Source organism: Mytilus edulis, chromosome 2, assembly GCF_963676685.1.
Source record: "Mytilus edulis chromosome 2, xbMytEdul2.2, whole genome shotgun sequence".
NCBI classification, from domain to species: domain Eukaryota; kingdom Metazoa; phylum Mollusca; class Bivalvia; order Mytilida; family Mytilidae; genus Mytilus; species Mytilus edulis.
The window spans coordinates 49,023,480-49,167,658 of NC_092345.1; the positions used below are offsets into that span (position 1 = coordinate 49,023,480).

General features: G+C 32.0%; 7 protein-coding genes across 18 annotated transcripts in view; 3 read left to right on the top strand and 4 right to left on the bottom strand.

The window, feature by feature from the left end:
• The first annotated feature begins 14,519 nt into the window (after nt 1-14,519).
• On the top strand, nt 14,520-17,264 carry LOC139510887 (ankyrin-2-like). Its single transcript, XM_071297431.1, has one exon. It carries the CDS (start codon nt 14,520-14,522, stop codon nt 17,262-17,264), a length of 2,745 nt encoding a protein of 914 aa, XP_071153532.1.
• A 4,372-nt stretch (nt 17,265-21,636) lies between these two features.
• On the bottom strand, nt 21,637-39,199 carry LOC139512348 (putative ankyrin repeat protein RF_0381). The gene is made up of 6 exons (XM_071299913.1): nt 39,047-39,199; nt 32,289-32,481; nt 29,586-29,747; nt 26,136-26,252; nt 24,754-24,861; nt 21,637-22,103 (listed from the first exon to the last, which is right to left on the bottom strand). The coding sequence occupies exons 1-6, from the start codon at nt 39,197-39,199 to the stop codon at nt 21,655-21,657; spliced, it is 1,182 nt and encodes a 393-aa protein (XP_071156014.1). The 3' UTR covers nt 21,637-21,654.
• LOC139512349 (uncharacterized) lies at nt 39,170-90,216 on the top strand. Of its 11 annotated transcripts, XM_071299915.1 has the most exons (10): nt 39,189-39,263; nt 41,520-41,580; nt 60,089-60,138; nt 71,788-71,822; nt 76,103-76,359; nt 80,021-80,157; nt 82,298-82,327; nt 84,142-84,200; nt 87,015-87,069; nt 89,341-90,216. In XM_071299915.1, the coding sequence occupies exons 5-10, from the start codon at nt 76,284-76,286 to the stop codon at nt 89,413-89,415; spliced, it is 432 nt and encodes a 143-aa protein (XP_071156016.1). In that variant the 5' UTR covers nt 39,189-39,263; nt 41,520-41,580; nt 60,089-60,138; nt 71,788-71,822; nt 76,103-76,283; the 3' UTR covers nt 89,416-90,216. The 11 variants fall into 11 exon arrangements, with proteins under 11 accessions (XP_071156015.1, XP_071156022.1, XP_071156016.1 ...); XM_071299914.1 differs by lacking the exon at nt 41,520-41,580 and having other exon boundaries at nt 39,170-39,263; XM_071299917.1 differs by lacking the exons at nt 39,189-39,263; nt 41,520-41,580 and adding an exon at nt 46,735-46,970.
• LOC139510888 (uncharacterized) lies at nt 67,317-69,464 on the bottom strand. The gene has a single exon (XM_071297432.1). It carries the CDS (start codon nt 69,462-69,464, stop codon nt 67,317-67,319), a length of 2,148 nt encoding a protein of 715 aa, XP_071153533.1.
• A 10,685-nt stretch (nt 90,217-100,901) lies between the features above and the next one.
• Nucleotides 100,902-106,758, top strand: LOC139512352 (uncharacterized). Its single transcript, XM_071299925.1, has one exon. It carries the CDS (start codon nt 101,482-101,484, stop codon nt 102,478-102,480), a length of 999 nt encoding a protein of 332 aa, XP_071156026.1. The 5' UTR covers nt 100,902-101,481; the 3' UTR covers nt 102,481-106,758.
• Nucleotides 106,759-107,847: 1,089 nt separating this feature from the next.
• On the bottom strand, nt 107,848-112,574 carry LOC139510889 (uncharacterized). Its single transcript, XM_071297433.1, has 3 exons — nt 112,343-112,574; nt 109,173-109,241; nt 107,848-108,314 (listed from the first exon to the last, which is right to left on the bottom strand). The coding sequence occupies exons 1-3, from the start codon at nt 112,572-112,574 to the stop codon at nt 107,848-107,850; spliced, it is 768 nt and encodes a 255-aa protein (XP_071153534.1).
• A 13,694-nt stretch (nt 112,575-126,268) lies between these two features.
• Nucleotides 126,269-144,179, bottom strand: part of LOC139512353 (uncharacterized) — a 23,179-nt gene continuing 5,268 nt past the window's right edge. Inside the window, exons 1-2 of one of the 2 annotated variants that reach the window (XM_071299926.1) lie at nt 138,264-138,391; nt 126,269-128,946 (exon numbers count right to left, since the gene is read on the bottom strand). In XM_071299926.1, the coding sequence (XP_071156027.1) occupies nt 127,868-128,842 (975 nt within the window). In that variant the 5' untranslated portion in view covers nt 128,843-128,946; nt 138,264-138,391 and the 3' untranslated portion in view covers nt 126,269-127,867. Of the gene's footprint in view, nt 128,947-138,263; nt 138,392-144,179 lie in introns of those variants that run through there. The other variant, XM_071299927.1, reaches the window with a different exon arrangement.

Here is a 144,179-nt window from a genome sequence, read left to right on the forward strand (position 1 = left end):
ACCTAAACATTTTAAGTTTATTAAGTTTTAAATGTTGGTGTATAAACTTAAACATATATTTGGTAAAGTCATAATTTATTTCTAATTCATTTTTCCATTTATTTATGCCAATGTTTGGAGAAATTTTTTTTTGAACGAGCAATTGATACACGTTTTTGTTGATTAAATTTTCAATTTTAATGTTTTCTTTGTTTATATTGATAAATAATCTGTTAAAATTTACTTTTGATTTGATGGATTCTTCTGTAGCTAAAATTTTTAGCCATGAGGTTGGAATTGAGTTTTTTACTTTTGAAATTTCTGCTATCCAATTTTTAGTGTTTCGCAGTTTTCTAAATATTTTATCTTGGGCAATTTTTCCATTATCGTCAATAATATCGTTAATGTAAATAAAATCACTATGTATCCAGTTATGCATAATAAGCGGCTTGTTTTGAAATTTTATAAATTTATTACCCCAGATAACTTGCTTTCTTATTTCGACAAAGTTTTTCAATTCTGTGATGTTCGTTTCATGAAATAAAATCCAACTTTTTATTATTTCTAAGTAAAATTCTGGAATGTCCTTAGTTATGTAATCTAGTTTTTTTAAAGTTTGGTTATTTAAATTCATTCTAAAAATGAGGAAATTAGACCCTAATTTACTTAAAAATAATTTTGGTATCAATGTCCAATTTTCTTGTTTTGCCTGTAGCAATCTAGAGACCCATCTTATTTGAAGAGAGGAGAAATAGCTTTTTATGTCGGTCATTTTAAGCCCTCCCTGGTTATAATCTGCTACCAAAGTATGTCTTTTAACTTTGTCTTTCTTATTGTTCCATATAAAACCAAAAATTTCTCTTTCTATATCAACTATTTTTGAGTTACTTAAAGCTGTAACATTTGCTAAAAAAGTAAATTGTGGTATAATGAGAGTTTTAACTATTAGAATTTTGCCTAAAATGGTTAAGTTTCTTTTTTTCCACGATGTTATCAGGTTTCGACTCTTTTCAAATCTTGTATCCCAATTTAATTTTTCACAATCTTTTTTATTAATGCCGAAATATATACCTAGCACTTTTACAGGTTTGTCCGTGAATTTAATTTCATCTACTTTATCTCTACAATGCTTTAGTTTACCAATCCAAATTCCTTCCGTTTTATTTTTGTTTAGTTGTAATCCAGAAAAAGTTCCAAAAATTTCGATTATATTTAATGCTGTTCGGATTTCTTCTTTAGATTTTAGGAATAGAGTTGTATCATCAGCCACTTGCGTGATTTTTAAGCAATGTGTTTTACTATCAATTTTTAATTCTATGCCTGTTATATTTTTGTTTTGCCTTAGTTGGTTAGCCATTATTTCTACTGACATTACGAAAAGTATAGAAGAGCACGGGCATCCCTGTCGGATACCTCTTAGGGGTCTAAAGGGGGCAGATATCCAACCGTTATTAAATATAGAACTATCTATATTTGTATACAAGGTTTTTATCCAGTTTATGAAGGGTTTATTAAAACCAAAATATTCTAAAGTATGATACATAAAATTCCATTCTAATGTGTCGAAAGCTTTCGAAAAATCTATGAATAAAATTGCTCCTTCTATATTAAACTTATCTGCGTAATCTATAACATCTTGTATTTGGCGTAAATTAAAACCTATAAATCGGTTCTTTATGTAACCGGTTTGATCGGCATTAATGATTAAATTTAAGATTTTTTTTATTCTTAAAGCTAGAGTGTATGAAAGTATTTTGTAATCACTATTTAATAATGATATTGGTCTATAATTTGCAAGTTCTATAGGATCATTTTTTTTATAAATTAGATTCAGTAAACTTTGTCTTTGCGTAAATGGCAGATATTTATTTTCAAAGCTAAAATTAAAAATTTTTACAAGCATCGGTCCGAGAAGTTCCCAAAACGTTTTATAAAAGTTTATACTTATTCCGTCCATACCAGGACTTTTGTTTATCTTTAGATTATTGACTGCAATGGTTAATTCTTCTAGAGTTACATTTCCATCACAAGACTTACTTTCTTCTTCTGACAGTTTATAATTACGTTTTGTTTCAGAAATGTATTTTTTAACATCTATATCCGGTTTTTGTTTAGTGTCGTATAGATTAGCATAAAAATCTCTTTCAAGCTTTAATATTTCATCTTGATCTGTTACTATATCACCCTTATCGTTTTTTAGTTTAAGTATTGTCTTTTTCGTTTGTTTAGATTTTTCAAGACCTAGGAAATATGCATTATTTTTTTCTCCCTTTTCTACCCACTCTTGTCTTGATCTTATTTGAGCTCCTTTTGCTTTGTATTCATATTGATTTTCTAGCTCTTTCTCTAAAGTGGATATTGTTTCTTTAATAAAATCATTATCTTCATTATTAGATTTTTCATATAATATTTTTAATTGTAGTTCTAAATTACGCGTTACATTTTTTCTTAGTTTAGCTTTACTTTTACTATACTGAATACTGTATTCCTTTATTTCCAACTTGAGGGAGTCCCACAGAAGTCTAGGATCTATTTTATTTTTTCCTATCTCATTACTTTGTTTTTGTATAATTTGATTTATTTTGTCTTCGTATTCTTGCTCGTCGAGAATACCGTTGTTAATTTTCCAGTATCCCGGGCCTCTAGTTTCAGATGATACAGATTGTAATTGTATTGATACTGCTTGGTGATCAGTACTTTTAATAAGAATAGGCCTAATATCACATGACTTTACGTTTAACACAAAGTCTTTTTTAACAAGGAACATGTCAATTCTACTAGATTGGACTGGATTTTTACGTCTCCATGTATATTGGATCTTTTGAGGGTTAACGTATCTCCATATATCTATGAGATCATTTGATTTAATTAAATTTTTTAGGCTATTAACTGGTTTACTTACTTTTTTACGAATATTTGAGCTTTTCCTATCTTCATTTTTAAGGGCATCGTTCATGTCTCCTCCTAAAATTATTGTACCTATTGCGTTTTTGTTTAAAAAGTCATTTAATTTTTTATAGAAGCTATTTCGTTCAGATTCTATATTTGGGGCATATATGTTTATAAGAGAATATATTATATTTTCAAATTCAATATTTATCATAATTATTCGACCTTCTAAATCTTTATGCTCGTCTATTAATTTATAGTCTAGTTTGTTATTAATTAATATTGCAACTTCTCTGCTGGAAGTCGTTCCGTGACTATAGTAACAAGAATGATCTGATTCTATTGTTAGGGCATTTTCTAGGGATGTATTGAAATGAGTTTCTTGAATAAAAGTTATTTTACATTTCTGATTTTTTATCCATTGATAAAATCTCAATCTCTTTTGTTTATCTCGAAGTCCTTTAACATTTGCTGTACAAATGTGTAGGTTATTTAGCATATTTTGATTAAAAGTTGTTCGATTTGTTTAATACCTTTACTTAGTGAGCGTACATCACGTTTTAGTGGCATTTTTAAGGTAAAGTTTATTTCTCCTAGTTTTGATCGTATTTTTTTAACGTGGGAGTTACCTGTGAAAATAATTATGTTAACCAATTTTCTTTTTTGTAATTGGATTATAACAATATTGTTATAGTCTGTTTCACGATTGTGTTTTGACCGATATTTAGATGTTAATTTTGAAACAGCATATAAAACATACTCATACACAATTACTATATATATGAAATATATAAAACACAATTTATACAAAACTATAATAACTGAAATTACAAAATAATACATGTTTTGTTGATTACAGACTAGAACAAATGTATGGTTTTGACAGTGAAAAAATGATAATCTCTTTCTAGTTTTCCAATTTCGTAATGTGTAAATAATGTCAAATCTATGATACTCTAGTAAAGTACTACTTTTTTTTGATGTTTTGTTTTCCGTAACATTTTGACAGTGTTTATTTAATTTTTTCTTAATATTTTCTTTTTTTCTATTTTCAGTTACCTTATATGATTTACGGTGTTCAGATGTTCTAAGAAGAGATGTTAATATGGTAGGTAAATCTTTTCTTTTGATTTGATATTTTTGAGTACTTCTACTATAGATAGAAGTTCTAATCCTAAAAGGTTTTAAATAGAAATCATACAGTTTAACTTTTCTAATAAGATTGTTTTTATATGTATCATTTTTTGTTTTTGGTATTATCAAAGATACTTCTGTCAGTAGTAGCATTGACATGAATATCATGTATGTTATAATACAATGTTTGAAAAGTTTCACTTTTCTTTTTTTTATATTTACTCTTGTAACATTTGTTTTTGAATCTTTCTTCCATTCAAATATCTTCTTATAATTACTTAATACACACAAACATAAATACAATAGACCAGACAAATAGACATACATGGGTTTTTTTTTTTTGTTTTTTTTTCTTGTTATATATAAAATGTTCTTTAATTTACAGATGTACGGATTGTCTTTTCCCATCTGGTTGATTTGGAGTAGGTGGGGTTCTCTCCTTCGCTGTTTTTGTTTTATTGTTTGGGGTTAAAAATTTCGAGATGTCAGGTTGAGTTGATGAAGAATTTTTATTCACTTCAGTATTATCTGCTGATTTTGATGCCTGATGTTTAGAAGAGTCACACTTTTTTTCTTCCTTTTTTGCAGACTTGTTAGCAGCTTTTCTTGTTTTTCTTGTTTTTTGGTTATTTCCTGGTGTTATTTCTTTGTTTAGTGACATAGAATGAGCCAGAATATCATCATCATCTCCTTCTGTTAATTCAGATTGTTCATCAGTTTCTTCTATTTTGTCATTTTCTATGGGAGTTTCATCTTGTTGACTTTCTTCATACTTTGAATTTACTTCATCAATATCTATTGTTGTTTCCTGTTGCTCTCCTTCTTGGGTTTCAGGTTGGTTTCCACTTTTCTTTTTTATAAAGATAGGGCACTCAAGCATTTTATGGCCATTTTGATTGCATAATCTGCATTTCCATTCATTTGGACAGTTATGTATATTATGTCCTTTCAGTTGGCATTTGTTGCATAAGAACATGTCTGTATCTTTCAGTTGACCAAAGTGATATACTCTTGCTGTGTATTTTCCTATTGTAAGGAACCTTGACAGTGGTGTGTCAAACTTTTTGCATACCACTAATCTGTCACCTGTCCAGCATTGGGTAACCAAGTTGTCAACTCTGAGTCTTTCTCTGTTTATACTCATGACTTCTATGTTTTTTTGTCTTAATTCTCTGTCAATTTGACCGTCATCTGCTGATAGTGGGATGTTTTTTACTCTTATTGTTGTTGTTAATAACTCATCCTTTTGATAGTAAGGGTTTTGAGAATGCAGGGGTATCGTCTTGTTTCTTAGGGTGATACCTTCTGTTAGCAGCAACATTCTGTCTTCTTCATTGTCTAGATATATTCTCCACATTTGTTTTATTCTTTGTATGCCTCTTACAAATTGCGGTTTTATCTTGTGTTCAAGTGCTTTGTAGATTTCAACATGTGTTATCCAAAGTTCTTTTGTTTTTCGTTCATTTTTTGATATAAATAAGGCCGTTAGTTTTCTCGTTTGAATTGTTTTACATTGTCTTATTGGGGCCTTTTATAGCTGACTATGCTGTATGGGCTTTGCTCATTGTTAGAGGCAGTACGGTGACCTATAGTTGTTAATGTCTGTGTCTTTTTTACATCAGAGGCCCCTGAGGGGCCTCGGGTGTATTGCCATCGCCTACTTTTCAAAGATCTTCAAAGATCAAAGAGATGCATATATAATTAGTGTTGGGATAATAACCGACATTATGAACCCGCGGACATTATAGTGCAGAATAAAATTCCTTGTCTCTTCTTTTATATTCATGTTTTCAATGGATACTCAGATTTTTTTAAATGCAAATTAATAATATGAAAATGTTTTGTCGTTAGAAATATTCGTATATCAATCAAACGATCTTCAATATCAATGATATACCGAAATATTATTGTCGCGGATGAATACCACCTATGCATATTCATCAAGTGAGCAAGAGCGAGAAGATAAACGAGAGAAAATCAATTCACGCAATTACACACAGAAAGGTAATTATATTTCAATTATTTGATTTAGAGTAACATCTTTAAACCGTTTGTAGCATATTTGTCTATAATATCAACGAAGCAAAATCAGGAATATTTAATCTGACACAATATTAATATAATTTGTCAGGCCGCGTCCCCCGCAGCCATTTTGAAAATACCAGCAGATTTGGTAGGAGTAACAAGAACCTGCAAGGCCCTTAAAGATAAGGTTACTTTCTTTGTATTCTTTAATGGAATCAATTTTTTTTTTTTTAAAGATCTCAACAATTTTTTAAGTTAAAATTCTTTTCTTCGTAAATAACAAGTAGATTGATCACTTGGACACACACGTGGAACTATTTTCTGTTTTTTAATTAAGGTGCTGTTTCGGATTTTCGCTCCTTCTCCGACTTAGTTACTTGCATTAGTATATTTGAATAATTATGTCCCTTGACTAGAAAAAAAGCGGATTTTGTTAATGAATTTGTAAGTAATTCTTATATATAATTATTGGTTGAAATAATTGTATTTTATGTAATATTCAGAGAATCTTCGACTTCTTATTCTTCCAATAGAGATATCGATGGACTATTTTTGAGTGTCAATTATGACTCTTGCTCGTAAAAGCAAGAGTCTTATTTTACACTGAAAGTGAAAGTGAAATGTCAGAATTTACTAGCCACTAGATATATTTGGAGAATCCTTACAGTTTTAGAGGTATATATAAATATAGATTAACTGTTCTGTTTTTTAAGTCTTCCTTGTAGTATTGTATAATTTTGACCATACATGTCACTAGTCCAAATAATTATGACGTCTTCAACTCTTGAATTTTGAGACTAATCTAAATGGTTATTTGAGCACACATGTGGCTATTTATACTAATAAGAGCGATATTGGGATTCTACATGTCAGTAAACTTAGCAAATCTTTATTGAGTCAAACCTATGAGCCCTATACCCTGCATATGACTGCAAGAGATATTTTAAATGTTTTCCAGAACCCTAGATTAAAAGTTGAACTGCAACATTGCAAAGGGTTAGTGTATTATTTTATTTTATCAAAATGTTAAAATTGAGAATGAAAATGGGGAATGTGTCACAGAGACAACAACCTGACCAAAGAAAAAAAAAACAACAGCAGAAGGTCACCAACAGGTCTACAATGTAGCGAGAAATTCCCGCACCCGGAGGCGTCCTTCAGCTGGCCCCTAAACAAATATATACTAGTTCAGTTATAATGAACGCCATACTAATTTTCAAATTGTACACAAGAAACCAAAATGAAAATAATACAAGACTAACAAAGGCCAGAGGCTCCTGACTTGGGACAGGCGCAAAAATGCGGCAGGGTTAAACATGTTTGTGAGATCTCAACCCTCCCCCTATACCTCTAGCCAATGTAGAAAAGTAAACTCATAACAATATGCACATTAAAATTCAGTTCAAGAGAAGTCTGAGTCTGATGTTAGAAGATGTACATGTAACCATAGTCTAAAAAATAAACAAAATGACAATAATACATAAATAACAACAGACTACTAGCAGTTAACTGACATGCCAGCTCCAGACTTCAATAAAACTGACTGAAAGATTATGATTTCATCATATGAATATCAAGCACAATCCTTCCCATTAGGGGTTTAGTATCATACCATCATAACATATACATGTATGAGAAGAACATAACCAGTGTCATGCCAACAACTGTTTTTTAAATGAATGTGTTTAGTTCCGATGCAAAGACCCTATAAGTGAATTAATATTAACGCCAAAATATGCAATCTTTAATGACCTGACAACAGTATCGTTACTAAATCCCTCTTAATGAGTCTATTCAAAGGTTTTGTTAGTTTCTGAGGTGAATACTGACACCTTTGTGCTTTATAAAGAATATTTCCATAAAAAATTGGATGTGAAATACCTGAACGTATAAGAAGTCTGCATGTTGAGCTATATTTACGAATAATGTCCTTATACCGCTGATAAGATTTAGTAAATGTTGTGACTAGTTTGTGATATGGAAAACCCTGGTGTAATAATTTTTCAGTAATACATAAATTTCTCTCGTTAAAATCTAAAACATTGTTACATACATGAGAGAATCGTACAAGTTGAGATACAGTGTATATAAACACCGTAAGATGGTGACAAGGGAACGTCACCATCTAAAAATGGATAGTTAACGATAGGAAATGAAAAATCATCTCTTTTATCATAAATTTTAGTATGTTAAATGTTTAAATTGTTTAATGTTTTTGTTTATTTATTATTCTGTGAAAATTTAAATCTCAAGAATCTTTCTGTGAGTTTGCATGAATAATTCCATGTTTTAATTTGTACCAGAAGCCCAAGTCACGCATAAGTTAACATGGATTTAAAATGTCCACGATTAAAACCAGATGTACATGTATATTCTAGATTATTCAAACAAAATGTTCAGCAACATTTAAAGGAACCTTTCTATTTTTAATTCCCAAACATAATTGTTATTACTTAAACAACTTTGTTTTAAAACAGTTTAGATTTCTATCAAATTGGATGAGAATCCAGGAGTTTTAAAGGGGGAGGGGTCTAGCAAGTCAACATTTTGGGTAAAACTATATAAAAAAAAGACTACGCATTTACCATACATGGAGCTCCTCGAAAAGGGCAAGCCTTCAGTTCTTTCCTCCCCCCAAAAGTCTGCCTTAGCAATTTAAAACACTCTTACGCTGTCTATTCATGTAGCTGTACATTGGAGCCTATGAGATTACAATCTGAGTAGACATCTGAATCACAGAAAATCAACCTATAGATATATTAATGTATAAATTGATAATTAAATTTTAACCAATTTATACATTTTTTTAAATTTGTTTTTGACAATTTTTTGTTCATTTAAAAATATAGGGACAACAGAGTTGGTGTATGTGGGTTCGATTCCCACCCTAGGCATTCATTTATATTGGCTGGTGCAAAGTGGGCAGTTTAGCTTCAGTGTTCTCCCCAGGATTTTTGGATAGCACCAGGGTAACGCGTGCTCTTGGTAAAATAATTGTATAATGTGTGGTGTCGCGTTGCGTCGTTTACCTATATTTCTAGTTACTTTTGTTTTTAAGTCTTTTGTTTTGTTTTAATACTATGGTACTGTACATGTGTTATGTAGACATTGAGTTATAAAATTATTGGTAAAAAAGAAGTAAATCAATAAACAACATGTATACTTGAATATCTTTTTAAAATGAATAAAACATGATTCATTACTATAAAATAATTATAGTTATTTAATCTTTTATAAAATAGATATATGATCAATAAAAATAAAATATCATTTAAGAGTTCAATTTAAAAAACTTTCTAGTTTCTAGAAAGAAAATTGTTGTATATATATATGAAAGGATTCCTGTCTTATGGAGACTTAAAATTTACAAGAACTTATATTGTTTTATTTATATTTGAACCAGTTTCTATCTTAACTTCTGCTAAAAAAATATATAAACTTTTGAACATTTTGCCATAAATATAAATTTCATGTAAATATTAACCTTTCTTGTGTTTGGTGGTAAGATACATTGTAAAACCTAAATGCTGCACTAAAACCTTTATCTTTGTTTGTCATGATTCATTTAAAAAAAAATCCCTAAGTAACCATATTCAATGTCAATAACAAAGTCTCCCTACTTTTCCCGCCAAAATGACAGGAAGTAGATATAAATAGATTCAACATGTGCTTGTGAACCTTGTTTACATCTTTTATTCATTAATTTGGGATAAAGATATTCAGTTTGAAGGTACAGTCATGCATTTGATTTATAAATTAGATTGCAATTAATTGTAAATAAACTTGAATTCTCTACTTAAATTAATTGGGTCATGTGATATTAGACCGAGATTACTCAGATACATGTCCAAAGGCTGTTTTGTCAGACAAGCTGAGTGTGTAGTTACTTGTGATCATAAAGTTATCAAATCTTAATTAAGACACAAAACAATTATGTTACAAGTGTATGTAACCTGGTAACATGTATTAAATCCAATCAACAAGGTTGACCTCAATAAGGTAAATTGATCACGTGGTGTAAACAATCTAGGTTTAAACTGGTTTAAACTGGTCAAATTTCACCTGAAAATTTTAGCACCACGGATAAGAATTATACATCGCGGCAAAATCGATAGCACCACGGTCAAAAATTATACATCGCGGGCCCGTGGTCCTTTAAGGGCCTGGGGAGAACACTGAGCTTAGTGGCCCCACACTGACTCTGTTGTTCATATGTCACTTAAAAAAATCAGGCGGCCTTCTTCAGGTCTTGCCACCATTATTTTTATATTTGTAAATCATACACAACAAAACTATTGAATAATTGTGAAAATTATACCACAGATAACTATGGTAAAACTTTAATTGTTGTTAGAATAATTAAACTTGGCTGCCATCCCAGATCCAAAAAGTTTTTATATTGATGAATTATATATATCAGATTTGGATTCTTTTGGTCACAAAACATTTTGGATGGTAGGTGGTGGCTAAATCTTAATTCTTAATTGCTTAAAGCTTTTGGGTCTGAAAATTGCCCAAAATCATCATATTTTGACAAAATTTGGAACATAAAATGTACTTTTATGAAAAGAACTGATTTATTGAGCGTTATGACTTTAGAAATATACCCATTTGAGAAACCAAATTGTGAACTTTTTGGAGCTTTATGTTTAACTTTATATTTTAGGCCATTTTGGACAAGAAGTGAAACTTGTCCTTTGAATCAGTGGTTTCACACTAATAACCATACTATATACTAAGTATCTGTTAGAAGATAGCTCTTTCACAGTACATTGTTAAACTTAAAGATAAATTTATACCAACAATGACCAATATTAATGATGGAATGAGATTATACATGTATATATACTGTTTTATATTGTTACATGTACAGTAGTTACTGTACATACATAAATGAAAATTAACACCAAACTGTTGTCATTATTCATAAAAAAAAGAAATGAAAAGGGTGGTATGATTGGTAATCTGGTAATCTGGTAATCAGACACCAGCCCTATACAAAATGACAAAAAAGAAATAAAGCTTACCATACAACACTTTTACAATAAAAAAAACTATACATACATCAGTAAGAAATAGCCATGAAATGACAAATGTTAAACAATACATACAAGAAAACTAATGGCCACATCAATGTACAAACGGAAAATCAAGATATACACCAAAAAATTACAAGCCCTGTTTTACATGCTTCTTACTAAGGACCAACACATTCATATGGTAGTTGTGTTCTATATGTGTGGTGCAAAATTTTCTCATTGCTTAAACCAGTGGTATTCAAAGTATTAAATCCAGAACAAAGTAAAAAAAGACTAACAGTTGAAAAACTATCCAGATGTTGTGAAATTCAATTAACAAAAATACCATCATTAGCGAAAGGCTATCTACATGTACATATCATATATTGTAATATTTACAATGAATCATTTAATAATTAGAAAACAGAACCTACAATGTACATGTATAGCTGCAGATTCTTATTTTTTTTTTTAAATATAATGGATAAATGATTGACTGTGTTGCAATAAAACCAAGATAACTCAGTGAAGAAATTTATGAACATTAAAAAAGTTTTTGTTGACTGCAACAAAAATCTAGAATAAGGGATAGTAATATTGCTGTGTTAACATCCACCCCATTAGTGATTGATCCAAAAGCTAAATGTTCCAGAAAGTAGAAGACCTGGCCATGGATACTACATGAACAAACATTGTTAATAAATGTCATTTGTAGAGCAGGATCTGCTTACCCATCCAGAGCACCTGTTGTTTTTAGTGTACTTTTATTTGTCTGCATGTCTTTTTTAGTTTTAGTCATGGAATTGTAAGTTTATTTTCGGTTTATGAGTTTGCTGTTCATCTGGTATCTTTAGCTCCAATATTACAATTTGTCTGTTTTAATATGATTGTCTTGAACCTCCTTAATATCATAGTTCAGTGAGCATTGGTGAGTGACTATATAGCTACTCGAAGAATTGTTTGCTATGTTAATTCTCTATTGTAAGTTATATGCTAACTATTTTTGTATGTGTGCAACTATATGGTCATAATGCAAATCTAACAGTTCTCATTTGACCACATAATCATTGATAATTCACAAAGTTAAGTATCCTAGTTCAAGTCAGTATCTCAGATATAGCATAGCAAATTATATTATTTGTACTATATTGTAAGGTGAACATATCTGTCCGGCAGGTATAATATAAACACATGTCATTTATCAATAATTCAACACAACTTGAGGTCCTCTGATGTTCAGTACTTCAGTACTTTGATTGGTCTCTTGTGGACAGATGTCTCATTGTCAATCATACCATATCTTCTTTTTTATAAATAACATAAACAATATAAAGTCCTTTATTTAAAAGCAATAAATGAGTTTATTACAGCATAATTCTATTTCCTAGCACTGTATCAATTATTGTTTTATTACAGGAGTACATGAGGTCACTTCGAATAAACCCAACAAATTTAACCCATTTTACTCAAGTAAACTCAGGACACCTTAACAAATAAATGACATAAACTATGCAATTTACATCATGCCCATGAATTCCTACATTTAGAATTAAGAAATGTGTTTATCGCAGCATAATCATATACTTTAGAATAGTATGTGCTATTCCTTAATTAATATGTTTACCTAAGGTCACCCCTTAAATCCACAAAATACGACAAATTCATCTTAAAAAACTCAGTTCACCTTAACAAATACAGAACATAAACAATACAACGTCCACGTGGTCCTACATTTAAAATGAAAAAAATAGATTATTTCAGCATAATTATGTACCCTAGCATTGTATCTATTATTCTGTCATTACGGGGTACCTGAGGTCACCCTATATTACACACACTATTCAATGTCCATCATGTTCACGAAGTCCTACATTTAGAATGAAGAAATAATATTTACAGCAAAATTATATACCTAGTCTAGTATCTACTATTCTCTAATTACAGGGGTACCTGAGGTCACCCAAAAATAATCATCAAATATAACCCATTTAACGTAAGTTAATCTTAACAAGTACATTACATAAATTCAATGTCCATCATGTTCATGAGTTCCTTCATTTAGAATGAAGGAATGAGTTTATTACAGTATAATTATATACCCTTGTAACGTATCTTTTATTCTTCCATTACAAGGGTACCTGAGGTCGTCCCCCCAATAAAAGCAACAAATATGAACTATTTAACTCAAGTAAACTCATGTCACCTTAACAAATATATGACATAAACTATGCAATTTCAATATGTTGACATTTAGAATGAAGAAATAAGATTATTACAGCATAATGATATACCTTTGGATTGTATATTTTATCCTTTCATTACAGGAGAACCTGAGGTCCTCCCAAAAACAAACAAAAATAAACCATTTAACTCAAGTTAACTCAAGTCACCTTGACAAGTACATTACACAACACAACGTCAATGAAGTCCTTCATTTTAAAAGAAGTAATTAGTTTATTACAGTAAAATTATACCCCAGTAATATAATAAATGAATAAATAATTTATTAAAGTGCAACCTGAATTCAAGTTGCCATAGTATAATACATATGTTATGAACATTGTTATTTCCAGCCATCCTTGTATGCTTACGAAGCACTGGTCTAGATCTTCAATGATATACACAAATTTTGAGACAAGAATTAAATTCATTTCAAAGACTTTCTTCAAAATGAAAAAAAAATATGTGAATTACTAGTATTTTTGATATAAGGACTTGCTTTTTTGATTTGATTTAATTTGTTAACATTACTCTTAATATGATGGATTTAGTTCAGATTTTGATAAAGGAATGCATAGTTAGTTTACAACTTTTGTTTGTAGCAAGAAATCTAGCACAGTGACCAACATTTTTATTTTCTAAAAGCACATTTTAAGAGATATTTTCTTTTATTTTGTTTTTTAATTCTATCATTTGGTTTTGTTCCAATTTATAATCTTTACAAAATCTAACATTTTACACCCTCTGTACCTTGAAAACTCCATACTTTTTATTGTTTTTGTTTTTAATTGTTGTTTTTGAAGATGGTAAAACCTTCAACATGGCAAATTATTAAAAATTCTATCGTGTTTTTTTTTTATATTCAGACTCCCATCTACGTGTTGTATCATAACCATTATTATGTTACCATAACCATTATTATGTATATGGTGGGATCGGGAGAAATATATTGTAGAATACGATAAAAACAACTTTCAATACGTGCGAATAAAAGTATAAGTATACAGAAATACGAAAATAGTTAATTGAATGATGTGTGTGTTACACTTATGGTAAGCTTTCGCAGGGTGAACGAGTCCAGACATTTAAACTAATTTCTAAAAATAAATTTGTGTGACTGGTATTGTAAACACGTTCGTTTGGAATTACAAGGACTTTTTATTGTACGCTTATCATTTTTTGACCAAATATATTATTTATCGAAGGGATATAAAAATGTACTAGTGTTTTCATTATAGTAAGAATATAATATTGATGGCAGAGGTTGAGGGCATCGATGGTAAACAGTCAATGACTGGTGAATTTGATTTAATAAGAATAGACAAACTTGGCGAAAATGTAAATGAACAAAATGAAAATGGAAATACCGCGCTTCATTTGGCAATTTCAAGTAATGCAGATATAGGAATATTAAGATCCCTGATGAATAAGGGTGCTCAATTGAATATCACAAACAATGATGGACATACACCTCTTGAATGTCTTCAACACGGATCATGGAAAACAGCGCTGAGTTTGTTAAAGTTAGAAAAACAATTTGATTTTCGAGACAACAATGGGGGAATGTTTCTACATTCTTTGATGGATAGATTAGGAGATAACATTTGGGGTATTGTAAGACCAGATGATATTGAGGTTGGACATATCGGTCATGTTGAACAGGATGAGCTTATCGGTCTATTCTGGGAAGGTATTCTGAGCGAAATTCAAGAATATCAAATTGATTTAAATCTTCAGGATAACTTTGGAAATACGCCGTTGCATATCGCTGCTAATTTCTGGCCCTCTTCAAAAAACTTGGATGTAATGCTAACTCATTTCGACAATATCGATCCGTTTATTCGTGACTGCAGTGGCAACTCATTTCTTCACGTTTATTTGACAAGACACAGTGTCCATGATGAGACCGAATTCGACAAACGTCTTTTCCAGGGTGAATATCGCAACCTCTCAAAGCACAGGATGGAAAAATTACTCAACACTCAAAATAATGAAATGGAATCACCATTGCATGTTTTTGTTAAAACTCAAGACAACAACGTGAATGTATCTAATTTGAGGCGAATTATCGAAGCAGGTTCAAGTGTTAACCTTAGAAACATACTGGGAGAAACAGTACTTCATTGTCTATTCCGAAGGGAATTTGACGCAGACTGTGATGATGCTGACAGCACTAGTAACTTCGACTTATACGGAGATTCAAACATTGAAAACAAGATCCAGAATATCCAAGAAAACTGCAGGTTTCTTGTCACCAGAGGTTCTGATATAAATCAGCAAAACAATAAGGGAGAACCTCCCATCTTTCTCGCTAATTCAGAAAGTGTTATCAGTACCATGATAGATATTGGTGCTGATGTTAATATTACAAATAGTTTAGGACAATCGTTGTTAATTTCAGTTGTGAATAAGCACGATGTAAATTTGGATATAATCCGACTTTTGTTAATCAAAGGTGTTAACGTAAACCTAGTTGATATTCATGGTAATAATGTCTTGCATTTTGTTGCATGGCATGGTACAAACCCGGATATACTTCCAGAGCTTAACAAACATGGCGTTTCCATCGTACCTGACAATCTGGGGCAACTACCATGCACTGTTGCCTGTAATCGAGGAAATAACATTCAATTTAAACATTTGTGCAGGTGCCCAGGGGAGCTGCACATACATAGAGAACATTTCGTATTGCAGAAAGAAATAATATCAGTTCAAGAACTTAAAGAAAATTCAAAAAAGTTTGATGCGATCTTTCAGAGGTTTCACCCTTTCCGGGGAAATATACATGAACTTCTGCATTTAACTAGCTTTGGGCCAATTACATTTGAGGGTGAGTCAGATTTGATCAAATCAGTTGTAAAAGACCTTGTTGTAGCCGTATGCAAGAAAATAACTGAAAAGCACGACTTCTTCTCGATAACTATGGTTGATTCTGGTAGTGTTTCAGAGAAGACAAAGATAAATCTTCCAAACGAGTTCGATTTTTTGTGTATATTTGAAGAGCTAGGTAAAATATGTTTTATTGATGAGGAAAAATCGGATCGTGATCCAGGTTATGCATACTTGAAGTTAAAAGATAAACACAAGGACCATGCATGCAAAGTACTGTTTGACGATAATGGATATCTTGACACATTTGAGATCCGTCATAGAATATATACAGTCATTGACGACTTATTTTTGTCGCAGGAAATTTTTTCTCATCCAAATATTTCATATGTTCGACACCATTTTAAGGGTGCAAACTGTCCAACATTTCATTTCACTATTCTATGGCAAGGATGTATGTATAAACATTTGAAAATAGACATTGACTTGGTTCCTGCCTGTCAGATAGTGGGCTGGTGGCCGAAGAATACCATGATTAATTCACTTTACTGTGATACTCAGAAAATTGTAGATGAGGGTGCCGTCTTGATGATTCAGACTGAAATAGATGAAGACGATAATCCATACTCAAAGCAAAGAATATCAGCAATTAGAGCTGAGCAATCTTATATCCAAGTATTACCACAGATTGCAATTGATGCATATCTTCTGTCAAAAATTGTGTGTAACTCTCGTATTTGTCCTTGTTTGAGCATTCCTCATGCCGTATTCCAACCCAGAGACATTTTGACTAGCTACATGCTGAAAACCTGTGTTTTTCATATGTTCGATCCAACCTCAGAATATACAAAAAATAAAACTGAATCGAAATCAAATGTGCATAATGAAAACGATCTTCACAAACAAGTAATTGATATTTTTAACAAGATGCTTCAGTTTTTACGTGCAGAAAATTTACCGTCATTCTTTTTTCCATGGCAGAACGTGCTTACGTTCAACGTAAGCCTAGACTATGCAAGAAATAACAACTTTTATTGCACACTTCGGATAGCCTTTATAAAAATGGTATTAGAGATTCTTGGCGAAATACAGAACTTCAGTGATATAAATATCGAAATGCTCATGGAACTCGACGACAATTCCACAATCAATTCAGACATTTCAGACTAAAACAGAAATATTAAAGAATATTTTAGTGAAAAGACTGCTTATATTCAATTTTTAAGTGTATTTTTTTTCTTTTTAATTGAATAAAAATATTATCTGAAATGTTTTGCACCTAGTGACTAAGAGACACGTGTCCGTCGTACTATGTCGTTTTTCAACTTTCAATTTGAAATAAAATGTTAATACACAACACAAATTCATCTCGTCAGTCTGTCCAAACCTTTGTCTTTGGCCAATATTTAATTAGATGGAATTTTTGTAGAATGATGGTTCATGCATGATATATAAAGCTTTAACTGTACTCAGTTTTCTTCTTGTTTTAAAATAACCAGAATTGGTATATGTCAACCTGTCATGCACCACCTTCTTCCAGCTTATCGTATCTACCTAAAACTTTGCTCATTAATGGATCCCTTAAAAATGAGTGAATGTACAAATGAGTAGGATAACACAGCTAATTACATGGTGCTTTATTTTTCACATAGTTAGATTCTAATATACAAGTATAAGTATCTGCTAGTCTTCATATAATGAAAGTCTGTTTTATTTTGGAATAGTATTAAAACAGTACTGAAACATTTGACTTTACTACCATTAAAACAAATATTCCTTCCTCAAAACTTAGACATATTTAAAGAAAAAAAAAATTGAGAATGGAAAGGGGGAATAAACCCTACTTTGTTTCATAAAAACAATTATCAACATAGCTACAGGTGGGACGGTAATATTTACTGGCCCATAGGGATAATGATAGCCTTTTTAGAATTTTCACCACTTTCTAACACTGCCTAAAATTCTACTTGCACAGTTAACTGATGTACTTCCATTATCATATTCAGAAATGAATTTGAATATGTATCATGACCGTTTTATTTTTTTTTATTATCTTTATAAACCTGAGGCTACTAGTGCTTTTTTGTCTTTTATCGTGCAATGAATACAGTTTTAAACCAGGTGCTCCGCAGGGCGCAGCTTTATACGACCGCAGAGGTCGAACCCTGAACAGTTGGGGCAAGTATGGACACAACATTCAAGCTTGATACAGCTCTGAATTTGGATTGTGATAAAACAAAAATTGACATTATATGGATTTCTTACACAAAACAAATGTCAAGATCTTACAAATCTATTGCACAATAATGTGCAATAAAGTATTTCTTTAATTTGAGATATTTGGGAATTTTTTTTTGAAAACTACTACCCCCCCCCTTTTTTTTTCAATTTGTCCAAAACCTGCCATTTCATTTATACATAATTTACAAGTAGTGTAAGGGAGGTAAATCCGAACATACCCAACATTGTATGTTAAATGTGTTTGAATTACCTCCCTTACACTGCTTTTTAGTTTTAAATTGTCTTAATTGTCCATTGACCAGAAAAACCTAGTTTTTCCCCTTTTTTTGCCCCTAATTCCAAAACATTTTGAGCCATAACCCCCCCAAAGTCAATACTTACTATCCCTTCATGGTATGGAAACTCATGGTATAATTTCAGAGAGATTCATACACTTATTAACACAAGTTATAATTGTTTGAAAACTACAAAAATGCTTATTTTGGGCCCCCTTTTTGGCCCCTAATTTCTAAACTATTGGGACCATAACCCCAAAAAGCAATACTAACTATCCCTTCATGGTATGGAAACTTTTGGTATAATTTTAGAGAGATTCATACACTTGCACACAAGTTATTGTTTGAAAACTGCTAACAATGCTTATTTTGGGCCCCTTTTTGCCCCTAATTCCAAAACATTTTGAGCCAAAAAAAAAAACAAAGTCAATACTTACTATCCCTTCATTGTATGGAAACTATTGGTATAATTTCAGAGAGATTCGTACACTAAAACACAAGTTATTGTTTGAAAACTACAAAAATGCTTATTTTGGGCCCCCTTTTTGGTCCCTAATTTCTAAACTATTGGAACCATAACCCCCAAAATCAATACTAACTATTGCTTCATGGTATGGAAACTTTTAGTATAATTTCAGAGGGATTCATACACTTAAACAGAAGTTATTATTTGAAAACTGCAAAAATGCTTATTTTGGGCCCCTTTTTTGGCTCCTAATTCCAAAACTGTTGGGACCATAACCCCCAAAATCAATCCCAACCTCCTTTAATGGTATTGAACCTTCTGGTAATTTCTAAAGATCCATTCACTAAACTAAAGTTATTGTCTGGAAACTAAACAGTCGTTGGACAATAACTTTGACGACGCAGATGACGACGACATGATAGCATTATATGACGCAAAAAATTTTTGGCGGTCGTATAAAGAAAATCTCAAAATTCATTTTCACCCGCATGTAAATTTATTTCATATTTTTCTACACCTGATTCATCCCTCAATTAGGGAAAGTAAATTAAGTAGATACTGTATTTTTTGTCCAATCACACTGTTCAGATACATCGTCTTAAGTAGGTACACAAAAGAACAAACTAAATTCCTGAATGTAAATACTACCGTGCCACCTTATCAAAGACATCACAAACTTGAAACCAGTCATAACACCTATGATGCATAGACTTCTTACTAGGAATCATATTAGAATAAAAAATACAAGTCTGCACTTATATCTTACAAAAAAGAAAATTATACCCCTACCCCAGCTGGCAAATTTTCACTTTTTTTTTCACCTTACCACTTTTACTGTAGGAATGAACAAAAACCATTATATATAATGTTTCAAATCAGCACAGAAGTAAAACATGGTGAATCAGGAGGAATTATTGGATTGTCAACTTTATTTCTAGTTAATCTGACTAAAAGAAACAGTATTAGTACCAAATCATGAAAAAAGATTGTAAAGTCCATTCCACATTTTACAGCATGCCTCACATTCTTTTAAGCATTTCTTGATTATGTAGGCAAGATAACAAGATTCTTTAGATGGCGGTAAATTTTTATTCTAAAATCTTTTTGACAATACATGTAGTAGAATGTATCACCAAGTGGACTGTATTTTATTTATTTATTTATTTCGGTGAAAGTTACCTTGCAACATATATAACCTTTCTGTGTTTCTTATATGTGGTTTTGAATGAATTAATCATCTCGTTGTTGGTAAAACGGAAAGTAAATAATGGATTATTTCAGGAGTTGATTAGTAAACACAAAACCTGGAAAGACAATCATAAAAGTTATTTTTTTTACAAAGGTAGTACCCAGCACCTTGACTTATTTTAATTTGGCTCATTTAATTTTCATAAAATTTTGACAAAATGTTTACTTTGACCATTTGACAAAAATAAAAAACGTAAAAAAATTGAACCAACCACTTCATCAGAAAAATTTCATTGGTAATATATAGTAGTTGACAAACACCAATTTTGATCATTGAGAAGCTTTACATTTCCTTAACAATAAAATGTGATTAAAATGTTTAGATGATTTTTACAGAGTTATCTCCCTGAAGTGTTCGGTACCACCTTAAATGTTTGTGGTATATAATCGAAAATTGAATTTTCAATGCAAACCATATATACCTAAACGCCTGTTATAAAAAAACATATGAAGTTTAATACAAACCTCAACATTATTTTTCATTCTTAAATGTATGGAAAAATTATAATAAATATATTATAATGAAAATTTAAATTGATTACAAATAGATTTACACATCCGTTATTTTCAATTATTATTTTTTTTTTGTTAGATTGATATACACTAACTGTTTCTGTTGATACCTATGAATGGTGTATTCTGATCGAAATATGCAAGTATTTATTTTACATCCTTGCGTATAAATAAGAAGCATGAGTAGTATGAGTGCCCATGAGACAACTCTCCATCCAAGTCACATATTGTAAAAATAAACCATTATAGGTTAAATTACGGTCTTCAACACAGAGCCTTGACTCACACCGAACAGCAAAGGGCCCCAAAAATGACTAATGTAAAACCATTCAAACAGGAAAACCAACGATTTAATCAATATAAAAAATGAGAAACAAGAAACATTTATGAACCACATCAACAATTGACAACTACTGAACATAAGGTTCCTGACAATATGACTATAATGTACCCCTGATTATAAAAAAATTTGACTATCCTCTTGTATGCTCTATTATCTTGATGTGCCTTTTTATTTCAATGTGTCAAACACTTTTTTTGACAAGTGAGAGACAAAGTAATGTACTGTTACACCACTGTCCCTGGTTAGCATGTTTAACCCCACCAAATTACTTATGTGCCTGTTCCAAGTCAGGAGTCGAAGTTCTGTGGTTGTCTGATATATTTGTTTTTCTTGTATTTTTTTGGTCTTGCAGTTGCCTATAATTTCTTTTCATTTGAACTTTGGTGGATCTCATTGGCAATCATACCATCTCCTTCCTTATTTTTATATTGTGGTGTAATAAAACAATACAACAAATTCTTCACTATCATTTTATTATTCTATAAGTGATAAATACTCTTTTAATGTTCTAGGTAGAGGTAATAAGTCTATTTTTGGCAAACATTTACCTTTCAAAGTATCTCTTATATTTATTCTACACATGAACTTCAGTGACTGAACTTGATGTGTTAAATCTGTCAGATGTCTCAAAAATTCACCTTGACCATCACTGGCTAAAACATTTTCTCTGATGGACTTCAATGATGACACACTCAAAACAGGCCGAAATTCCATAAGTAGAGAAGTTAAACTTGGTGAATTGTAAAGTGCTACTGCATCTTTTATTGATTTTGAATGTCGTTGATTTTTCCTGTTGTAATTAGCTCCTCCTTGTATTAATGCTTGTGTGACCTTCAACCTATCATCAACAAGTTTTATAGGTGAAATTAAGTTTGATCTTCTACAAAGGTACTGCTGGAAATCATAACAAATAGCCATTTTACCTGTAAAGGGAGACAATTTATAAATTATTCTTCTACAAAGGTACCGCTCAAAATCATAACAAATAGCCATTTTACCTGTAAAGGGAGACAATTTATAAATTATTCTTCTACAAAGGTACTGCTCAAAATCATAACAAATGGTCATTTTACCTGTAAAGGACGACAATTTATAAATCATTCTTCTACAAAGGTACCGCTCAAAATCATAACAAATAGCCATTTTACCTGTAAAGGGAGACAATTTATAAATTATTATTCTACACAAAGGTACTGCTCAAAATTATAACAAAAGGTCATTTTACCTGTAAAGGGAGACAATTTGTAAAATATTCGTCTACAAAGGTACTTCTTGAAATCATAACAAATGGTCATTTCACCTGTAAAGGGAGACAATTTATAAAATATTCTTCTACAAAGGTACTCTGCTCGAAATCATAGCAAATGGACATTTTACCTGTAAAGGAAGACCATTTATAAAATATTCAGCTTAAGTTTTTCATCTGTATTTATATCAGACATGTGAAAGCAATTTTTTTTTTGGGTATCTAGGTCACTGTCAATAGGTCAGTCTCATTGGATAACCACAGCAATTCCTGAAGTGCTGTTATTATAACTGCTTCCACATTTTGTGTTTTTTTTATCATAACACCCCTGCATACCTGGGGTATCCACTATTAATTCCAAGTTTACTATCCACAGTGGCCACTGATATGTACTCACTAAGTATAATATATTTATCAGAGACAGCTGTGAGTAGTAAACTTGGAATTGATAAAAAAAAATTAGCAAATAAAAGTTATTTGTAGTATATCTATGTTCTTACGATAAAGAAAAACGTGAAAATAATTGAAATTGATAGGAAACAAAAACAAAATGGATTTTGGAAACTAGAGTAGATGCCGTAAAGAGCCTGTGTTGCTCACCTTGGTCTATGTGCATATTAAACAAAGGATACAGATAGATTCATGACAAATTGTGTTTTGGTGATGTTGATGTGTTTGAAGATCTTACTTTACTGAACACTCTTGCTGCTTACAACTATCTCTATCTATAATGAACTTGGCCCAGTACTTACAGAGGAAAATACTTTGTAAAGACTTACAAAAATTTACAAAATTTAAGAAAATTGTTAAAAATTGATTGTAACAGGCAATAACTCCTTAAGGGGTCAATTGACCATTTTGTTCATGTTGACTTATTTGTAGGTCCTCGGGCCAGGTGAGCTAAACAAGGTGTGTGAAAAAAAATTTGTCCTGTCCTCAAGTACTTATGATTGTGATGGCTGCTTTTGTTGCAGTAGAAGGATATAATAAGCTTCTAAGAGCCTGTCATTAAAAAAAAAATCCATTTAAATATTCATTTTCAAGAAATTAATGTTCATTTTGTCCCTGAGGGTATCATCAGCCCAGTTGTCAGCACTTCCGTGTTGACATGAATATCAATTATATGGTCATTTTTCTAAATTTCCTGTTACAAAACTTTGAATTTATAAAAAAACTAAGGATTTTCTTAACCCTGGAATAGATTACCTTAGCCTTATTTGGCACAACCTTTTACAATTTGGGGTCCTCAATGCTTTTCAACTTTGTACTTGTTTGGCTTCATAACTTTTGTGATCTGAGTGTCAGTGATGAGTCTTATGAAGATGAAATGCACGTCTGATGTATTAAATTATAATCCTGGTACATATGAACCTTTGATAACTATTATTTTCCTATATATGCAGCTTTTTGGGTAAACTTGAAAGTAAAATAAAGGCAAAAATGTATTGCTGTCTTTCTTGAATACTGTGAAATTACTTTTATTCATGGGGTACATATTTTTGTGTTTTTCATTGATAGCTTTATACACAAATTTAAGTGTCCAATGAAATATAAGAACTATTGTCAAAATCAATATATAGATGGAAAAATCCTCTTATAGGTTTCACTACATGGATACAGGCATTGTTGATTTAATCTAGAAAATACATTAATGAATATAAGCAAACAAAATATTTTCACAAAACATTTTTGTGTAGGAAACTGTTAAGAAAGATTGATATGTGAGAAAAATGTTGCAATTCATCTGAAAATTATAATTTTTTAATCATTGTGATGTCTAGTTGCACAGAAAAATCTATTAAAGATTTAAGAACATAGTGATGTAAGGACAGACAGAAGTACCTCAAAATACTTTGAAACTTTTAAAGAATTTTTTTAAGCCCCAATCAAAATATGTTGTGAATTAATTATTATACAAATCATTAGCAGATCAGGTGGGGGGCAAAAGAGTATACTCCCCAACTCCATTAATGGTGAATTTTTTTTTTGGATTAAAAGTTGTCAATTTTATCCCAATTTTACCCTTACAGATGTTTCCACCACTTTTCTCTAACCCTGTACTAGCCACTACAAATGGCTCTAACCCTGTCCTAGCCACTACAAATGGCTCTAACCCTGTCCTAGCCACTACAAATGGCAACTATTTTCAATATGGAGGTAAGCAGTGCTTAAGCTTTAAAATTTCACTCTAGCAACCCAACTGACAAAATGTGAACATTTTATATTGACCATATGGGAATATTCTGTTAAAAAGTTAGGGCCCCAGCCAAATTTCCAGTAGCATTGGCTACTGGGCCCCTGTTTATCATATTCCCTGATTTCCATACCTGTTTTATCTGTAGCTGTAGCAGACAATCCAGCATACAATAGTTTATAAACTATTTCTGTTTTGATGGAAACTAGCTGTGATTTATTCATACAGATGTAATGCAATGCTGAAAAAAAATAGCATACAAAAATTTACTACAATTATATTTGTATTATTCCTATAGACAATGACCTTATTTGATGAAATTATTATTTTATTCTCTCAGGGAGCTACAATTTGATTTTATGGGGGGTCTAGGATGAAAATTTTTGTCCTGCATTTTTTATTGTTATCTCTGTCCTGCCTCTTTATTTTTCATTTTATTCTGTCCTGCATTTTTTTTTTATTAAATTATCCTGATTTTTCCCCCTTAATTGTCATCCTGCCTTTTTTTGGGCATAAAAATCAAATGGTAGCTCCTTAATAAAGAATTCAATTTCTTTTGTTTAATTTCAGCTGGAAATTAGCCTGATTGACATTAAAACCCTAGCCCTGTATCTATTTTTCAAATTCACATTCCAGTAATTTTTAACATGTTCAACGACTATTTTATAATTACTTTGAGAGGGTAATAAACACATGGAAAAGTTCACCATTCTCTTGATATGTATTATGCTTGATATCTGAACAAACATCTTGGTCCGTGCTAAATACATGTATATTACAGCCATCTAAGTCAGCCTCATCCAACCATTTTTAAATAATAAATATCTTAAAAGGAGCTCCATAACCTATCAATATGTTTTTAACTATTTTGCTCCTCAACTTATGCTCTTCTAACTTATAGAATCAATTTTAAATTCTAGATTTCTTTTAATTTCACTTAAAATGCTAAATATATCCTTAACACATTCAACAACTATTTTATTTTTACTCTGAGAGAGAAACAACCATGAGGAAAAGTTAACCCTCTTTTGATATAAGATAAAGAAGTTTTTCTAAAGTAATCTTTAGTATTCAGTATAAAGACATCTCATGTATTTTGCATTGAAATTCGTCTTAAAAATAGCCTACCCTAAAGATTTTATTGTCATTTTTCATTAAGCACCTGTTAAAGTCAGAATGTTGCTCCCATAGACTCAATGTAAAAAAAAACCATAAAATAAAAAAAAAATCCCTACCTACCTACCCTGATTTTTTTTCCGATGTGACTGGAACCACGCATACTATTTTATTTGGCCTAAGTGACAGTGACTGGTCACTTACCGTTGATTTCTTTATTTTTCGTGGATTGAGGACAACTTACCCTTTTGTGAATATTCAATTTCGCAGTTTTGATAAAGTCTGCATACAAAACTATGGAATATTTGTAATTTGTTGACCATTTAAATTTGTGGTTTACATGTAACCACGAAATCCACAAAAAATGGTATATGTGTATTATGCTTTATATATTAATACCTGAACAACCATCTTGGTCAGTGCTAAATATATTACAGCCTCTATCCATCAAGTACTGGACAACGGTCAAAGCATCCTGTGGAGAACTGTTACAAGCTTCCATCAATGCTGTTCTTCCTACAAGTAAAAAATCATACACACATAAGTCTTTCAACAATTGTTTTGAGTGCCCATAGCTTGATAAAAACTGAACAGTTAAGGGTGTAACTTAAATACCGGTAAGTAGTGAATAAAAATAACATGCATGTGTTATTACAGATTTTGTTCATGAGTTGTACTCTTGCTGTTCAATTTTTATTCTGCCCTATCCAAAATAGCCATTTCTCAAATAACTATCCATACTACCTACTCTTCACCCCAGTTGAAAAACTGTAAAAATCCTATTGGGTTTATTGTTAAATATATGACTTTGTCCTGGAAATTTATAAAATATTTCATATCAGATGTTTAGCAAACAACAATCAATCAATTGTTATCTAACCTTCATTTCAAAATGAAACTTAACATTCATGATGACACGAGCTTCCACAATAAAGTGCACAGGTAAATAAAAGAAAAACTTGATAGAAATTGTGTTTTCATGACCCAGCAAATCAAAGAGCTGATAGCTCTGAAGTGGAAGAAGGTGAATAAAAAGTAACTTGAATTACCATAAAAGCAGCTCCACTTACCCAGGCTGCTTTGTTCCATTATTGTTAAAATGTATTTTTTTCTTCAAACAAGAAAAGGTCATAAGTACATGGATTTCCCATCCGTACAATCATTTTCTATGTTCAGTTGACTATGAAAATTAGGTAAAACCTTTAATTTGGCAGTAAAATTAAGAAGATCATATCAAGAGGAACACATGTGTACTAAGTTTCAAGTTGATTGGATTTCAACTTCATCAAAAACTACCTCGACCATAAACTTTATAACCAGAAGCAGGACGGACGGACAGACTAGAAAACATATTGCCCATAAATGGAGCATAAAAATAGTAAGACTTGTTACATACCCGCCAACTTTTGAAAGTTCCCATATGGGTTTTTACTGCACAACAACAATTTCAAAGGTTACAATTTTTAGCGACGTATTTTGCAAGATCTGGATTGTCTAGAAAAAGTGTCATATTTGTATGATGAACTTACATGCCTTTTCCTTAAGTCTGTTTGCATGATTCTAGTTATATGTTAAATCGGTAGAAAAAATATACATGAAGCTAGCAGACCAGGGTTTATTTTCCAGATTAAGAATATTAGATGCTTGTTGAAATTTCCAATTTTGAATAATGAACAAAGATGGACCTTTAACAGGTTGGGAACAACACTCCAAATGAGGGTAACCTAACTGGAAGATCATCACAACCCACTGTAAAAAATAAGCACAAAAAAAGTCATTTATATTCATATTATTTGATGAAACTTTTCCCCAAGAACTATGCATCTATTAAGTACTGAATGGTCAAAACATCATGTTTTTTTATCGACATAAATTTTGTCGTAAATGTAACCAAATGATGTAGAAATTGTGTTTAGCTTACTCAATAAAATCTAATATATACTAACATTTACAAATTTAAATTTGAAGATTTTACCTTTTATTAGTGTAGTTGCATATATTGTATATTAACTTCAAATCAATAAGAAACAAATTTACCATATAAACTTCAATGTAATCCTTGAAAGGAGGTCTAGATTGCTAAATTAATTTATAAATTTTAATTTTTTATTTGTCCAAAATCATTTAAATTCATTTAATCAATATCATTTTATGATTATTTGATTAAATTATTAATCATTTATAGTCTTTTTACAATTTACATTTTTAAAAGCAAAATAACTGAAAACAGGCTAAAACAAAGGGAAGTAACAAAAAAGTATTTCAATATTCCCAATACACATCGTTTTGATAACACAACGGCAGTTACCCGGAGGTAAACATCGTTGATTACCAGTATGTTTGACACCCAAGCTGTCAAGTGAAGCTATATAATTATACATCTTCTTTGATGTTCAGGTAAAATTTAACACAGGTGTCAATTACACCCGTACAGTAGTAAGAAATGATCAAATATGGCGTCTGAAAATTTTCATTCATGAAATATTTCATACACGGGAGTTTTTTCTCCTAAACGGGAGGACGGGAGGAGACCCCTGAAAACGGGAGTTTTGTACTGCCATCGGGAGGTTCACATGTATGTTACGAAGGGCATATAATTCACATGACAAAGGAAAACCATGAATAAAGACAACACTTTATATATCCTTTTTATTTATATAAAAACAAAATCTTCTTGTCTGCAGGATTGCAAATTCGTAACTTCAAGGGCGAACTTGTAAACAGGGCGAGTTGTCTCGATACCAAATTCACGCATGCGTAATACAAATATCTACAGTTAAAACATCCTGTTACAAGTAAACAATTAGCGTTCATGTGGATGAGATGAAATCTAATAATTTACATAAATAAAAGGGTCATATTTACGATAGTGATTGTTTTACAATCATAATTTACAAATTAAATGATTCAGATGCCTAATCATGTGTAAAAATCGGTGTCAGGAATCATTAGTTGTTTTGAAATTGTAATACACGAAGTGAATGCGGCATACGGAGACTCAATGCCAAGGGTCGGCCCCTTAAGTCTTCAGAAGACTTGACGTCTTCTTCCACTAAAAAAATGTTAATATAAGTATTGAATGCTTCTTTTAGTTATTTTATAGGGTTGTAAAAGTGTTGCCTGTGCAAACATTTTTAGAATGAAATGCTTCCGGGCTTCATTCAAAAGGTACTTCGGTCAATGCTTTTACATCTGACACAATAAAGGAGTAGGTTCAGTAAGACCCCTTTTTGGCCTCAAAATATAGCAGATTTAGAAAATTGTGAAAATGTAATCGTTTAGATATTTATTGCAAAGTAGAATGATTCTGCTACATAAATATGGGATGTTTTTGACAATACAATGCACATATATCAGGTGCTAGCATCATTAAGTTATGCTAAATTACTGAAATCTTCACAATTGTAGCATTTTAGTTAAATTTTAGACGGTTTCCGTCTGAAATGAAAGTGGCCGCATTTGTGTTCATTCATAATATTGAAATGTAAGTTGTATTTGATGATAATACATAATATATATAAAGGTTGAGGATGAACACAGATGCAGCCACTTTCATTTTTGACAAAAATCATCTGAAAAGTGACGATTTTTGGCATATTTGATAGATTTTTCATATTTAAGCTTAAATCAGGGCGTTTTAAATGACTTAGTAAGTTAAAATCTTCCCCATTAACTAATTGAATCAATTGAAATAGACACTTAAGTGTTTAGAAAGTGTCTAAAATCTTTCGTTAGATGAACTTGAAAATTGAGGCTGAAATCGGCCCTTACCGGACCTACTCCTTAACAAAAAGAAGCATTCAATCCTTAAATAATAAATGTACACAAAAAGATCTGAATTTACAGTACCTGAATTATCCATCAGATCACTATTTGCTCCTCCTTCCAAAAGAATTTTAACATTCTGTGCCGATACCCTGGCTGCATGGTGTAAAGGTGTTTGTCCAAATCTGTCCATGGTATTCAAAGATGTTCCAAAATATACTAGCAGACTCAAAATTTCCAGTGATGCTAAAAAAATATAATTATAGTTTTAAACTAACAGCCAATATATGCCCTCAATTTTAGAATTCATTTATACATTTTTGCATTATTCAAAATAAGAATCAGAAAAGACCTTTTATTTTTATACCTAAATTACCAAAATATATGATACATAGTATGATACTAACACCTACATGTATGCTTAGGAACTACTTTGTTTAAAACATGTACTTGAATTTCAAGTATGTTCTTTTTGACTGGGTCCCTAGTTTGTGGTGTTACATCTAACAAAGTCTACCCTAATTATTGGCCCTATACATTTGTACATGCATATTTCTTGCCAAGTAATCTAACATGTTTTGATGGTTCTGTGGTTTTCTAAATGTTTGTATAATTTATAGCATGCTTCAGTGTAATACTCAGGCTAAGTTATGAGGTTTGATTTCTTTTCAAGATTGATTTTATTGATATATATATATATCCAAGGCTTTGTTCTTCAATTCACAATTGTGGTGTTATTGTCAGTTTATAGCAAAGAATTCCACTCAAACAGGTGCTAGTAATTTTGCTCTGTGTTGAAGGCCTGACTGAGACTTTAAGATGAAGATCACCTAAACAAATGCTGTTCCTTTTCTTTTTGTGTTTTTTTCTTCTGTACATGCACTTATTTTGTGCCATTGACATGATTAATATTTAATGTATACAAAATATCTTTCTTTTTTTTTCTAATACTCAAAATTCCCAGTGATACTAAAAGAATAAATACAAAATGATTTTTTTAAACTATAAACCTTGGTGATGCTACACATATAAAAACATTTTAACAAATACAATGAAATATCAAAGAGTTCTGTAGCCTGAACAAATGATACAGTCCAAGAGTGTACATCCAATACTTATAGGAAAATGCTTACAATGTTCTATTTCAATTTCTCAAAGATAAAAACTGAATGCTCTTCATTATCATGCTAAAGAGCCTTATTCACTCACCTGGTACTCTACAGAATATTAAGATACAATTCATTTATCATGTTTAAATATATGTAAGAAGTCTTTTGACAATTGAAATCAATATTGTCATGATTGTGAAAATGTTGCTTCTCCAAGATTTTTACTTTCTATAATTAATGTGTTTTTTTTAAACATATTAGATTATTCCTATCATTTTACCCCAATGATGTTTGATTTTTAGTTTCTTTTTTTTAGCATTGACAGCCATGTGGGTTTGGTACGTGTGATCATCAGACACATAAACAAATTAAAAATACCCAAAACATGATTGTGTCATTGTTTGGATCCAATAAGACCAGTGCCAGTAGTTTCTTGCAGAGGAGCAGTTTTTTGTAAAATATAACTGACAGGGACAACAACAGATGATTTACAACAGATAATAAATATCAAGTGATGGGATAAGTTGATATTGGTCGTTTCATTCAAATTATAAATTATTATATATTATCATATTAAATCAAAAATGTTATTCTTCTTATCGTTCGCCTTTACACATGTTTATTGCAAGACAATGAAAACAAGTGAAACTGTGAGCTACTGCTCACTGATGATACCCCCGCCGCAAGTGGATAATATTAATAGTGTAAAAATATGCAAGTGTTCCGTAAACAGGAAGTTGTCGAGTGATGAATCTGAAAACGCATCACACGGTATAGCTGACTTATAAAAATCCTGAAACCAAATTTCAGAAATCCTTGTATTGTAGTTCCTGAGAAAAATGTGACGAAAATTTTTAACTTGGCTATCATGTGTAAAATCATACAAGTGTTCGGTAAACAGGAAGTAGTCGAGTGATGAATCTGAAAACGCATCACACGGTATAGCTGACTTATATAAATCCTGAAACCAAATTTCAGAAATCCTTGTATTGTAGTTCCTGAGAAAAATGTGACGAAAATTTTCAACTTGGCTATCATGTGTAAAATCATACAAGTGTTCGGTAAACAGGAAGTTGTCGAGTGATGAATCTGAAAACGCATCACACGGTATAGCTGACTTATATAAATCCTGAAACCAAGTTTCAGAAATCCTTGTATTGTAGTTCCTGAGAAAAATGTGACGAAAATTTTCAACTTGGCTATCATGTGTAAAATCAGACAAGTGTTCGGTAAACAGGAAGTTGTTAAGCGATGAATCTGAAAACGCATCACACGGTGTGGCTGACATATATAAATGTTGATACCAAATTACAGAAAGGGTGGATGTGTAGTTCCTGAGAAAAATGTGACGAAAGTTTCATGGGACGGACTGACTGACGGACTGACTGACGGACTGACTGACGGACGGACGGACTGACAGACAGAGGTAAAACAGTATACCCCCCCTTTTTTAAAGCGGGGGTATAAAAAGGTTTGTGTGTAGTACAAGGTTTGTGATACAGAAACAAATCTATCACTTAAAAAATATCTCTCCGGATTATGGAGTTATTCAGCAATGAAACTTAGGAAATTTGCCTCCATTGATTATCCCTTAATTTCAGGATCTTATGACAACGTATATATACCTTCTAAATAGATGATAAAGTTTTAATAACATATAACCAATAATTGAGCGTACCCTCATCAGGTTTCATTCCCGATACTATATGCAATGATGTTTCTCCTTTATCAGTGGTAAACCCTGGATCAATGCCCATATTAAGCAACTGTTTGAATTTTTCAACATTTCTGGTTCGCACACATTCCAAAATCTGATACTGATGATCTGTAATTTTACATCGCAGTACGTAATCTCTCTCTCTATGTACATCCTTGAAATACACAAATTTAAAAATAAACATAAAATTCAATTCTTTGCTTGAACTCGAAGCCACAGAGTAATAATTACAATTACAAACAGTGATACTGTAAATTTAGAAATTACTTTCATCAATGGGAAAGTTGCAATAATTATTGCACACACTGATTTCTGAATTAACAGTACTTCCATGCTGTTGTCATGATCAATAGCCTCAATATCATTTGACAAAAAAATTTGAAAATGGGTGATTGTTCTGTGACAGGATCAAACATTGGTCAATAACATATACATATTGAGCACCACAGTTTTTTTGGTTTTTTTTGGGGGGGTTGTTGTTGTTGTTGTTACTCAGTCTTTTGTTTTCTATGTTGTGTTTTGTTTACTTTTGTACAATAATGTAGTCATGGATCGGGAGTTGTCAGTTTATTTTCAACTTATGAGTTTGAATGACCCTTTTGATATCCTTTGCCTCTTACATGTCTTACATTTCAATAACAATACATTCTACAATCTTAATATGCTATATATCTTGTGCAAAATAGCTGATAACTCAATATATTATGAGTATAGAAATGTGCTTTAACGTCTGGCATCAAACAGTCATTTGAGAGTACTCTTACCTTCAAATTGGCTAAAATTTTATCGTGATTTGTCAAAATATTCTTATCGTAGTTCCTCAGAGGTTTCACAAATTTCATTGTTTTTGATATTTTTGGAAAAAATTAAATGTGATTTGTCAAAATCTGCCTATCATCTATACATGCTATAAGAAAAAGAACCTTTTATCGTCCAGCACTACATATTACGGTTAACGTTATTTGGCAAGAAATTTGACTTGTATTTGTCAAGACTGTACATACGCCCACAACAATGCACAAGGACCCTCTATAATGGCCATATTCTCTAACCAATCATGCATGATGATCATTAAGAAATTAAACATATAAATTTTCTTGACCACCCCTAATATTTCACTTTTTTTATTTGATCCCCCCTTAAGACATTTAAACAAATGTGATCCCCCCGCTATCAAACCAGGAACATATATATTTTAGATATACTGTTCCCAGATTAAACATGCCAACATTTTAAAATGGAAAACACTTCTCAACTGATTTCATGGAAATATTGCAAACATGAAATATTCTCAGTGGAATGAGTTCCAAAAATATATTTGAGGGAAAATTGCCTTGAATAGGGCTCTTCCAAGAAATATTAGTAGATAGAGCAAGCCATAATCAGTGCTTTGGGATGCTTTAACTGACTTTTCCCCCCTAATTTTCTATAAATTGGCCTAAAAAAGAACTTGTTTGTCAGTAAATCTGTAAAAAATATACAGTAGTAATAAACTGCTTCACTAAGCGCAGCTGGATACGCCCATAGATGTCTAACCCTGGACAGTTGGTGCAAAAATGGATACAATATTCAAGCTTGATACAGGTCTGAATTTGGATTGTAATCACATGTAAATATTTGACATATATGATAGGTTTCTGAATAAATGTAGTCAAAGAACTTGAAATTGGTTATATGAATTGAATTTATATTTAATCAAAGATTTCTTGCTGTTGAGCAATTGAATACTTAGTAAATCTGTTGTCAGACTATAAACAAATAAGATTAAAAAAATTCTAAAGGGAGCTTACCGTACATCAAATTCATATATTCAAATTGATATCAAAAAGAGGGACGAAAGATACCAAAGGGACAGCCAAACTCATAAATCCAAAACAAACTGACAACGCCATGGCTACAGTTCATCAAAGTTTCATGAGAACTGCTGAAAGCATTATGAGTTACATGTATTGGCTGAAAACTGGAAAATCCCCCTTTCATGCCTTTTTTTAATAAAAGTTTTATGCAAATTGGTTAAAGCATTTTTGAGTTAATGTCCGACATGTCGAAGACAGAGGGACAGACATATAACAGTATACCATAATACGTCCTGTAAACGGGTGTTGAAAAAGTATTTGTTTTTGAAACAGTAACAACACTTTATTTAGTAAAAGGGATTTATTATATACCATTTTCTTGATGGCTGTGTAAACTTAAAGGGACACTAGCTACAAGATATCTTAATATATTATTTTTTTGCTCAATCATTAATGAAATGCAAATAGTGAAATAACAATTCGCATTTAGCAGCCAGTATGGTTCAATTTTGTCGAAATAAGCTAAATAACATTGATTATGAATTATTCACTTGCAAGTGAATAATTTGACCTCATTGAATCCGTTTTCATGTGAACTTCAATTTAACCCCTTAGCTTGAGATGAATAACACGTGAATTGTATGTGTGAAGTTATTTAAAGGAAAAGAATGTCAACATTGAAAGTGAAAAAAGGTAAATCATTTGATTGACTGATTCGATCAATAAAAAATCATTCTTATACAGTAAAATCAATGATAAACATTAATTTTTCATTGACAATATGAAATTTAATAGACCTAGAAAAATCCAACAGCCTGAGTTAGCTTAATCTATTTATATCTATATTTATGTTTACATCGCTTAAATGGTCATCGCCAGGATGACTTTAAAGGTCAACTCGATAATTAATCAGATGGCATATAGACTAAAATACACACAAAACGAAGCTACATATTGTCATACCCATGTCCTGTTATTGTTAGTTGTTTATTTTAGACTTTTAAAAGTTTGGATAAATGTTCTACATTGTTATAAATCAAATATGAGAATTTGGTTAAAATCGGTGAACATGAATTTGACAACTAGTGCCCCTTTAAGTTAACTTAAAAGCTCCACGGAGTTGGTAAACTTTTATATGGATTATAGTTCACTCAGCTTGAACAATTGAATTACTCATCTATTGTCACATATCTCACATTTCTTTTTGTGTTAGTAACTCCAAAATTTTGATTAATTAGGCTAAAAAGAACAACTTTTGGGGAAATGAGAGGTATAATTAGACCCAAAAGGATCTTATAATGAAAACAAAAAGGTACATAAGTGGTGTTTATCAACCAAGAATCATCATTTGTATCAAATTCAACTGTTTGTATGCAGGTTACATGTGTAGATGAATATTTGATCATTTATTGGTGAATTTATTGGTCAACACTATATTCTTTCATGATGCAGTGTGAATTGGATTTTTTTGGAATACATTATGCACTTATCATGCTTATCGTTGTAGATTTCGTTTTAATTTATTCTTAATTTCTCTTAAACAATTAAGCTGATTATAAAAAAAACATGGCAGTAATGCTTGAAATCACCAGTCAAATATAAAACCAAAGTGGAGGAATTGGTATCAAATGGGTTTGAATCAATTCGACCAAGAAAGAAAAAGGCTCTGCTTTAGTTTTTCTTTCCAAACGGAAGCAGGTTAGGTGAGGAAGAATGTTTATTATAAAAAATCAAAGTCTACCATGCCAAAATCTTATGCACTTGAAAAGTCAGATGAAAACCAAAATCATGCAGAATCAGAATCTTATAAAGCTCTTGAAATGCAAAGTACAGGACATGACTAAATCGAATCATCAAGAGACGAGTCTGTTGTGTTTGACTTTATAAGTGTTAAGCTTTTAGGTCCTAAGGGTTACATTTGGATGTTGATGTGTGATCAGTGAACTTGATTTTATCAATTCAATTCAATTCAATATTTTATTGGAAAGAGCACAATAGAGGGGTGATCCAAATACAGACAATTATAATATTAAAACAACTTATAAATGAAATAAAGATGCATGTAACAACAAGTCATAAGCCAATTCTATGTATACCATTACATTATAAACTGATATTGATACCATAAACTTATCATCAGTATTATTCTAAGTTTTCATAAATTTACTTAAAACACACAATCACCTACATTGTATGTGTATATGCACAAACTACTGTAAAAGATTATCATCTGATTAAACGGCATGGTGGTCTCTCAAATCAAGAGCTTCTTCAATATACATGTACATACATGTACAAATAAATTTTAATTCTTTTTCAGACATCATGGACATAGGATTTAACATTTTGGTAAAATTTTCATCCAAATAATGAATTAATATCATTAATTTTATATTTCCATCTAATTTTGTTATATATTGCGGACCTTCAATCAAGAAATGTCAGTTATCAGTAACATTATAAACAGTTTGCAAATTATAATATATCAGTATACAGTAATGAAATGAATTTTATCAAAGATGGTAAAATTATATTATCATTGACTGTTGTCATGCATATGGTTGTAATGTTCTTCTAAAAATTTTGTCCCTTGAAATTTAAAGATGCAAACTAATTATAGCCATGTACATGTACCCATGTACAAAAAAGATGACCTCCCACTTTGAATTTATAAGAAAAATTGAACCCCCTTTTCCACTTACAGAAAAAAAACTTGACCTGTTTCAAAAAATAAGCCCACAGGTCAAAAAATTATTTTCCACAAAAAAATCGGAATTATTTATATTCCCGAAAACAAGGACGTATATTACAGGGATCTCCATGGATGAAATTTGAACGATGGAGAAACTTTCACCATTACAAACCTTGTCTACGCTGTACAGTGTAGGGCAATCGGAAGTATTTTATCCCTCCATACAAGGAATGGTGAACATGCTAATTCATTGCTTATTTAAATTATATTAATTTGAATTTTCATTATAGAATTAGAAGTATCAATATTTTCATTTATTGCCGTTTTTAACCATTCAAATGCCAAATCTTCATGGTCCCCCCTTTGTCGAGAATGACCAAAAGCTGTCATGAAGGTCCCCATGTAGATTTCTTGTAGTTTTGGTAATTGTTATAGGGGTTAAAAATCATATGATGTGGAGCTTATTTTTCATGGACACTGTCAAATTCAGAACCCATTACCGGTATGGCTGATTTGCAGCAACAACAAAAAGATTCGTACAGGTTATGTAAAACGCTGACAAATGAAAAGGTTTTTAATGACTTTATCTGGCAAATTGATGCTGTGCAACATGCATCTTTCGAGTCTGAATAGAAACCGGAAACGCGGATGTCTCAATTTGATTGTAGGATACGAAATGAGATCGGATTTACGATTCGATATTTCTTTACAGGAAATATTTATGTTTTCACTTTTAAACTTTTAAAGTAATTCTAAATTGTCTTTACAGCAGTACTCGAGTTATTTGCGATGAACTTATATTTACTGTTTTGCGTCTTATTTTGTACTTCTTAAAAAAGGGGGATGCTGATTGCGTAAGTCAAAATAAAGCACGTGTTCAACTTGTTTAACTGTTTTCTTTGTAACTGGATTATTAATTTATTTATTTAATCTAAATTATCATCATCATTTGCTGAAACTTAGTTGATTAATTCGACAAATGGATCTTCTATCCTCAGATAGTATTCTCCTGTCTGGTTTGTTGATCTACCTGTACAAGCTCAGGTACAAGGGATTAGCGATCTTAATCCGGATATCCCTCAGGCGTTAGAACTGTATTGGATTATAACATAAAAAGACTAAGGTTATGCAATTACATGCATTTGATTATAATTGAATGATAAAAAAAAATGGCGTTGGGCTACAAAAAACGATGAAGTTTTGAAGGATGGCGGAAGACAATTTTACGATGGCGCAAGACAATTTAACGATGGCACGAGTCATTTAACGATGGCGCGAGTCATTTGACGATGGCGCAAGACATTTGAATGATGGCGGGGCGCCATCGTTAAACAGGCCATGGAGATCCCTGATATTAGATGTTAGTTATGAGTCCTTGCCGAAAATAACTTGTTTCCATTTTTGAAAAGTGCTATTAAGCAAAAGGATTGATAATCTAAATAAATACACTCAAATTGAGCACAAACATGACAAACAACTGAAAAGTGGCTTCAACTGGACAAGACAAAGTTGAACCATTCATGTTACTTTGCTAGGACATCCATAAATAAAAAAATATTAACCTGCCTTCTTGGTCTGTTTACAAAGGGTAGACCCGGGGAAGGGAAAACAATATTCTTTTAAATGTGGCCTAATAATGCTATTTGGAAATCACTGCCGGGTGACCAGAGAATCTATGCGCACTTTTATACTGTTAAATTTTACCAATGCAACCACAGGCACTTGTTTCTATCCATGGGAAGACTTGCTACAAATGTATCATCGTAAATATACATTGGTAGTGGGTCTTCCCATGGATAGAAACAAGTGCCTGTGAATACAACAATAACTTTTTCATTGTGGCAACTTGTCCAAATATTGACGTCTTGGAAGGCTATTTTAAATTTTTGCTTTGACGCCTTCCTGCAACGATGTAACTTAAATGCGTCAATGAAAAAATATATAATAGCCTTTCAAGATGTCACAATTATTAGGACTAGTCTATGTGGCGACAGGTATTTTGTATTAAATGATTATGACATCAAAATTTTAGGGTAACCCGAGTTTCTGATCTCCATGCTGTTAAGGCGGACACACAGCGATAAGGTGTATAATTTCTCAACTGAAACATTTGTAACATATGACATGCTGATGATCTGTCAGTTTAATACAATGCTGCGCGTCCGTTTGAAGTAACTACATTGCTGGGTGCATATGTCGTTCAATAAATTACGAATAATTGCGAAAGAGACCTTAATTTCCTCTCTTAAAGCTCTTTTTCCAGCCATACTACACAGATTCAATGTAAAATGTTTCTTAGCATACAATAACTGTGATCGTAGATTTAAAACATTCTTCTGATTATTGTTGATCAAGACTAAGTTGTGAATGAGTTGTCTCCCCATTAGCTGCTGATGTTGTGACTTGTAGTATCCAAGATTTTATCGGAAAATATAAAATGTACACGTGGTAAGTACATGTATTCGATTTTAAACTTATATATTGTATTTATTAAATATGAGAATTGTAAATTTTCCACCTGTCAAAAATTATAAATTGATACAGGAGGCTGATTCAGTGATTGATTGATGCTGTCAACATAGTCATAGACATAGTCATAGATCTTTTAGTAAAAAGTATGGTTAGGTAACTTGTTTGTGTCAACGCATCTTTGATCACATAACACCATAGTTAAGTAGAATACTACACAACACCACTTAATCCAGGAACTGATTGAGGGATGAAAGTGCATGTCCCAGCCCCCCCCCCCCTTTTTGGAGAAATTTTTTATGGCTCTGATAGTTGACCACTGAATCGTCATGACAGGGGGCCCTATTTTTCAGAACTTCTAGATCTGCCACTAATTCCATACAACACCACAGAATTCCGCCCATGTACAACACCCTAATAATTAATATTTGATTCTTGATGATTATGAACATGATGAAGAGAAAAATTGAACATCTGACATGTACCATCAGATTATTTTTGTATTCAATTTAAAGCAATTTGCAGAATAGAAAATACTAACTTCCTATTTTGTACAAATTCAGGAAAACTTCTTTCACAGGAGGAATACATGTAATCTGAGACTACTATAACATGTGTTATAGTAGTCTCAGATTTAATTATTGTTTCATTGCATAAATGGAAAGTAGGGATTTTGTGTCTAATTACACCTTATGTAAGAATCCGGGGTTTTGATTGGTTAATAGCCAGTGTATTTTTTATCAATTTATTGTTATCAAATGAATATCGTTCATTTTTAACGCAGCTGGGGTATTTGCTAAAAGGATATGCCTTTTTTGCCCTCTCTGCCGTGGTATTTGCCAAAAAATACTCTATCCGACTGGACGCTTGTAACGTCACGATCATCAATGCGTTTTAGTACATAAACATTCGGTGTAATTAAACAGATATATCATGTTATTGAGGGGTATTTGCGAAAAATACCAATCTTGAGAATGAATTTCCCTCGCCTTACGGCTCGTGAAATTTAACATTCTCTCGACTGGTATTTTTCGCAAATACCCCTCCTTAACATAATATATCTGTTCAAAATCAACAAGTAGATTTTAACATATAGAAACATGTTAAAGGCAATTCCAGACATTGCCAGAACTTTGTTGCAGATATTTTCAGATACATTGATAATCATATACTACTATTTATTTGTCCTTGTTATACATGTACAATGTATATGCTTCTGTTTACTGAATATTGTTCATGTTGTTAATAAAATATCCTTTAAACCTTTACCATGTTTACAATCAAAATAACTATATGTGATTATTTAGTCACTAAAAAGATGTGTGCACCCATGAAGATGTAATTGATTAAGGCCATACTATACATGTACATCATACATGTATGTTACTGATTATCTATATTTAAAATCTTGTTTTATCACTGTATATAGAATCTGCATTGGTAGCACTACATGCACTTGGCAGCATTAATCCTCTATCCATCATGTCTGATTATTATAAATTGAGTACCAATTGGCCGTTTCAGAATCTAATGCATCCTGGGTAATATTTTCAAAAGCGTACACCAAAGCGTTTTGATTGGTTTAAAACGTTATAAACAATGGAAATTCAACCAATGACATAACGTTATTTTCACTTTGGGGTACGAACAATGAAATTACCCATGATGCTTTAGATTCTGAAACGGCCAATTGTCAAATAAAAGAATACAAGGGAAAGGTTGTGAATTTTCTATTAAATTACCATATATTTATCATAGAAACAACCAAAATGTGTCATGAAATTGAAGTTATTTGATAATATTAGTTCCAACTGGAAGAAATATTCTGGAATATTATTTCCATTGGAATAATCATGATATCAATCAAAATAAAATAAAATTTAGTCCAACCTCAAAATATGAAAACAGATGTCAAGAAAAAAAGTATTAACAAAAACACCAAACTCCAAAGTATTAAAAAAAGGGGGGGGAGTCGATAAAACTTGGAATAAGCAACAGTTAGACTAACAGAACAATTGGAAAACTGAATTGGCAGAGACAATGTTAGAGGTTAGAATGAAAAATGATGTCTTCTTTCACTTCTTTTCGGTAATTATCTCCTTTTAACCTCTATAGGAGCACATTAATGACAGCTAGGCACATGTCTCTGAAAAAATAAAACCTACGAGTATACATCACGTACATGTTTATGCTTTGATCTGTTATAACAAAGTATATAGATTTATTGTCTTTTAGAAACAAGTGCCTATGACATCAGTGATGAAATCTTGGCATTACTAGGCTTCTTTGTACAAATGTGAGTGCAGCTAATATTTCATTATTATATTTGTGATATTTAATTTGTGGTAGAAAAAAGTAAGAAAAACTAAAATATCTGAGTTAATTTAAATGCATTTTTCTATTTCAAATTCAAAAAGCTGTTAAACAATACAAGCGTTCAAAATTAATTATTTAAATTCAATATTTTTAGTTAATTTAATTAATTTGGTTCTTAGGACAAAAGCGCCAAAAATAAACACACCAACATAAAATATTGACCAAAAAGATGGTCTGCCATCCATTAACTTTTACATCAATCTTTACCTCTGAAACTACTGGGTAAAATTGAACAAAACTTGGTATCAATCATTATTGGGGTACCTTAAAGAAATAATGTACGATTGTACTTCACCTCCCAACCAAAATAGTCAACATGACTAACATGACTAAAGAAAGAACATAGAGGTGAAAAATGCATCAATGCCAGTCAGTGCCAAACTATTTTAGGGTTTGTCTAAAAGAAAGAGAAAGGAGAAGGTCCAGTAAGACCCCTTTTTGGCCCCAAAATATAGCAGTTTTACAAAATTGTTAAAATGTAAAGTTTTAGTTATTTATTGGAAAGTAGAATGCTTCTGCTACATAGATATGGGCTGTTTTTGACAATACAATGCACATATATCGGGTACTAGCACCATTAAATCATGCTAAATTACTGAAATCTTCACAATTCTAGCATTTTAGTTAAATTTTAGATGGTTTCCGTGTAAAACGAAAGTGGCCGTATTCGTGTTCATCCTTAATATTGAAATTTAAGTTGTATTTGATGATAATACATAACATATATGTAAAGGTTGAGGATGAACACGGATGTGGCCACTTTCATTTTTGACAAAATCCATCTGAAAAGTTACATTTTTAGGCATATTTGGTAGATTTTTCATATTTGAGCTTGAATCTGATCGTTTTTAATGACTAAATCAGTTAAAATCTTTCACATAAACAAATTGAATCAAATGAAATAGACACTTAAGCAGTGGCGGATCCAGAAATTTTCATAAGTGGGGGCCCACTGACTGACCTAAGAGGACTCCGCTGGCCCGCTCCAGTCACGCTTCAGTGATTTCATATAAGCAACCAAATTTTTTCCCAAAAAGGGGGGGCCCGGGCCCCCTGGGACCCCCCTAAATCCGCCTCTGTTAAGTGTTTAAAGAGTGGTCAAAATCTTTAGTCAGATGAACCTGAAATTTGAGGCCGAAATCGGTCCTTACCGGACCTACATGTACTCCTTTGAATTTTTCTACTAAATATTCAACCAAAATATCTTAAAATTTCTGTCTGTCTGAACAAGTATTGGTCTGACATTTTGTCTGTCAGACAGAGTTTGGGATACATTGCAATGCTAATTAAGAATCATCTTTAATTTGCAATGAGGTGAGAGTTGGGGTTTTATTTTGACACCATGTTGTAGGACTTACATGTACTAAGACTTTGAAATGAAAAACCCCAAGAAAAGCTCTTTTCCTGTATATATGAAGTGTCTTTGAGTATGTTTGTTTTGTTCACGCATCGTTGACAATGTAATGGAATTCGATGCGACTGTCATAAAAGTGAGAGGTTTAGCTAGCTTTAAAACCAGGTTCAATCCACCATTTTCTACATTAGAAAATGCCTGTACCAAGTCAGGAATATGACAGCTGTTATCCATTCGTTTGATGTGTTTGGACTTTTGATTTTGCCTTTTGTTTTTGGACTTTCCTTTTTGAATTTTCCTCAGAGTTCTGTATTTTTGTGTTTTTACTTTTTAGTGTGCATGTACTGAATTTGTGTCATGGATGAATACCCTTTAAGGCTTATATTCTTTGTTTTTCTAATTAGTTTTGTCTATCATTTTGAAAACAACTAAAGATAGAGATAATCTGACAAGATAAAATGGTTAGAATGTCGAGAGCAACCTATACTGTCATTTTACATACCACTGTCAGGCGACTTCTTAATAGAGTAATTGCCCTTTTAAAATATCAAATCTTACCATACTTTTTTTTCATTTTTAACCAGATTTCAGAAGGAAAAATCATATATTAATTTGGTGGTGTACAGGGAGTGTTCAAAAGGGAGATTGTGAAGGTGGTTGTCAAACAGTGTCTGTACAATGATTTAAAAATGCTGAGAAGAATTCTGTTCAAATTTAGATATTTGTTTCTTGCGACTAAAAGAAGGTCAAGTTTTATTTTCACAATTTTAACTACATGTATATTGTTGTTGACGTGTACACCAGACTAAGTTTAAGGTAGATCATACTGTAGGTATATATTTCCTCAGATAGAATTTTTTTATACTTTGCCAAAATAAAGATTTTTCTATGTTTTTTCCAAATATACAATAAAAAGTATGGATTTCCATGCTATTTTTCAAGAGCTACGTGTCATTCAAAATTTCCCAAATTTTCTTAGATTGCTCCTGAAAAAACACATTTCTGTGCATAAAAAGAAATCTATGAGATAGAATTTTGAAATAATATATGAGAAGATAGGTTTTATAATATGCTGACTGCTAGCTGTTTAAAGGAGTTATTGCCCTTTAAAAATTGACAATTTAATTTTAAATTCCATTTTAAACCGGAGTCAGTCAGGGGTACTAATTGTACAAGTCAATTTTATTTACTTGAAGAAGTAAAAAAAAATATACACGTACAAGTAAATAAATAATGTTTGAATAATCTCCCCTTAATTTTCTGAAAAATTTACTTGTATAGGTAAATTTTTCTTACAATCCCTCAAAAATCCTCAAGTTTTGAGATGTAAAATCATGCCTTTAATGATTTTTTTTTATTAAAGTTCAATGTTTCATCTCATTAATTCAACAAAAAAAACTAATTGAGCAAAGATCTTCAATATTTGTGCAAGGTTTTCAAAAATTGCTCCTTTGGGGCTTGTAAATGAGCAGTGTTATGAAGACAACAGACAAATGGGATTTTCATTAATAGTTATCCCATGATGACGCGGTGTGTCAGTGTAAGATCACCCCGATGGCCGGAGGCCAGAGGGTGATCTAACACTGACACACCAAGTCCGAATGGGATAACTATTTTACATCCCAGCTGTTTTAGATTAGACGAAAAACCATTTACAAATCATAAAATCTAGTTTAGAACGCCACACAACTATTATATTATAATTTATATATTACTATATGATGTATACCCTTAATGACCCCCGAACACGATGAGTAGATATCAAATAATGTCAACTCGCCCCACTGGCCAATCGGCCCACACTGTATCGCCACTTTATAAAAAAAATGCCCCACTCTTGTTTACCGACTCGCCCCAATTTGAAAAAGTGTAAAATCAAATTGAACAATTAGTCTGACAACTCACTTATTAACGAAAAGGGTTGAAACCCCACTGAATACAGGTCTGACAACTCGCCCCATTTATAAAAATATCTTGCTTCCTTTAAGTATGTTAAATTACTAGTAGTTCGTATCCAGTCGTCCTGGTGTAGTGGAACGTGTCGTGGCTTGATATGCTAAAGGTCTTGAGTTCGAATCCCAGCATGTACACTGGATTTTTTCTACGTGAATTTTGATAGATAGTCTTTTCCGTATAATTAATTATAAGTTTTATAGTGGATTTGGCATTCCCGCCAAAATGTTACAGAACAAAGGAAAGCATACATAACAAAGACACTCAAACTGGTGTGATCTGGTAGGGGTGATCCGGCTCAGATCACCCCTGTTAGAACAAAGGAGCTGGGATGTAATTGTCCATGAAATTACACTTATATAACATTTGTATGATTAGTAAAGACATCTGCAAAGGGTACACAATTTAAAATTCTATTGAGCAAAGAAATCTTAAGATATCAAAAAAAGAAGAAAGGATGACTTTTTTACTTATACAAGTAAAAAATTCTGAATGTCTAAGGGACATAACTAAGCCATTTTTTTTTGTTTTACCTATACAAGTAAATGAAATTCACTTGTATAAGTATCCTACAAATTTACTTATATCTGTATAATTTTTTTACTTCTTCAAGTAAATAAAAATTACTTGAATAAGTAGTACCCCTGACTGGGAGTAAACCATGAATAAACGTTGATGAAGTCACGGTCACATTGCAAAATTATGTCTATGAGCTGATAAACAAAACAACGTCAGCCAATCAGAAGACATATTGCATCCAAAATTAAATTATTGGTAATTGGATGTAATTTACATAATTTTTTTTGTACATGCATGATTCATGTATATCAATATAATAAAGCTGGTGAAATAAATATGTTTATCGCTATTTTGTGCATTTTTCTTTTGATCTTTTTTTGTGATAATTTTCATATCATGCTTCTCGCTTGAGATGGAAAAATTATCGCTAGAAACTAAGGAGACCACGTGGCTTTGCTAACGCAATTGACATGAAATTGACAACGTTGTCATAGATAAAATAGCGATAAACAGATTATCATTGGCCAGCTCAAGCGATAATCTATAATTATCATGAAGATATGTATAAATACTGTTGTAAACACAATGAAATGTATTTCATTAATGAAAGTGTGAATGAAAGCTGGAATTTTTCACACAAAAAACAACAATTCATTAATCAACTAACCAAAAAAAAATTTCTCTAGAAGTTATCTCACAGTTTTAACAATAAGCATTTCTATACACTATGTCAAGATCTAAGGGTATTTGTTTCGGAAAGAAAAAAGGAATTTTGTTCCGATAATAGCTTCACATTCCTATATAGACTAATTAATGACCACATTTACACCCAAGTCTAGATGTTATGCTTAGATAACAATGGACTGTAAATTACATATAGAACAGACAAATCTATTGGGTTTGACAGAAGCACTCTCAAGTATTCATTATTTTGACATAACAGTTCTGTAGTACACAAAACAGTTATTATGATGTCCTCTAAATAGATTTCCTTATTCTCATTGTTATATTTCTCCAACAATTTGCCATTGCATGCATTGATTTGACAGTCTGAGTCAGAAGATTTCGTTCCTACATCTCTTTCAATGGCAAGTCTTGAGTCAGAAGATTTTGAAGATAGTGTTTCTGTATCTCTTTCAATAATGACCTTAGCCTACAAGGTTCATAACATAACATTGTTTTAATATTTAATAACATCTATTTATTGAACAATTTTAATGCTTTGAAAAGTGCTACTTGTTCATTTTCTGAAAATTCCAATACTAGAAATGATAGCATGATAGAGCCATTAAATGACCAATTATAGTGTGATTAATGATTCTGCTTGAACAACATCAAGTGGTCAATAACGATATTTCTGATAGGAATATTCAACACTCAAGAGATTATATTTCATTCTTTCCGATATCATAAAGTGGAATATGTTACATTCATATATGGATTATTTATGGAAAAAATCTAAAAAAAGCAAGTTTGTTTGAAAGGTATGTGTTTTGACTAATTTTGAATTGTTATAAATTTTGAAAATATTATAAATATTATTACTTGTTAAGTAAACATATTGCAAAGGTGTATACGTATCAGTTAAAATTACTGCGGCTGTTGTACATGTTGAGCAAGTTGAGTAAATCCATTACTGGGATTAGTGTAAAGCATGTAAAGCAAGCAAAAATGTTATTTAAATTCAGAAATTATTGCGTGCATTTATTATTGCGATTTTTTCATTTTAGGTTTAAATGCGATTTTAATTTTTACGATTTTGAGAATAATTCTGTTTATTTCATATGAAATAATTCAAAATGGGAGTTTAAATTATTGCGTTTACAACTTTGACACATTTGTCGCAATAATAAAAACCTCGCAATAATTTCTGAATTTACAGTACATATATATGTATTTAAAAAAAAATGGGATTGATGGTAATAACACTTAATTACGTATATTATTTGCATATCAATGCCAATAAAATGAACAGATGTACATGTATATATATTGCATTTCCCACAATCTCCGACATTCAAGGTGAAAATTCACCAGCGTGAGTGATTTTTTTTTTTTCCTTACGATAAAGCGGTTTGAAACACATAGGGATCACTTCTGTAGTCATTATTTGCCTTATATCTTACAACCTATAATTAGATAGATAGAAACTATAAAAGCAAAATAGATTAAAAGTAAGTTTAGATTTACAAATGACATGATCAAAATTGTTAACTCCTTTTTGGAGTTATTTCCCTTTAATGACAATTTTTCCCCTTTTTAGCTCACCTGGCCCACAGGGCCAAGTGAGCTTTTCTCATAACTTGGCATCCGTAGTCTGTTGTCCTCCTTTATCGTTAACTTTCACAAAAATCTTCTCCTCTGAAACTATACTGTGCCAAATTTAACCAAACTTGGCCACAATCATCATTGGCATGATTGGGGTATCTAGTTTCAAAAATGTGTCTGGTGATCCTCCAACCAACTAAGATGGCTGCCATGAATAAAAATAGAACATAGGGGTAAATTGTAGATTTTGGCTTATAATATTCTCTGAAACCAAAGCATTTAGAGCAAATCTGACAAGGGTTAAAATGGTTAATCAGGTCAAGATCTATCTGCCCTGAATCATATATATCGGACAACCTGTTGTTGGGTTGCTGCCCCTGAATGAGTAATTTTAAGGAAATTTTGCTGTTTTGGGTTATTATCTTGAATATCATCATAGACAGAGATAAACTGTAAAACAGCAATAATAACTTTTTTTTCAACTTGTCCTGTAGGACAAGTACATACCAAAATTTACTTGTCCGAATGAAACTGCTACTTGTCCAATAAATTTCTATTAAAAATAACCTTTTTAGCTGATTAAAGGAGCAAAACGAATTTAAACGATATAACAGAATTTGATTTATTTCTTTTGAAATACTTTTCAAAAATATGAGTCACGTACAACTGCGAAACTAGTCATATCACAGGAATTAGGTTCTAGTTATCATCAATGCCAGTCTCATCAGACTCTAAACATGAGGCACCATCTGATAGGCCAATGTACACTCATTGGGTTTGTATCCTGGCTTTTTTAAGTTGAAAAAACGCTTATTCAAATGCAATCAATAAAAAGAAGAAGATAAGCCATCATAAGGTCTGATTGCCAATGAGACAACTCTCTGCAAGAGACCAAATGACACAGAAATTAACAACTACAGGTCACCATATTGCAAATATTGTTTTTTTCTACTTATAATCAAATATGATTTTGTGAATATTATGGAAAATAAAAAAAATACCAGTATGGTATTTATTATAAGGAACTAAATAAGGTAGCAAAATGAGGTACTGTTTTGTCTTGGTCCCGAAATGTATCCTGCCTTGTCAAATTATCTATCAATCATGTCTACTAAATATGTCTCCTAAGTGTCAAACTGTCTATTAAACTTGAAGCTCAGTTGAATCTTTCGAGGTGACGAACTGTCCTGTAAAGTTACCTGATCTACAAAGTGCATCATTGATTCGGATCAGTAAGATTGGTTTCCGAGAATAGTATACCTTTTACCTGTTAAAAAGTACCTGACAAAGAACCAGTTAAAAATTATCGATTGCAAGTAAACATGATGAAGAAAAAGGCTTTGCATTTGAATAAACAGAATACAGAAACATGTCAAATTAATATCTGTTTTCTTGTTTTTTGTTTATAATTACTTTGTTCATCAAAGTTGAATTAAATTTATTTTCTGCAGAATAATAATGTACTTGTCCTGACGGACAAGCTTGATACAGCTTTTACTTGTCCGACCTTTTTTCCCTCTGGTACTGGACAATGTGACAAGCATTATTGTCGAGGCCTGCAATAATGTTCAGCAAAGTAAGATCTACAAATAGATCAATTGTAATTTTTTGTAATCTTTTACAAAAACCTTCTCCTCTGAAACTGCTGAGACAAATTTAACCAACCTTTTCCACAATAATCATTAGTAGTTTTTGCACTTTTTAGTCAATTTTAAACAATTTTCATAAATTTTGTAAATTTTTGTAAATTTTTTCCAAATTTTTTCCTCTATATCATCTGGGCCAAGTTCATTATAGATAGAGATAATTGTAATCAGCAAGATGTTCCGTAATAAGATCTACAAACACATCTTATTGTAAGCAGCAAGAATGTTCAGTAAAGAAAGATCTACAAACACATCACCATCACGAAAACACAATTTTGTCATGAATCCATCTGTGTCTTTTGTTTAATATGCACATAAACCTAGGTAAGCGACACAGGCTCTTAAGAGCCTATAGTTTGCAATGTTACCTTTTATCTTGAAAACTATAATAGATAGATATATGTAGACACTTTAAATAACAAATATAATCTGTAAGATACATGTACAATCTACAAATTAGTTGAATTGCTGAAATTCTTGGTCAACTGATCAACTTTATATAGGAGTAATTAAATGCCTTCAAATGACATTTTATACAATATTTTGGGTACTTTTGCCTAATACCTGTAGTTTGAAATATTTGATAAATACATGTAGATGGAAATTTAACTAGCAAAAATGATAAGTAAGATAAGATCTACCAATAAGTTAACATGGCTGAAATAGTTAGACAACTCCTTTTAGGACTGCATCATGGAGATTTTTCTTCATGCAAACAGTCTGTGCACCTACTATACTTTAAATTTTTCATGGAAGTGATTTTTAGGGATTTCTCATACATGCAATACAAAATTATGAAATTTCTGCCTATTTTTTTTAATGATTGCAGGCCTCAGGCCTCATGACTGCCTTTGAAAACAAACATATAATTAACTTAAATAAATCACCCAATGTTGTGTTTTTATGCACCTGGAATTACTGTTATTTTTTTTCATACTCATTATGCAATATAAACCTAGTGTTATTCTATGATGTTATGCAACTACTTCATCAAAACAGACACACACTGCATATTTTTCAAAAGTATTTAATACCATTGTTTTCTGTTTTCTTCAACAAATGCATTCAGCTTTATGATATAGTGGAAAGTCTTTGTCCACTTATGCATGATCTTTCAGTTCCCTATAGCTATCATCTATATCTAGAAACTGGTACATTGAAGAATTACATATAAGTGCAACCTCCTGAACATGTCTACTAAAGTTAAGTGCCATTTGACACTATAATGTAACAAACTAAAAGTTTCTCTTTGAAAAATCAATTAATACCTGCAAAAGCTGTTAGTGCCCATCACCGATTTTTGAATAGTATCTGAAAGATTGGTCCAATCAATGAATATCAATATATATGAGAAGAAATGTGATGTTGACACAACCATATCATGCTGAAAACACAACCCTACCATACAGATTACACAACCTTCTCATACACACAACACAGACTCAGTCCTATTATATACATGGCATACCTTATTATGCAGATGTCACATCCTAATCATACAGATGACACAGTCCTGTCATACAGATGACACAGCCCTATCATACAGATGACACAGTCCTATCATACAGATGACACAGCCCTATCATACAGATGACAGTCCTATCATACAGATGACACAGCCCTATCATACAAATGACACAACCCTACCATACAGATGACACAATCCTTTCATACAGATGACACAATCCTAGCATACAGATGACACAATCCTATCATACAGATGATAAAACCCTATCATACAGATTATCAAACAGATGACACAATTCTATCAAACAGATAACGCAATCATATCATGCCGATGACACAACACTATGATGCAGATGACACAACCTTATCATACAGATGACACAACCCTATCATACAAGTCTCAATTATATCATGCAGTTGACACAACTATATCAGCTGACACAATCCTATCGTACAGATGTCACAGCCCTTTCATTCAGGTGACACATTCCAATCATACAGATGATACAGTCCTGTCATACAGATGACACAGCCCTATCATACAGATGACACAGTCCTATCATACAGATGACACAGCCCTATCATACAGATGACACAGTCCTGTCATACAGATATCACAGCCCTTTCATTCAGGTGACACATACCAATCATACAGATGACACAGTCCTATCATACAGATGACACAGCCCTATCATACAGATGACACAGTCCTATCATACAGATGACATATTCCTATCATACAGATGACACAGTCCTTTCATACAGATGTAACAACTCTATCAAACAGATGACACAATTGTTCCATATAGTTGACACAAACCCTACCATGCAGATTACACATCCCTATCAACAGATGACACAGTCCTGTCATATAGATGACACATTCCTATCATACAAAGGACACAGTCCTATCATGCATATGACACAGTTCTATCATATAGATGCCTCAACCCTTTTATTCCTGTGACACATTCAAAATATACAGAAGTCACAGTTTATCATACAGATGACACAATCGTATCCTACATACTGTATACACAAACCCTACCATGCAGATGCCACATACCTATCATACAGAGGACACAGTCTTATCATGCAGATGACAAATCCTATCATTCAGGTGACACAATCCTATCATACAGATGACAAATCCAATCATTCAGATTGACACAACCCTTTATGTAGATGTCAAATCCCTGTTGTACAGTTTACATACACCCTTAATATACAAATAATGCAATAAATTAAACAATTCAGATAGGAATCACTGTTTGTTCATCATTCACAGAATGAAAGACTGAATATAAAATGTATCAGAAATACAAACTTTTGTCCAGTTTTTCAATATAAAAATAATGCCCACATTTTTGTATTTTCAGCCATCTAACTCAGCATCCAAAAACAAACAGTTACTGGAAATAGATTTGATAAATCTTAATATAATTATGAAGCAAATCCTTATTATATTATTCTAGACAAAAGGTTTAGGACATAGAACATGTAATGTTTTGCTCAAAGATCTTCTCTTAATTAAAGTACACATGCACATTCACAACAAAAATGAAGCTAAAGGATTTTGACAATAACTGTTGACATGGCTGATTATAAGAAACATTTTCCTTTGTTATAGAACAAGGAACCAGTTTATGAAAAACTGTATTGATTTGATGCTTTGTTGTTTTACAGCTAACTAGATAAATTAATTATGACTTTTGCATCAGGGATCAGAATGTAGGCTAGAAGCATTGATCTCAAAGATCTTGGAAGTCTAGATCTGATATTTCTGTTTTCAGCTATTTTTATGTTAGGAAAGACACATTTGGTAGATTGTCAAAACAGGTTTATTAGAACTGATGTTACTTTAAAATCATGGAATATGTTTAGTCTCTCTACTGTACTTTAATTCTAAATCTCACCATTTGGTTTCATCATCATGATCATTAAAATTGAGAATGGAAATGGGTAATGTGCCAAAGAGACAACAATCCGACCATAGAGCAGACAACAGCAGAAGGTCTCAACTAGGTCTTCAATGCAACGAGAAATTCCAGCACCCGGAGGCGTCCTTCAGCTGGCCTCTAAACAAATATATACTAGTTCAGTGATAATGAACGCCATACTAAACTCCAAATTGTACACAAGAAACTAAAAGTTAAAATAAAGTAATACAAGACTAACAAAAGCCAGAGGCTCCTGACTTGGGACAGGCGCAAAAATGCGGCAGGGTTAAACATGTTTGTGAGATTGCCTATTTATTTATCAATGAGAAATTTATGATGAAATTTAATTGCCTCAGGTTTGCCAAAATGGTAAATGATTATGAAAGAGTATATAAACATGTACATGTATATGTATATATAGATGAAGTCTTACTAACCTTTATACAACAGCAAAATTTTTTTGGGGTTTGTATAATGCTTAGTCATGATAATGATGTCGTCAGTGTCATATGCGTCCTTGTCTGAAGACACATTTGGTTTCTTGACAATTAGTTTAAGTGAATGGATCTCTATGAAATTTTTTAAGAAGATTCAATAACACAAAAGGAAGGTTGGGAATTGTTTTGGGGAAGATGGTCCCAACCGTTTAGAAATTAGAGGCCCAAAAGGGGCCCAAAACAAGCATTTTTCTAGTTTCAGGATAATCATTTCTGTATCATGTGTATAAGTATTTCAATTGCTCTGAAATTGTACTGCAATGTATAATACCACAAGAAGAAGGTTTGGATTCATTTTGGGAGTTATGGTGCCAACAGTTTAGGAACTAAGGACCAAAAAGGGGCCAACAACAAGCATTTTAAAATTCGTAGTTTCCAGACAATAACTTGTGTTTAAGTGTATGGATCTCTCTAAAATTGTACTACATTTTTGTATTAAGTTCCATACTACAAAGGAAAGACTGGGATTGAGTTTGGGGGTAATTGCACCAAGGGGTATTCAAAAAGTTGGAGGGGGGATATTTTCCCCCATTATTCTAACGGAGTTCATATTTTTTTCAAAAATGTTCAGATTTCAAATTTTCTGAAAAGCTTTAAGAATCTTCAAATACACAGTATTGCACAATAGATTTGTAAGATCCTTGACCACATTTATTTTGTGTCAGAAACCTATATTATGTCAAAAATTTTATTACAATCCAAATTCAGACAGTATCAAGCTTGAATTCTGTGTCCAAATTTGCACCAACTGTTCAGGGTTCAACGTCTGCAGTAGTATCAGGCTGCAATCAGCAAAGCATTTTAATTAATAATAAGCAATGTTGCAATACAATCACCAAGAATTTACATTCATTTGTTTTTTCAGTCCACATGAAGCATGTATATATTTTCTGTTACTCATTTATTTCATTACTCAACTATTATGGTAACATTTTTCTGTGAGGGAAACATTTCTGGTACACAAATGCTGTTGCTTGCGATCTGAACACAGCAAAAACTGCTTTAAAAGTGGAAATATTTGCACTCAGGACTTTTTTTGCTTTTTCCCAATCATTGTAAACCTATACATTACAGGCGACATGTGCTTGGGGGATTGAACCTCCCTTCTTTCTTTATGATTTATTTTGTATTTTAATTTGTTCAGTAAATGTTCCTTCGTGTGTATATTTTGTAAAAGTTATTGATGCAAAGAGTGCACTTATATCATTATCATTAAATACCCATGCAAAAAGTTTATGCATTGCAGATGGAAATTAACATCCCATAAACATATTCACTTTAATGTGCAGTATACCTTTTACTGTGATTTAAAAATGACTTCAAAATTATCTTTTGTATCAAATAAACGAAGAAAAAAAAAAATCACAGGTTTATTTAACTTTTTTAAACCAACATTCCTGATTCCGTCAATTAACTTTCATGACATGTAAAAATAACAAAGTTTATTCTGATTTTGCTTAGAAGTTGGACCATTAACTTTTACAGAGTTGTATTTTTATGTGTTTTAGCATGATGATAGACATTACAAATGATTACACATTAAACTTTGTTTCAGTTGAATGAAGAAATGGTGTTTGTTTGAAAATATTTTATGACAAAAATGGATGAGTTTATAAATTGGTCATGTACTTATAATTTAAAAATAGAGTAACGAAAACAAAATGATATATGTTTAAAGCAAAGAAAGTATATATTATCTGACATTCTTTTTACTTATTTCACTTTCTTCATTATACTTGTTTTTGATTAGAAAAAAATGTGACAGTTATCCTTTTTTTTTTTGTATTTTGCATTAAGGTGGTACCAAAGACCTTGACTGGAATTAATTTGGCTAGTTTAATTTTCATGAAATTTTGACAAAATATTTACTTTAACCCTTTGACAAAATTTCTTTTTCATTGGATATTTATGGAAGTTTGACAAATATTGAGATGATAAATATTTCCTTAACAATAGAATGTGATTAAAACATTGAGATGATGTTTCATGATGAAATCGCCTGTATTACATACTCCTCATATGATATTATGAGTATTAAAGCACTTTTTTGCGTTTTGGAACTGAAATTGTCTGTCACACTACTCCTTATAGGAGTTATTTCCCTTCCCAATGAATTGTTACCAATTTTTTTTAATTTGGCAAAAACAATAGTAGAGAAAAATTGTACACAACAAAACGGTCAGCAATAAAAAAAAAAATCAACAAATAAAAGAATTGCTGTTAATAAATTATACTTAGAGCCTTTCAAGTTGGAGAGAAGCCATCTTTGAAAATGCACTTCAGTCCAGGTGAGCAAAACTTCTTTTAGAGTGTATCTGTACTACTGCTGGCCAGCTGTCTGACATTGGTATGGTCATGATTTTCCTCTTTTAATTAAATATTTGTATTTGAAAAAGTGAAGGGGTGAGATAGTTTTTAATTTATTATTGGATCAAAAGAATGTTTGTTTTAGCTATTCCTGTCAGCAGTTTGTGTTATTCTGGGGGCGATAGACATCACTCTTTCAGAGAAATCAATAGTTCCACAATATATTTAAACAGGTGTAAATCAATGCTAATTTTCACACTTTAAAAATGACCATCCTCTTTTGAGTGATGAAAGGTTATATTTAACCCAATATATATCCATACATTTTTTTCCCTTATTTCTGCCAAAACAGCAGTCATATTTCTTACATTTTACCAGAACTATGGCAATATTATTATCGTAAATAACACGATTTCCATAGTTGCAATAAAAAGTAATAATTTATTGATTTTTAATATTACAAAACATAGAAATATAATATATATGATCTGGCTTCTGTTCTTTCATCTACAAAAGAACAAAATATGATACAGGGATAATTATATTTCAGAAGCAGGTAAGTTAACATTGATTTGAAAAAAAATGGGTGGGAGTTTTAAAGATTTTTTTAATCTAAATAAAAATAAAAATTTATAATTCATGTACATATATAGGGAAAAAACATCAGCATAAAATGTATCTAAATATTTCATTTTCAGTATCAATTGACCAGACTTTCAAGTTTTTAACATGTTTAAATTGATAAAATTGTATTATTAAATGATCAAATGTGCAGGCAATAAATCGATACATTTGTATCAAGTTACTGTACGTTGAATTATGTAGATTGAAATTGACCAGAATAAATCAGTCCTTATATTCCACTGCTCTACAATTGCCATTAATTAACCTCGACATTAACCTCACAAGAAGGAAAGATTGATTACGGGGAGGGACTGAACTATTTTGATAAGATTTACACCAGTTGACTAAGAATTGCCATCTTAGACTTGTAGATTGCTTATAAATACATATCAAACATGATAGTTATAAAAAAGCTACATTTTTGTAACTGGAACATGTTATTTTATTTTTAATCATGTTAAAGATATGAATTGATAAAAAAACCAAAAAAAACCATCTACTATCATGACTATGGATTCATATATTTTCGTGGATTGAGGATCAACTTGCACTTTTTGTGGATATTTGATTTCAAGGTTTTGCCAATCCGTATTATACAATGATATACAGTCTATTGGATTAAATTCAATTATGCTTCACCTGTACCAGAGAAACCCACTAAAATGGTATCCAACAATTAACGAATCCACAGTAAGATGTCACTAGAAAATTTTATTTGTTATACAAATGTCCATGGATATTATATACCTGGTGGATTGTTGTCTCATTGGCAGTTATACTCTATCTTCTTATCAACACAAAATGTACCAAAAAGCATATGCATGTTGTTCATGTTTGAAGGAACCATGTATACCCAATTCAAAAGTAACAATATACATGTATTACAATTTTTAAAAATGTTTTTCTTGACTGACCATACCTTTTTTAGTTGGTTGAGTCATGCAGGTATTACACCTTCTTGTACGAACCCTTTCAATCTCTCTTGAGATTGCTGAAGGGTTCTTTTCCTTTTTACAAATTTTATCATTGAACTTGAAATATTTGATAAAAATCAAATATGAAGAAAATCCATGGGAAAATAAAAAATGTAATTTGAATAAAATTGAATTGTATATTTTCAGGTCTATTCCGGTCTTTTCAGATCCACATTTAGGTCTTTAGTGTAACTCTGAGTGGGATCATTTCTGGTTTCAACCCTAGGGTTCAGTGCCCAGTTTGATTGTGTAAGCAGCAATATGCACACCATCTATATGTACCTGTACCATGTGATTGACTTAGTCCATAACTGGCTTTAGGGCTTGGGTTTACTCAACATGCTTAAGTTCTGTACATATGTGCTTGTTTGTTTTCTGTGCTTATGAAATTGGCAAATATGACCCCTTACATTGGTTACAGCAGCATTTAACAAGATAATATGAAGATGCATTAGAACCTAAAAAAAACCAACTCATTTTCGATAATTTTTTGACTATTACCATTATTACAAAATACATTAAGAAATGTTATGATTGAAGTGATGTAATTAGTTACAAGTTTAAAATAAAGTACAGAAAAGGATAATATGGAATTTTTGAATTCCCATGCATATTCATAGTTCAGCTTAATTCCCCTTAATTTCACGCTCAAGTTTACCATAAGCAGATCCAGGGGGGATCCACTGAAGCATGACTGGAGCAGACCTCCCCCTTTAGGTCAGTCAGCCCCCCCCCCCCCCCCTTATGAAAAATTCTGGGTCCCCCACTGTTTACAGATGTCTTTTATCCACTAATGATTTACAAGTGATTATCTGTATCGGTAAAAAAGAAAGAAAGTTAACTAACACAATGCAACATTGCATTTTCAATATAACTTAAGATATTTAATAGTTTTTAACTTGTGGCTTAATATAAATGTTTTGCCGTACATAAAAAGAAATGAATGACGTAAAGCGATTTATGTAAACAATGCTTTTGTAAGGCTTCACCCGGAGAGTAGAAAGAATTAAGTAAAAAGTAATATATTTGCATTTTGGCTTTAACTTTAATGGTTTGTAACAAACACTTGCTGTATTAAATAGATAGTATAAAGAAAACTATATTTGTCATTCTATGGTTGACTGCACATATATATTGAAACTGTTACAAAGATGTTTAATAGTGTTGTCATTCTGACTGGGTTTAATAACAGAAACTTATAAAGTATTATTTACCTAAGCATGCTAAGCTTGCTAAATAATTATAAAGTGATTTTGTCAAACCTTTAAATGTTATTATATAAATATACATTTTCTCTGATGAATTCTTCAATTTAAACGCTTGATAACTCTATCAATGTTAGGTAAGCGCTCGCTGTCCAACCATTAAAAAGGAAATAACCTAATTACTCAACATTTAAATGTCTCAATGATCTTAGTAAAAATATTGGATATATAAAGTGGAGTTACCATGGTCCATTTGGATGTGTTTTTGCTGGGGGTAATGGTATGTCAGTTATTTTATCATTGTTATTCAAGAGTTCATAGTTATATATGTGTGGGATTTTTTTTACAATGTATAGGCCTGGATTAGGCCATGGAAATATGTTTCTATGATCATGATGATTATAGAGTTCATTTCCTTACTTTGGTTTATTAATAATTGTTATATTTTAGTATTTATCTAATCAAAATGTTGATTATTTGTATTAAGTAGTAGTAAAAGTTTTTTTTTTGAAGATTTCCTACTAATTGAAATATTTTGATTATTAAAGAGTCTGTCCATTTGTAGTGAAATGTTCGTTAATTGATTGATAATTAGTTGTTTAACTCTGTGTAAACACAATATAATTGTCTAGCCATGAGCAATATTGGAAATGAAGTTGTAATTATTGATGGCATGTAGATCAGACTCTAATATTTTTTTGAGTTTTAATTTTTTTGTCATGAAACTTTTCCCAGCATGCATAATTCAAATTTCTGTTAATTATCAATAAGCTTGTATTTTGGTACTACATTGTAGTACATTTATATGCTAAGAAACTTAAACTTTACCTTTTCTATTCCTGTTTACTTATATTTATCTGATAAAAAGATAAAACAGTGGGTGCTACATGTGGATCAGGATTTGCTTATCCTATCAGAACACATGAGCTCACCCCAAGTTATTGGTGTGGTATGTGTTGCTCAGTCTTTAGTTTTCTTTGTTGTGTTTTCTGTACTGTTTTTTAGTTTTTCTTTTTTGGTCATGGCGTTGTCACTTTTTTCAACTTGTGATTTTGAATGTTACTTTGGTATTTTTGGCCACTCTTCTTCATACACAGACAATCTCTTCCGTATAATAAATAGCTTCTTATGTATCCTTTTAAAGGCATTGTAGCTTTAAAAAATCTTTGGTGTTGATATTAGCCATTGTAAATAGCAATGCGTTATGATGAATAGAAGCTGATAAAGAACTATAGATGACATATTTACTTATGAAACAGGAATATGTGGTAATACATCATCTTAGTCAACAACACAACAACACAATAAAAGTCAAAAAAGCTTTTAACAATATGTATGTTGTATGTTTGCTTTGTCCTGTTCTGTATATCTCCTTTTCAAAGCTTTATAATAATATATTACATCTGTCTAAGTCTCGACTAACATACCATAAATACAATAACCAACATTATACCATATAACATCATGGAAAATGTATTGAATAAATGGATTAATAGTACTTAGGGAATAAAAAAAACATGTTACTAATAGCCTTGAAAATTACTGTTTATTATGTTGGGTTAGCCTTAAGATGAATTACATCATAAGAATGAAATACATTGTTTCTTAAGAAGATTTAATTATAGAAGCATATTGTTATATAGTTGTCATATAAATTGTATTTTTCATTTACAGATAGCTGGTAATATAATGAAAGGAATAGAATAAGATCTGGAGCATAGAAGGTAAATTTATGTTGTTGAAATTGTACTGTCAGGTCAGGCATTAGAATATTTTTGTTAACCTGACTGACACTTTGAAGTTCCAAGTAAATAAAGGAGGTATATATATGTCAATGAGAAAGCAACCAAAACCACGAAATACCAGGAGAATGTAAAAGTAAACATTTGGTCTTTAGCAATACAGTTGTACATACAACATGTCCAGTTTTAAAATCACCCAGAGTCTTGAAAAAAGTAGGAGTAAATTTAACAGAGACTATCGAAACATTTTAAATTTACCCAAAATCACCCACTAAAAACTAAGAAAGAAAAAGGTTTTTTTTTATGATTTTTTTTTCTCTTTTGGAAGGACTTAATTTTAAATTGAAAAACATACATCTTTGTATGTTTGTACTATATGTGGCATCCATTTCCTTAAACTAGTATTATATTATTGCTTAATTTAGCCCGATTCTTGGTGCAGGATTTTCCTGCTGCTTTGAACTGGCACCAATTTATTTTCTGTTCTTTGCATGGTCAGTTTGTCTTTTTGACACATTCGTCGTTTTCATTATCAATTCTATTACATCTAACTTTTGAATTGTAAATTTATGTAAAAATAGAAATAGAGTGGTTTTAAATGAAACTGTTTTTGATGTCAATCTAAATTCATTTATCTGTCTGGTTATTTATTTTAACCTGCAAGCACTCATATTTTGCTGCACTAAACCTTTCCCTGAAACAATTTGTTATAAAATGCAAATACATTTTGTTATTAGACGAAAAAAGTTGCTCACGGGCATACAAGTATACAGAGTTTTAAAACAAATATTTTTCGTTATGGCTATATGCAGAAACAAACCTTAAAAAGAAAAAAAGAAACTTACCAGTGTCCTTTATGATTAAAATCAGAGATTACAATTTGAAGAAAAAATAGCCTATGAAAATAGTATCTATGAAAACATGTTGACTCTTTTAAGTTCCACTAATATGACTGAACTGAAGTTTTACCCCAAACAATAAACAGATATATCATGTTAAGGAAGGGTATTTGCGAAAAATACCAGTCGAGAGAATGTTAAATTTTTGCAAGCCGTAAGGTGATGAAATTTATTCTCAAGACTGGTACTAAGCAAATACCCCTCAAGAACATCGATGCTATATCTGTTTAATTACACCAAATGTTAACTTTAAAAAAAACGTATTGATGATCTTGACGTTACAAGCGTCCAGTCAGATAAAGTTTATTTTGGCAAATACCACGGCAGAGAGGGTAAAAAAGGCATATCCTTTTTGCATATACCCTGACGGCTTTAAAAAATGAACGATATTCATTTGATAACAGTAAATTGGTGAAAAATACACTGGCTATCAACCAATCAAAACCCAGGATTCTTACATAGGGTGTAATTAAACAAAAAACACAATTACCAGTAGAAGACTTGGACATAAGATATCTATGAAGTGGCAGGTTTATGTACATGTCTAGCCATAAAATATTTATATTACTCTATTACGGTAGAACTAACTCTCTTATGAACAATCATTATGAATTATGAATACAAAGCAATCAGAAAAATCACAATTGTAATACTACCACAGGCATCAATCATATCCGGGACTGTTTACAAATATATGTCTCTTTAATGTTAAACTTTTCCCCATTGCCAAATCAATTCCTTTTGTACAACTAGAAATTGCATACAGTCACAATATCAGTTTTGTTGCAAATGCATCTGGTTTTGTAATTATTTGTTTTCAAAATACATTTCTCATGGGGCTGCTTTCAATGTTTTCCACTTTTTACTTTTCTGCAGCTAAAGGGCCTTGAAACTTCACATTACCAACAATTGATATGTGATTCAGAAGGTTGATATTTGCATTTTGATTTCGCTTGCCCAAGGTTGTTGTTAACCTATTGCATTTTTTTTTAAAATGCCTAAGGTTGGTATTTAACTAATGTAATTACATTCTGATTTCACTTGCCTAAGGTTGGTGTTAAACCAATTGCATTCTGATTTCACTTACCCATGGTTGGTATTAAACCAATTGCATTCTGATTTCTTTAGCCCATGGTTGGCGTTAAACCAATTGCATTCTGATTTCACTTGCTCAAGGTTGGTATTAAACCAATTGCATTCTGATTTCTTTAGCCCATGGTTGGCGTTAACCCATTGCATTCTGATTTCTTTAGCACATGGTAGGCGTTAAACCAATTGCATTCTGATTTCACTTGCCCAAGGTTGGTATTAAACCAATTGCATTCTGATTTCTTTAGCCCATGGTTGGCGTTAAACCAATTGCATTCTGATTTCACTTGCCCAAGGTTGGCATTAAACCAATTGCATTCTGATTTCTTTAGCCCATGGTTGGCGTTAAACCAATTGCATTCTGATTTCACTTGCCCAAGGTTGGTATTAAACCAATTGCATTCTGATTTCACTTGCCTAAGGTTGGCATTAAACCAATTGCATTCTGATTTCACTTACCCATGGTTGGCATTAAACCAATTGCATTCTGATTTCACTTACCCATGGTTGGCATTAAACCAATTGCATTCTGATTTCACTTGCCCAAGGTTGGTATTTAACCTATTGCATTTTGATGTCATTTGCACACTGTTGTTCTTAAACTCATTGTATTCTGCTGATATCATTGCCAAAGGTTGGTGTTCAACTCATTGAAATCTGATTTATCTTGCCCAAGGTTGCATGGTGTTTAACCTATTGGTTTCTGATTACTTCTGCCCAAGGTTGGTGTTAAACTATTTGCATTCTGAGTACCGTAACCACTTGCCTTATGCTGTTCATGCAGCTAAATTGAAAGTGTATCAAATTTAAACTCCCCCTTGTCTGATTTTAAATTTAGAAATTATTGAGAAAGGAGGATTTCAGCTCCCTCAGACAAATTTGACCTTATATATATGGGTTTTGCACTTATATTTATGTCTTTTTTTGTACATATAGCTCATCAGCTGTTTTGATTCTTACACATCCGTGTCACAGTCTTGAATATTGGGATTTGAGCTTTCCTGATGAAGGTTATATTAATCCGAAAAAAAGCACTTTGGGTGCATGAATTGTTAAAGTGTTGTTTACATTTTGTACAAACAAACAATTTAAAATTATTTATTCATTGTAAACAAATTCACTATTATCAGCTGTCGGTGGTTATGTTTCAATGACAATGGCTTATTATATGTTACAATGTAACAGGAAATAGGGAAGTAGGAAGGAGGAAGTCTACCAAACAATACAAAACAATACATATTGTATTAAACAGTCACCGAGTTAAGGACGGAAAACTCATCACTGAAAATCAATTTCATATTTTTAGCATGATTGAGGTTAGTTTTGAAGATTAGTTTTTTTTGTTTTTGTGATTATTCAGATTGGATTTTTTATGCAAATCTTTAAATTCAACGATCATAGAATCTTATCTTGAGAAAGAATAATAATACAGTGGGTTAAAACAATTTTAGTGATAAATGTTTAATTTTTAACCGGATTTTTGTGACAAAAATGTTGGTTATTGATTTGGGGATGTACGGCGGGCGGCCGGGAGGTCGGGCAGTCGGGCGATCGGGCGGCCGGGCGGGCGGCAATCAAATGTTGTCCGTGCATTAACTCATGAACCGTTCAACCAAAGCTTTTAAAATTTTAATATGTTGTTACTGACAACTAAATGAAGGTCCCATTCAGGAGTTATGGTTCTTGAAAGATTGAAAAATGGAGTTTCCAGTCGTGTCCGTGCATTTACGCATGAACTGTTCTACCAAAGCTTCCCAAATTTTAATATGTTGTTACTGATGACAAAATGGAGGTCAAGTTCAATAATGACGATTTTGACTTTTACCGTTCAGGAGTTATGGTTCTTGAAAGATTGAAAAATAGAGTTTCCAGTTGTGTCCGTGCATTTACGCATGAACTGTTCTACCAAAGCTTCCCAAATTTTAATATGTTGTTACTGATGACAAAATAGAGGTCAAGTTAAATAATGAAGATTTTGACTTTTACCGTTCAGGAGTTATGGTTCTTGAAAGATTGAAAAATGGTGTTTCCAGTCGTGTCCGTGCATTTTCTCATGAACCATTCAACCAAAGCTTTTGAAATTTTTATATGTTGTTACTGATGACAAAATAGAGGTCAAGTTCAATAATGACGATTTTGACTTTTACTGTTCAGGCGTTATGGTTCTTGAAAGATTGTAAAATGGCGTTTCCATTCACGCTGTTGCATTTACTCACGAACCATTCAATCTAAGCTTTTCAAATTTTAATATGTTGATACTGATGACAAAATGGAGGTCAAATTTGATATTGACGATTTTCACTTTCACCATTCATCAGTAATGGTTCTTGTGATATTGCCAGGACACAAATAAATATTAATAAATCCGGTTTGCTGTCCTTGTGACAGCCTCTTGTTATTTATGGATTTGGGGGAAAATTTTGGTTTTTGCACAAAGTTAATTTTGTGCATATGGTTTTGACAAATTGTATGTACAAACATATATATAGAATATATGTATCTTGTTGAATAGTTTAGTTTGTGGTTCACTGATTTTCATGAAGTCCTAGAAATGAGTGTTCTTAATAGATGATGAATCTACAGTATACATGGTATATACACATATATTATACACATATATATGAATAAGTACAAAATGTACAAAACAGTGCAATTTATAATTCAGGTTGAAAAAGTTTCACCTTTATATCTGTCTCTTTTAAGGAGTATTTATTATGTGGTTCTGTGTATCAATGTGTAAGGACAGGCTTGTTGTAGTCTGCAGTTTTCCCACACATATTTTAAATGTGCATAGGTGATCTCAAATGAATAAAAAGATTGAGAAAAATGCATCTACAGAACATGATTTGACCCACTTTAATGATATATAAAACTAAATCAGATTATATTAAACTCATATGTTTTTTTCAAGGATAGATTAATTTTTTTTGTAATTAAAAGGTATTTTACTATTAGATTTAAATACATTTATTGTTAGGAAGAATAAAAAAAAAAAAATTTTGTAAGAATTATTTAGTCGACTTTAAAGCATGATCAGCACAAAATGATCATTATCCAACGTATTTAAGTCTCCTTTGTACTGAATAATTACCATGCCTTGAAATGTTAAATTTAACCTCATTGTCCTCAATATGCATGAAATTTTTGCTTTTGGAATTAAGCATTAGATTGATTCAATCGAGAATGACTTAATCAAGTTTGACCAGACTGGAAAAAAAAATCTTATTATTAAAGGAAATAAATGCAAGCATTCTAGTTTTACTGCCAAAGGATAGTGAGTAAAGGAATACATTCCCAAAGTATAGTGGTTAAAGGCATGCATTCTTGTTTTAACTGCCAAAGAAAGTGGTTAAGGGAATGCATTCTGGATTTATTATGCTATGTGATAGTGATCAAAGGAGTTTATTATGATTTTCCTAGCCAAAGGATAGCAGTTGAAGGAATACATTCTGGTTTGACTAACCAAGTGATAGTTGTTAAATGCATTTATTCTCGTTTTACTTGCCAAAGGATAGTGGTTACCGTCTTAGGAATGCATTTTGGTTTTACTAGCCAAGTGATAGGGGTTAAAGGTGTTCATTCTAGTTTTATTTCCCAAAGAATCTGGATGGTTTCCTGTCTTAAAGTTGCATGGGTTTTAGTTCTTTGCCTTCTGGTTTCATTGCCAAAGGTTTCATGGTTTATGACCCCACATTGACTGGCTTTCTTGCCAAACGGTTTCATGTTTTATGACCCCACGTTGACTGGCTTTCTTGCCAAAGGTTTCATGGTTTATGACCCCACTTTGACTGGCTTTCTTATCAAAGGTTTTATGGTTTATGACCCCACGTTGACTGGCTTTCTTATCAAAGGTTTTATGGTTTATGACCCCACGTTGACTGGCTTTCTTATCAAAGGTTTTATGGTTTATGACCCCACGTTGACTGGCTTTCTTATCAAAGGTTTCATGGTGGTTGACTTCATGGTGACTGGCTTTCTTATCAAAGGTTTCATGGTGGTTGACTTCATGGTGACTGGCTTTCTTATCAAAGGTTTCATGGTGGTTAACCCCATGCTGACTGGCTTTCTTGCCAAAGATTACATGGTGGTCAACCCCATGCTGACTGGCTTTCTAGCCACAGGTTACATGGTGGTTAACCCCATGCTGACTGGCTTTCTAGCCAAAGATTACATGGTGGTTAACCCCATGCTGACTGGCTTTCTTGCCAAAGATTACATGGTGGTTAACCCCATGCTGACTGGCTTTCTAGCCAAAGATTACATGGTGGTTAACCCCATGCTGACTGGCTTTCTTGCCAAAGATTACATGGTGGTTAACCCCATGCTGACTGGCTTTCTTGCCAAAGGTTACATGGTGGTTAACCCCATGCTGACTGGCTTTCTTGCCAAAGATTACATGGTGGTTAACCCCATGCTGACTGGCTTTCTAGCCAAAGATGACATGGTGGTTAACCCCATGCTGACTGGCTTTCTTGCCACAGGTTACATGGTGGTTAACCCCATGCTGACTGGCTTTCTCGCCAAAGATTACATGGTGGTTAAACCCATGCTGACTGGCTTTCTTGCCAAAGATTACATGGTGGTTAACCCCATGCTGACTGGCTTTCTTGCCAAAGGTTACATGGTGGTTAACCCCATGCTGACTGGCTTTCTTGCCAAAGATTACATGGTGGTTAACCCCATGCTGACTGGCTTTCTTGCCAAAGGTTACATGGTGGTCAACCCCATGCTGACTGGCTTTCTTGCCAAAGGTTACATGGTGGTCAACCCCATGCTGACTGGCTTTCTTGCCAAAGGTTACATGGTGGTTAACCCCATGCTGACTGGCTTTCTTGCCAAAGGTTATTTGACATATATTCTAAAGAAATGATGAAGAACGTCTTCATAGAACGAAATCTTTATCTAAACTACATGTAGGAATACAATAACGTCGCTAAGTAGCGACGTCGAATATAAAGTTACGTAATTACCGCGGTAAACGACGTTAAGACGTTTACCAATTAAACGAAAATGTCTATAATAAAAGAATGTAAAAGTATTTACAACATTCTGGGGGCCTCAAAATGAGTTTACTGTTCATATTTCAAGAGGAAGTTAACAATTGGCCGTGTAGTAATAAGTCCATTTGGTTCTGTTGATGCGTTCATATTGTCCTCTATGTGCATAAAGTTCTCAGGTGATATTCTCCTCCCTTGAAATAAATGTGACGGTGTCAATTGCTCTGGATCTCGGATCCCGCGTAATGTACGATACTGGGCGATAGTTGTAAACGCTTTCAATCTCCGTAAAATCTGTTCGTAACATATTTGCATTAACAGTGGGTGGTTTGTAGTGAATACGGCTTGTCGTAAAGTTCTCTGATGTCTTGATTTTCTCAAGTTCTTCATGTCTGTGCGGGGTTAAGATATTCATGATTGGTGAAAATGACGGACTGTAATGTTCTGATGAATTTCGATGCATTGGCCCAGATAATAAGTAGCCTACTTTCGATTTCACTGCGGTTGGTCCCGGTCCTCGAATAACTTTGTCCTCTACAATATCCCAAAAGTAATCAGCGCCAATTAATATAGAAACTTCAAAGTCCTCGTCACGTGATACAGGGTGTGCTAATTTAAATCCATTTAAGTACGGAAAATGTGACTGATTTCTTGCGTATGTTTGTATAGGGTGAGCAATCTTTGGAACGATAAGTACATTAATTGGTATTAATTTTGTAGTCTGGGCTCGTAAATAAACAGTAGCCACTTGAAGATGTCTTACCTTCGTATTTGTTTCACCGAATCCGGAGACCGTTATATCTTCATTTCTCACGGGTTTCAAGTTTAATTTATCTGCCATATCCTTGGTAATAAAACTGCGCTGTGCACCTTCGTCGAATAAGGTGTTTGCTTGATTAAAATGGGTTTTGTCGGACGAGACTGTAACTATCGCGGTTTTCAAAAGTACTTGAGCTCTTACTGATGTCGTTAATGATTGCATGCTTGCTACTGAGAGATTTTCTGAGTTGTAATTTTCCGTTTCTGTTTTTGCTTCGTTTTGCGTATATTGCTCCGCCTTATTGCAAATACTTGTGTGATGTCGTTTACCACAAATTTTACATGTATTTATTGATTTGCAGTTTGCAATTCTGTGTCTTCCCAAACAATTAAAACATAACTGTTTCTCCTTAACTGTGCGCTTTCTGTCATCAATATTTATTACCGTCATGCATGTAGTTGGAGCGTGAATGTCGTTACAATATATACAGGGTTTGCTGGTTAAATCTCTGTTATTTGATTCGTAGTTTCGTTTTGTACTTACTATAAATGCTGACGTAGATGTATATTCTGATTCTGATTCATAACAACTTACGGACTGACCTGCTTCTTGGATAGTAATTTCATGCTGAATTGCGTCACGTAGCAACTGTAAATTCCATCTATCATTTCCATTAACGCGTACCATATTTTGTCGGATGTTTCCGGGAATTTTATTTAAGATAATTGGTACTAGAAGGCTCCCGTACGATTCATGTGTTTGTCCCATTCCCTCAAGACCTCGAATGTAATTCTCCATACTGTCGTAAAAGTTCTTTATGTCTCTAATATTCGCGGATGGACTAGGTAGACTAAGAAGGCTTTGCATATAGGCATTCACAATTTTGTGGGGTTGACCAAATCTCTGTTTCAATACATGTAGGGCTTGAGCGTAATTTGTGTTTGTAATTTGTAATCCTGAGATGCACTGGCTTGCTTCTCCGTACAATTGAGACCTTAAATAGTTAAACTTCTGAACGTCGTTTAAGGACAAATTTTCATGAACTGCTGCACAAAAGGAATCCCAAAATGGCTGCCATTCTAGTATATTTCCTCCGAACGTGGGTAGGGTAAGCTTTGGTAATTTATGGTACATACTAGAGTTTGAAAATGTAGATGAAGAATTATTTGCTGGCGTGAAACTTACTGGAGTCGGGTTCATTTGGTTGTTTGAAAGTGTAAATTCTGTGGCGTGCGGGTTTAATTGTTGTTGTTTCATAGATGTTGTGTTATCTGCTTCCCGGATTACTTTTGCTAATTTCGTTAAAGTAATTTGAATATCAAATTCATACCTGTCGGCTTCTTCTATCTCTTCTTGAATATCCTCTTCCGAAATTTCTTCCACAATTTTGTCGTTGAGTTCCGAAATAACTGTTTCCTTTTTCCGTATCATTTCCCTGATTGACATAATTTCATTGACATCGTATTCCTTTGATAACTCCTCGAAATTTCCGCTCACTCGCTTCAGTAGTTTCGTGACTGCACCACGATGTCCAGCTCGAATAGCTTTGAGTTTAGAACTCATCGTTCTTTTTGTCACGGCACCAATTTGACATATATTCTAAAGAAATGATGAAGAACGTCTTCATAGAACGAAATCTTTATCTAAACTACATGTAGGAATACAATAACGTCGCTAAGTAGCGACGTCGAATATAAAGTTACGTAATTACCGCGGTAAACGACGTTAAGACGTTTACCAATTAAACGAAAATGTCTATAATAAAAGAATGTAAAAGTATTTACAACAGGTTACATGGTGGTTAACCCCATGCTGACTGGCTTTCTTTCTAAACATGCTAAAGTTTTCATGGTGGTTAACCCCATGCTGACTGGCTTTCTTGCCAAAGGTTACATGGTGGTTAACCCCATGCTGACTGGCTTTCTTTCTAAACATGCTAAAGTTTTCATGGTGGTTTACTCCTTGCAGACTGGCTTCTTGTCAAAGGTTGAATGGTATTTGAACCCATGCATGCTGGTTTCCTTGCCAAAGGTTCAATGGTGGTTTAAATCCCTTACATTCTAGTTTCCTTGAAAAAAAGTTGTATGGTTTTTAGCCCCTTGCCTACTGGTTTCCTTGTCAAAGGTTACATGGTGTTTGACCCAATGCTGGCTGGCTTTGTTGCCAAAGGTTTCAATGTGGTTAACTCCTAGCAGACTGTTTTTTATGCCAAATGTTGCATGCTGGTTAACCCTTAATGCATACTGCTTTCCTTACCAAAGTTTGGTGGTACTTATAACCTCTGGCAATTTGGTTTTGATGGCAGATTGAGAACTTGTCATTTCAAATCATTTTGTTAACATCTTTTAGTCTCATCTCTAGCTCTGTTTTATTTTAAAGTAGTGACTATATTTCTGTATTTTTAATTACCTTTCAAATAACACTTATAAAAAAAATGATGCAATTATACCACATCTTATATTTATATGATCTGTATTAAAATATAGATGTTGTGACCTACAATAGTTAGACCTATGTCATAGTCACTTCTTTAGCTATTCATGTCACTTAGTGACATAAATAGCTAAAGAAGAATTTAGTCCATGGAAGTTTATATATAACTTTAATAATGGGGAGTACAAGACAATAAACTAGTTAAAAGTTGTTAATATGTCAGCCCTTCAGTGTTCGAAATTAAAAACTCATGAATTGCTTTTATTACCCAGCTAAACTATTTTGATCTAAAAATGCTTTTATTGCTCCTTTGAATGCAAGATTTTCACATGTAGACTGAAAAATTACTACATGAACATCATTCGTTATTATATCCCCTTGTTGAAAAAGATCTAGATATTTCATGACCTTGACTAACATGACTAAACCAAGTATAATTTATATTTCAGTATTTGTTTTCCTTAAAAAAATATTTTGACATAGCTATAAGTTAGTGAGAGTAATTATGTAAATATTATATTTATAAAGTGAGTAGTTCAGATAGTAACAATAAAGCTAATCTTCCCCCAAGTCCTCTTGATCACCTATAGTTAATTTAACTACAAGTAGCACTAATTGATTTTTGAAAACATACATACTAATAGAGACATGGGCATTATGTGAATTAGACGGCAAGCCAACACACAAAACCTACAATAGAGAATGAACATCAGTTTGACAGGATATTCACTTTGAATTGAGTGGATAGGCAAGAGTTATTAATTTTATGTAAACAGTTTTAATTCTAGCAATTTTATAGTTTCACACTCTAGTATTTTAAATTATTACGCTATTTAAAGTACAAACAAGTGAAGTCTCTATTCACCAACGTTCTTGAATTCAACCTTTTAAATGTATTTTGTTTTATGATTATACCACTCGTTTCTATGAATGAAAAGTAAATAAGAAAAGTGAGTTGTAAAAAGACTGCCGTTGTATAATAGACAACTTATTAAAGTCATACTATTTTATTGTTAGAGCAATGCCCTGAGAACAATAGGTACCAGTCCCTTATTTCCAAGTTTGCTTAAGATTTTATTTCTTGTGGGAAAAAGTTTTTTTTTAACCAATGAAAACATAAAAGAAGCTAGGAAGCATTTTGATGTTTTTTGTGCATCTGAAATTTCATAGAAATTCAGAAAATAGAGTTGAAAGGAATGACTACTGTTCAAATTGTAGATTAAAGATTGGGTAAATTTTTTTAATTTTTTTTTTTATATATAGTAAGTATAGTAACAAATGCATGTTAAAAGTTTAAAGTTAAGTTGATCATGTATCATATATATATATATTTATATTTAAAAGTGAACATATCCTTGTTAATGGTAAATATTTAGTTGTTACCCCTACTACACTCTGCTGTCCACAAAACATTCAAGTTTACATTTAATTACTTAACGTTTTATTTTGACAGGTTTATATAGTCGGGCCTAGGTGAACGGAAATAAGGTAAGAATTTAAATTACTCTGGGGAAGAGCCATTGAAGTCTATGCAGGTAAGTACATATAAAAGTTAAATCATTGGTAATAATTATTATTCAATTTCGAAATATTCAGCATTTTTTATCACTTTTTATGGTGACGATATCCTTTGATTTAAACTGTGCATCAGTAAAAGACAAACATAATGTACCAGTATATGCTTACTTGAATTTGAAAACATACATGGATATGGGATTTAAAAAGCTAAAATGTATTAAAAAATCAGAAAAAAAAGTACCTTGGAAACAATATATTGAAAATTTGATAATCTTGCAACATCTATTTGAACATAATTCTATTTTGGGAAGTACATGGAATATTGAATTAAGAATGAACAATATCTTTCAAAAGATGAAAAAAGTAATATACACACTTTAACGAAGGAGTTTTAGGATGTTTGCAATCATTAATTTTATACTTTGTATAAAATTAAAAATATCTTTATTTTGTATACATATATGATTTGGAAATTTGTTGAATGTATATAAATTCAGCTATTACCAAATTATGTCAATAAATAAAATTCATAGCAAATGAGACAACTCTTCACAAGAGACCAAATGACATAGAAATTAATATATGTAACAGAAGGGCCCTCAACAATGAGCATAGCCCATACCGCATAGTCAGCTAAATGCATTAAATGATACCATATAGTCCTGTACATCAAGAAATCTGATTTTTTTCAGTGGTGTTCAATTAAAATATTTTAGTTGAAATTACTTATTCACAGACCTACTGTAGAATTTTTTCTACACCCGTTTACGTGACGTATTATGGTATGCCATTGTCTGTCCATCTGTCCGTCCGTCCGCCGTACCGTCCGTCATCCACATGTCGTACAATAACTCTAAAACGCTTAATCCATTTTGTATGAAACTTTAGTGGATTGAATATATCTATTGACGTGAGCTCTCTTTCTATTTTTATAAATTTTAGATTTTAGGTTTTCGAGTTTTAGGGTTTTATTCATAAAAAAGGGGGGATTTTCAAGTTTTCGTACAATAAGTCAAAAATGCTTTGAGCTGTTCTCATGAAACTTTGTAGAATTGTTTATATTTATTGACTTAAGTTTCCTTTCGATATTTAAAAATTCAGATTTCAGATTCTACGTTTCCAAGTTATGAGATTTTATTCTTAAAAAAGGGGAGATTTCCCAGTTTTCGGACAATAAGTCAAAAGTGCTTTGAGCAGATTTCATGAAACTTTGGTGACTAGTTTATATATATAAAAATAACCTTTCTTTAGTTTTTTTTTATAAATAAATTTCTGATATAACATTGAGGAGTAATGGAACTTTATTCGTTGAAAAAGCGATGGGCATATCATGCCCTCATGGCGCAGCTCTTTATTTGGTTATTTGTGTCAATATGGTGCTGTCCAATTGATATGACTCTTTTAGATCTCCTTTTATGCATCCTGTAATTCATATAAAAAAATCTCAGGAATAACAGATGTGTATGCCATAGGGAAAGGGGGCATTCAGTTTTATCCTTGTAGGTCTGTATGTCCATCTGTCCGTACATCCTAAAATTGGTTTCCATTCTCTAACTTAGTTTGCCTCAACCAAATGCTGTGAAACTTATACACAATACTTATTTACACAAAACACAGATCACTTTTGAATTTTTGTGTCACTTTTTCGTTCTGATCGAGTTATGCTCCTTTACAAACAGAAAAAAGTTCTCTTAAGTTTATCTCAACCAAATGTTATGAAACTTATACACAATGCTTATAACCATACCACAAAACACAGATCAAGTTTGAATTTTGGTGGCGTTACATTTACCATTCTGAAGTTTTGCCCCTTTACAAATGGAAAAATTGCTGGTTTTGTAACTTATGTTAATGTTGTAATGCAAATCTTGAGTTGTTTACATAAAAAAAGTTGAATATGTGATCAAGATGTTGAAATAAATGTAAGAAGATGTGGTATGAGTGTCAATGAGACAACTCTCTATCCAAGTCACAATTTGTAAAAATAAACCATTATAGGTTAAAGTCAACCTCCAACACGGAGCTTTGGCTCACACCAAACAGCAAGCTATAAAGGGCCCCTAAAAAGTGTAAAACCATCAAACAGGAAGCTATAAAGGGCCCCTAAAAAGTGTAAAACCATCAAACAGGAAAACTTATGGTCTAATAAAAGCCTTTAAAAGCTGTCAAAGTTATCCCTCTGTTATAATTTTTACAAGGTTTATTTTTGAGGGGACAAAAAGGATGTTAAGTCATATGTGTTAACTAACCCTGCAAAAAGTCCCTGAAGCAATGCAAGACTTAAATTGGTGTGCTATTTCCTGTGTAAGTGTCATCAACAATTGTTAAAACTTATAAAATAGAAAAAAGAAGATGTGGTATTATTGCCAATGAGACAACTGTCCACAAGAGGTCAAAATGACACAGAAATTAGGTTACAAAAGACTTAGACACATATTTGTGTTTAAAGTTTATTATGTAAAGAAGAGCTGTTTTGAATTGAAACCAAAATGACATAGGTAGAACTAAATGTTAGAAAATGGCTGAAGTAGAACCAAGTCCAGAAAGGTAAAAGTCATTCTTTGAGCAAGCTATTGTGCTGGAGGAATGTTTAAATTTCAATACCAAACAATAAGCTCTTGGTCAAATTAGGATCGAACTGACCAGTTGCAAGGAAATGAGTTACTGCCTGAATAATTATAAATTGAGAAAAACATGGAAATTATTAAAAATTTCAAGCACAAGAAATTATGCAAATTCCAAAATTAAAAATAATTCCAAGTTAAAATAAATAGCCTGTTCTAATCAAAAGGCAAGCTTAAAAGCTCAAACACATCAAACAGATGTATTACTGTAAGCCAAAAAAGTGTCCCATGAAATTGTGTCTTCTTGAACTATATTTCACAGTTCATCTGTGAAATTTCGTTCACGGAACAGAATATCACATGAAACTATGAAATATTGTCTCCCTTAGTGAAAAATTGTCCCTTGTACTTGGACATAATTTCATGGATGTTTTTTTTAAATATGTCACAAGGGACAATTTATCACAGTGTAGCTATTTTTTTTCCTGTCCCTAAAGAAGGGAAATAATTTAGCAATCATTGAAATGTTTTAATCAATTAGTTAAATCATAATTGAAATTTAAATCAAGACAACACAGATGTAAACAAAAATGGAAAGTGGTGAATATGAACAGCTATATGACTTTTTGTGTGATGGTTAATACTCTCCAGAGTTTAATAATAATGAAAGAAGATCATTTAGAAGGAAGGCCAAGCAATTTGAAAACAATGAAATTAAAAACAATGAAATGTTTTATATATATGTTGACAAAAAAACACAGGAGAAAACATTAAAACTTGTTATTCATAAGGACAAACTGAAACAGGTGTTGTACCTATGCCATAATGAGAGTGGATCTGGTTAAAATTGACAATCCAAAGATGTTAAAAAAAAACATATCAAAATATTGCTAAAAATGCATTAGAGAAGGTGATAATTTATTTTTTTCCTTAATGTCACAGATGACCGCCATTATTATTCATACATAATTTAATTTTGGAAATAACGAGTCTTCTGATTGGCTGACGTTATTTTGTTATCAGCCCATAGACATAATTTAGTCATGTGACCGTGACGTCGTCAACGTTTTTCATTGTTTTCTACGGTTTAAAATGGAATTTAGAATTAAATTATAAGAAATGACTGTAATATTATTTCTGTCTATTCGAAATAACATAAAAAATGTGGTACACACTGTTAAATAACACGCTATGCGGGTTATTCAGTGTGCACTAAAAAAAAATTGTTATTTCTTCATAGACAGAAATAATATTACAGTCATTCCTTAAATATCTTATTATCAATTAGTCTTAAGGCTATTTCCATTGTTTGGCATTCTTAGAAATATTTTTAATTATACAATAGTTGATTGGGATAAAACTAAACCATATGAACTAAACACTTATCACTTTTCTTCTAAAAAGGAAACAAATTGTACAAAGAATTGTTAAAAAGGTAATATAGGAAATAGTGAAAAAAATCTATTTTTAGGTATACATGTATAGGTAAGAAAATGATAATCCCTTTCTTCATGAATAAGTACATGTACTTGCGTTAGCACTTTGCTATGTTCTAAGTTCAAGGTAACACTTTACTTGTTTGTCACTTTAATCCCAGGTGGATAATACCAAACAATAGATACATATTCTTAAAAATTAACACTTTGTTATATACAATAACATGTTGTCAATTTTCTTTTTGAACAGGTGAAGACTCCATTATAGTTTATTTAACCAGAGAAATCTTTCAGCACTTTCTATGTTTTGGATATTATAAAGTTATAATGAAACACTTTGATTTTACTGTTTTACAATTCGGTGTGTGAAAATAAAAGACGTATATTATATAAGAAGAAAGTGATCACCAAACTTCGGCTATGTCTAAAGAATGGGATGTGGTCGGAGCAAGTTTCACTCTCATGATGAACAGGAAAAACACAGTAAAACTAACAGGATAGACAAAGGTAGTCTTTTTAACACATAATTCATGTTTTTTGCTGTCCTTTATATACATAATTAGTGATTGTTGCTGTATTTTTTACACATATCTGCAAAATCAAATTTATGTAGGTAAACTGTTTTGTATTAGTATATTTGCCATCATCAATTGGCTATTTTACTGTTACAGATTGTGTTTATCTGCAATATTTTAATGGAGATTGATGAAAGCAAGCATTTTAATTATTTGATATCGTTACCACAGTAAAGAATATCCTTACCTAGACACACTATTCTGATGTACTGGTAGAGTCACCAATTTTTACCCTCACTCTCAAATGTTCAACATACTTAATAGTATCATAGATAGATTATTCTTAGGAGTTTTCTAGAGAAACTAGGGATTGAAGTTTAAATTTGTTATGTTAGCCAATATAAATTGTTCTTTACAAGAAACAAAAAAAAATTAGGGGCCATTGGCGAGTGGACCCTTGCTTATAAATTTCAAACTCTGGAAACACTTTCTTAACCAGCCTGTTGGCTTAAACAAAAATGTTTTAACTTTATTTCTTCTGATTTTTTGAAGCAGGTGTGAGTGCAACATGATAATAGTAAGTCCAGTCCAAGCTTTTGACAGAAAACTATGCAGAAAAAAGGGGGGGGGGGGCATTTTTTGCTATGCCTAAATGTCAATTATTTTGTAATCTTAATGAAATTGATTTATCTCTAGATCAATAGATACTACAATTACTCTGTGTCATGGTGAATCATTTTAACACTAGCATGACCAGCAAGAAGTATTTCAAACTGAAACTTTTTATGTATACCTTTCCACATTAAATAAATACTGTGTTGAAAATAGTTTAACATAGTTACTAGCCACAGCAGTATGAAATTTTCTAATGTAATAATTACTATGCTTAAATGACCTATCAACTGAACATTTATCGAGTACATTTCCTCATTGAAATAATGATTTAAACATAATGAACTTATTATGTTTTAAGTTAAAGGAGCACACCAAATATAAAAAAGAAGATGTGGTATGATTGCCATTGAAACAACTCTTCACAAGAGACCAAATGACACAAAAATCAACAGCTTTAGGTCACTGTGTAAAGCAAAATATTTTCCTATGAAATATTGTACACCGAGACAATATTCATGACTATGTTTCATAAAATATTGTCCTTATCTATGAAAAAATGTCCCGAGAAGGACAAATTTTCTTTGGGAAATTTAGTCTGTATGTATACAATATTTCACAGATGAATACTATGAAATGTTGTCGGACTTGTCCTGTTAAAGGGAGGTAATATTTTGTTGTATTGAGACAATATTTCAGAGACAGATTCATGAGATTGTCATGAAATTTTGTCTAATGAAGGGGAGGTTATCAACATAAATCATGTTGGATGATGATATCCTTAAAGTGTTTTATTTGATTGATAATAACAAATAAATACAAATTAATAAGTAGATACAGGTATAGACAGAAAACTATTTTTGCTCATCATAGATGGAAGGGAATACAAAGCACTTTTCGAATATCTCAGTCATTAAGATGTTCCTGAAGGATAAGTTCTGAAATTCAGAAAAGACTATACTAATAAAATTGAGAATGGAAATGGGGAATGTGCCAAAGAGACAACAACCCGACCATAATATATGACCTAAATATATCAGAAGAAATGCTAGTTCATTTTGTTTACAAAATAATTAATTTTATTCAAAATGTTTTTGTTTAAAAAAAAACTTGTAGTTCATGAAAGATGAACTTGAAAGAGTAACATATACTTGCTTTCCAAAATAATTTCAGTAAACATGGTTAAATGAATTTAAAATGTGCATGCTGCATGCCTGTGTAATGTTTTTGATTTTGTAATAATTTGATTGAGAAATGTTTCACAGACAGTTTTTTACAGGAACATATTGTCCTCATTGGAATATTGTACATTGGACAACATTTTATATTAAATGGACACTGTTTCATAGTGAAATATTGTCCTGAACAGAATTTCATAGTGAAATATTGTCCTAAAAGGGATGACAAAATTTCATGGACAGACACTATTTCATAATGAAACATTGTCCAAGACAGTATTTCATTATGAAATAGTGTCTGCGGACAATATTTTATAAGCAATTGTGTCCTATGGACAATATTTCATATGGGGACAATATTTTATGTTACATCTGTACACCCTTTAACAATGAGCAAATTCCATATGACATAGTCCACTTTAAAAGGCCCTGAAATCACTACAGATCTGGACTTCTGTGTACCATATGTATTTTTTTACTGTATTCAAAGTTAATTTTAGTCAAAGGTCCGATCAAATTCATCAGTCAATAAATTTTCGAATAAAAAAATTGATTATTTGGATTGGTTCTAAATTTCCAATATCGAATGAATTGTTGGCATGCTTTTCACACATATTTAAATAATGGTCATTATGAACCCACTATATTTATTTGAACGAGGAAAGTTGACTTTCAATATAAGTTCAACTATCATGTCATGCATGTGAGAATTTATGGATTTTCATTACAATTGGTTAAATTATGGAAAAATCTTGAGAAAACTTAGGCTTCAATAGAAAATTATGTCAGAGATGGCACTAGTGTTACACAGAGGTTCATATTTTGGCTGGGGAAACATTTTCCAATAAATCTGAGGTCACTCATATATTAAAAGTATTTTCTTTTAAAAGCAGATATCCTTACATAAAATGTACCATAATTCCTGCTCTCTGGACATATTATTTTTAGGATAATTCAAATAAGATGGAGAAGACATTATTAAGATATAAGTTAAGGCAATTACATATTGACCTGGATTGTTTTTACCATCATCTGAAATCCTAGAATTTGTAGGAGATTTCTGTGGATCTTAATGAATTCAGTTGATTAAATTGTTGTTATAAAATCTACAAGTCTAGTGATGATTAATCCTTGTAAATAAGTCCCACCAGAGCAATAATTCTAGGAAATTTATTGATCATAGTGATACTGATACTTGATATTTTTAAAAACTGCACTAAAGATGTTGGTTTCTGTAAAAACAATGTAAGAACGTACTAACCTATGATCTATTCTTAGTATCTTATGTCAATAAGGAAGATTAGAATTAGTGTATTTTCAAAGTTCATCGCACTAGAACCAGATAGATGAGTGCAACAGCAGGCTATGTTAAAAAACAAAGTTCAAACATAATTTTGGCCAATACATTATTTTGTTCCAAAAAAAAATTGCCCTTTAACTTAAAGAATAGTTATTGGTGGCCTTTGTCAGTTTTCTGTTCTTCGTCCGTTTGTCGTCTCTTTGACACCTTCCCATTTCCATTCTCAATTTCATTTACAGATTTTCTTGTGCTTATACTATAAGTTAGGTAAAACAGGTAAATAAAAAATAAGGAGATGTGGTATGATTGCCAATGATACATAGTCTAGTGACATAACCTCAAAATTTCCCTATTTTCCATCAGAGCAAAAAAAATTTAGTTTGTGAGATATTTTCTACATGATTTTTTATAGTACACATATTGGAATGAACAAAATAACCCAAATGCAAGATTAGTGGACACTGTTTAATCATGATTTGAGACAGTTTTAATAAACTTGATATCTCATCAGTAAAATAGTTTTATGCTTTTTGTGTTTCAAGATATGACGATTTCTTTTACAGATAAAAATTCCAATAATCCGACCGACGCAGAATTGGAAAATGCCAAATCACGTACCAGAAGATGTACACCAGCTGTAAACACAAATGGTGGTCTACAGCAACCCAACTTTAATATTCCTACACAGGATAAAGCATATGTATGTTATCATTGACATTCTTTATATCATAGAGAACAAAAGCTGTATTTAAATTACATGATTTATACTTTCACTAGCACACAGGAGGTCTTTGCACATTGAGAAAGAGTTTAATTTATTACAGGTATTCTACAAGCTTTGCCATTTCAGACCACCAATTATGAATGGACTGAACTCATTTTTATACGCCCGTCAAAATTTTGACGGGATGTATTATGGTATACAAATGTCCTGTGTCCGTCCATCTATCCGGCTTAAACATGTCGCACCATAACTTTAGAACAACTTATCCAAATTTCATGAAACTTAATATAGTTGTTTCGTATGATGGTCAAATGATCTGTATACTTTTTGGTGAAAATAAAATTGAAACTTTTTGAGTTACGGCACTTTGTAACTAAAACAGGGGAGTGTTTTTTTCACATCGTATCTCAAAAATGATTTTTGATTATTTCTTAAAACTTTACACACTTCTTGGTTATATTAATCTTGATATCTGTATACTTTTTGGTGATGATTCAAAATTTCATTTTTGAGTAATTGAGTATTTTGTAAAAAGGGGGCGGTTTTTTTTTACATGTCGCACTGTATCTCAAAAATTATTTATGGTTATTGCTTAAAACTTTACACACTTCTTTGTTATATCAATCTTAAGATCTGTATACTTTTTGGTGATGATTCAAAATTTCATTTTTGAGTAATTGAGTATTTTGTAAAAAAGGGGGCGGGTTTTTTTTACATGTCGCACTGTATCTCAAAAATTATTTATGGTTATTGCTTAAAACTTTACACACTTCTTTGTTATATCAATCTTAAGATCTGTATACTTTTTGGTGATGATTCAAAATTTTATTTTCGAGTTATTGAGTATTTTGTTAAAAAGGAGGAGGGTTTTTTACATGTCGCACCGTATCTCAAAAAAAATTTATGATTATTACTTAAAACTTTACACACTTCTTTGCTACATTAATTTAAAGATCTGTATACTTTTTGGTTTTGATTCAAAATTTTATTTTAGTGATATTCAGTTTTTTGTAAAAAAAAAAAAAAAAGAGGGGGGTTCACATGTCCCGCCGTATCTCAAAAACAATATATGGTTATTGCTTAAAACTTTCTCAGAAACTATATATGATTATTGCATTAAACTTCCACACCAGACGTCGGGCGTATCATGCGCTCATGGCGCAGCTGTTTATTAGTTTCAATATCAATCTTGCCATTTAAACTGTGCAACTAATGAAAAATTTCATCTTATTAAAAAAAGATTGGGTTATTAGAAGACAGGAAAAATTAAGCACCATATCAAAATTAATTGATGAATCACATGTACACAAATTAACTACAAAGCATTATGAAGTACTATTCATGTTAACCTCCATCACACGAAATGTGTATTTGAAAGTGAAAAATTGACAAAAAAAACTATATCAGTATCAAAGCAACTAAGTTTTTTTATTGACTGAGTTTAATCCTAAAAAGATGTCTTTATGAAACATTCTCATGCTTGGATTAAAAAAAAATGAATTCTGTTTTTGGATTTTGAATGGATTTTTTTATAACATTTGAACAAGCTAGACAAGTTTGTTTTATGGTTTATCATGTTTATAGAAACTGTTGAAATAATTCTATTATCAACATTTGCACTTAAAACTGTTGAATCAATGCTAATATACATTTAGTAAGAGTGGATTGGTTGGTTTAAATGTTTCATTTTTTTTGTTCATGTAACTTGATGTCTTGAACGAAATTGAAGGAGACGGCGTTGCAAACAACACTGATGTAAAACCAAGTACATCATCGGGAAAACTTGTGTCGTTCTAACATTTTCTAAAAATGATTTCATTACCCTTAATATTATTACCAGCTGATTACTATCTGAATGTCATCTGGATATTTCTGTTTTGTTTCATGGACTTGTCATTTGTCAGTTGAATTCATCAGGATTATAACCTCTTATAGGATTTGCCTATTATCTTGAAAGCTGTTTAAGATAAATAAAGTGTTTAAAAGCAAATATGCTCCAGTCAGGCTTCAGTGATTCCCTATATAAGCAACCAAATTTTTTCTCAAAAAGGGGGGCCCGGGCCCCCTGCCCCCTAAATCCGCCACTGTATATAGTAATTGTTTGTATCCTTTATAGGTACCGGTAAAGACCATTGAATATTTCAGGGTATGTTAGTATGCGTGGAATCCGAATGATTTATACAAATGTAAATTGTTTGATATACCTGATATCTGAAGTTAGAATCCTCCCAAATGCATCATGAGTTTCAGCCTGGTCTTTTTTTAAGAGATATTTTGATATTTGTTTGACTGACATGTGAAAACAGTTTTGAGAGAGGCTTTCTATATATGTGGCTGTACTGTTGCATGATGGTCCTTCTGGTTTTAAGCTGTACAAAAATATATTTTATGTTGAGTGTATTGCATTTTTTCGATTGATTTGAACATGCAATTTTATTTTTACCAATGGAATAGTGAAACAGGCGATAATGATTGAGCAATCTAAGCGATGAAATGAATGGCATGCTTGGCTGTAGCCTAGAGTGAATTTATTTTTTAAAAAAGTGTTTTAACTTTGACAGGCATGTCACCCACCCTTGAAATAAATCTGTTTATCAGAATATCAAAAATAGTACTTGTTGACTTACGAACTTACAATTTAAACACCAAATGAAAGAAAGTATTTAAAGTAATAATCATTACCAGCTGTCAATACAAAAATATGGGAGATGTGGTCAATGAGACAATTATCCAGCAGAGTTCAAATGATATCGATATAAGCAATTAAAGTCATATAAATAGCCTTCAACAATGAGAGAAACCAATTATGTCTCCAAAAATTATGCCTTTTGTGAAACAATTCACTTTTTTTTAATAAACATGTCTAGACTTTTTACCCGTTTATTCCTTAATTTGAATTATTTTTGAAGGTGGCACTGCTTAATTTGAATTATTGTAACAGTGAAAAGAAATTTGCTTGATATTTGTAATTGTATAAATAAACCAATTTTTCAAGACGTTTCGGCCATTGGCCTTCTTCAGTTCTTTATTTTCCCTCTCAACTACATGGCTGACATTTCTTTTTTCCAAAAAAAGTTAGTTAGTTGAGAGGAAAAATAAAGAACTGAAAAAGGCCAAGCATCTTGAAAAATTGGTTTATTTATACAATTATAAAAAGTTTGTTCCCTATTGGAATTTTGAAAACAATGATATTTGTAGACAACTCATATTCTTTGCAATATACACATATTTAGCAGTCTTCAGTTATTGTTCATTTTAACAAATGAAAAACTCATTAATATCTATTTTTACCTCTTGGATTATTGATTATAGTAGTTGGTGACATTTTATATATTAAGTTTATGATGATATTTGTTGATAAGTGTGACTTTGATTATCCTAAACATACAATTCACACTGGGAAGGTTTGACACTATAGAATAATTAAAAAGTATTTTGATTCAAGAACAACCATGAGGTACTAATTGGCTAACCACCTTTCACAAAAATAATGAATTAAAAAGCAGTCTTAGCCAATTAGGAATGCTAATCAGGTGACAGCAATAATCTATAGGTCAACTATGTTTTATGAATGGCAGATCATTTTCATTGTTCATTGGAAGAATTTTACTAAAAGCAATATGTCAACTATATTTGGTGATTTGGTGAATGGAACAATGTCTGTTTGGCATGGTTCATGTGACCTTGACCACATCTTTATGAACTTTTTTAACACCAGTTGAACAATACAGATACAGGTCTGTCTTCGCATTTTTCATCAATCATTTTGTTTATTCTGGACTCATTTTTGGTTTCTTTAAAGCTTAAGGTTGTAAGATTCATAACAAGTAATAATTTGTAATGTTAGTAAAGTCTTCAACTGTTCATTTATAAGTTGTTCAACCTTTTGTGAACCACAACATTGATATTTTTTATTAATGATTACCTTGATTAAGTGTCTATTTCTATTTTTAATTTCAGGAGAAGTTCTCAGCAAATAAACCATTTAGCAATAAGGGCATAGCCCCACAGGTTCTCAGGTAATAAATCAAAAGTCAAATAATTTTTGAGTCATATTTAACTAGTGACTACTTCTTGTGGAATTTTTGACTATTCTTTTTGTGTCTGTTTAAATAAAAATAAAGAGATGTGGTATGATTGTCAATGCCAAATCTGTAAGAATAAAAACAAGAAAGTTTAGGACTGACATCCCCTCAGAAATGTCTTAGTGCTACAATTTTATAATCTGAACTGTGATTCAATTTATTTATTCATGATTTTCCATATTGCATTTGTATTATACTATCAGAATGTTAAAAAATACAGGAGAGACATATATCTGTGTCAACAACAGTTTTATAACAAAGTGAGGTCATCAGGCTCTAGAGAGACTCTTGTTTGTAGTGTTTTGTTTACTCTTTTGTTTTTAATTGTTTTTCCTTACATCATTGTATTATCTGTCCTTTTTAGCTCACCTGTCCCGAAGGGACAAGTGAGCTTATGCCATCACTTGGCGTCCGTCTTCGTCCGTCGTCTGTCGTCGTCTGTCGTCGTCGTAAACTATTTCAAGAATCTTCTCCTCTGAAACTGCTGGGCCAAATACTTTCAAACTTTAACTGAATGTTCCTTAGGGTATCTTATTTATAAATTGTATCCGAAGTTTTGATCTATTAACAAACATGGTCGCCATTGCTAAAAATAGAACATAGGGGTCAAATGCAGTTTTTGGCTTATAACTCAAAAACCAAAGCATTAAGAGCAAATCTGACATGGGGTAAAATTGTTTACCAGGTCAAGATCTATCTGCCCTGAAATTTTCAGATGAATCAGACAACCCGTTGTTGGGTTGCTGCCCCTGAATTGGTAATTTAAAGGAAATTTTGCTGTTTTTGGTTATTATTTGAATATTATTATAGATAGAGATAAACTGTAAACAGGAATAATGTTCAGCAAAGTAAGATTTACAAATAAGTTAACATGACGGAAATGGTCAGTTGACCCCTTTAGGAGTTATTGTCCTTTATAGTCAATTCTTAACCCTTTTTTGTAAATCTTAGTAATCTTTTACAAAAATCTTCTCCTCTGAAACTACTGGGCCAAATACTTCCAAACTTTAATTGAATGTTCCTTAGGGTATCTAGTTTGTAAAATGTATCTGAAGTTATGATCTATCAACAAACATGGTCGCCATTGCTAAAAATAGAACATAGGGGTCAAATGCAGTTTTTGGCTTATAACTCAAAAACCAAAGCATTTAGAGCAAATCTGACATGGGTAATATTGTTTATCAGGTCAAGATCTATCTGCCCTGAAATTTTCAGATGAATCAGACAACCTGTTGTTGGGTTGCTGCCCCTGAATTGGTAATTTTAAGGAAATTTTGCTGTTTTTGGTTATTATCTTGAATATTATTATAGATAGAGATAAACTGTAAACAGGAATAATGTTCAGCAAAGTAAGATTTACAAATAAGTCAACATGACGGAAATGGTCAGTTGACCCCTTTAGGAGTTATTGCCCTTTATAGTCAATTTTTAACCATTTTTCGTAAATCTTAGTTATCTTTTACAAAAAACTTCTCCTCTGAAACTACTGGGCCAAATACTTCCAAACTTTAACTGAATGTTCCTTAAGGTATCTAGTTTGTAAATTGTATCCGAAGTTGTGATCTATCAACAAACATGGTCGCCATTGCTAAAAATAGAACATAGGGGTCAAATGCAGTTTTTGGCTTATAACTCAAAAACCAAAGCATTTAGAGCAAATCTGACATGGGATAATATTGTTTATCAGGTCAAGATCTATCTGCCCTGAAATTTTCAGATGAATTAGACAACCTGTTGTTGGGTTACTGCCCCTGAATTGGTAATTTTAAAGAAATTTTGCTGTTTTTGGTTATTATCTTGAATATTATTATAGATAGAGATAAACTGTAAACAGCAATAATGTTCAGCAAAGTAAGATTTACAAATACGTCAAAATGACGGAAATGGTCAGTTGACCCCTTTAGGAGTTATTGCCCTTTACAGTCAATTTTTAACCATTTTTCGTAAATCTTAGTAATCTTTTACAAAAATCTTCTTCTCTGAAACTACTGGGCCAAATACTTCCAAACTTTAACTGAATGTTCCTTAAGGTATCTAGTTTGTAAATTGTATCCGAAGTTATGATCTATCAACAAACATGGTCGCCATTGCTAAAAATAGAACATAGGGGTCATATGCAGTTTTTGGCTTATAACTCAAAAACCAAAGCATTTAGAGCAAATCTGACATGGGTAATATTGATTATCAGGTCAAGATCTATCTGCCCTGAAATTTTCAGATGAATCAGACAACCCGTTGTTGGGTTGCTGCCCCTGAATTGATAATTTTAAGGAAATTTTGCTGTTTTTGTTTATTATCTTGAATATAATTATAGATAGAAATAAACTGTAAACAGCAATAATGTTCAGCAAAGTAAGATCTTCAAGTAAGTCAATTTGACCAAAATTGTCAATTGACCCCTTAAGGAGTTATTGCCCTTTAAAGACTTTTTTCACAATTTGTTCATCATGTTGACTTACTTTAAAAAAACTTCTCCTTTGAAACTGCTGTATCAATTTCAGCCAAACTTAGGCTAAATGAGTTTCAGAGTATCTAGTATAAATTTTATATTTTATTTCCTTGTATGTCAAGAAACATAGCTCCTATGGCTAAAATAGAACATAGGAGAAATTTTTTTTTTTTTTGGCTTTTGAAGAAAATTGATAGGTCCTTTATTTTCTTATTTTTTTTTTAACTTTATGTTACTATGTTTTGTGTAGTTAAGAAAATTAAAATGTATTAAAAACAAGAATCTTGTTTCTTTGATAGGGTTACAAATAGTCAATTAGAATTCTTCAAAATGTTGGATGAAAAAATTGAGATGGTAAGTGGTTATGTTAATATAAAGTAAATTTTAAAAGATATATCTTTTTTAATATAACTTGTCATGCCAGTATGGTATCAATAGAAATACTGAAAAGCTGAAAATTCTTATTAATCCAAATTTGTGCAATATGTACTTTTCATTTTGCTACATATTAATCTAGGTCCTGCATTTATATACATTAACTAGAGACTATTAGTTGACTACTATTCATCTGTCAACGTATATATTTCCCCTAACAAAAGTTCCTATGGAAATTGTATAAACAATATCATGATATATTTTCCTGTACAAATATTCTATACCATTTATTCTGTAAGAAAACAGTATTGTTATATTTGTTCCAATGGAAATAATACTGCAGATTTTTTTTCCACATGAAACTTCTATTTCGTGACACATCAACTGTTGGATTTTATGAGCTGAGTGCAATACAAAAAAAATAGAGAAAATTAAAACTCATTATTCTAAATATGAATGATAGATGTAGAAATATATTAAGGAGACAGCAACCCAATGACACAAACAAATTAAAACATACCACTATAGGCCAACATGCTAGTCTTAAGTATTTGTTATGGGGTTCTAACTCATAAAAAAAAATGCAAGAGTAATAACTCCAAGCTCTGAAATTAAAAATGTGTGTATTGATTTGTTGTTTTATTATAACACTACCTTCATTTAATTTTTTTTTTAAACAAAGACATGAACGTGTCAACAAATTTCTTTGAATGTTGATTTCAATCTAGTGATTTTTTTTTTATAGTTTCTCGACAATTAGAAGTTGAACATATTCATATGGTAAATTCATCTGATAAAATTGAAAATGAAAATTGGGAATGTGTCAAAGAGACAACAACCCGACCATAGAAAAAACAACAGCAGAAGGTCACCAACAGGTCTTCAATGTAGCCAGAAATTCCCGCACCCGGAGGCGTCCTTCAGCTGGCCCCTAAACAAATATATACTAGTTCAGTGATAATGAACCCCATACTGAACTCCAAATTGTACACAAGAAACTAAAATTAAAATAATACAAGACTAACAAAGGCCAGAGGCTCCTGACTTGGGACAGGCGCAAAAATGCAGTGAGGTTAAACATGTTTATGAGATCTCAACCCTCCCCCTGTACCTCTAGCCAATGTAGAAAATTAAATGCATAACAATACGCACAATAAAATTCAGTTCAAGAGAAGTTTGAGTCTGATGTCAGAAGATGTAACCAAAGGAAATACACATATGTGCAAATTTGCAATGCTTATTACAAAATCGAAACAAGAATGTGTCCATAGTACACAGATGCCCCACTCATTCAATCATTTTCCAAGTACAGTGGACCCTGAAATTGGGATAAAAACTCTAATTTGGCATTAGAATTAAAAAGATCATATCATAGGGAGCATTTGTATTAAGTTTCAAGCATCAACTTCATCAAAAACTACCTCGACTATTTTTATGCCCCACCTACGATAGTAGAGGGGCATTATGTTTTCTGGTCTGTGCGTCCGTTCGTCCGTCCGTCCGTTCGTTCGTCCGTCCGTCCGTTCGTTCATCCGTCCGTCTGTCCCGCTTCAGGTTAAAGTTTTTGGTCAAGGTAGTTTTTGATGAAGCTGAAGTCCAATCAACTTCAAACTTACTATACATGTTCCTTATGATATGATCTTTCTAATTTTACAGCCAGATTAAACTTTTGACCCCAATTTCACTGTCCACTGAACATAGAAAATGAAAGTGTGAGTTTCAGGTTAAAGTTTTTGGTCAAGGTAGTTTCTGATGAAGCTGAAGTCCAATCAATTTGAAACTTAGTACACATGTTCCTTATGATATGATCTTTCTAATTTTACAGTCAAGTTAAATTGTTGACCCCAATTTCACGGTCCACTGAACATAGAAAATGAAAGTGTGAGTTTCAGGTTAAAGTTTTTGGTCAAGGTAGTTTTTGATGAAGTTGAAGTCCAATCAACTTGAAACTTAGTACACATGTTCCCTATGGTGTGATCTTTCTAATTTAATGCCAAATTAGATTTTTTACCCAATTTCACAGTCCATTGAACATGTAAAATAATAGTGTGAGTGGGGCATCCGTGTACTTTGGACACATTCTTGTTTTAACCTAAATTGGGACAGATGGAGGAGCAGTCACTTAAAAAACATAATGCCCTAGGTGGGGCCTAAAAATGTTAAAATAGTTTTATGAGCTTTAGCAGTGACAAAAAATAGCTAACACTTAAATATATGGTTTATTTTAATGATACAAAATTTTATTTTTAGGGTGGCCAATTTTCGTCCGACGAAGAAGAATCTATTATATACTACAAACAATCAACAGAACTTGTGAACTCATGATGACATAGTATGACATAGTTGTAACTATGTCATATCAATTTGATGCATAATATGTTGTTTTGTGAGTCAAAACATGTCGTTTATAACAAACTGTTATATGTTATATAAATAGTACTTGTAATATGTTAGAGATGGTATATGTAACAACATAGAAATGATATGTCATTGAACTGTTCTTCATATAGATTGTTATGTTTAGCATAATTGGCATATGACATATGTAGATGACATAGTGTCATATGTCAGAGTGTTCACATGGTGACTTTTACATGATAATAAGCAAGATACAAAAATGGTTATAAAAGGTCGTTTTTTATAATGAAAGATCTTTACACAATGGCATTGCAAAATCAGTTGATGGAGAATTATAGAAGTTTTGTTGGCTGTCAGCATGTAACATAGGGAAGAAAATTGTTGTTGCCTATTATGTCACAATATTTCTACAGTAACATAGTTCGGAGTAAAAGTGTTATTTCGTTATGTCTATACTCATATTGACAATAAGTTAACTGTGATAATGTAAAATTATAATACTATTAGCAAATCTGATTGTACTCAGTTTTCTAGGGTTAGTTTCGTTATGTTTTTTTTTTTAATATAATAAAAGTGATACTACCCCTCACATATGGTGCCAAATGCGTAATGACTTGACTAGGAAATAGACTGATTGTACTCTTACAATTTTGGACAGGTCTTGGCCTCTTGGGTCTTATTTGCAATATTTTGGAGTTGGGTTGAACCCTTTTGAAATTAAGAGGTCAAAAATCCAAGAGCTTAGATCCTGACAAAAATAAGACAAAAGACAAACAGACAGTTTTTCCAGTTGGAAAAAAAAATCTTTTGGGAAAAGTAATGTTAAAAACACATTAAATGTTGGTGTGCTTTTTGGGAAAATACTGTAAAAATAATACTCCAAATTGATTTATAAAGTTCAGAAGGAGTTGACTTGGAATGAGTGCCTCATTGAAACTTGTTTTAACATGTAGAATAAAAGGGTTTGAATAAAATGGCTGATTAAGTTTTAAAGTAATTTAGCAATAATTATCTTTCTAATTTTTTTGTGCTTTGTTTTTCATTTACAGAAAAATCTTATGCCACAAACTTACACATTGTATAAGTTGAAGTGTTTTTTTTATCCATTTTACACATTTTCTGAAAAAATTTCAAAATTAAACATGAGAACGTATTGAAATATTGTTGCCTTTATTATAAGATATTTAAAGAAAATCAAGTTGTAAAAACTTAAATATGATGATACTGATAATATTATACAAAAATGATATTAATTCTATGAGTATGATAGTATCTATGTAAGTTTATTACAATGAAAAAGTATGTAAATATATGTTTAAACATTGTCTGTACATGTTTTGTTGTTATTTATATGCATAATACTATAACACAGACGATATATACTATTACTTGTCAAAACAATTGGATATACAAATATGTATATTATACAATGTTTGCTCTTATTTCATATACTTGAATATGTGCAAGTTATGACGCACATAGATTGTTTTGTTATAATACGGTGCGAGTAGCAAGATTATTTATGCTCAGCAATAGATTGTTTTTTAGATTTTTTATATTGTGCAAATTTTGTCGTTATTTTTTATATCATGACATATCATAACAGTTTCTTTTCATTCCTTTCATTTCATAAGAATATGTTATAGTTTTGCATTTTAAATATTGTAATAAAATAGTACATTATTTCTAAACTTAAATACCTATTGGTTTAAACTTATTCATGCTTTTCAATTCTTCTTTTAAACGTATTTTTCAATTAAAACAGCAAATTTGATATGGGTGTTTATGTTTTGTCTTTTTTTTTTAAATCTGCTTTATAGTATTTTCCTCAGTATGAAAGGTGGCAGACTTTCTCAAACCCTTTTATTAGTCTTCATAAAATTTCTGGGGAATTAGCTTTTTAGCTCACCTGGCCCGAAGGGCCAAGTGAGCTTTTCCCATCACTTGGCGTCCGGCGTCCGGCGTCTGTCGTCCGTAGTCCGGCGTTAACTTTTACAAAAATCTTCTCTGAAACTACAGGGCCAAATTTAACCAAACTTGGCCACAATCAACATTGGGGTATTTAGTTTAAAAAATGTGTCCTGTGACCCGGTCAACCAACCAAGATGGCCACCATGGCTAAAAATAGAACATACGGGTAAAATGTGGTTTTTGGCTTATAACTCAAAAACCAAAGCATTTAGAGCAAATCTGACAGGGGTTAATTTGTTCATGAGGTGAATATCTATCTGCCCTGAAATTTTCAGATGAATCGAACAACCCGTTGTTGGGTAGCTGCCCCTGAATTGGTAATTTTATGGAAATTTTACTGTTTTTGTTTATTATCTTGAATATTATTATAGATCGAGATAAACTGTAAACAGCAATAATGTTCAGCAAAGTAAGATTTACAAATAAGTCAACATGACTGAAATGGTCAGTTGACCCCTTTAGGAGTTATTGCCCTTTATAGTCAATTTTTAACCATTTTTCGTAAATCTTAGTTATCTTTTACAAAAATCTTCTCCTCTGAAACTACTGGGCCAAATTAATCCAAACTTGGCCACAATCATTTGTGGGGTATCTAGCTTTAAAAATGTGTCGTCCGGTGACCTGGCCATCCAACCAAGATGGCTGCCACGGCTAAAAATAGAGCATAGGGGTAAAATGTGGTTTTTGGCTTATAACTCAAAAACCAAAGCATTTAGAGCAAATCTGACATGGGGTAAAAATGTTAATCAGGTCAAGATCTATCTGCCCTGAAATTTTCAGATGAACTGGACAACCCATTGTTGGGTTGCTGCCCCTGAATTTGTAATTTTAAGGAAATTTTGCTGTTTTTGGTTATTATCTTGAATATTATTATAGATAGAGATAAACTTAAACAGCAATAATGTTCAGCAAAGTAAGATTTACAAATAAGTCAACATGATTGAAATGGTCAATTGACCCCCTAAGTAGTTATTGTCCTTTATAGTCAATTTTTAACAATTTTCATAAACTTTGTAAATTTTACTAACATTTTCCACTGAAACTACTGGGCCAATCATTATAGATAGAGAAAATTGTAAGCAGCAAGAATGTTCAGTAAAGTAAGATCTACAAACACATTGCCATCACCAAAACACAATTTTGTCATGAATCCATCTGTGTCCTTTGTTTAATATTCACATAGACCAAGGTGAGCGACACAGGCTCTTTAGAGCCTCTAGTTTAAGGTGGTACCCAACACTTTAACTAAAATTAATTTGGCTCGTTTAATTTTCATAAAATTTTGTCAAAGTAAATACTTTAACAAAAATATAAAAAATTTTACAATTTTGAACTAACTGTTTTGCCAGAAAAATTACACTGGTTAAATAGCAATTTGACAAACACCAATTTTGATCATTGAGAAACTTAATATACCTTTTACAACACAACGTAATTAAAATGTTTAGCTGACTTTACATAGTTATCTCCCTGTAGTGGTAGGTACCACCTTAAACGCACCTATATGCTGTTTATCAATTTTTATTTAAGAGAATATATCAAAAACTTCTTTCATCTTTCTGTTCACCGAAAAAAGGAAGAAAACTAATGTAAAAATAGAAATCCATTAGATAGAAATGTTGGAGGGGAAAAAAGACAAATAACAGTGTTTTGTACCTTTCATTATGTTGCTACAAAGCTGATTTTATACATTAAAATTTGCTGAACGTTACAATAGGAAAGTCAGAACTTTTAAATTAAAGCAAATTTGACATATTTGCCATTTCAAAATCTAAAGAACCAATAGCAAGGATATTGTTCATTCAAAAAGATTAGAATAAACATCCCATTAATGTATCATAGTTTATAGTATTCATATATTCCCATAAGAAGGAAATCTGTGATATACTCAACACCTTTTTGCACTACTAATGCATTAAAATGCTCAGTTTTATCCTCATTTCAAGCAGATTTTATTTTCTATGTATTTTACAATGTTTTTGTGATTGAATCTGATGTTGAAAGCCAAATTTATTAAGAACGATGTCCCAATTCTACTTTTAACTTGGAATGATTTTTTTCACTTGTTTTATTGCAGCTTTTTCCATCATTTTGTGTCCATTGTCTGTAAATTTTCTTCTAAAAACTGCTCAATTTAATGAAACTATAGAAAATAGAGAAAAAAAATGACAGTGTAAAAAAAGTCAGTGCAAGTTCTAAGTGGAAATTTTGTCCCATCTATTATTGGAGTTTTTTGCCTCTGAAATGTTGATTAAAACAAAAATACTCACTGTTTAGACATTTCCTTGCCATTGTTTTTAAAAAACTATAGATGGTAGGTTATTAAGTGTTAATTGATCAGCGTAAGAAGTTGTATCCACAACCCTGAAAATAGAAAAATGTGAACAAACTGTTGCCCCTGAAATATCCATTTTTTGTTGGTTTTTTGCTGTATTCATGAAAACAATAGGAACTAGGCTAAAAGAGTAAACTTCTAAAATGCTCATCATGATAAAATCTATCAGTGCTGTAAGTTTCAAAACTATTTAAGGAGTAATGGCCCCTGAAATGGTTTTTTTTTTTTGTAGTTTTTGCTGCTATCTGAAAAAAACTAGAGGAGCTTAGTTAAACATGTGTATTGCTAAACTGATCAACAACAAAGTAACTATAGCATGTCCATATAAAATTCTTAATTAGCAAACGGGTGATTTTTCTAACAAAGTGAGCAATAAATGCACAAGTGTGCCTCTTGTTTTGCTAATTCGAACTTTTAGTAATGTATTAAAAGTATGTTTTTGTGTATTTTCCCTTATAATGTACAAATAAAAATTATTCTTTCCTCAAACACATTGACAGTTTTTTCCTCGTGCTCACAATAGTGTCATCAGCCTTATATTCTTGTTTATGAGTTGTTTTTTTTAACCATAAACTGCAATAGAACTGTTATTATTGATTGCATGCCTTATAGTTGTTTTTTACTTTGAATTTTATTTAAATTTTGTTTTAAAGTCGGCTTGACTTGTCTTGTCTTGCATTAATTTAATACATATATTTTCTTTTAAAAATCGTCTTTCCTAAAACAGTGTGAATCAAAGTAGTGCAGATATTACTCTAGGATGTTATATTGCAAAGAAAAATAAATATATTATTTAATTGACACACACATGTAGTTTAACAATTGCATTATGTAGTAGCAATTGAGTAAACAAAGTTGAATATGCATTTTAAACAGGAAATAGTGCAATTTATGTATGTTGTGTGTTTGTGCTTAAAAATTAAGATCATCTACCCTTTCAATAAATTTAACTTTATTGTAGATACAGAAGGAAAACTCAAGTTGAAATACTGGGGCAGTTAAAAAAAAAATCTGATGTTTTGTAGGTTAATTTTCATATTATGTAAGTTGTTTGTTTTTATACAAACAAAAAAATTTCACTTTTTATGAATATCACTAAGCAATGAATTAATGTTTTTAGAATCATTCATCATCCTTCTGTGTTTCAAACTTTCATTTGCATTTTTTTTTAAGAGTGTGAGGACTTAAATTTACAAATTTTGAAATCCAGATTTTCTTAGTTTTTTTTTTTATTTTTCTATTCATTATCTAAAGGCAATTTGTTAAAACTGAATACTTTGTTTTTTAAAGGGATTATACCAAAAAGTATCATCCGTTTTACACCACTTTTCTAGGCATATTAACTTTATTTTACTGTTGGTGGCTGTTCTGTTTGTGTCAATTTGGTTTAAATGCTTCAAATTGTTTTTAAATTCGGCTCCTAAACATTTGTAAGTTCATAATTAGGAGGAAAGTTCTAGTGCCATGTATGTGCTGTGCACCATGTATGTACTGTGCATACAAGTGTATAGTATGTTATGTTTATGAGCAAAAATGATTGGTTTTGACTCTTAATGACACAAGTTTTGACTCTTAATGACGCAATTAAGGTGGTACCTAACACTACAGGGAGATAACTCTGAAAAATCAACAGAATGTTTTAATAACTTTATGTTCTTAAGGAAATATTAAGCTTCTCAATGATCAAAATAAGTGTTTGTCAAAATGCTATATAACCAGTGTAATTTTTCTGATTAAACGGTTAGTTCAAATCTTTTGAAATTTTTATATTTTTGTCAAAGGGTCAAAGTAAATACTTTGTCAAAATTTTAAGAAAATTAAATGAGCCAAATTAATTTTAGTTAAAGTGTTAGGTACCACCTTAAGGAAATTATTTTGTTGTTTTCTTGTTTACAGTTGCTTAGTCATAAATATTTGTAAATGGAGATAACTTTTGAAGTTTTTCCTTCTAAAATATAGAAAGCTGTGTTGTATGTTATGTTATGTAGCAAGGATGTGCTCATTTTCAATGCGTGCTCCTTTTTAATTTATTGGCCTTTACTGTTAAAAAAGATCTGACCATTCCAATTACAATATTAAATGATGCAAGGTGCTGCAACAATCTTTTTTTTTAACACAGAGCTAAAGCAAAAGCATTTTTGACATAGTTCATTCATGTTATTCCATATTTTAAATTTCTACTGATGATTTTATAATACTATTTAATTTTTGCATAGTTTTATCAAAGATGTAGTGAATGGCTTTGATCATTCCAAAGATTTTTTTACAGGGCATAATATTTTCATTCCATTTTCAGTCAGCTTTTTTTGCAATATTTTAGGAAATGATTTTATTTAGAAAAAAAAAACATATTATCTGTGATTTTCTTTGCTAGTCATGTTCTTTCATTATCTCTTTATTTATGATACATTTTGATGTTATATTGGAGCTTCTCATGAGTTATGATAATTAAATGATGTTTTCTTATGTTTTTGTTTTTCTTTTCTGGCAACTTTTCAATTTATTATTAAGAGAGACATGAGACAACAACTGAACAAGAAAACCCTAGTAAGTCAGTAGCTTTTTCTGGATTTATCACAAGGAGGAACACTCAAACATAAACATTGGAAAGACATGGAGTCATATTATGATCCTTATTAAAATAAGGTACATAAAAAAATAATACCCAAATTCATATATGTCAACTTTGCTGGAAAGGATAGGGTTGGAACCTTTGTCTCAAAATCATGTCTGAAGGTTTTAGCTTGGAATTTTTAGAAAAGTCTAATAAATCATGTCCACTGAAGAACTGACAACTTAGCTAATGAAACTCATCAGGACTAACGATCTAACAGCAGTGGTTTCAAAGCAGCGCTAGTCAGTGCAAAATAAATGCTTGATAAATTTCATGTGCCATAAGTGCTTATCTGGATTTACCTTCATCAGGACCGCAAATTCGGACAGCAAAACTTTTTTAAAAGACAAGAACTTAAAAGGTGAAACTACAACAACCAATGCAGAAGGTCCTGTCTTGATAACAGAGATATTAAGGGAGAAACCATTTAACTCCAAAAAGAGGGGGGGGGGGTTTGAGTCCTAAAAAAGTATTCGTCCTGACCACAATATTTTTATTCATCAAATAGGATTAAAATATTTTTTAAAGGGTGCTGACAGGTGCGGATCTATCACATGCCAAATGACGTACGACTTCAACAATTCGATGAACATCACTTACACCGCATAGCAAACTATAAAAGACTACGACATAACAAAATATAAAACATTTCACTGACCCGATATATAGCTATCTGAACCTCATACGTTAATAGAAATAACACTGAATAAAAAAGAAAAAAATACTTGGGTAAATTAATTCTTGTTTTAAAGGTCAAATCTCATGGTTTTTATTGTTTATCAGCAAGGCATCCAGACACTAAGGGTAGATCCGTGTGCGATTCTGATCTCTTATATTACATATCTTGATCATAGATCATAGTAGACTTAATCCTGTAATTTGTTTATACCTTCATCATTAAAAAAAAGAAAGAGAAACATATATGTTACTACAACAATTAGGGAAACCTTCTCAACGGGAAATTTCAACCGCGATCATGAATCAACACAAGATAAATATTTGATAAGGGAAAGGTCCTGCAAAAAAAGATAGGATGCCTGTCAAAATCAACATCTGAGATTCCAGCTTTCCTCTTTAGTAAGTGTCGTAAGGGTTGAGTTTCCTGGTGAATTGTCAATACCTAATTTATTTATCAAACAGTTTATGTAATGAGATTTACTCACAAAAACAATGTTGTTTGGAGCCTTATCTGCTGGGACAACAACATATTTGTCATGGAGGTAGGACAAGTGTTTTGCAACATTTGGATCTTTTAAGATTGACGTAGCATGGGTATTGATAGACCCATTCAGTTTCTTAATTCTGATTGGTCCCAACGACCTCACAGCCTTCATCCATTCGGAAAGAGTATCTACGTCTTCTTTCTCACATTTAGCCCAATGCCTGGCATAATCACCGTTTGAATCCAATTCAACTATTTAGGCTCACGATATTTCGGACCTTTGGATAACACCTTTCGCAGGAAAGTGTTATTGACAATGTTGATGTAACCAGTAATAACTTGGCTAGCCGGATTATCTGTAAATTGGGAACACTAGCACAGGCTCAACCAGGAGGTTTTGACTTTTAAGTCGTCAATATTGAGATCCTGCAAAACTATGTAATTGAAAATTTTAGTTCCAATTGGTTTGGCATAGGTAGAGACTGATCTTTAAAATAAGGAGGTATTTTCGATTGAACAGATTTATTTATTCGATAATGCGAACTGTCATAGAAACAACGATGGAATGATCAGGCTGTTTAAAATGCTGGTAAAGAAATTCGTTTGCATTGAGGTTGGTGTCTCATCTATGGCTGCACATACGTTTGTTTAGCCTTCCTTTCGCAAATTCGTTTCATCGACATATACCAATCCGCAAAGATTACACTCTTATATGTAAACAATATTTATAGATTTACAATTCAGATTATCGTGTTATCTGGTAAAAGAAGATTTGTTAGTTAAATTGCTAGTGAATTGAGCATCTGTTTTCAAAATTCCACACGTTTTGCAGCCATTGGCTTCACATTTCGAAATGAGTAAAACTCTCAAAATTATAACCTAGGATTGGATCATAGTTCGCGGAACAATATACCCTAATAATAGCCTTTTTATTACATACTCTAGTTATATAAATATCTCGTAACCCCACGCTGACTGTAAATTTTAATTCAGAATACTACAATTAGATATATCTTGATCATTAATAACTTTTATTTGTTCTCCCCGTTTCACAATAAGTTGTTGTTTTCATCTTTGTCTCATACTTATACTTGAATCCCAGTATCAAGCAGTTTTAATTTTATGTAGCTCTAGTCTAGCCATCAAGCTTATATTAATTCGCCTACGACTTTTATTATTTCTGTATCTTCTACTTCTGCCTTTCTTTTGTATTGTTTTGCTTATATATTTGGTGTTCAATATAGATTTATGTTGAAATTACCAGGATTATGTTTATACTCTCGATAAAAAAAAATGCTTTGTTTACTTCTTCTTTTATCTTCTGTAGTTTTTTTTCATTTTTGAATTGCTTTATCTTTTTGCTCTTGATCATGACTTTTATTCTATTCTGCAATAGGAAAAAACTTTCCAAAACACTACAGTTTCTGTCTGGCGAGTGGTTTTTTTTTTTTTTTTTTTTTTTAATATTTAGGTATCTTCCTGTGTTTGCTTGTCTCTGTGTACTTTGGTTTTTGATTTTAATTAGTGTGGTACTTTTTTTGGGTCACATATACCAACAAGAATACACAGTCACATTTCTTGTCCAATAAGCTGAAGTTCTGTTTCGAAATCTAGGACAATTTCATCCTCCTTCCCTCCACCCTATTATGTCGTCCTCTTTTACACACCATCTCATGTCCTTGTGGTTCTTTATTTCGTTTCCAATATTGTTTGCTTCTGTATTTCGTTCCCAATATTGTTTGCTTCTGTATTTCGTTTCCAATATTGTTTGCTTCTGTATTTCGTTTCCAATATTGTTTGCTTCTGTATTTCGTTTCCAATATTGTCATTGAAGAGAAGTGGTTTGTATCTGTGTAACATATCTGGTGTTAGTATTGACCTATTATCACATCAATCAATTAATCAACGACGAGTATGTTGTTAAATATCAAATCTGTCGTTAGGGATGTCCCTAGAGACACTAAATATTTGGTCAAATCACCCGATATATTAGGCAAAACTTTTAGGAATTTTTGGTCCTCAATGCTTTTCAACTTCATACTTTATTTGGCCTTTTAAACATATTTAGATTCGAGCGTCACTGATGAGTCTTTAGTAGACGAAATTTAACGCACGTCTGGCGTAAATGTAAAATTTAATCGTGGTATCTATGATGAGTTTATTTAGCGGGATCGAACGTTTTCAACGAGAAATCAAAACGAAAACATGGCGGTCAAGTAACCTCGAGAGAAAAAAGGCAATCAATATGAAATATTCTTTCATTTTGTGTTTAGATCAAGAATAACTGAAATGAATTTTTTTTCTGTCTCGATTTGTAGATATATGTGTGCTGTCCAATTATTTTACATAGTTCATATAATGTGATGCCAAATTAAAGTATTGTTGCACAAACTTGGTTCTAAGATTTTGACATCCACTTCATTTAACCTGTGTTTTTATAACTTTAGATTTTAGTGTATTTTTCATTTGGATTTATTTCATTTTCTCGAGTCATTTCGTAAACACAATATAATTTTTTTTCTACTCTAATTGCCGAACTACATAATATTTGTTTCAATCTTTGAGGACGTTGTCTTTTGTCCAAAAAAATAGAAAAAAATAGTGACAATACTAGATATGCAGTTATAATTGTTTTACAGATATGTTTGAAAATAAAATGAATTCACCTTACATTTGGCAAAACTTTTAGGAATTTTGGTACTCGATGCTTTTCAACTTCGTACTTTATTTGGCCCTTTTAACTTTTTTAGATTCGAACGTCTCTGATGAGTCTTTTGTAGACGAAACGCGCGTCTGGCGTAAGTACAAAATGTAATCCTGGTTTCTATGATGAGTTTATTTCTATTCCTGTTAAGGTCGGAGTTATCCCGCTTTGTACGACCAAAATCCTTCTCAACACCGTATTTATTATAATCTGACAAAATTGGAAAACCACACTATTTAATGTATGCTAATAAGGAAAAAAGTTTTTTTTAAAGATAAATATATTACACCTCTGATGGGGGAATCTCCGTCCCTGAGGGTATCATCAGCCCAGTAGTTAGTACTTCGGTTCTGACATGATTTATAACAATCCCCTGTAAAGTTGCCTGTTGATAAATTTTGAAACGATAAAGAAACTAAAGTTTTCACTCTCTCAGACAAAGTCGGCTATTTTATTAGGTTTTTTTTTTGTCATATAGCTCTTTAAGTGTTTCGGTTCTTCTAAATCCTTGGCTTTTATATATTTGGCTCTTGGCGTTCCTGATGGAGGTAAATGCAGAAAATAGCTTCGGACGCATGTAATTTATCATGTTTATTTATGTAATAAGATTTAAAATCTAAATTTTAAATCAGTTATCGGTTGTGCTCAGGCACCATGTCCGTTATACTACTTCGTCAATTATTATTATTATTTGGTTTTTAATTGGGTTATCGATCTTCCCAAGTGATTGATTTACCCATAATCCTCCTTTTACCGTCGACATTTGGCAAAAGAAGACGCTTTTTTGAGCAAGAAGAAAATCTGCACAAATCTGATACATAAGTTGTTAAAAACGTTATTTATTTTTAAAGTATTTCAAACAATTTTGTTCATGGAATTGATTATCGTTTAATTTGACTCGATTGATACAATTGTCGAAGCGCCAGGGCGAAACAAAAATTTTCATGCAGCAGACGGCATGGCATGGTTTTGATAATTTTGACTTTTTGAATAAGTTTATATCTAGCAGAAGTTTAATTTTTAAACATTATATTGGATAGATACAGTGAACACATCAAATATTTGAGATAGCAGAATTCCAATATTATTTGTTTGAGGTGGATGCAAATCTATTTTTTTTTTATCATCGATCGGCCACAGCAGAATCGGGCAATTGTCTTTCTTTTACATTGTCTTATATCATATATTATCTGTCATATAATCAAATATTTACATAAGTTAACATATTGTGTCTTTTTCAGTTTAAAATGCTTAGAGCTTCTAAAAGAAAAAGAGTGGTGCCCAAGGGAAGAGGAGATAGCGTGGCTCCGGCCGCTAAGAGAAGTGTCTCGCGTCGAAAAGTTGGAGATGTCCATGAAATCAGATCAACAGGGAGTCCAGTGGCAACCAATACACTAGATACAGAAGTGATGACTATGGCTCCGGTCCCAACAACCGCTACTGAACCCATTACGGTCTCAACAACCGCTACTGAACCCATTACACATTCAGGTAATTGTCCAGTATTTCAAAACCCAATTCCTTGCATTACGGCCAGTGATGACCTTGCTAGAAATGTCACTGTTAGCTTGAGGCAAAAAATTATTGCTGGAGAGTATATTGACCTGGCCTTACTGTTAGTAAATTCACAAGCCTCTGCAGGGGATAAACAAAAAGTAGTTATTTCGCAGGGAGAAATTTTGCTACAACCACGGCAGCAACAACAAAAAATTGACTCCATCGCTACCTGGACAGACGCATATTTAGTGTATATAAGAATTTATTGTACAGCTCACCCGCATGTATTTCAAGAATTACTGAAGTACATGCATAGTATTCGGTTAGGTGCTAAGCGGTGCGCACGAGGGTGGAAATCGTATGACGAACAATTCCGCCTCAGAATGTCACAGGATCCAGCAGGGTCTTGGGCTGTGGTTGACCCTGAGCTATGGCTGCTTTATATGTATCCTCCGTCTTCTAATAGTAATGCGCCAGTAAGCACGGGGCGCTTTAAATGTTACGCATTCAATTACCAGGGCAATTGCGTGAATCAATCATGTCCTTATAATCATTCTTGTTTAAGATGTTCTGATCAGCACCCACTTATACAGTGCCCAAGACAAAACGTTTTTCCTAATAGGGTAGGTGGAAATGCAAGATTTCAGCAACCTAGGCCTCAATTTAGACCGAGATTTCAAGCACGTGGTGGCAACCCAGTGCAGTATCCCAACAATACGAAATCGTATTCTGGTCACTATATGAAGTGATTCTTTAGCAAAATGTAATTAAAGTTGTGGCACAATTTTTTTTTTTATGGTTCTATGTTAAAGAGATGTGTAAGAATTTATGACATTGTTCATATTGTTAATTTTGTATAGAATTAAGATTGTATTACTTTCAGAGTCCAAACTATTGCGCCACCTATGGGATAAAGGGTGGACTCCAATAAACATACTTGAATTAAACACGTATCTAGGTGATTATGCAAATAGGGTGGATGCTCAGCTCCTGCTTGAGGGGTTTACTTTTGGATTTAGGATACAATATGAAGGTCCACGTATTTCTACTACCGCAAAAAATTTGGTTTCTGCAGAAATACACAAGTTCGAAACATTAGCAAAGTTGCACGACGAGGTCAAACTGGGTAGAATTTTGGGTCCATTTTCTAAAAAACCTATATCGACACTGCGAATTTCTCCAATTGGACTTGTTCAGAAACCAGATAAAGGTTGGCGTCTCATATCTCATTTGTCTTATCCAAGTGGAGGTAGTATTAATGATTTTATACCCGAAGATTACTGTAGTGTGAAGTACTCATCATTTGAAAATGTTTTAAATATGATTGCAGCTCTCGGAGAGCGTGCGAAAATCGGTAAAATCGATATTCGCCAAGCATTTAGGCTTTTAATCATAAATCCTGCAGATTTTGATCTTATGGGTATCAAATTTCAGGATAAGTTTTACATAAATAAATGTCTACCCTTAGGATTAAGTAGTTCATGCCAGCTTTTTGAACGATTTTCGACCTTTTTACACTGTGTTGTTCAGTCAAAGTCCGGTCTGGACACTTTGGATCATTATTTGGATGATTTTATATTTGCTGGACATGAGTCAAATAATAATTGTGAGTTGTTAATGGACACTTTTATGAAAGTTTGTAAGGATTTATGCGTGCCATTGGCAGACAACAAAACAGTTGGTCCTACAACAACCTTGACATTTCTTGGTCTTGAAATTGATACTTTACTTATGTTGGTAAGAATTCCGGAAAACAAGGTCATAAAGTTAAGGTCTGGTATTCTATACATGGTTGGTCGAAAAAAGATAAAATTGAAGGAACTAGAGTCAATCATTGGGCTAATGGCATTTTGCTCACGTGCAATTCCGTCATCAAGGGCTTTTACTAGAAGGTTTTACGATGTTATTTCAAACCTCCAACACGGGAAGTCGTATTATTATGTAAAAATTAATCAAGAGCTGAGATCTGATGCTTTAGTCTGGTTAGAGTTTTTAGAAAATTTTAATGGCGAATGCTTCATTTCGGAAAGTCTCTGGTTATCAAGTGATACGCTTGAGTTGTTTACTGATAGTTCTGGAAATGCTGCTCTTGGTTGTGGGGCTTATTTTGACAAGCAATGGACTCAGTTTCGATGGCCTGTCGAGTGGAGGGATAAAGAGTTCATGTCCGATATATCTTTTTTAGAGCTGGTGCCTATATTATTGGCCATGTTAATTTGGTCCCCTCAATTTTGCAACAAGAAAATTTTATTAAGAATAGATAACCAAGCACTAGTTTTGATAATTAACAAGCGAACATCAAAATCGAAGTACGTAATGAAGTTAATTCGTCCTCTAGTTTTGTTATTAATGAGAAAAAATATTCAGGTACGAGCGTTGCATATTCCAGGCGAAAGTAATGCAATTGCAGATTCTCTGTCTCGTTTTCAGGTGATCCGTTTCCGTACATTGGCCCCGGAAGCAGATCAAACTCCATCAGACATTCCTGTGGAGTTTCACATGGTCATTTCGGAACTGAAGTAGATTTTTTAATAAACAATTCGGTAGCTCCTAGTACAGCAAAATTGTACACCAGGGCTTTAAATTTTTTTAACAGTTTCAGGAAAGATATCGGTCTTGCTAATGTATGGCCTGTGCCACTGCACGACATTGTTGCTTTTATTGCATATATGTATAAATCTGGATTCGCTCATTCAACAATTAATTCGTACACATCAGGCCTAAGTTTCTACAACAAACTTAATGATTATGAAGACTATACACAAAAATTTATTGTAAGGAAAATGATCGATGGTGTAAAGCGTACAAGGTCGCCTCAGATGGATACTAGACTGCCTATTTCAAGAGAGTTATTGGGTCGTATTTTGTCCATATTATCTTGTATTTGCAGTTCTGCATACGAGGTAAGGCTATTCAAGGCAGTTTTTTCCTTGGCCTTTCATGGTCTTTTTAGGGTTGGGGAGTTGACAGTTCAAACTATGAGTAATACATGTTATTCAAATCATGCTTTAAACATGAATGATGTATAAATTTACAAAACATATTTAGAAATTCATTTAGTTTCGTCTAAGACCGATCAGTTTGGTAGGGGCGTAACCATACACATTCCGGAGCAATTAGACAAATGTATTTGTCCGGTGGTTTTATTGCCTTGCTATTTGCGAGACAGACCTGTAGTAGAGGGACCGCTATTTTGTCATTTTGACGGTAAACCATTGACTAAATACCAGTTTTCTGCAATACTCAAAAAGTCACTACATGCTTTAGGTATTGATAACGCTCGTTGGTCGTCTCACTCTTTCAGAATAGGTATGGCTACAGCCTGTGCCATTGAAGGGTTATCCGACGAAAAGATTAAAAGTTTAGGTCGTTGGAAATCAGGTGCATATTTGCGTTACATACGAACTCCCGTTTAATTGTTTATTTATATTGCTGTTAGTTTCAGATTCTCCTATAAGGGTTTGGATTGTTGGGTCGTCAATTATTAAGAATGCGTTTGTGGAATCAAGGCAACGCCCGGGAGGAGCTAATTTGGCTTTGAATAGGTTGGGAGTAAATATCTGGTGGCAAGGAACCGGTGGACTAACTCTCTCCAAGATGAAAAATCGCATTAGATTAATGCTGAGATTTGAAGATCCTCCCAGCTATATTATAGTGCACATTGGGGGAAATGATATAGGTAATATCAAACTAGGTTACTTACATTTCCAGCTTGTTAAATTTATGTCATGGTTATCAAATAAATTGCCTGAAACGACTTTAATTTGGTCGCAAGTATTACCAAGATTGCAGTGGAGGTATTCAACCAATGGGAACTGTATGGAGAAGTGCAGACGTCGGTTAAACAGTTCCATTGGTGTCCACATGATAAAGCATGGAGGCTGTTACATTCGGTATCCTGACATAAAAGCTACACATAAGTTCTTAGCAGAAGATGGGGTGCATTTAACTAAGATTGGAAATGAAATTTTTCTGAATATAATCCAGGGAGCACTAGAAACAATTATTTCTAGTAAGACGGGTGGCTTTACTTTTCCAGACGACTATTATACACTTTGAATTTTGATAGTTGACTCGTTGTAAATATTATATCTGCTCATATTATGAACTTTGTAATTAGTTTAGATGAAACATCAGCGTTACTGATGCTCTTTTATGTATAATGTAAATAATTTCTTCCTTGTTACTCTGTCATTTATTAGAAATTGTTTCATTCAAATTTGCTTGAAATGGCACAGCTACGCGCAGCTCCCCCCAATTTTATTGGCGGTTGACGGTTCTACGAAACTTTTATCTGAGGACTAAAACTGTCGCAGCACCGTCAATTTGGCAGATTTCGCTGCGCTTAAAGAACATATTTGCAGTTTACAGACTTATTTAAATCGTATGATAGCATTAGCCTCTGATTTCCAGGGTTAATAGCTTATCTTGAACTTGCCCCTTTTCATATATGGTCTGCCACCTCGAACATATTCGGCGATCATCATACAACATTTTCAAAGAAACATGCATTTCTATCACTGAATTTTAGTTCATATCATATCAAAAATTGCATTTCATATAATAGTACATATATCATATTTGTTAATAAATGCTGTGGCCATTTCCTGCCAACTCTAATTTGTTATTTTTTAAATGAGCATCTAAGATAATAAGATTTAAAATCTAAATTTTAAATCAGTTATCGGTTGTGCTCAGGCACCATGTCCGTTATACTACTTCGTCAATTATTATTATTATTTGGTTTTTAATTGGATTATCGATCTTCCCAAGTGATTGATTTACCCATAATCCTCCTTTTACCGTCGACATTTGGCAAAAGAAGACGCTTTTTTGAGCAAACCCGCCCTCCCTCCCCTTAATTTGTTAGAATTCAATTCCTGCGGAAGATACTGCTGTTTGGTTTTTGTTTGTTTATTTCAGATTTGTATTGTCCACATAGATTATATCGTCATACCATGTTGAACGCTGTTCAGATTCTAATATAGAGACTGTCAAGCAACGAAAAATAGATGATTATAGAGGTATACTGGCCGTAAAAGAGTGGACATACACAGAAATTGAAAGGATAACTTGGAAGTGATTAATTATGGATTGTATTACATTCTACAATGTTCTAACATGTGAAATAGTTGCAGATTTGAATTAATCAATGATAGCGATAACTTCTGATTTCCAGAGTTAGTCGTTTGATTTATGGCAGATTTCGCTGCGCTTAAAGAACATATTTGCAGTTTACAGACTTATTTAAATCGTATGATAGCATTAGCCTCTGATTTCCAGGGTTAATAGCTTATCTTGAACTTGCCCCTTTTCATATATGGTCTGCCACCTCGAACATATTCGGCGATCATCATACAACATTTTCAAAGAAACATGCATTTCTATCACTGAATTTTAGTTCATATCATATCAAAAATTGCATTTCATATAATAGTACATATATCATATTTGTTAATAAATGCTGTGGCCATTTCCTGCCAACTCTAATTTGTTATTTTTTAAATGAGCATCTAAGATAATGTGTTGTTTTCATATTTCAGTTCTTATTATAACTTTAGAAATTATGTCCTTGGATACTTTTGGCTATTTTTTTTAATATACCGATATCTTTTACTTCAGATAGCTTCAGTTCTTACAGTGTGTATTATTGATGTATTTGAATTCAGCTAAGCTACAACTTATCAATAACAAATTCAACAAAGATCGAACGTCCATGACACAAAAGAAGAACCTGAAGCATGTACAAGTATTTTATTTCCAGACAGCCACTGACCTCTTGTAAATAAAAATACACAACTGTACTGATACACCTCTGAGTTACCAAATAAGGAGAAACAATTAAACATCAAAACTGCAACAGCAATAAAAAGTGTAAAATAAAACGCATCAAAGTAAAACAAAAGACAACGTTAGCAGTACTGCAAAAAGTATCGTGAAAACAAGTTTATGAAACATATATGCTCTTCAACTTTGTAATTGTTTGGTTTTGAATTAAGCTTCACTGATGAGTCGTATGTGTAAATTATAAGCCTAGTACCTTTGATAACTATATATACTAGCCTAAGTACCCGGTATACCATAATACAATTTTTTTTTCACACAGCTAACCCCATTTATTTTGCACAAACAACACAGGTAAGCGGATAACCTTCATGATAGGGCGGACATGGTAACGCACCACACTTGGCAATAACCTCAAATAGAACGTTCCCATTTGTGTTACTTTCTCCTGACATCAGATAATCTGGAGATTCATCAATACAGATGAATGTAGTCGCTGATTTATGTCCGTAGTATCCAGAACCAAGATTACCCTTATATTTCACATGCCAACCATTAAAACACGTATTTTTTCCAGGAATCATTATTGTCTGCGTTCCCTCATGGATTTCACAAACGGAACAAGAAACGTCTTCATTTAACGATTTTGGTCCAAAGTAGTTGGTTTCAAACTCTGTTCCATACATATGACCTACAGCTGCTTGGGAGGCTGTTGTTTTAGTAAAGTCTGGGTTCGGTGGTAGACAAACGGCTTCCGCTGCTGCTCCTGGTTCATCGTAAAATCCCCCACCAATAAAACCTTAAAATAAAAAGTAAAATCACAAAAATACTGCACTCAAAGGAAAAGCCAATCGGAAAGTACATAATCACATGGCAAAATAAAACGACAAAACACATCAAAAACGAATGGACAAGAACTGTCATATTCCTGACTTGGTACAGGCATTTTCAAATGTAGAAAATGATGGATTAAACCTGGTTTTATAGCGCTAGACCTCTCACCTTGTCTCATCATATTCCGTTATATTTACAATGATGCGTGAACTAAACAATCATAATAAATAAAATAGTAAAAAAAACATTATTGCTATGTTTGCTTAAACTATTTAGAATTATTATTTTTGGTTCCACGATTTCAAAATAACGATATCTAGACTTAGTATGATACATGTAGAAATCTATAAAACAACTTTATAGTTTTCAGGTAAGGGCAATATTTTCTTGAAATCAAAATAAAATCACATCCAACATCGTTTTTTATTGTTTAAACAAATATTTTTTTCACTCATTCGTGTGTTCATGACGTTTTATAATTTAATGTATTGATTTTTCAGAGAAATTTATAATACTACCTAGTTTAAGATTAAAAGTTCGCTGTATATGTGTCAGATTATTGTTAATTAGTGTTAAATGCATGTTTTTGGAATGAACAAGTACCCGGCCACGTCCACTTAACTGATACACTCCTGAGTTACTGTGTGTTTGTTCTATTATTGTAAACTGGAGGTTGAAAAAATGAACTTGGAACTTAATTGTATACGTTTTGTATTTATTTACAAATTGTACCTGTCAGAGGTCTTTATTCAACTGCAGCAAAAATGGTATAAAAATTTCCAAACCATGAATCTCAATTAATCATCAAATATACTTTGAATACCTGTGTATAAAAGCGTGTCATTTCCTGGACATATTTGTTTACCCCATCGGATATAAGTCGAACTTGTTTCTGAAATTAAAAAATAAAGTTATAAAAATTGCAATGATAATGATTGTCGGATTTAGTCTTTAAGTTTTATTTAAATTCAAAATTTTGAACGATCATATTTGTTTGTAAATCTAGAAAAAAGGACGAGAAGATACAAAAAAGGGAAGGGGAAATCCACAAATCGAAAAAATTGATCAACACAAACTTTATAAAGTTGAGCAAAAGATACCAGAGGGACAGTCAAACTCACAGATCGAACATATACTGACAACACCATGGCAAAAACAGAGAAAAAAGACCAACAGAAAAATAACATGGAAACCAAAGACTAAGCAACACGAACCCAACCAAACACTTGGGGTGATCTCAGTTTCTCCGGAATAGTAAGCAGATCCTGTTCCACATGAGGCACCCGTCGTGTTGCTTATGTTATTACAAAACCAGTAAATAGTCTAATTCGGTAGGTCACATTCGAGAAAAGGGAAAGGGATTATAGTCACGACATAAGGAACATATCCGTAACATCTGTGAAACGGATATTCATTAACGGTCAACCAACTCGTGATGGCGTCCTTAACTTCGCCATTTGGAACTCTTGATTTACTAGCTTCCTTTTTTGCAGCAACCCTCTATCAAGGAAATCATGATAGGAAATAGAGGTCTGGAAATATCGTATGAATTGTGAGATATATACTCCGTCTGCAGGCGCTGCTGGCATGTTGCTACATAGAAATAGAAAGTTCACAATTAATTGGGAAGCTAATATCATCTCTTTTGTCTTAAAGTTTTGTTTTCAACCGACCCTCAGTGTCAATTTCTAGATGTAAGTCAAGATATGGGGCAGATTTAATTGTATCTGTTGTATCTTTTATCTCTAGTTCGAAGGGATAGATGCGTTCAACATATTGACCAAAGTTTAAATTATTTAGTGAGAAAACACCATTTTTATAGCGGAACGTAAAGTTGAAGGATATTGCTAACTTCTTGGCTTTCTTCCTACGAAGTTCCAGTATGAAGTCAGCCTCATAATAATAAAGGAACAAAACGTCAAGAAGAGGGGCACAATTTGTTCCCATGGGAATGCCGATAATTTGTTGAAAACACGTCCTCCAAACGTTACAAATATGTTGTCAATCAAAAAATCAAGCATCTTGATATTGTCAGTTTCAGAGATTTTTTTATTTGAATCAAAGAAATGCTTAACAAAGTAAAATGTATTCCTCCCTATGACTTGATCCTTTAATCTTCGTTGACCATTGATTTTTATGAAACAAAGCAATACCAACTCTTTCAATTTATCTTTTAATTTGGAATGGGGAATACTTGTATAAAATATGTTAAATCAGGTGCTCAGAAAGTGTTTACAGTAAGAACGGGTTGTGTTTAAAGAACTTGACTGGCTGGTAAGCCCTCGCACGGTCGGTAGCAACAAAGAGAAATTAACTTATTTATTCATTATATCGTTTTTAGAACTTTCCTTTTTTCCAATTTTCAATCATCGATAAAAGTTGTTAATTTATCTAATATCAAGTTTTATGACTTGCTTTGCAATTTAGTATTTGAACGTATTTTTTTTTGTCTCATAATATTAAAGAAAAAGATAAAGTATTACTGCGAATGAGAAAATGTACAAAAGATCAAATGACATAGAAGTTAGCAACTATAGTATAGGTCATCGTATGGTATTCAACAACTAGTATAGTAAACTATAAAAGGTCCTTACATGACAAATGTAAAAAGGTCCTAATCATAAAACTGATGGCCTTATTTATGTTAAAAAAAAATAAAAACGACCACCATACAGATATTAAACATGTGGTTTCTAGCTAACAGTAACCTGGGAAACGTAATGTAAAGAGGCATACCAGCGTATTAAGGAGAACTTTACAGAGCAGAGAAGTTGTACCAAGTAGAAGTATGATGTAGTGGATTTTCTGCTCATACAATATGGATGATGCTACAGGCAATGGGAATACTAGTTGTTTGAAAGGCATAGTAGACCGCAGTGAGACAGCTAGAGGAAGCACAAACGTTCATTTGGCCAGTTATAGAATCGCATAGATGACCTGAGATGGAAGCCGAGCTGATGAGTAAGATTTGACTATCTCTACTGACCCGCCAACCGGTGGAATTAATGGTACAGCCCTGGACGCAATATCTGGTGAAGGCTGGTACCATCTACTAGTAATTGGGAGATAGATACATACGGAGTATATATCTGCCAACTGATACGATATTCCCGGACTTGTATTTCCTATCATGTTTTCCTTGATAGAGGGTTGCTGCTCACAAGGAAGATATTAAACCAAGAGTTCCAAATGGTGAAGTTGAAATCATCCCTTCGTAAATTTCACAGACGCCATCACGAGTTGGTTAATGGAATAACCGTTTCACAGATGATATCGGATATGTTCCTTATGTCGTAACTGCAATCCCCTTTCATTTTCACGAATGTGACCTACCGAATTAGACTATTTACCGGGTTTGTAATAGGATGAGTAACACGACAGGTGCCACATGTAGAGCAGGATCTGCCTACCCTTCCGGAGCACCTGAGATCACCCCCAGTTTTTGGTGGGGTTCGTGTTGCATAGTTTTCTATGTTATGTACTAATATTTCTTTGTTTGTCTTTTTCTTTTTTTTAGACATGTAGTTGTCAGTTTATTTTCGATCTATGAGTTTGACTGTCTGTCCCTCCGGTGTTTTTCGCCCCTCTGCTAAATATATCAAAACACTGGCAGAGAGCGAAAAAGATTCAGTGATGAGGGAAGCTGAGCATTCAAATGAATATGACAGCAGAAAAGCAGGAAACCCTCATTTGTAAGTTATAATTGAGGATCTTGTATTTTCTGGGTTTTAGAAAAGGGGAGGAACACTCATAAGTCAAAGGTAAACTGACAACGCTAAATTATGGCATAAAAAGAGGAATAAAAGACAAACAAGTCCACAAACCTTCCATCAAAAACTAAAACCGAGCAACACAAACCCGACAAAACGGTGAACGGGGTTGATGCTACACTAGTGACACCCGTCATTTTGCTCATGTTGAGTAAAAATTCAGTATTATCACAATCACGGAAAATATGACGGTATTGTGGTAGCGACAAATGACTCTACTTACTTTGAGTTTTTGTTAGCTGACTAACTGTTCCTTCGAGTACATTACGTTTTGTCTCTTCCTTTTGCAGTTTATCTGATAATGAGTTAACAAGACTTTCTAATCGACCAAGACGATCTGCAAGGACATCAGGGTCATTCAACAGTAATCTCTTTTTCTGTTGGTCCTTCGAATTCGTTGCTCCAGTTTTACACAGAAAGAAGAACAAAATAACAAAGGTCAGAAATGTTGACATGTTATGGGATATGATGGGACGTATAGAAATGTTTCTTATCTTATTACAATTTTATCTCTCTTTTGGATAATAAGACATATTGAAGACTTTTGGTGTACAATGATAGATTATACAATCTATATATATAAATATTCGTGCAATGATTTTACATGTATGGATAAATATTTATTTATATTTGGCACAACTTTTTGGAAATTTTGGACCCTCAATGCTCTTCAACTTTGAAACTGTTTGGCTTTATAAATATTTTGATATGAGCGTCACTGATGAGTCTTATGTAGACGAAACGCGCGTCTGGCGTACTTAATTATAATCCTGGTACCTTTGATAACTGTTAATATGTATGTTTCTTTTCATTGGATTATCATATGAATGTATATATTGTTGGTACATGTATAAGTAGCACTCCCTTCCTTAATCAAATAATTAAGATATTTTAGAAGGAGACATGTCACATGCAAAATTTTCCGTTTATTTATTTCACAGCATTTTTCTTTATAAGATTCATTGTATCAAAGCATCATGTATGTAGCTCAAAGTTTCAACGACAGCATATTACACTAATTCTAAACAGATTACTAAATTCAAAATACCTGATATACCGTAATTTGTCAGATTTTGGTAAACTTTGAAGTTTTTTATAGAAACAATTGTCATCCTACACCAAGACTAAACTTCTGTTGGAATTAAAAGCTATGGTTGGTCATTCGTATATACATTTGTATGTAAATGCATTTTGGTTAGCAACGTCCTTCAATGAATGTAAATTGTTAACAAACACATATTAATTCACAATGGCATCCATAAAACGAGATTTATCATTTTATTTTACAGAACCATGTAGTACAGTTTTTATTTATTTGCAAACATTAAAACATTTTGGCTCAACATATTTAAAATCAAAATAAAACACAATTGTCTTATAAAACCCAACCGTTGGCATCTTTTGAAGTTTTATCGAATTGACGAATTGAAATTTTCATATTAAACCGACACTTTATATGGAGATCTATTCAAAATAACCTTTAAATTGAGATCTTTTCAATCTCGTTCTTTTCAAAATTCGAATCTTTTGAGGGAAAGATAATGCAACGGTTGCTTCGTATAAAAGTAATCTTCCACGTTAATAACATTATTACAAGTTTCTATATATAGTGAAACGAAGCATGTTTTTATAGAGTTTGATATCAATACAAGTAACAGATTAACCAAAATAAATTTTCGGCCTATTAATTTTTAAGAATGATAGGATATGTATTTCATTGTGTGTGTCTATGACGCGGGCATAATAAATAAAATGCATGCATAATTCTATAAACTTCGGATGGTACATAAAAATTTCTTCCTTTATAACTGTTTTAGCCGTTACTAGTCTTAAGTTTTAGTATTGTGAAGTATACTTTTTATCTACTAGTATATGTATAATAAGACCCGAGTAAAATAACCACGCTGTCAGTTTTTAATCCATTTTTCAATCATTAATCTATTTTGTGTTTGACTTAATTAAGTGTCAAGGTATATTCAATACACAATATGCTTGTCTTTATGTTATCTGTTTTTTAAAAATCCAATATAAAACACGATAGTTAAGTTACATAACATGGTAGACCATTGTACGGATATACAACCTTCTCAGTGCAAACTATAGCAACGACACGTGAGTATGTACTTGACTTTCAAAGTACACTTGACAAATGTTTTATAGTATGCGAAACTATTTAAAAAATGCACATTACATAAAAATTGTGAATGTTCTTCAACAAATCAAAACATTTTTTTTAAGGACAACGCTATCTGTCTAATCTGCAACTGACATTTATAAAATGTCGTATTGAGTCATATAATAGTTTCTGTCTGAAAGACCTAGGTCTTTGTGAATGACACATGAATGATACACTGGATGAAATGTCGTCTATCAACAGTATGATTGCACAATCGAAAAACATTCAAGTAACTAACGCTGTATGCAAATACAACGTCGCTGGTCTTCCAAAATGTTTTTCAAAAAATAAATATCTCACAAACAGGCTTTGAAAATTTGGTTGAAATGCATGCTTCAAAAATGTCGTAAAGGAACCTGAATATTTTTGTAAATGGCAATGAAATAAAAACTACGACGTTTGTGGTTTACTTAAAAACTAAACTTATTTTAACAGAAATAAAGAAATATTTAAGTATTTGATTCCCAAAGTCATTACACAACACTTTTCAAGTTTACATACAACATTTGGAAGGCAAACTTTACTGGCAACTTTGTGTCTTTTGTAGACGAAACACGCGTCTGGCGTAAAATACAAAATTTAATCCTGGTATCTATGATGAGTTTATTTACAACCACTGGGTCGATGCCACTTCTGGTGGAGTTTTAATTCCCCGAGGGTATCACCAGCCCAGTAGTCAGCACTTCTTTTCTGACATGAATTATCACTGATATGGTCATATTTATAAACTAACTGTTTACAAAACTTTTGAATTTTTGAAATACTAAGGGTTTTCTTCTTCATGAATAGAGTACCTTAGCTGTATTTGGCAAAACTTTTAGGAATTTTGGTCCTCAATGCTCTTCAATTTCGTACTTTATTTGGCCTTTTAACTTTTTTTGATTCGAGCGTCACTGATGAGTCTTTTGTAGACGAAACGCGCGTCTGGTGTTAATATAAAATTCAATCCTGATATCTATGATGAATTTATTTTGTCACAAGTATTTTTTCGAATGTTTTAATTTGTCTAACTGTATGCTATTTCGAAGTATCAAAAATTGTCTTTGGTCAAGACCATTTGTGTGAAAAAATATTATTTTCAAGCCCATCGACGACAACTTAGAAGAACACAAACACATTTTCTGACTTCGAGCCGACTAATCTTTAATCATTCTACAAAATGAGGCGATCTTTGTGGAAAAGCAAAAAAATATCAATGTCAAGGTCCTTGCTTTGACCAGGCTTGTGATCGAAACCACGAATCTTAATAATTTAGGCAAGCACGCTATCCCGAGAACACCGATTGCTCTCTTATTAATGCAGTTTTTCTGCTAAACTCTAAAAGTAACTCCATGCAACATTTGTTTTATCCAATGTAAGTAATTTTGTATGCTTGTTTTTGTACTAAAAGTTTTTGAAAAATAAAAAGAATGTTTCTATAATTTTCCTATGCAATGTGAATTAAGAAATTAATGTAAACGCTGTAAAATAATATAGCAGGAATAAATTTAACGTTGTCTGTCTTTTGGTTTATTTTCGTGTTTGTGCGATGGCATTGTCAGTTTGTTTTCTAGTTTGAATAATCCTTATGTTTCGTGTCTCTCTTCTTTTTGTGTTACATATTTAACGAACTTATATACAAGTACACATATAACTGACATGACAGATAGCATACAATACAAGATACCGACTACTTGATGATCTATATATGCGCTTTTATAAATTGTATGTCTCGTCAATTGCCTCGAAACCTAATAATAGTAAAACAGACGTTCCAAACGTTAGCAACATCTCAATCAAAGCTAAATACCGCTAATAAACTTTATCAGCACCAGCTCCTTTCTATGTTAAAAATTTACAAAATACAAGTTATTGGACAATTGGAGATGCAAAAGGTGACATGAGTAAAGTCCCTATTTTTAGCTTGACACCATTTTTTATTCTTTTGATATTTCAGTATGCATTTATTGCGCCTTCTTATCGCAGATTTTATGAACCAATGTACGTGACTAAACTTTATAAATACACCATTTGAAAGATATTGTGAATATTATAATCTACAGATAGACTCTTTAGTTATATTAAGATATATAAGGTATTGTAATTTCCAATAAAATATATCAAACTGATTTTACTCTAGACTAATTCCAACAACATGAATTCTCGTTTTGAACCTCAATATTAGAATTTCAATCATTATTTATCTTTAGGCCTATATCAACTTTCATTTCCTTTTATGAATTTTACTTTCCTTGATGATGCATGCTGTTCATTAATAAAGTGTGCGATTCATGGTTCGATATGCATGTGTTTGCAGTTAAATCAAGATTGGATTTCGCAAATTAGTAAAACTTTAAATTAAAAATTAGCTTTTGCCCCTGACTGTTAATAAGTATAAACTTAACATTGATATTAAACTTGGCAAATTTTATTCTTTTCTCCTAGTGAGAAAGAATCATTTTTAGTTTGATTAGTAAACTCGTCGAAGATAAGATGTCAAAGACAAATGCTTACAAACTTGTTTCCTCGGACTTCATTTCTGAAATTTCTATACATGTACTATCCATTTCAAAACATTCATTGAACAAAGTCATGTTGATGACGTCTTTACAATAAATTCGTTGGAAGTGTATTGATTGATACCATAGTCCTGCGGGTGGGGGAAGACATGTTTTTATTAGTTGTTATTTACCATGAACTAAATATAGCGTTTAATTTCTGTGATGACCCGTAGATTGGACTGCTTTTTACAGTGTGTTCATCCCCCCTGGTTACACTGTGACAATTGTTCCTTCGGTGAGAGGGAGGTTCAACTAGGTTGAGCGCTCTTATTAACGTTAAACCCCGTAAAAAATCTTTATGTGACTGCCCTTTGTCGAAAGCCTGCAATTCAGTGGTTGTAAGTTGGTTGCTGTTTTGTATGTTTTCTTTCGTTCATAATTTTGTCATACTTTTAGAATAATATTCGTTTAAATTGTTTCTCGTTTTTGGGGGCCTTTTGAAGATAACTTTATGGTAGGAGTTTTGTTCATTGTTAAAGTACGTACGGTACTGTTGAAAAATTCTCGCATTTTACACCATTTGCAATAAGAGCGTTGTTCTTTTGCTTTTTGTCGTTTTATTTTTGACCCTTTTGTGTAATGGTCCTTTTTTTACTATGATGCAAGGTTAATTGATTGACATAGTTATTTGCTTATAGTCCAGTGACAAATATTTCATGGAAGAGAACAAATTAGCAAATAATTCCGACCGGACGTGGCAGTGTATTTACACATCCCGCACAGTCAAACGGACGCGTCACTTAAGCAAGGGGTTTACCGCAGGAACATTTTTATATTGTACTATAAACTAATTAATAACCCAAACGGAAGAAATTAATATAATCCTTGTCAAATAAAATTAAAGGATTAAATCAAGCGTAAGTCATTAAATTAAATAAATTTAGTATAGGCACGGTTGTCAATATTTGTTATCATGTTTTAAATCAAAGATATAATATTTATTAACAAATGCAACGTAAAAATACTTTATTGTTTGAAATAAATGTCATCAAGCAAATTCTGTGACGGATAAAAATGTGACATGATTTAAAGTGGATATGGTATTTAAAAATTAAAATGTCGAGGGAAAATCTTAAAATAAAATTAATGAATTTGATATAAAGTAGTACTTCAACCCCGCCGCATTTTTGCGCCTGTCCTAAGTCAGGAGCCTCTGGCCTTTGTTAATTTTGTATGATTTTTAATTAAAAGGTTTTTTTTTTTTTTTTTTTTTTTTTTTTTTTATATTTCGGAGTTTAGTATGACGTCCATTATCACTAAACTAGTATACAATTTTCTTTAGGGGCTAGATGAAGTACGCCTCCGCTTGCGGGATTTTCTCGCTCCATTGAAGACCCATTGGTGGCCTTCGGCTGTTGTCTGCTCTTCGGTCGGGTTGTTGTCTCTTTGGCACACTCCCCATTTCTATTCTTAATTTTATTGACATTAATTGTGTTCACATTTTTAGGCCATTTATTTCAATGATAAAGTAATGTTAAAGTTATTTTTAGCACTACATGAAATTTTGCTATATTTCGATTTATTTGTGTCCAATTTTTTCGCGAGGGTTTTAATGTAATAAATCATATGTTATATCTTTACTGACTAACAAGAGTAGATGGTACTCCTTCCAACATCATCGAGGTTGGGCATTACTTCCCATATTCTCAATCGAGCCGAATCCGGTCTTAATTTCAGTCCCAATGTGAACTAACAATGATTTTTTATTTTTATCTTCTAAATCTAAATTATTTAACGTAAGTCGTTCATACTTATTTCATTTGCTGAATCAAAAGTCATTAAAGGGACACCAATCTATTTTAAAACAGTTTCCCATTATTTTTAAAAGTATATAAGTGCGCAAAAGATTTAAAGTTTAATGGCATTGAAATTCGACACTGATTATTTAATTCTTCAATTCAAAATCAAAATATTTATGTATACACATACATAGATCAACATTTGTACAAATATGTTATCTTATCTCGCTGTTAAAGATTGAGCTGACATTTGTTTTAAAAACACACCAATTGCAAACGTCTTGTCATTTAAGACGACTTTTTTCAGTATGTTTTAATGTTGTTTTGATAATAAATTCAATACAATGTTGTTACACAATTATTAGATCATTATGTCATATGCAACAAGGCTTGAAAACTATTTAGTGTTTTTGAAATCCGTACTTATACGTTGTGAATAAAAATTCAAGACTTGCCAACTTCTACGTTATGGTGTTCTTTCGGTCAAGGTCTAGAGATAAAAAAATAATTCTGATCTATACTTTTGGCAATAGAAAATTGACAGATGTTATTTGGTCTTTGATTAAAAATGATTAAATCGTAAATCTAGACAACGAGACAAGTTGAAATAGTATTTAAGAACGCACCCTGAGAACATATTTACACAAATCCTGTGATTTCTATAACTTCCTGTAAGTTAATGTGTACTGTAAATATATTAAAGTTAGCTTAAATCTGTAAAGTCGAATGCACATTTCAAATCAAAAGTCTGATAAACAAATTCAAGTCTCTAAGAACATGATTTATTAATAAGTTGTAATTGGCTTAGAACTAGCTTTCAGTAACTACGAGCACTCTTTGGTCGATAGTTTTTGTCTCGTGTCTTTATGCTGATTTTGGTTTATGCTCCTTGCAATACTTTTGAGTCGAGCCATTTCCTATTGATTTTAATAGTTTGCTTTTATGAGTTGCTGTCACATCACCTCCTCATGTTTGGAGAAGGTTGAGAGCTCACTTACACGTTTACACCTCCATATTTTTTACGAGTCTGTTCCTATAGTCACAGAAGTTATCGTTGGTTGTTGACGGTCTTATCTATCTTGTAGGTATCGTCTTGTTTTTGACCATACTGTTGGTTTTCTCGTATGCTAATTTTAAATTGTGTATGTCGGGGTCTTTTATAGATGACCATACGGCATGAGTTTTGATCATTGTTTACTCTTATATATAATTGCTTACATACATTTGTACATGCACGTCATTTGAGCTCTGTGTATAGTACTAGTAATCTCAAGAACATAATAACATCTCTATATTTTTTTCCTTACTTTGATCCCGTGGGTTGTAGTCAGCGCCCTTTCCTTATTACTTGTGTGTACTTTAAGGAATCGTAAATACAAATTTCTTGCTTAAGATCATATATAAGAAATCTTAGTTTGTGAAGATCCAATCTGATGCCAACAACAAACACACCGAAACGATATCATAAAATGCTGGACGTTTTGACAACATATATGTTGAGTTTGCTTGATTGATATTTCAACAAACAGTCGGTATTACAATGTGTACTAATCGTGCACATCTACTGACTGGCTTGGCATTGTAGTCATATGAAGCAGAATTCATACAAAGCATTCTCAAAGAATTCTTGCCAAGTTCACTAATTTCATTTTCAGATTATACGTGATATTTATTGACTCATTAACCCATATTTCCTTTAGTGCGTGCATGTCGTGTTTTTCCCAAAATGAACATGTAATTAATGATACTACTTTAACTCGAATGACTGCTTCATATTTGGATCTTTTTCTTGATATTGACATAGATGGACAGCAACAAACTGGAAGCTATGACAAACATGACGATTCCAGCTTTCCTATTTCTCAGCATTAACAGATCTACCACATCGTATGGCGTTTAAAAATCTCAATTGATTCTGTGTGTGTGTGCGTGTACATGTTTACTTTATACATGGACTTCATAAACAAGAATGTGCTCTTGACACAAAAACTGCTCAAGAAATGTTTTAAAGAAACACTTTTCATCATTTGCATTTAAACCAATCGACAATCGCAACAGTACAAAATTTGAAAGGACAACATCATCGACAAAACATACAACAAATGGAAGTTTTTAACGACCTTGATTGGCTATACAGGATACGTAGTTGATGGCAAGAAAGACCTATGGAAGTTTCTAAATTTGTAGAGTATAGTAAAAATTATCATGCTTTGAACCAACTAACGAGATTAATAAGACAATGTCAAAAATCGTTGAACGGTTGGGCGAATTAACTAAAGCTTGTCTTAAAATAAAAAAAATTAAAAATCCTTGTGTCGGTAATTTTTTTTACAAAGCTACAAGCCGAGTGGCAAATTCCTGGACCATTCAATTACCGATAAAGACAGACGCACTACTCCGATCAACATGGCTTAATTAAAAACAATATTAAGTATTAAATCAGATAAATACAGCTAAAACCAACTCTTCAAAGAGAATGATAATTGCAATTAATTGATACAACTAAACTTAATGACGCAAATGTTTTAATGTTTTCATCTATTTAACATCATCAATTAATTTGAACTTATGGATTACGTTTTTGTTATCAATTAAATGTGACGTAAGGATGTTGATTCAAATGACAGAATTTGACTAAATCAACAAGTTCCTGTCTAATGATGCATTATGGTATTAAAATATTGAACTGGATTAAGAGTTTGACGTATCGTATTTTTGAAAGCAACTTTACCAAATCACATGTGGCGGTACCTAATATTTGCATGTCACTGATTAAACATCAGGCTTTTCGAAAAAGAACACATTAACGACTGTTTTTAGAGAGGTAACAGAGCGCGTACGTGTTTTATTACACGTATTGCTGATTTTGTATGTTGAAATTTCTCAACCATTGAATAAATTACTTGTAAAAAGAAAAAAAGATATTGATTTGAAACTTATTAGTACGATTAGATAAAACATGGCTTAACTTTTATAGTACGAATACTTTTTTTTAATCTTTTTAAATACCATGCTAAATTTATAACTGAGTTCACATGTACTTAGGATTAAACAGCTTCACATTAATGTTTTGACGTCGCACCAGGATTGTTTAATTTGAAAATTTGAGTACTCTCTTAGGTAAACAAGACATGATCTGCTTTAAAATGTACTAATGTGTTAGAATTGTGCCTTTTGTACCCGTTATTTCAATTTCATTCAAAATAAAAATAATTAAATATCGGTGTTAATTTTGAAAAATATGAAATTGTATAAAATTAAAAGGTAATTTACTTCAACACTTGTCATTTTTCGTATGTGCTGGAACTTGAACTAACGTCACAACTCGGCCGATTCTGTACCTCATCGGAGAGAAGAGGAGTCAACCGAGGATTGCCGATTGACGTTTGTATAATAGTCTCAGTTATTTGTCACCCTCTGGCTTGCTGTGGGAGTCTAGAGCTGATACTAGGGCCAACATGGAAAATGCTACATAATCTATAACTATTTATAAAGCAACTAGTTTTGTGTATTTCCTAAATATAGTAACAAAGCTATATTTTGTATCATGTCAATTTCGTCATGGAACACCTTTTCAACTATCAGGGGTCCATTAAGGGAGGGAAAAAAAGTTTGACATTTGTTTTACGATTTAAAAAGCTATCAATGTATTAATTTAAGTTGCAGTATAAAAACAATATTAAGTTAATGTCAGTAGAACCTCGTCCTTTCCCAGTTTCACAGCCTCATACAAAAAAGTTTATATTTTCCTGACATTGACCTAATATTGTATATTTGCATGTAGCAACTCTATTTACATACGGAGGGACACATTGTCATATGTCACAATACAATAAGAATTTGATTTCCTTGTTTCTGAGATCAACGAATGCGAGCTATCTGTTGGCCTGAACATTAAAACGCATTAAGGAGCTGGAATTATTTAACCCTCCGGAAAAAAAAGAGTACACACATTGTCTTATACAAGGCAAACTATTTAAATATCAATAAATTTTGCTTTTGGTTTTTTAAAGCACTTGTAGGAAATTTAAGTCATGAATTATTACACCATCCCGTTCTTATCGTGAATATGATAATATACAAAAAAGTGACTGAAGAAAATATTTTTATAGATTTTTAAATTCAGCAAAATGAAGAATTAAATTTACATTACGTAATTTTTTTTTGGCATATTGGTCAATTCAAAATATAGTTCTGTCTTTCTCTTCATCATCCGGTGTTATAACAATAAAATCAGGATGATTAACTCCTACCATGAAAAACATTTCCAAGATCAATTAATATACATAATTATGACATAATTGCAAAAAAGAGAAAATAGAATTTTACGATAGACTGTCATTAAGGATACATTACACTGCCAATTTATTAAAACAAAAGAAGAAAAACGTACCCTTGCAAAGTTAACTATTATATATTTTTTTCCTTATTTGTATTACATAACCAAATTGTTCTTCACATTTAAAATTAAAAAAAATATATAAAAAAAAAAATCAATGACCTGTCTTTGTTCGGTTGAACATTGCATAGACATGATGTAAATGAATTTGTTTTACTCTTTAAAAGAGTAATGTTATAAGCATATGAATAACTGTTCTTTTTGGAACGGAGAAATAATACCTGTAGCTCATAATTCGGAAACTGTTACAACAATCTAACACAGGGTTTTTAAAAGGAACTTTTCGGTACACAAAATTGCAAAAGTTACCAAGTTTAGAACAATCATTGCAAGTCAAAGCAACATAAAGAGAGTTTAATATATATGGAATGTTATTCTTCGTACATAACGTTTGCAGTTTTTCATTCAAACTATCTTGTTTGAAGTATATCGTATGTTAAATGAAATCACAAAAACCCAGACTGTCATGTCTTATTCGTCAGCTCCTACGTATTAACATCTGCTTTTAGGACATTTAAACGATATGAAAGCAAGCTCATTGATCGTCACATTTTGCTCGATACCTGGAAGAGTTTCTTTTTCAAATATGACGGTCACTTGCTTTCATTTTGAATAAATTTTCAAAAGCATTTGCATTCAATTCTTATATTTACAAATATTTGAAAATAAACCAATATATATATATTTCACTTTTTTTATTTAGTAAAACATTAACCACAAAACTTTGGCAAACATTGTCCAGATAGATGAAAATGACAATAATACACGTGAAACAAATACAACTTGGAATGAGAATATGTTGATTAGAAAGTAAATAAAATATGTATTAATTTTTTATGACTATATAATCTTGGTTGCTTTAGTTTAGCTTTGGTTGATTTCATACTGCATGGTTGCAATCATTTGACATTTGTTGTTTCATACAATATGAAAGCATATGACGATATAAGATGGTTTGTCTTTCAGCCAGCGATCAATATTTTGTATGAATTGATCAGCGACTGTAAATAATGATGATTGCTTGTTTGTTTCGTATGCTGATATATAACATTTGATTTTGCAGTTTTTATGGACTCCCTTATTTTGATTTACTTTTGGGATTTTTTTTATAGTTTATATAGTCATTTGGAGAGTGTGATATGAAAAGCACCACTCCCTTTAAAAGTCTCCGTTTATAAATCTGTTCACAACTTTTCTGGACTTCGATTTAAGATCATTTAAAACATAGAGTGTATGCATGTGTGTGTTTAATAACTCTACAATGACTAGATGTATAGAGGGAGGATAGATATATAAAAAAACAAACATTTTTGCGTGTTTTTTAATTTTAATTTTAGTTGATTAATATGTTTTGGAATTTAGTGGGATGTCCACTTTCACTGATCTAGTACACACTTGGTTTAGGGGCTAGCTGAAGCCCACCTCCGGGTTCGAGATTTAATCGCTTTCGGCCTTCAGACTTCGTCATTTTCCTGCTCTTTGATCAGGTCGTTGTCTCTTTGACGCATTCCTCATTTCCATTTTCAATTTCACTAGTCTACTGTTCATGACTGTAGGTTTACCTTTTGATATCTCAGTCTGGTTTTATTTGCGTTCTGTCCCATTGAAGTTTCCTTTTATTAATAGCTGAATAAATATTAAATCGTAGAACCAAATATTTATATTTCCAAAGGTTTGTGTATAAATACTTTCAATAAATTGAGAGAAAATCGATTCAAGATATCGGCTTTGAAATCAATAAAGATATTTACATTTCGTATTTAGTAACATGCTGTTTAGATGAAACGAAGTTAGTTATTGACATTTGGTTTGAGAAAAGATATACATGTAAAATGGTCGATCTTTCTGCCTTTTAAAAAGTATATACAAGTGCGCACGTAAAACTGGTTTGTCCTCACTATTTGTTGTGCCTATTACAAGTCACATTTTCGTTTCACAAAAAGTCGTACAAAACTTACACGTATACGGCATGCACAGTTCAGTATACTTACGATTAATTTTTGTCGTAACATTGTTTGCTATAAGCAGGCCTGATTATCTGGACCATGCGTTGGTCGTTGTTGTTTATCTTTGTTTATATATTTTTTCGGTGTTTTGGTATGTTATTCCAGCATATAAATTTGTTATTAATACTTATATCTTGTGAATGAATAATTACACAAATTAATTTTTCCAATGATAAGACATCTGTAATATAATTTTGATATTGACATTTCTTAAATTGCGGTTCAGGAACTTTTTAAAAATCTTATTAACCAGACGCGCAAACATCATATATCAATCGTTTCAGTGACAGAAAAAGCATGCATACACACAAAACAATACGTTCACAACAAATATTTACATAAACGTTTCCATTTGACGGTGAAAATATCACCAGAGAAAACATAACGTTTGAAATAAGTGTTTTGTACGATTACCTAGAGGCAAACTACATAAAGATATGCAACAACTACCGATTATAAGTCATGGGAGTTGTTATTCATTCGTTTAACGTGTTTGAGCTTTTGAGTTTGCTATTTGATTACAGATTTTCCGTTTTGAATTTCCTCAGAGTTCGGTATTTTTGTTGTTTTACTTTTTGCATTGCAGATTCTGTCTCATTACACCACTGAAAATATAGTAACCACATTTCGTTCAACAACGTAAATCGCGCTGCTAAAACAATGTTACGGAACTACAAATTTACATGTCTTTTTCATTGCATTGTATTTGGTTTAGGTAGCTATAAAAAAAAAAGTCATATCTCAGATGAGAGGAAAGTTATAAGGCAAGACATACGTGCGTTTGTGTTTTATGTTCATCCCAGAATGTGTTTTGTTCATAGCTGTGTTTGTTGTGTTCATCATTCTCTAGCGTGTTATGGTCATCCCAGGGTGTGCTGTGTACATCACGGACTGTGTTGTGTTCATCACAGCGTGTGCTGTATTCCTCCCAGAGTGTGCTGTGTTCAACGCAGAGAAAACTTAAAAGGAAACATCTTAGAAAGTGTACACAATACATTTTCTAACATGTTTGCGAATTAAAGGGTGATTAGACTGCCAAAAGCGTATATTGACCTTATTTCTTTACGGATTTCTAATGCAAATAATTTCATTTTCTACTCCATTATCAATATGCAAATATTGATTAGATATTTGTTGTTCTATTTTGATGTATAAACAATTGGCCGTTTCCGTTCTATATTTGATAGTGCGGCGTTTCAGATCTCGGCTCTACTAAAAATATCATTTCATGCTTCGTCTTTATCTTAGACTAATTATTTCCTAATATAGAACAAATAATGAAAACGATATTCACATTCATGATTTTAATTACCGATAACAATCAACAAATTAACAAGATTTCATGACAATCTTTATCTATATTGATTCAAATGAAGATAATTTCCTTTTTACTTGGACCACAACCAAGTATAACATACACTAGCTAGAACATTTGTTCCGTGTGTGGTCTGGTAAACACAACTTTTACAATATAGCATAATGTACACATTTGTTCAGCCGCTTGGTATAAGAAAGAACTAATTATTAAAGAAAAACAAAATATGAAACAAAATTTTGTTGCGTAAATGGAGTTTCTTTTAATTGAAATCCCAATATATTACAATGGCAACTGCAGTCGGAGAACCTTCCTGTTCGGGCTATACATTCCGTTTTGGAATCTTTAGAAAAACGTTAACGTACATAAGAAGAAAAAAATCATCAGTAATGTGCGCCATACCTGCTTCTAACTATCTTATTTGGTTCCTGAAAAGAAAAACCTTGTGCAATGGCTTTTGCCCTTCGTTCAAACAAATGTTGCCCTTCACAGGTAAAGTACATGTTTACCAAGTTAGAAGATTCACAATTGACAGATCATCCCGTTAAAATTAAAGGATGGATGCCGTGAAGGGTGCTCGTCATTAAAATTGAAATATTATCATCTTATACGGTCCAAAGGATGGATTAGGAAGAATAACTCCATGGGGGAAAGACATGACATTTTTGATTGTTTGTTGTTCTTTTTTTTATTTGAGCTTTGCTCTTTAATAGTGATAAGAACGTTATCATGTTATTTTGGATTAAATTTTAATTGAATTTGATAAAATTTTTGAAGACATAATCGCTCTTTAAATTTTCATTTCAAGTGTGTTTTGCATATAAAAGATTATGCAATTACAAATGTTAAAATCCTAATAGTATTAAAAGATCAATTATAGACCTATCTAAAATAAATCTTAAAAGAGGAGAAAACGTATTCATATTATGCATTTTTAACAATTTATTGACAACATAGTTCTCAGAAGGAGACTGTAAATTATGCGCACAATACTATGCCTGCATAAGCATTTCAATAGTTCGCTTAATTAAATCATAAGGCACTCTTGAGGAGAAAACATATTGTAAAATGATGTTAAATACCACTTAAAGTAAATGTATTTCTATCTGATGTAATGTCTTTATTGTCGTGTAATTTTAAACATACAATCCTATGTAACCAAGATAACTTTTATTGCCTTATTGTAAAATTTTAAAATGCGCATTATATATTCTAGATATATTAATGATTTAAAGAGATGGATTTTGGTTTAAAAAGGACTATAAACTAATAATTGTACTATCTAGTTCGACTATTTACAAGCAAAAAAGAAGAAAAAAATAGAAAAAAAAGCAAACAAGTTTAACAATTTAAAAAATGAACAAATGGACGGACTACTGTGTAACCAAATGAAATAATGTACCGTTTCATACACAAGAGTTTGTTAAATCCATTTCCCCGTACATTGAATGTTTCAACATCCGAGTTTTTCAATCACAGTAAAAATCTTGGCAAGATGTATAACTATCAGTTCTGTTTGTGAATGAACTTCCTGTGAACATGAGTCCCCTCTTTCTATATATTTCTAATTCAATTAAGGTTTGGATCGGTCAAATATTTCCTTCACTGATAATTCCCTGTCTCTTTCTAATTTTTCACGAGTCCGTACATATCTGGCGTTTCTAGCTTGTTCCCATTGTTTATCTGAGTTCAGTTGCTCTTTTGAATTTCCAAATTCAAAGGAATCATAATTGTAAATCTGTCCATTAAAATCGTCTTGTGCTGCTGAAGATTTTCTTCTTCTGGTGCTTGCATCAATTCCTTTCGAATTTTCAGAAATATTGATTGCTTTTTGAGAACTGTGGTGTTCCTTTTCTAAGGTAGCTCCAGTTTCAGGAGCACTCATGGTTGGTAAAGGAGAAGATTTTAAAAGTCTTTGATCTCGATTGGAAGTAGAATTTAAATCTAGTTTGCTATCGGTCGATCCTCTCGTTACACTATTTACATCTCTTATGGTAGGTATATTAAGCTGTTTATTATTAAAGCTACCTGATCGTTCTGCTTGGTTAGTAGATCTTTGCGACATCTCAGGGTCAGAGTTCATTTTTTGATTGACAAGCTGCGTACCTTTAACTACTTTATCTGTTATTATATTTTCTAAATCAATGACGTCTGCTTCTTGAAGTTTCTGTAAATATTCTACTAGCATACCTGTATTAATTTCAACCTTTTCAATGTCACTTGGTGGCCGAGGAGACCTCTTTGGAGATTTTTTGGAGGATTTTTCTTGTTTATTCCGCAGATTTTTTTCAGCTAATGTACGAGTACTTGCTGGATTGAATGATTTGTGACTGGAAATTATAGCACTTTTCGGTGGTCTGTGAACTCCTGCACGTATTCTTTCTAGGTCCTTTTCTACTAGCCTTTGCTGAGTGCTAATTCCATTGAGCTTTATTTTGAATTCATTGTATCTGCCATCAGAAGTCTGATCAAATCTTCTTTGCTCTCTTCTATTTCTTTCTCTTACTGATTCATGAGACTTGTAACTTTTCATGCTTAAATCCGCCATTGTCAGAATTAATTTATTGAATGTCCCGTGTCCACTCTGTTTGATAATATTTTCAAAATCCGTGTTTTTCTTGAATTATATTCAATTTGGCTTTTGGTATCACTCTGAAATATGGAAATGAAAATTATTTTTTTCTGAAATCTAAATTGAAAATTGTCTTATGATTATTACATTTGTAACGAACACCATCCCATTGAGAGTATCTATTGTATATATCGTTACATTAAAAGGTTTGTCACTTAAATGAAACAGTTTGACGTCGGTCCATGTAACAAAATGCCTTGAAAAGAATCCATCTGACTTTTCTCAAGCAAAATCAATATGAATATGAATTTGCTACGGAAATGTGGTTCAATCGTTGGACAATTATCTGTTCGTATTACGCCAGATTTTTATTGTAACATCAAAGATTAAAGTGTTTTACTTTTCACATTTCCATTTTCGACCTACATGATTTAGACAGATATTACAAAAATCAATCAAAGATTCCACTGCATTGGCAATAACATGAATAGAACTTTGAAGACATATAGCAATCGCTTGTCACAAAGCATTATTGTCCACACCATTTTATTGTTTTATGGAAGGAAAAAGCAGATATGATATTACACAATCAATGGAATACAGTCAAACCTGTGTAAAAAGGTGAATCTCAGGACCAAGGAAAACTTACTTTAAATGAAGGGTGACCTTTGAATCCATGTTAAAAAAAATGAAGGTAATACTACAGGAAGACTAGAAGAGAGTGACAGAACAAGTCAGGTTTTAACTATATACATGTGACCTTTACAGCTGTTTTAACTATAGTTTTAATGAGTCAAGAGGGAATTTTTATTTTATGTCGAAGCTGCCTTTATTCCGTTTCAAATGCGTGTAGATTTTCCAACTTTTTGGTTAGTGGAGCACGAAATCACTACTAACAATTTCTTCCAGAATGCAATGAATTTTCCTCCGACGCGTCACCTGGTTTTGGTTTTGAGTTTTTTTGTACACTGATCTATGAAATATTTATCAAAGAAACTAACACCAGGCTTACAATATTGCTCGCCATACGAGCACTTCGTCTACAAAAGACCGATCAGTGGCACTCGCTCTTAAATCCAAAACGGCTAAATAAATTACGAAGTTTAAGAACATTTAATTTGAAGGACTTAAATTCATAAAAGTGTTGCCGTATTTGGACCAATTCAAAAGTTTTGAAAACAGTCCATTTGTGAATTTAATGTGCGTATTGCGCTCATTGCCAAATGAACACTTTTCTCTGACACTGTAGAAGTTTATGCAGCCAAGTGTCTATACAAATCTCATTCCACCCTTTGGGTGATATTCTTTAAATCGAATCACCCGAGGAAACCAACATATATAGTTGCTTGTCAGTGTTTATGTTATGTTAATAGAAAAACAACCTACTATGTGACCGTTATAAGTTGAATAAACACTTCAAACAGGAAGAAACGCATAGAACTTTGTGAAATAGTGTTAAGAAAACAAACACATTTATTAACACACAATTTAATCTCTACTTGGACAGTTATATACATTGGAATGTCAAGAGATTAAAGAAAAAGGTTATATCAAAATTTCTGATCAAGTTATTTGTCGTAGTGTTGACCTGTAGTGACAAAGATCGATTTCTACAACTCAATTCTTATCGGTTAACCTTGTTATTTGACACAACTATTTGTCTAAGCTGTTCAATAAAGATACTTCGGTTCCAACTCCTCCATGCAAAGATGACCTGCGACGAATTTGGCGATTCATTTCTGATCCCTTTTGGTTATATTTGCTCTTAAAGTGACTACAATTTTATACGTCACTGGCTTTCAAAAGTTCTGTGGGTTAAAGTGTTCCAGTAAATCAAGAAGAGAGCTTCGGACAAACGGAATTTTTAAAAGTGTTATTTTCATTTACTAGCACTAAATCGATAAAACTACTGTTGGGATGTTAGTCCCAGGTGGTATCATCAGCTTCGTAGTCAGTGTTTCGGTACTGACATGATTAATAACTCTTTTTTTTTTATTTCCCGTTGATAAATCAAGAAATCATTGAGACAATAAGTATAAGAGTTCAGACCCTCTCTGGTAAATTTGGCTTAGATGAATTCGGCTATTCTTTTTAAGTTTGATCATCTATAATTATAGCGTATCTATGTATAAATAAAGGCAACAGTAGTATACCGCTGTTCAAAACTCATAAATCCATGGACAAAAAACAAAATCGGGATAACAAACTAAAACCGAGGGAAACGCATTAAATATAAGAGGAGAACAATGACATAACACTAAAATGTAACACATATAGACAAAATCCCACGAGAATAACAAATATAACATATATATATAACATCAAAACCAAATACATGAATTTGGGATAGACAAGTACCGTGACACGTCTTATCGCAATGTGAATTTACACTCAAAAATAAGAGAAAACAAACGACACAACGTTATAATGTAATACACACAGAAACGAACTATAATATAACAATGACCATATTCCTGACTTGGTACAGGGCATTTTTAAAGGAAAAAATGGTGGGTTGAACCTGGTTTTGTGGCATGCCAAACCTCGCACTTTTATGGCCATGTGAAATATAACATCAAAATGACAACACAGGACTACAATATAAATAAATTGGAGAACACAATTGACAAAGAATCACACGAACAACAGCCAACAAAAGGCAACAAGTTCAAAATTTTAATACGCCAGAAGTGTATTTTGTCCACACAAGACCTATGTGTGACGCACAGATACAAAAGTTTGAAAGCCGAAACGAGTACAAAGTTGAACAGCATCGAGGACCAAAAGATCAAAAAGGTTGTGCCAAAAACGGCAAGGGTTTTCTGTTAAGTTACCAGAAAATCCCTATAATTTAGAGTAATTTATACTTTTGCAAACAGTAAATTTAATAAAATGAATATTCAAAAGATGTACATGATAAAGCTGAAGTATTAACTAATTACAGGAAACAACTGAAATACATTTATCACTGACGTTTTATGTTGAGGTTTTATTGTGGCAAAACAGAAAAGTATACTTCAGTCGCATACAATTAAAAGAAAAAGTGCAACAATTATTATGCCCATGATTTGGGCTCAGCCATTATCAATGGTTTAATCATTAGTTTGAAACAATATAATAAATAAATGATTTATTTTATCAAAATGGTCAAAATAAATGTTAAACAACCACAAGGACTGTTCTTGTCAAGAAAATACAACTGGTGAATACAAATTATATATTTGGGGTTGTTAAATTTTTATAAGATTTGCATTTAAAACTAAAAAGAATTGTGTCAAGAATGAAAATATTAGAAAATAATTAGACTTCAATATAAATCAATAATAAAAAGACCCATTGTGTAAATATTTCCAAAATGATTATTGAATATGCAAAAGACTATGTCCAAATAATTGCTGTTTATAAGTTTTTATATTGTAGAATACTATCGCCTACAAGACTGAATATATATATGAACAATGCATAAATATTTCACTTGTATGTTAACAAGATTGAATACAATTGAACATTTAAAAGTAAAAAGAATTTTGAACAAATAAAATGGCTTATCTGTCATTTTTTAAACATTATGGTTTATGTATACACTAAAATCGTGTCATGTGAAAATTTATTAAACCAAATATAATGACATAAAATTGTCAATTTTAATTTAATAAACTGTATACCAGTGTATTATTATTTTCTATTGCGATAGTTATCAAAGGTACCAGGATTATAATTTAATATGCAAGACGCGCGTTTCGTCTACATAAGTCTCATCAGTGACGCTCAGATCAAAATAGTTATAAAGCCAAACAAGAACAAAGTTAAAGGTCATTGAGGACCCAAATACGTCTAAGGTAATCTGTTCTAGGGATAAGAAAATCCGCATTTTTTTTTACAATAACACATCATGGTAATGCGGTTACACGAGTTCTCCATCTTTTATATCGAGATGAAGACTCCGGTATATTGAATAGACGTTAATCAGATTGATGCACATTTTATTAAAAGCTTAGAGGAATAAGGTTGATTCTAGAAGTTAACAAAATACCATATTCATATAAAGACACATGCATGTTTAACCTTGTCACATTTTTTATGTGCCTGTATTGAGTCAGTAAGGAACCTGTAGTTCAGTGGTTGTTATGTCACCCGATCGACAATGTCGGGTGACATATTGCTTTTCCTCTGTTTCTTTTTCTGTATTATTATTATTATACTTCCACCTAATTTTGTCCGCTCGCTTTCTCAGAGCCAAAAGTACCAATCCGAATGATGGTGCACTATAACAAGGAACCCTGACTCCCCAGAGTCTGTGCAAAATTGGAACTAAAAAATGGCTGTCATCACCATGGAAACGGAAAAATGGTGAAAAAATAAAATTTTGGAGTTCCTTGAATTATTTGTGAATGCTTAAGCTTAAAATCTTTAGATTTTAATACAATGTAGGTGCCCACTATATACAGGTTTACGATGATTTTGGCACATTTTGGAACTGCTATGTTGCCATGGAAACTACACCAAAAATTTCAAAAATATGGAAATGCTCCAATTTTTTTTGAAACTTTAGCATAACGATGAGCAACTTTGGTAGATGTGGAATTTGGCGTTGGAATTTCCAAAATGTCTGCCGTTTCCATGGAAACAATGCAAAAAGGTCAAAATGCTCCAAAAACTTCCGGGTTTGGTGAATAACTTTGGTATGCTTGAACCTAAAATCATCAAATTTTTATGCAATATAGTTGTCCACTATATACAGGTTTTGAATGATTTTGATAATCATTGGAACTACTATGTTACCATGGATACAGGAGCAAAAATTTCAGAATGCTTCAAAATTGATGAAACTTGATATGATTGTTAACTGTCAAGTCTAGATATGACTTTTGAAGTTGGAATATCCAAAATGGCCACGGTTGCCATGGAAACTGCAAAAATGTCAAAAATTCTCAAAATGGTTTTAACTTAATGAAATTTTATATTATTGGTAACTGACAAGTTAAGATGAGACTTTTGACTTTGAAATTTTCAAAATGGCTGCCGTTGCCATGGAAACGGTATAAATGTGAAATACTTTTAAATGCTCTGAATATACTGAACATTTACAAAAAGATGAATAGCCATGCATATTTGTGCATTTACTGTTAAACAAGTTTGAAATGGCTGCCGCTTAGTGGCAATAGGGGGAAGGGTGACATCCGCTATTGCTTGCAATGGCAATTCTAGTTATTAATTGCTGTCTGTTATGTGTTTTTATTTTGTTAGTTGTATGATCATAGATCAGATTTCTAGTTTTCTTGTTTAACTTATGTGGCATTTTATCCTGTCGGGGCCTTTTGTAGCTGACTAAACAGTAGTGGTTTTTCTCTTTGTTATAATCTGTACGGTGACCTATTATAGATTTTGGATAGTTGTCCCATTGCCAATGAAATATATCTCAATGGTTTAAACGGATTTCAGTTCAGATATAATTCTAGGAACAAACAAACAAACAATCGGCATTGCATAAGATCCTATCTCAGTAAAACAAAGAGACCCTATCTTTAGATGATACTTATTGTTACTGGAACATGCATTGAACCTAGTTGACAATTAAAAACGGGAGGCTAGGCCTCCCGTATTTTCCTTTCTATTTATTGAGTGTTTTATTGTGTTTGTCACAGCTATTGGCATTGCCATATTTTGGGGGAATGTTGCAGTATTATATGTGTGGTTCCACAGTGTTATATTTGTCTTAATCTGTTATATCCATGTTTAATCTTCAAGTAAACCCATATTTCTAATAAGACACTTCCATCGTCAATTTGCTTATTTGTCAGTGCATTTTGCACACCAATAGAAACATATTCTTATAGTCAAAAGAAATTCATGTGGTGTAAACAATGGGCAGCTGCCCTTGTGGTCGAATCAAAATTGTGCAAGTATATTTTATATTGAAAACTTCAAAGGAGAGGTGAGGAATTTACTATATTGAGTCATGCAATTTGTAAAGTAAAAAGGTATTTGTTTTTGATATAAAATATCTTACCATAGTGCGGGCTAGATAGATTGATATCATCTTCATAAAGATTGTGTATGCTTATGTATATAAAATGTTTACCTTAACACCCAAATAAGCTCTTCGTATATCCCATCTATTGATTAGTAAACGGATCTATTTGAGTACAGGTGTTTGACTTTACCACACGTTACACCACTTGTTATGTAATTATTTGTTTATTATTGAAATTATTGGACAATTTATGAATTCCACCTTGCACTACACGAAACACTTTGTGGAATGTAGTCACTGTAAATTGATAATTTTATTTCTTTCATGATACAAAACAGTTCCTGTGTTGGCTACTTTGTAGATGATGAAATTATTTCCTAACTGCTCTTTAAAGAACAATTATAAGAGAACAAAGCTTATTTCCAATACGGTTGTCACACTGTTACATTGAAATACAGTTATTAAATGGGGAAAAACCAAAGCTAGTTGAATTAACACAAAATATTAAAGAAGACGGCAAGCAAATTAATAAAAGCATCTTTTTGACATATTGTGCATGTAACCATCAATAATTAGCTATAATTCTTAGTGCAGTGAGGATACATAAGATAATGATCAGACTAAAATGTATTTCAGTGCGAATAAATACATATACGTAATTTTTAACAATATACGTTTATAAATACGATAAAAAATTACATTTTGAAGAAAACACTTAAACAGATTATTACATTTTGTAGTTTTATCCCATAGTTTTGTCCAACCAATTGAGTTTTTTTTTATTTTCGGGCGAAATACAGACCATTGTGTGATACCAAACAATTACTAGTTATGTCCATACAGGGCTTACAAGAAACCAACCACATTCCCAGCAGACTACAATCACAGATTTTAATTGTAATACATGTATTATGTAATCAAGGTGGTATGTCAGAACTCCAGAACCAACCTTATCTCTATTTAGGAAACGGGATAAAATAATGATTCAAAAGAACCCTCAAAGAATTGCTAGGTAGTAGGTAATCTACAACCATACCAGATGACATAGAAGAAGCAAATATCGCATTATTAAATCACGCTTATATTTCACAAGCAAGAAGGAACTTTAAAATGTCCATACCTTTTTGTGTTTGACAAAGATCCAAATGTTTCTTTTTTTTCTTTTTTTCAGTGGTATGGACTTGATTCTAAAGTCAAACAGCTGTTCAAAACTAAGAATGTAATAAACTTTCACAACGTTTGGCTAATGAATTCACAGTACACGTTTGAAACAGAAAAATGATTATGATTTGAAGATCACAGTTGCAAGATTATGAAATGGAAGCAGTGTGATAGTGTAAACTGTTGCATATGCTAGCTAACTCATGGAAGAATTGACTGAAAGCAACGACAGTGAAACCTGACTAAACCGAATTTTGCATAAACCGAAAACCTGTATAATAAACCAAACATGTTATGAAGCACCGTTATATCAAATTGTAATCGTTGTGAATCTGATAAAACCAAACATCGGCCAAAACCGAACACAATCTGAAATCCAGAAGAGGTTCGGTTTAAACAGGTTTCACTGTATATCGTTATATGTTCAACCAGCATCAGTTACATGCAGTGAATAGAACCACACAAAGAAATAAAAGCATCAACTGTTACGAATGAGTGTACATTTCAGATTTTGATGAGGTCATAGTCTGAAGGGAACGCTCACTTTACAGAACAAAAGATTTGGTGGAGTAAATTCAGAGGATGAAACAGGAATCACTTTGGAAGAGATATACAACATATGAACTAGCACATTATCATCATACTTAAAAGAAGATGTAATGGTTGCCATTGCGACAACTATTCGCTAGAGACCAAAGGACGAGAAAGTACGACCTCGGACAATGAGCAAAACCTGTATCATATAGTGAAATATAAATGGCGCTGATCGCAAACTTAAAAAACGAAAAAAACAAACGGCCTCATTCATGTTAAAACAATAAACGAAAGACAGATACAACAGACGGCAATCAACGTCAACCACTGAAATACAGGCTCCAGACTAGGAACATGTACATCAAAATGTGATAGGAAGACACATGTGTGTATGCGCTCACTCCCCTTGATATAGGAAAATAGTGTAATTAACAGTTCGAAACCTGAGCCTACATGTATTGTTCATAGGCGTTCAGCACTTATTAGGCATAAATCATTTTTGTTCCTATCGTAGAACCTAGACTTCGGAAGGCTCTTTACAATTCGGTTGTATATCTACAGTGTAACTTTCGCGATAGAGAGACAAGCAGTAAAAATGTCACTGTCATAGTTATTTTATTGAATATTATTTTATATATGATTTGGCAATTAACTTGCTTTTATTGATTAGAATAAAAAGTTAAATCCCAAAAATACTGAATTCCGAGGAATATTAAAACGGAAAGTCCATATTCAAATGGGAAAATCAAAATATCAAACACATCAAACAAATGGATAAGAACTGTCATAATTCTGACTTGGTACAGGCTTTTTTTATGTAGAAAATGGTGGATTTAACCTGGAGCTATAGCTTGCTAAAAGATAATTTATTTCATACCACACTCCATACGGCGTTTTCGTTTGCGTCATACTTTCTTTTTTCTAAATAAGCGCAAATGTATGTCACCACAGTTTTAGATCGTAATTTTATACTTAAAAATACTTGAGGGAGATAAATTTTAAACAATTAGTTCAAAACTAATTGAACTGTATATTCCTGTAAACATCCAAATCTTAACCAAGTTTCACTTATTTTGTGGAAAAAAAGAAAACAGGAATATTTATCCTTGTTATTCAAATGTGATTAGTTTTAATAAATGATTTATAATACATCTAGAAATTTTATTCATGATATATAGCGATTTTTTTAGTCTTTTTTTCTTTTTTACGCTGTTCTTCACATGATCTTTATAAGGCTTTTAGATAGAGTGGGAAGAGAAATACAAAATATTGTTTTTACATTTTATTGTTAATTTGACAAAAAAGTATAATCACAAAAATACTGAACACCGAGGAAAATTCAAAACTGGAAGTCCCTGATCAAATGGCAAAATCCAAAGCTCAAACACATCGAGCGAATGGATAACGTGATTACTATAGGTATTCATAGACATTTCTACTTATGTCAAAAAGATGTAAATAAAGTAATAATAAAATGTATCTGCAATGACAACAATAAAGGTCATTTATATTATAACATGTTGTATACAAATTTAGTCAGAATTTAAAATGGATGACATACGATTAACAATAAAAGGCCATCAACTGTATTATTCAATCATCATATTATCAAAATAGACCTCACAAAGCAAATTCTCATTAAAGTAATTTTACATTAAATTACATTTTATTTATTTATTAACAATTTTCAGTTGTAGTATATAAATAATAAAGAATATGAAGACTTACCAGTACATGTATATGCAGTCGATAATATTTATCAAATGGAAAAGTTTACACACCCAGTGGGCTTTTATCATGCCTTAATTAATACAAATCATCTCCGTCCGGGGAGGCATGATACATATAATATCGATAATAAAAATGGTTTTAATATAATCATCAAATCCTTTCAACAGGACAAACAATTAAAAATAAAAGACCAGCATTTAAAATGGTTTGATTGCTCGCTGATTACCAGACAAATAAAGGAAGATCGGCTGATGGATGATTAAAATGGTTTAAATTCTTTGTCGTATAAACAACTTATATCAAATGTCTCCTGATTCAACTGCACTAAGTTATAGTCCAAAACCTTCATTAATTCTCCTGATAAAATAGTCTATTGAAAGACACGTCTGGCCATCAAATATAATTATATCTTAACCTGCGATAAAGGTATGGCAATGTCAAAAGAAAAGGGGATTTCGTTGGAACGTTTTGGGTAATTTTATATATACAGTTCATCATGTACACGTGTCACCTAGTTTTTATAGATATACAATAAATATCTAAGCAGCCTTTTTGGGTAATGAATAACGTCTTGATTAGAAATTTACAAAATAATCGTCCACTACTGATATTGATAAATGTTTGTGAGCCAACTCTGCTCAGTGGTCAACTGGGCAATACAAGTGTGACGGGCTTGACTACACCTGAAGTCGCTTGTAGCTAAGTTAAATGGAATAAAAGACTAGAGTTTAGATGTTGCATGCGTTGCACATATATATCTGTCCAAGGGCAATAAGTACAAAAGAAAACCGTTTTCTTTTTGTTCTTTAAAAATGTTATAAAATGAAGTCTTGAGAGCAAATGCAATGAAATTTCCGATACAATTTATTTTCGAACTTGTCCGTGTCCTTGTTTATATAAACCTTTGATGTTTTTTTAGGAAAATATTGTACACTTGAAAGCGCAAACAGTGCAATTTGTCATACAATTAATATTTCCAAGGGCATAACTCTTTAAAAATTGTTGATCGGCACTGATGAGCGAGACAATGTCGTGAAAGTTTCACAAAATACACACGTCTTTTATGATTGAGTAAAGAGTATAACCCTACGATTTCATAGGAAGTTAAATCTGGATCGTTCTTTAATTGTTTTGAAGAATTCGAAAAACAAAACTTTGGCAGTTAAGGACTTGATAATAGGATAAATTCGATCCTCATTCTTTTACCTCTCTTTCTCAAATCCACCATGATTTATAATTATTATGTTTCAAAATGTAAGGAAATATTTGCATACTGTAGAATATATTGTAATATACTTTATATTAGAGGACAACTTTTGAGTTTGATCAAACTGTTTCTTTGCAACGTTTTGCAAATAATAAATGTTTTAACAACATTAATTATTGACGGACCCAAATACGACATTCTTATTTCAGTTATTATATTCTATATTAAACCTGCTTCAATCATTCTTTAAATTCTACCAGTTGATACATTGATATCTAAATAGTCGTTTTCATGATGTAGCAAAGTCATTATCATTAAAATATATCAATCTGTATGTATTGTTGTCCTCGTTATGAATATATTTAAAGAAAAGCCACAAAGAAAAACCACATTTCTATAAACGTTTTTGTTTGTTTAAAGGGTTCCTTTTACTCCAAATGGTTAGGATTTTAATTTACCTAGTTAGGCTTTGATGAATATACATTTGTATTTTCGAATTAAAAATCTAATGTACAACCTAGACTTTAGACCTTCATGCTTATGGTTGAGGTTTCTATGTTTTCGTAAAAATAATGCTGCTTCATACGTTTATAATGGGTAAATCCGCCATTTTAACTTTTTATTTGAACTTTATACAGTTTCTTAAACTTATTGTGTTTTAAAATATTTTTGTGAACCTTTTTCTGCTTACGATGAAGATGATGTTGCTGTTATTAATATTGTTGTCGTAGTTGTTGTTCAGATGGAACAACCTGTTTGTGGAATTTTTTTCTGTCCTTTTTTTCTTTCTTAAATACGTAGGTCGCTAATAGCAAGGTGGTTCCCCTGACGCTACCAAGCAAATAGTTTTCTTCAAAAGGCAGACGGGCCTCAGTGCTCGAGTAGTCTAAGTAGTTTCAACTACTAGTACTTCATAACTAGCCTGTAAACACCGAGGTTGTGAGTTCGAACCCCGCACGTGGCAGGTGCTCTCGGCTCCAATCTTTATTGACTAGAACAGCCAGTTTCCTGCCGAAGGTCGGTGGTTCTCTCCGCTTAATCCGGCTTCCTCCATTAATAAAAACTGTCAGCTACGAAATAGCAAATAGTACATAAAGTAGCGGTAAACACAAAAACAACCAAATAAAGTTAAAAGGACGACCAAATATTCCTTTTTGTAGAACCTACATAACATCACACTTTTTATTATTAATTTGTTGTACAATATTTACCTCTTTAGGGTAAACTGAAAAATATTAATTAAAAGTTAAAAAAGGAAATAAAATTCTATGCAATCCTTAAACCTTCACATATCGAAAACGGTAACAGTGTCTCTGGACATGATCCTATGTTTTAAAACAAAACGTAATAATTGAATTATATTACAGGCATCACACATAAATCTAGCTGACAAAGTTCGATAACCACTCCTTACATTATATATTAACATGTTAAAAAGTTGAGACACCTCTAAATCGGTCAAATGTATATATAAATTTATAATGTTTAAGTCAATAGTTTAGTCTGTAAACAACCGATTTATTTCACATTAAAAGTATTTAACTAATGTGAATAAAAACATGTACGTGTTAAACTGTTCACTTTCTTCCTTTTCAATGGATATGTTTGTAAAAGACTACTTACATAGTTTATGTTTAGATTGTCAAGAGTAAAGATTTAATTCATCAAGTAGTATTGAATCTAATTTATATGTTTGTCTAAAGTACTATATTTAATCTAAGATTTTCTTTGGCAAATTGCTAATATGATTTAAATTTTGATTTGAATCATTACATATTTTTTTCAACATATAGTAACTATGAAAAGTTACCTTCCTTTTTCTGGTAAATGATGAGACGCTTAAACAAATTGAGTGATCCTTGAAAAATTTGAATGGCATTTCAAATACAATTTCCAGGAAGAGATGCTGCTATGATTAAAACTAGCTAGAATTCGGGAATTGTAAAATAATTGATATTATTATGTGATTAGACAGGGAAAACACATCATGTATGACATAATAAATACAACTTGAAGGCTAACATGAATAACCAAAATTACACCTGACAACTTCAACCACAATCACTTTCTCTTTACAAAAAATAACAGACATCAGACAACCAACAATAAATACAAGAAGATGTGGTTTGATCGGCAATGAGATAACTCTCCATCCAAGTCACAATTTGTAAAAGTAAACCATTATAGGCCAAAGTACGGTCTTAACACAATGTCCAGATATCCAGACTTGGCCGTTAAGGCAAAAACAAATGTTTATAATTAGTTAAACCATTGAAATACTGTGACTCTCCACTGATTCGAGATGGCGAGCGTCAATCCCCAGTAAGCTGTGATACTGTTTTAAATGGATTTGAACAATCGATACAGTTGTTACTTTCGAGTCAAGAAAGAAATGTTATTTATAAAAGATTATAGTGAAGTCAAGAAAACTGATTTTAATACAGTGTTTTATATACATAAAATACAATGAAAAATTATTTTCACCGAAAAAAAACCTACCTAGTTTCTGCTAAGATATTATTTTTGTTTCTCATCTTCTTTAAGAAGAAATAATGACATCATCATTTAGTTTAAGTATTGTAGAAATATTTATATCTTTATATTGATAATATTTCAAATAAATAATCAATGTTTGAATTGTTTTGTTTTGTAGCCAAAGTTAAGATAATCTTTTACATGAAATAAATTTAAAGTCATGTTACTAAAAATACATTTTTAATTAAGAAAAGAACATATGGCTTTGTTTGCTTTAATTTAAACATATCGCTTTGAATAATATCCACTGCACATGTAGTGGATATTCTTTTACACAATAACATATGATATTGAACTTGAAATTTCAATGGAAATTTATAGAATTAGTACACACGTTGATTATATTTTCTCAATACAAAAAAGTCAATCGTAACTGGAATTTGATGTGTCTGAGCGGACTCTGTACTCGGATAGTTACCTGGACTATAATTATGGGGGGACTATTTATTTTTTTCTAATGAAAGATTATATACAGGTTTAAATCAAACTTCTCAACATAAGTCTTTCTTAAACAATTACCCCCACTTCTTTCATATTTGTAAATTTATGAAAGTTCAAAGGTTGAGATTTCACAAAACATGTTTAACCCCGCCACATATGTGCGCCTTTTACCAAGTCAGGCCTTTGTTAGTCTTGTATGTTGGTTTTTTTTTCAATTTAGGTTCACTAATATGTTTCGGGGTTGAGTGTGAAGTCTTATTTCTCTGACCTGGTCAACTTTTTTGTTTAGATGCCAGTTAAAGACCGCACCAGTTTTTGGGATTTCTCGCTGTATTAAAGGCCCATTGTGGCCTTGAGTTGTTTCTGTTATTTGGTTGTAGTCTTTTTAAAGCATTCTCCGGTTCCATTCTCTATTTTATCAAAATTAAAATGTGTACATATTCACTGAAACTGACATTAAGTAATGGGAACTGAATCAATTAAATGTTACACGTTCTAGTTACCCAATTTTAATATGAAACAGTCATTTTTATCTGAACACCTTTTAGGGGGCATTAGCTACAATCTAGACAAAAAAATAAAATATGATTCTTTTTTTTTTATTATTCAAGTATTAATAAATACAGATTTTTGAATTAAGATCTAGTTATTAGCGGTCAGTTTATTTCATTTTTTTTTTCAAAATAAGCTAAAAGATATTCGCTGGTGTATTACTGACTTGCAAGTCAATAATCGTATCTTATTGAATCTGTACATATATCTACAAGTTTGTTTGCCTTTGATATGAAATCAAACAGACCTAGAAAAATCATATTGCATTTGCACACTATCTTTCATAGTTATGTTCATATCGGATAACATGACCCTCTACAGTCTTCAGAGGTCATCTTGATTGTTTATAAGTTGGTATATATTACCGAGTTCGTGCATTTCCAATTGTTTATTTAATACCTTTTTTGTACAATTGTATATAATGTTTATGATGTTAAAAATCCAGAATGAGAATAAGCCAAATTGGTGAACATTAACAGAACAGCTAATGTCCCTTTAAAAGACAGAACAATGTATTGTTAAGAAATTTTCAGTTTTCAGTCAATTTTTAGACTTATCCATTGCGGTAAATTCAGCACTGTTCAGATGATGTTAGGATCAAAATGACCTTTTCAAATTAAAAATCATTTACTAGAGCTCAGCGCGTGATACATGTATCTGATTAACAGATATTATTATACACGATAGAAATCTGTTAGTGTTCAAATATTTTTACAAGACTAGAATTAATTTGATTTAAGATCAAAGTAAAACCAATTGGTAACGTTTAGTAGTTGTTATCAAACAATTCGTTTCTATGTATGTTATCGTTTGTTTTTGTTGCAGTTCGGTGATTCTTGTTGATCCGTTGTTTTCCTCTTACAGTTAATGTGTTACCCTCTGTTTTAGTCTGTTACCCGGATTTGTTTTTTCGCGTGATTGATTCATGATTATTGAACAGCGGTAAACAACTTTTGAACAGTTTGATTAAAATCAACTCTGATTATGAAAAAACAAATACGTACCAATAAAAATCGAGTAAATATGGTCTAACCCGGCAACCGAAACAGAAACATGAATGATACTGACAGAAAATCAAATAAGATGTTAAAATAAAGAAACTTAAGGTGTTTTCAAATCATTTAATTGATTAAAAAACGACTCCAATCACGTTCAATATTGATATGCATTGAAAAGTT

What these genes read in the sequence shown, in the direction of transcription:
- LOC139510887 (XM_071297431.1), top strand. Translation starts at nt 14,520, where the DNA reads ATGGCAGAGGTTGAGGGCATCGATGGTAAACAGTCAATGACTGGTGAA.
- LOC139512348 (XM_071299913.1), bottom strand. Translation starts at nt 39,199, where the DNA reads ATGGGGAGACAACTCATTCACAACTTAGTCTTGATCAACAATAATCAG. An exon ending in CTTTAAGAGAGGAAATTAAG is followed by an intron (nt 32,482 to 39,046) that starts GTCTCTTTCGCA and finishes GTGTATTTCAAG; the next exon opens with GATGTACATAGAGAGAGAGA. An exon ending in TACAGCTACAGATAAAACAG is followed by an intron (nt 22,104 to 24,753) that starts GTATGGAAATCA and finishes CTCCCTTTACAG; the next exon opens with GTAAAATGGCTATTTGTTAT.
- LOC139510888 (XM_071297432.1), bottom strand. Translation starts at nt 69,464, where the DNA reads ATGAGTTCTAAACTCAAAGCTATTCGAGCTGGACATCGTGGTGCAGTC.
- LOC139510889 (XM_071297433.1), bottom strand. Translation starts at nt 112,574, where the DNA reads ATGTCAACATTTCTGACCTTTGTTATTTTGTTCTTCTTTCTGTGTAAA. An exon ending in TCAGCTAACAAAAACTCAAA is followed by an intron (nt 109,242 to 112,342) that starts GTAAGTAGAGTC and finishes TTTTAATTTCAG; the next exon opens with AAACAAGTTCGACTTATATC. An exon ending in TGACACGCTTTTATACACAG is followed by an intron (nt 108,315 to 109,172) that starts GTATTCAAAGTA and finishes TTTTATTTTAAG; the next exon opens with GTTTTATTGGTGGGGGATTT.
- LOC139512352 (XM_071299925.1), top strand. Translation starts at nt 101,482, where the DNA reads ATGCTTAGAGCTTCTAAAAGAAAAAGAGTGGTGCCCAAGGGAAGAGGA.
- LOC139512349 (XM_071299914.1), top strand. Translation starts at nt 76,284, where the DNA reads ATGGGATGTGGTCGGAGCAAGTTTCACTCTCATGATGAACAGGAAAAA. An exon ending in CTACACAGGATAAAGCATAT is followed by an intron (nt 80,158 to 82,297) that starts GTATGTTATCAT and finishes TATCCTTTATAG; the next exon opens with GTACCGGTAAAGACCATTGA. An exon ending in TGGATGAAAAAATTGAGATG is followed by an intron (nt 87,070 to 89,340) that starts GTAAGTGGTTAT and finishes TTTTATTTTTAG; the next exon opens with GGTGGCCAATTTTCGTCCGA.